This window comes from Podarcis bocagei, assembly GCF_964188305.1.
Source record: "Podarcis bocagei genome assembly, chromosome: 18".
Lineage (NCBI taxonomy): Eukaryota > Metazoa > Chordata > Lepidosauria > Squamata > Lacertidae > Podarcis > Podarcis bocagei.
In genome coordinates, this window is record NC_138144.1 from 10301970 (window position 1) to 10443983 (window position 142014).

Below are 142014 nucleotides of genomic sequence, written 5' to 3' on the forward strand. Positions count from 1 at the left end.
ATACATTTAAGAAAATAATAAGAATTTTAAAAAACAAACCAACCTGTAAATAAAGAGATAATTAGGTTGGGTCATAGCCAAGGGTAATTTTCCCCAGGTTAGACTGACAGAAATATGTTATTATTTTCATTTATGGAAGCAAACCAAGGACGGTTCTGTGCATATATGTCTATAAAAATCACACACACACACACTCCTTTGGTTCCATGCTGTACAAATATTTTTATATTAAATCTTTAAAGAAAGAGATAACTTGGTCAGGTTGTAGCCAAGTTTTGTCTTACATAGGGCAGACCAACTGAAAGGAACAGACACTGCAAATTTAGGTTAATTGCTCTCAAGGGAGTATAAATTTCTGCAGCATTTAGTGAATTCTGTTTTTAAGAATTCTCACGAGACTTCTTCACATTTTTTCTAGGCAGTTTTGACAAATGTACCCATTTTGTGCAAGTGATTTCCCCTAACACAATGCGTTCTTGTATGCTATTTTCACTAACAAGTTAATTTAAAAACACACTCCCCCTGCCTGAACATATGCATTTCTGGAAATGCAGATATGTGCAAATTTCAGATAAAATTCAGATTAGTGCAAATTTCAAAAGGCAGCCCACTTTTGGTTCTTGTATTGCTTCAGAAAGTACGAATTTGATAGTGTTCAGATGCAAACTGAATCCAATTTCTTTCCCCATAGAAATCAACAAGTTTCCTCTCAGGACAAGCTTAGTTCATGGGTAGGCAACCTAAGACCCGGGGGCCGGATCCAGCCCAATCGCCTTCTAAATCTGGCTCGTGGACGGTCCGGGAATCAGCATGTTTTTACATGAGTAGAATGTGTGCTTTTATTTAAAATGCATCTCAGGGTTATTTGTGGGGCATAGGAATTCGTTCATTATTTTTTACCAAAATATAGTCCGGCCCCCCACAAGGTCTGAGGGACAGTGGACCGGCCCCCTGCTGAAAAAGTTTGCTGACCCCTGACCTTAGCTGAATACAGTGGTACCTCGGGTTAAGAACTTAATTCGTTCCGGAGGTCCATTCTTAACCTGAAGCTGATCTTAACCTGAGGTACCACTTTAGCTAATGGGGCCTCCCGCTGCTGCCGTGCGATTTCTGTTCTCATCCTGAAGCAATGTTCTTAACCCGAGGTACTATTTCTGGGTTAGCGGAGTCTGTAACCTGAAGCGTGTGTAACCCGAGGTACCACTGTAATAGTTTTCTAACAAAGGGGCAGTCATTTAAAGCCAATGTAACTACATGAAGACTGCGCCGCCTCCCCCAGAAAAAAAGACTGGGTTTTAAGAGTGCGAGTTAATGTCACTCTAAGCATGCTTAGAGTAAGGTTACCAGATTTTTTTCAATGAATCCGGGGACACTTTTCAGCTTCAGTGGATTTTGTATGGGGGCTGATTTGTAAATCCAGGGACTGTCCCTGGGAAACAGGGACATCTGGTAACCTTAGGTTAGAGCAGTGGCGTAGCATGGGTTGTCAGCACCCGGGGCAAGGCAAGTAATTTGTGCCCCCTAACCCGTGGATTTGCGCCCCCTAACCCGAACCCCCAGATGTTGCACCCGGTGCGGCCGGCCCCCCCTGACACCCCACGCTACGCCACTGGCTTAGAGGCACCCTTATTTCAAATCTGATTTTTCAAAGGAATAGTGCAGCCTAAGGAGGTCGGCACATTAAACTGGGTTTGGTCAGAGACAAAAGGGCATCTCTGTGGCACCAGAATCAACAACCCAGGGCATTGTGGGAGCCAAAATATTGGATGCCCACCGAGGTGGGCGGAGCCTCTCACCCTGCTCCCTCTCGCGCAAGTGATGCCCGGTTGGGTCTCCGGGTGATTGGATAACAAGGAGCCGTGTGATTAGCCACAGCCAGAAAGAGGCAGGTGTGACGAAAAAGTTGGTTTGGCTGGACCGTTTGGAAGCAAAGTTCTTAACCCGAGGTACTATTTCTGGGTTAGCAGAGTCTGTAACCTGAAGCATCTGTAACCTGAGGTACCACTGTACAGCCCAGTCTAATTCATCTTAACAGTTCATTATCTCAGCAGTGAAAAGGTGTCCAAACTATTGCTAACAGAAGGGAATTGGATCTTTTCAAATTGTTCTGCATCATATAAATCCCTCTTTGTTTTTCATATAAATGCATATTTATTTATTGCATTTATAGCCTACCCTTCTCCTCAAGGAGCTCAAAGTGGGTCTCCCCTCCCCTCATTTAATCCCCACAACAACCCTGAGAGGCAGGTTAGGCTGAGAGGCCCCCCCTCTCCGCCAAGGTCCCCCAGGGAGTGTCAGAACTGAGTGGGGATTCGAACCCTGCCCTTCCAGGCGCCCTTCCTCTTGGGGTCCCCTGCTACTCTACAGTTCTACGATTCTATTACCTGCCTTTCACCCTAAGGTCCCGAGGCAGGAGAAAACACACAATGAATGTTCACACGCAATATCTGACCTTCCAGGTGCCCCTGTTTTCCAGGGACTTTCCCAGATTTACAGAAGCAGTCCCGGTTCCTGATTTTTTACCGTAATTAAAATTCCAGTTATGTCTTAAGGATGCCTCATATCTGTGATTAAAGGGGGGGAGGGAATGAAGGTTTTATGGTCTTTTTGTGTTTTTTTTAATAAATTTTTTATTGGTTTTTCTCATTTTTTATAAACACAAACAATACACAATACAAACAAACAAACACACGAACAAACATGTATAATTTCATATCCCTTTTTCTTAAACGTTACTTCACTGACTTCCCCATACCTCCCCTTTCTACATCCCAATTTCCAAAATTATTTCAGCAAATCCTAACACTTGGTTTTATCATTTTTCCCCTTATTCTTTTCTTTTACTTAATCTTTTACAGCTGTAGTCCCCTTTTTTTCCTGAAACCTCGACATTTTAGCACTCATTAATTTTACAATGTTTATCTTAACTTTGAATTTCTTCCAATCTTCTTCCGCCGTCTCTTTCCCCTGATCACGGATTCTGTCGGTCATTTCAGCCAGTCCCATATAGTCTATCACCTTCATCTGCCATTCTTCCAGAGTGGGTAGATCTTGAGTCTTCCAATGCTTTGCGATGAGTACTCTTGCTGCTGTGGTGGCGTACATAAAAAAAGTTCTATCTTTCTTTGACACCAATTGGCCGACAATGCCCAAGAGAAAGGCCTCTGGTTTCTTAGGGAAGGTACATTTAAGTACCTTTTTCATTTCATTATATATCATTTCCCAGAAAGCCTTAATCTTCGGGCACGTCCACCAAAGGTGATAAAGAGTACCTTCAGTTTCTTTACATTTCCAACACTTATTATCAGGCAAATGGTAGATTTTTGCTAGCTTGACTGGGGTCATGTACCACCTATAAATCATTATCATAATATTTTCCTTTAAGGCATTACATGCCGTAAATTTCAAACCGGTGGTCCACAACTGTTCCCAGTCAGCAAACATAATGTTATGACCAATATCTTGTGCCCACTTTATCATAGCTGATTTAACTGTTTCATCTTGTGTATTCCATTTCAGCAACAAGTTATACATTCTAGACAAATTCTTAGCATTGGGCTCTAACAATTCTGTTTCTAATTTTGATTTCTCCACCTGGAAGCCAATTTTCCTGTCTTGTTTATAAACCTCCATTATTTGATAATAATGGAGCCAATCTCGTACTTTGGTCTTCAATTTCTCATGACTCTGTAATTTCAATTTATCGCCCTCTTGTTCCAAAATTTCCCAATATTTTGGCCATTTAGCCTCCATATTGAGTTTTTCACAGCTTTAGCCTCCATTGGCGACAGCCATCTTGGAGTTTTATTTTCCAACAAATCTTTATATCTGGTCCAGACATTGTATGGTGCTTTCCTAACAATGTGATTTTTAAAAGCTTTGTGCGCTTTAACCTTATCATACCATAGATATGCATGCCATCCAAATACATTATTAAAACCTTCCAAGTCCAAGATATCTGTGTTCTCGAGGAGCATCCACTCTTTCATCCAGCAAAAAGCTGCTGATTCATAGTAAAGTTTTAAGTCCGGCAGGGCAAATCCCCCTCTTTCCTTTGCATCCGTTAAAATCTTAAATTTTATTCTGGGTTTTTTGCCCTGCCAGACAAATTTCGAAATGTCCTTTTGCCACCTCTTGAAACAGTCCATCTTGTCAAGGATTTGCAATGCTTGAAACAAAAATAACATTCTAGGCAATACATTCATCTTTATAACTGCAATTCGGCCTAACAAGGAAAGCTTCAAATTTGACCATATTTCTAGATCTTTTTTGAAGGTTTTATGGTCTTTTTGAGGGGTGTCATACTGATGTATATTTTGCTCTAGGACTTCGGTAGACAACCTAAGGCCCGGGGGCCGGATCAGGCCCAATCGCCTTCTCAATCCAGTCCACAAACAGTCCGAGAATCAGTGTGTTTTTGCATGAGTAGAATGTGTGCTTTTATTTAAAATGCATCTCTGGGTTATTTGTGGGGCCTAGGAATTCGTTCATCTCCCCAAAAATATAGTTCGGCCCCCTACAAGGTCTGAGGGACAGTGGACCGGCCCCCTGGCTGTGAAAAAGTTTGCTGAGCCCTGCTCTAGCAGGCTTAGTTTTGTCAGAATCGAGTCTACACTCGGAGTTAATGTTAAATACATTACTTTTGGTAAACGGGCCACCGTAGCTGGGAGAGGACCGCGAAAATTTGTGTCCTTGCTTTTTAAGACTTGTCTTCCCAGGCGCTATCTGAAACCAAAGTGGCGCATGGATTGCCAGATGTAGATGCCTTCTAGTTCTCTGATGTATGACGTTACCTTATTTTTTTCTGAATTAAAAATCCCCTTTTGTTTAGAGTTGTTGGGTGAGTTGTTGGGGGGAAGGGGAGAGATACAACTGAGATCTGTAAAATTATGCACGATAAGGAGACAGCCGACTCCTCCCCACTCCATCTCTCAGAATTTGAAAAGCTGAGGGTCAGAAAGGAAGCACAAAATTGGGAGATTTGGGACAAGTGAAAGAAAATAATTCTTCTTCCCTTTCTGAACTGTTTCCAGCTCTGCAAGATCATTTTTGTGACCAGAACAGTATTTTTTTCTTTTTTAAAAAATAATAATTGTTATTTGGTTTTACAAAATCAATCACACAATTAGCATTCTTGAAATGTTCGAATCTTAGGACTTTCCTCCTCCCCTCCATGGATTCTTAAAATACCTATATCAACTGCATATTATAATTCATCCAAATTTCAGTTCTCCGTTGTTTCCAAAGCCTTTGTAACATTGCAGGAGTTATTTAAAGGCTGCAAGGGAGTTCAAGTGTTCACAGTGTTCTTGCAAATACAATCTATATTTATCCCAATCTCTGCTGAAGTTTCGGTCCTCCAGATTTCTAAGTTTCCCGGTCAATCTTGCCATCTCTGCGTAATCTAGTAGTTTCATCTGCCAGTCTGCCTTCGTAGGCATCTTGTCATCTTTCCATCTCTGGGCAAACATCATACTTGCAGCCGTTTTGCACACAATATTTCAACTGTGGTCTCAGCCTAGGTTATTATGCCAGCAGTTTTATTTGCTAACGATCCCTAGTGTGCAATTTAGTGGGCAACAACCTAACTAATCTGGAGATATTTAACCCGCCATCGTGGGTTGCAAGTTAGCTGAATGTTTCGCTGCCATGCACTCTCTCTCTGTGTGTCCTTGTTCTTTGATAAAGTGGAATTTATCAACCTGTGGTGGAGAGATCTTCCAAGCACCAGCCTCATTTCATAACCCCCAACGATTTCCTCTTCTCCCACGCCAGTTACCGGAACCTAGGTATCAGTAAGAGATTGACAAAACAATCTGTGGTTTGCTCTGGCAATGGTGAGATTGACGTTTCCATGGAGAAAGGTCAACTAGTTCGTGGCGAAAAGGCATCTCTTCTAGGTAACTTCCATTCGCCTTTCGTTTTGCGAGGTGGGTTTTGTTCCAGGCACCGTTCCTTCCCAGCAGCTGACGTGTTTGGGGGAACAGGGCAAATCGGCCCCCAAGTCCCACCCAGATTTCTCCCCCAGGTGACCCCAAATGACGTACATAGAAAGAAGAGTTGGCGTGTTTATATTTTCATGCTGAGCTGAGCTGGGGTTCTGTAGTAAGAACATAAGACGAGGAGTCCTGCATTACCGGGTGTTGGACTGGTCTGGATCTTAGAATCAGGAACTGTAGAGTTGGAAGGGACTCCAAGGGTCATCTAGTCCAACCCCCAGCTCCTTCGACCGTTCCTCACAGGGCTTGGTTTCTAGACCCTTGGTCATGTTGGTTGTCCTCCTCTGCACATGTTCCAGCTTATCAACATCCTTCTTAAATTGTGATGCCTAGAACTGAACACAGTTAGGCTTGCTATATTTCAAAAAGCAACATTCCTGACACCCTCAAAGTTGTTGAGCTTAGCAGATGAGGCACGCTTAGCAGGGCTTTATCAATAACCACCACCCCCGGTGGAGGAGACCCACCGGCTTTCTTGCCACAGGACTGTGACACCGCAGGGTGATGGCCACCCTTCCAATTCTGACAGAAAGTGGTCTGAGCAAGGCAGAATAGAGTGGTACTATTACTTCCCTTATGAGGGATGCGGGTGGCGCTGTGGGTTAAACCACTGAGGCTTGGGCTTGCCGATCAGAAGGTTGGCGGTTCAAATCCCCGCGACGGGGTGAGCTCCCGTTGCTCGGTCCCTGCTCCTGCCAACCTAGCAGTTCGAAAGCACCTCAAAGTGCAAGTAGATAAATAGGTACCGCTCCGGCGGGAAGGTAAACGGCGTTTCTGTGTGCTGCTCTGGTTCGCCAGAAGCGGCTTAGTCATGCTGGCCACATGACCTGGAAGCTGTACGCCGGCTCCCTTGGCCAATAAAGCGAGATGAGCGCCGCAACCCCAGAGTCATCCGCGACTGGACCTAATGGTCAGGGGTCCCTTTACCTTTTTATTACTTCCCTTGATCAGGACAGTCAACTGCTATTGGTGCAGCCTAGAATAGTATTAGCCTTTTATGCTGCTGAATCACCCTGTGGACTCATGTTCAGTTTGTGGTCCACTAAGATCCCAAAACCCTTTTCACAGTTACTACTAGTAAGCCAGCTGTCCCCCATCCTATATCTGGGCACCTGGTTCTTCCTGCCTAAGTGCAGAACTTGACATCTCAGGGAAAGAGAAAGTGTGTGAAAGAAGGAATGAGCATATATTTTATTTCTCTCTCGATCTAGTGCACATTATCATCCAGATGTAGCACAAATGGCTTAAGTTTTCTGTTTTACATTGTCAGCCTTTCCACGTGACACATTTCATATCACAAGACTTTTGTGCTGCTGGATCCAAAGCATGTTCTCTCAAAAATGAGTCTGGGGGATGCTATAGCTGAAACGCCTGCATTGCAGGGGGCTGGACTGGATGACCCCTGGATGTCCCTTCCAACTCTACAATTCTTTGATTCTATTATTCTTTCTGTCCATGAACCGCCCAGCATTCAGCTTGGCTAGATGTTCGCAGGTTCTTGTGTTTCAGAAGTTGTGAATTTGACAGATTCAATAATATATATATATTTTAAAATAATGTTATTATTTGTACCCCACCCATCTGACCGGGTCGCCCCGGCCACCAAATTGGAGTCACGAAGCAGAGAGGGCAGTGTGAGGTTCTGGTTGTAAGGTGCAAAACAGTCTGGGTTGTGTGGCTGTCAAAACAAAGGACGTACCTGTTGCCAAGTCAGTCTGTTAATAATAGCTGAGGTTTGTGGCTTGCAGCCATGCGCTTGCTGCTTGCGCCAGAGGAACCCTTGTCATGGCACAGCAGTGGCAGCCGTCTTTCGGAGCCCACCGGAAACCAGAGGTGTTCCTCACACCATCCTCACTCCTGATCACAATGTGGTCGGGGCCAGAAACCCAGAGTTCTAGGCTTGGAGACGGAAACCTGGGATCCCAGGCCAAGACACACACTGTCCAGAACTGCAGGTCGAGAGCCTGAACTCACGAGGCCAGGAGAGTGTGGTGCAGTGGTTAGAGTGATGGAGTAGGAGGGGCAGACCCATTTGACTGTGAAGCTCAGTGGCAGACCCGATTTTCCAGGGACACTCCTGGATTTACAGAAGCCGTCCCAGTTCCTGATTTGATCGCGGAATGTCCAGTTTTTCCTTGTTGTTGTTGAGTCGTTTAGTTGTGTCCGACTCTTCATGACCCCCTGGACCAGAGCACGCCAGGCACTCCTGCCTTCCACTGCCTCCCGCAGTTTGGTCAAACTCATGCTGGTAGCTTGGAGAACACTGTCCCACCATCTCGTCCTCTGCTGTCCCCTTCTCCTTGTGCCCTCCATCTTTCCCAACATCAGGGTCTTTTCCAGGGAGTCTTCTCTTCTCATGAGGTGGCCAAAGTATTGGAGCCTCAGCTTCATGATCTGTCCTTCCAGTGAGCCCTCAGGGCTGATTTCCTTCAAAATGGAGAGGTTGGATCTTCTTGCAGTCCATGGGACTCTCAAGAGTCTCCTCCAGCACCAGAATTCAAAAGCATCAGTTCTTCGGCGATTAGCCATCCCTATTTTCACTGGAGAAATACTGGAGGGTGTGGAGTTATGCGATCCCCAAGCCAAGGAGATAAATCATGATACAACCTTTAGAAGACACCTAAAGGGGGGGATATGGGATGCAGGTGGCACTGTGGTCTAAACCACTGAGCCGAGGTCTTGCCGATCAAGAAGGTTGGCGGTTCGAATCCCCGCGACAGGGTGAGCTCCCGTTGCTCGGTCCCTGCTCCTGCCAACCTAGCAGTTCGAAAGCACATCAAAGTGCAAGTAGATAAAAGGTAAACGGCGTTTCCGTGTGCTGCTCTGGTTTGCCAGAAGCGGCTTAGTCCTGCTGGCCACATGACCCGGAAAAACTGTCTGCAGACAAACGTTGGCTCCCGCGGCCAGTAAAGTGAGATGAGCGCCACAACCCCAGAGTCATTTGCGACTGGACTTACCTGTCAGGGGTCATTTATCTTTACCTTTTTAAAGGGGGGAATGGGGACGTTCTGGGATCAAATAAGAAGCCGGGATGGCTTTTGTAATTCCCTGGAAAATAGGGCCACTTGGAGGCTATGATCCCTGCCTTAAGAACCTCCACATTTCATTGGATGACTCATTCCCCCCCAACCCACCCAAATGGCAGTTTTCCCCCCAGAGTTTATGATTTCACGCTTTCAGGTGGTGCCCAAGGAGCTGAAGAGGAAACCTCCTGGGGGCGAATGGGTGCAAGAGAAGCTGTTGGCAAAATGCTGATTTGTCCCTTGATGGAGGAGGGGCCACGCCCTGCGCCTCCGCTGAGTCCGCGCCCCCACCAGCGTCAGCGACACGACGAGGAAGCAGAGGAGCCTAGTAAGGAACGGCAGACCTGAAACGAGGGCAAGGGGACCGTGGCCCTGAAATATAACGCCTGGCAAGAGGCTGTGAGGCGGCAGCTGGCCATGATCCTCTCCCAATTATCATAGAATTGTAGAGTTGGAAGGGACCCCATGGGTCATCTAGTCCAACCCCCTGCAAGGCAGGAAGCTCAGCCAAAGCAACCAGGACAGATGGACTAAGGGGGCAGTGAACCAGGGACGGGGGGAACATGGCCCTCTAGATGTGATTTGGAATGGAGGGCTTGTTTGAACAAGGACAACTAAAACTGCCTTGCATCATCAAACCAGCGGTGCATCTAACTCAGTGTTGTTGACACTGAGTGGCAGCAGCTCTACAGGGTGTCAGGGCATCAACTGGAGCTGCCATCAGGGATGGAAGCGGGGGGCCATTTGCATGCTCCACCCCTGAGCTATTGCCCCTCCCATAAAGATAACGTAACACCCTAGTCCTCATGGTCCTGAATTTAAAAAGTCGATTTAAATGGGAACCTTTTACTCCCTGGGCCAGTATTGTCTACACTGACTGGCAGCAGCGCACCAAAGTTTCAGGCAAGGGGGATTTCCAGCTCTACTGGCAGAAACACAGACTCAAACCTGGGACTTTGTGCAGAGATTCTAGTCCTCATGAATCTTGGGGCAGGGGGGAGGGTGAAATTAAAAGGGAAGCTGCCTTATTCTAACTTAGTGTTGTTGACCCTGACTGGCAGCAGGTTTCCTGGGGTCTCAAACAGGGGTCTTCCTCAGATTTCCCAGCAGAGTTCTGCCCGACATTGTGGGTGTGATGTCACACGTGTGACACACCTGGGAGATGTCATACATGTCAGGAGGCTGTGAGGTGAAGCAAGGCCTGCCGCCACCGTGGGGAAAACCAGCAGGGCCTGGCCCCTCAGGATTGGGGGGGCTCAGTTTCATCCCCAAATCCTTGAGGGGCGGTGGCTGAGGTGTCCTCAGCCCCATAGAATTGGCACCTATACTAAGCAAAAAAACTCTCTTCTGCCTTTGCATGCATATTCAGCAAAGCTCCCCCTTTCATAGAGTCATAGGAATGTAGAGTTGGAAGGGACCCCATGTGTCATCTAGTCCAACCCCAGCGAGGCAGGAATCTCAGGCCAAGCATCCCTGATGGTTTTGACGCAGGGAGATTTCTCACCCCTATTGAACCCATTTTTCTTTCTTTTGTAGACGGCAGTGAGCAGACTGGGGAGGGTCTCCAGGGCCCCCGCAGGGTCTTCAGCCCCCTCGCCGGTCGCCCCACAACAGCCCCTCCCCCCAAGGGGGCTCTGCGGAGGAAGCGGGAGTTCACCCCCGACGACAAAAAGGACACCACCTACTGGGAGAAGAGGAAGAAGAACAACGAGGCAGCCAGGCGGTCCCGGGAAAGGAAGCGCTTCAACGATTTCGCCATCGAGAGCCAAGTGGCCACGCTCCAAGAAGAGAACCTGCGCCTCCGCTGGGAGGTTCTAGAGCTGAGGGCCCGGTTCAGCCTCGCCGACTTGGAGGCTCACTGTGCCCAGCAAACCCCAGACCCCCAAGTCTTCCCTCTCCTTCCCAGACAAGATGGGGGCTGCTTTAGGGCTCGCCATGACCCCCCTGCTGCTCAAGAACCAGTGGATTTTATCTACCTCTCCGGGAACCTCCCAGGTTCTCCGCCAGGCTTGGGTTCTCTGCCCAAAAGGGGTCACGAGGAACCCACTTTTTGCAGATCGGCCTTCTCCCCAAACTTCCTCGACTACCACCTCGTCCACAGTTACGGCCATGGTTTCCCGGGGTTTGGAGAACCCCCTTTCCCAACTGTGTCACTGACCGCTGGCGAAGGAGGGAGGCATGGCCGACCCCAAACCCCGCCAAGGCTTTTGGGTGGGACCAACGCGCCCCCTTGCAGGTTGCCGGATGCTTCTCAAACTCTGCAGGCAAACAAACGCCACTCTGTCTTGCCCCATAAACTTCGGATTAAGGCAAGTTTTTTGAACTCCTGGGGAAATGGGAGCATCCACGGACACTGTACGGAAAAGGCTGAGGCTCAGTCCTTGGAGAGGAAGGGTGATATGGGACTTATGGCATAGCAACCAACTTTCGGATGCAGATATTTGGATCAGGACGGTGGTTTGCAACCTTTCTGAGTCCACGGCAAAACAAGATTAAGATCAGAAGCAGGAATGTTGTGTTATTGTGGGGAAGGGAAGGACGAAACACGCAGCGCAGACGTGGTCCTTTCCCACAATATTCTCCCCGTTAAAGAGGAGGGGGGTTGCCTGGGGGGGGTGAGGGGTAGACAAGAAGAGGGGGAAGGAGGTTGGAGGTAGAATTAATTTTGTATACTTGCACTAGCTCAAACGTGGTGGCAGAACGTCAATGATGGGACTAAGAACTGGGGAGAGACGGGTTCAAATTGCCAGCAGCTGGGCAGCCCTGAAGCTCTCTGTGTGATCTTAGGCCAGACACAAACTCTCCGCCGAGCCTATGTTGCAGGGCTGTTGTGAGGATAAAATGGTGGGCAGCAGGAAGGACTATTGTATGCTGCCCTGAACCCCTTGGAAGAAAGGCTGAATAGGAATGAAAAATATAATAACAAGGAACTCAATGACCACCATAGGAACATACCCAGACCCCACAATCAACATCTGAGGCCTTTCTCCGTGTGCCTCTTCCACAAGAGGTCCGGAGGGAGGCCACACGAGAACGGGGCCTTTTCTGCAGTGGCTCCCTGTTTGTGGGGTGATCTCCCCAGGGAGGATTGCCTGGCGCCTTCATTATGTATCTTTAGGTGCCAGACAAAAAATGTTTCTCTAGAATCCTAGAATCCTAGAGTTGGAAGAGACCACAAGGGCCATCGAGTCCAACCCCCTGCCAAGCAGGAAACACCATCAGAGCACTCCTGACATATGGTTGTCAAGCCTCTGCTTAAAGACCTCCAAAGTAGGAGACTCCACCACACTCCTGGGCAGCAAATTCCACTGTCGAACAGCTCTTACTGTCAGGAAGTTCTTCCTAATCTTTAGGTGGAATCTTCTTTCTTGTAGTTTGGATCCATTGCTCCGTGTCCGCTTCTCTGGAGCAGCAGAAAACAACCTTTCTCCCTCCTCTATGGGACATCCTTTTATATATTTGAACATGGCTATCATATCACCCCTTAACCTCCTCTTCTCCAGGCTAAACATGCCCAGCTCCCTTAGCCGTTCCTCATAAGGCATCGTTTCCAGGCCTTGGACCATTTTGGTTGCCCTCCTCTGGACACGTTCCAGTTTGTCAGTGTCCTTCTTGAATTGTGGTGCCCAGAACTGGACACAGTACTCCAGGTGAGGTCTGACCAGAGCAGAATACAGTGGCACTATTACTTCCCTTGATCTAGATGCTATACTCCTATTGATGAGGCCCAGAATTGCATTGGCTTTTTCTAGAAACAGGCCTTTGGCTGATTAAACAACCCATGGCCTTTTAAATGTGGGGTGTGGTGTGTTTTTTTTTGGGGGGGGGGAGGGAAGTTATTGGTTTGTTTGGTTTTTTTGTTATCATAGAATAAATGTAGAATTGTAGAGTCGGGACCCCTGAGGGTCATCTAGTCCAACCCGCTGCAATGCAGGAATCTCAGCTCAAGCATCCAGGACAGATGGCCATCCAACCTCTACTTAAAAGCCTGCACAGAAGGAGAGTCCACAACAGGGAACTAAATTTGCTGCTCCCTTGAATCTTCCACCCTTAAGGGATGCATTAAAACCCACCTGCTGCCTCTCGTTAGAGAAGGCACTCTGCAAATGCTCAGAGGCACTATGAGCGACCTTTAAAATCCCATCCCACACAATCCTTCTCCCTTTACAGAAGGAAGGCTCTGTGCACTTGCATGCTTACAATGTGGGGGGAAAGGGAGAGGAATGTTCTACTTGGAGGAAGAAGTGAGGAAATCACTCTGCCCATGCTCAGGAGCACTTGGTACATATGAAACCAAAAACGGGCAAATCCTTGATTGTGTCTCTATCCACCTACTCAAAAAGTAATAAAAAATTATTTTTATTTAATGGCGACATTATGTTTCCTCTTTCCTGTTGCTGGGGGGTGGGGTGGGGGGAGGCAGGAGATGTATTGATAAAGGGAACCGACCACAAAGAGGCTTTGCAAAATGTTGCAAGCAGAATTGACCACAGGCCGTGGTGGTTACAACCGCAGCATGGAGCCTAGCACAAGCAATTTGGCTGCAAGTTAAGAGGCCAAAGACGTCTTGGCTTCGGTATCAGCCATACCAATAGATCTTAAATTAAGACTTATACAAAATAAAATATTATCTAGAATCTATTGGACTCCCTGGTGTTTGCATAAGAAAGGGCCATCTAATGTATCTCTCTGTTGGAGATGTAATATGGACAATGCTTCTTTGAAACATAGGCTTCTGCTATGTCGCACACTGACAAAGTTTTGGGAGAAAGGCCTGGACTATATAAACAATGCACTATGGAAAAACTTAAGATTTTCAGAGGTGAATATGCTCTTGAACTATGTACCCACTGTATGTAAATGGACAACAGGACAGTGAATTGAAAGAACAGAGATACAATTCCGCTTAATCAGTGGATTGACAGCATGACAACATTGGCAACTTATTTTCATCTTTTTCATACCCTCCATCAAAGATAGCGATGTCCTATTCTATTATTATTATTATTATTATTATTATTATTATTATTATTATTATTATTATTATTATTATTATTATTATTATACTACAGTATCTGACTGGGGCTATTCTATAGGGATGTCCTATTCTATTATTATTATTATTATTATTATTATTATTATTATTATTATTATTATTATACTACAGTATCTGACTGGGGCACAAACAGAAAAAAACAACATGAAACATTGAAAAACTTCCCTATTCAGGGCTGCCTTCAGATGGCTCGGGGCTTGGATAACTCCATCCCCTCCAACATTTCTCCAGTGAAAATATGGATATCCTAAGGAAAAGTGGGACATTTCGGGATCAAATAAGGAACTGGGAGACCTTCTGTAAATCTGGGGGTGTCCCTGGAAAACAGGGACATTTGGAGGGTCTGTGAACAGACAGCTTATAGACACATACTTTCTTTGGATAAATGCAATTATATTGGGAATGGGTTCACACAGAGTACCCTATTTTTTGCTCTATAAGACTCACTTTTTCCCTCCTAAAAAGTAAGGGGAAATGTGTGTGCGTCTTATGGAGCGAATGCAGGCTGCGCAGCTATCCCAGAAGCCATAACAGCAAGAGGGATTGCTGCTTTCACTGCGCAGCGATCCCGCTTGCTGTTCTGGCTTCTGAGATTCAGAATAGTTTTTTTCTTGTTTTCCTCCTCGAAAAACAAGGTGCTTCTTGTGGTCTGGTGCGTCTTATAGAGCGAAAAATACGGTATATTGGGAATAGGGTCACACAGAGTATATTAGATTATTGGCAATTATATGTATATTAGGATAATAAGAATATACACATCTGTATATTGATGGGTTAAACCACAGAGCCTAGGACTTGCCAATCAGAAGGTCGGCGGTTCGAATCCCCATGACGGGGTGAGCTCCCGTTGTTCAGTCCCTGCTCCTGCCAACCTAGCAGTTCGAAATCACATCAAAGTGCAAGTAGATAAATAGGTACCACTCCAGTGGGAAGGTAAACGGCATTTCCATGCGCTGCTCTGGTTTGCCAGAAGCGGCTTAGTCCTGCTGGCTACATGACCCAGAGGCTGTACGCCGGCTCCCTCAGCCAGTAAAGCGAGATGAGCGCCGCAACCCTAGAGCTGGTCACGACTGGACCTAATGGTGAGGGCTCCCTTTACCTATATTGATGCATGTTAATGTAGCAGCGTTTTGCTCCCCCCCCCCATTTCACTCACTTTTTCTTTTCTTTTTCTCACTCTATGAAATCCATCTATTAAAAAGAAGAGGAAAAGAGGTCTCTGCTGCTTTTCCTTGCCTGCAGCAAAGACGGTTATGGTTGTAACAGCCTCAAGGAGGCTTCGGGGCTTGCCGCCTCCTTCCCGGGGTCTCCAGCACAGCTGTGGGCAAAAGCCCCTTTGGAGATAAATTGTGCAGGGAGCCCATAAAGTTCATTCTTAACAGCTGCTTTCCTTGTTGTCTCCCTGACCCCAGCACTGCCTCCGACGCTGAGCTCATCCCCTCCAGCCAATAACTGCGAGCCTCATTGTCATTCCTATGCAAACTGATTTATTTTTGGTCCCCTGGCACCCCAGCCCCAAACTACCCCCGGCGGATTCTCGCCTGGCCCGTCTCAGTAGCACTTCCGGTGGACGATGTAGGGGCCGTGTTCGTGATATTGCTCCTTCCGGATCCAGCATGGCTGAAAGTTCTTCAGGGAAGCCAGGATGGACCCCCCAGTCCAAACAGAGTACTTCCTCAGAGGGATGGCCGTGACTTTCACTTTCGTGTTGGTGGGCACAGCCACCATGAGGTCGTGCAAGAACCTCTTCTCGAACCCCTCAAAGAGGGACGAGCCACCACAGAGCATGATGTTCTCGTACATTTCCTTCCGGGATTCTTCGGGGACCTTCCGGACGCTTCTCAGCGCCATACCATGAAGCCCCAAAAGGTTCAGTCCGGGCATCTGCGGAGGGTTGAACAACATCTCTGGACACTGGAATCTCTCTTTGCCCAGGCTGATGATCTGGCCATCGGGCAGTTGGTAGTCTGCCATGTACTCCCTCTTCGGGCGGTTCCACTCGGTCTCAAAATCAAAGGCCACATAGCAGCATTTTTGCTTCATGTCGTCAATGACATCCAACATCCTCTCGTCAAAGTAATGCCCCATGTTCCTCAGAAGGTCCATCAGGAAAGATGTCATGTTGGCGCCCGCGATGTCCATCCTCTCAGTGGCGTGCGGCAGATTGTACCCTTGGTGGACGGGGACCGTGTGGGATGTGGCATGTCCCGTGTCCACTACCAAACCGCTGATCTTGCCGTGGGCGTAGACCGACAACACCGACTGGTACGCCACGTACATCCCGGGGGAGTTGAGCGACTCAAAGACCACCTCCACCAACTTCTCCCTGTTGGTGGTGGGGCAGAGCGGAGGGTCGGACATCAAGAGGGCGTGGTCTTCCGGAGCAACTTTGAGGTCGTGGTAGAACAGATGCCTCCACAGAACTTCCGCCGCGTCCCAGTCGATGATGATGCCGTGCCGGACGGGCAAAATGATATCGACGTCCGGCTCTAACCGCGCCCGCTCCCCGACAAAGGTATCTGGCCTGTCTCTCCTGGTCCTCATGGACTTCTCGGTGGGGTGCCCAACCAATGTTCCGATGACTGCCTGAGGAGTCTGTTGACCTGCAAACCCCGCTTTACATGTCCCCGTACCTGTATCGATGATTACTGCTCCTGTCTTCACAACTGAGCGCCCTCTTTCCGGAGTCTTTGACCGAGGAGCTTCTTTCGAGGATGCCCGCGATCTGGACGAGCGGTCCAGTGTGTATCCCGGGGATGCGTTCCTTGTTCCAGCACGTCCTGGGCTGACCGGCCTCGACCCGGGGCTCTTTGATCGTGAGGATCCCGGGCTCCTTGTCCGTGAAGGGCCGGGGCTGGTTCTTCTGGTACTCCTGAATGACATCTTGAACGGGCCCTTGGGATACCCCCTTCTTCAAGGTCAGCCACTGAGCAACAACACAGAGTGCCCTGCAGAATTCTGCCTCACTCTGTCACAAAGGGAACTATGACACCACACCAGCTCCTTGGGTGACGTGGCTCGGGACAGGCCACTTGGTCTCGGCCGGCTGCGATTGCCTCCCTCCGACCATCGCTCAAAGCGCGAAACCTGGGCGTTCAGTCCATCCCACCGCTGGTCGTCAGGAGGCTCTGAATTGTTCCGCGAGAGACAATGGGTGGCAGGCCTGGAATCCTGGAATCTTCAGTACTAGATGACCTTTGGGTCCCTTGCACTCTATGATTCCATGAACACGGAACACCACAATTCAGCTGGGCATGTTCTCTCCTGAGCGAGTGGCATCTAAGGGGTCCACATTTTGTATCTGGAAACACAGATAAGTGATGGTTCCTCCATCCACAGCTGGGGACAGGAAACACCTCGGGAGTTGCAGCTGCTGGGAATCACAATGCTCTGTTGCACTCAGGTTCTGTGTGTGGGCTTCCTTTTGGGGTATTTGGTTCTAACCGGATCTCTCAGCGGCTGTCGACCGCAGTATCCTCCTGGACTGTCTAGGAGGGCTGGGAGCTGGGGGTCCTGTTCTGCAATGGTTTCGCTCCTTCCTCCTGGGCCGTGCCCAGAAAGTGGTGTTGGGTGATGAGTGTTCAGACCCCTGGGCTCTCACTTGTGGGGTGCCTCAGGGCTCTGCCCTCTCCCACATGCTTTTCAACATCTATATGAAACCATCGGGGGGTTGGGTTGGGTGTTCACCAGTATGCGGATGATGCCCAGCTCTACCTCTCTTTTAAATCAGAACCAGTGAAGGCAGAGAACATCCAGTGTAGGTGTCTGGAGGTGGTTGGGGTCTGGATGGTGATCAACGGATTGAATCCCTACAAGACAGAGTGCTCTTTCTAGAGGACAGGGGGCAGGCATGTGGGGGACTCCCTGGTCCTGAGTGGGGTCACCATGCCCCTGAAAGACCAGGTGCGCAGCCTGAGAGTCATTTTGGACTCACAGCTATATGGAGGCACAGGTCAATTCTGTTTCCAGGGTGGTTGTCTACCAGCTCCAGCTAGTATGGCGGCTGAGCCCCTCCCTGCCTGCTCCTTGTCTCGCCAGTGGTCTGTGCCTTGGTTATCTCCCGCTTGGACTACTGCAATGAGCTCTCCATGGGGCTGCCTTTGAAGGTGACTCAGAAACAACACCTAATCCAGAATGTGACTGCCAGACTGATGACTGGGAGCGGCCACCGGGACCATATAAATCGGAATCTCCACTTGGCCAAGCTGATGAATGAATAATTAACGACCTGTGCCTTTGAATAATTAACGACCTGTGCCTTTGATAAGGCTCCAGGCACATCGTCATTCAGCAGAGAATCCAAAACAGCATGCAGAAGTGATGAGATTTATGGCTACATCACTATGCTTTATTTTCTAAGCTACGCAGACAGAAAAGACATACATCCTCTCTCTATGAGAGCAGAGAGCAACTGAAACAAAGGAACAAAGGAAACAGGAAACCACTAACGTCACATCCCGTCTCCCATCTCCCGTGAGACTTCCAACAGTCTGGAAGGTCTCTGGAATGTAAACAGAGTCCTGTGACTCTAAGCAGCTGCTCAGTGGCAAACAGAAACTAACAATAACACTGGTCCTAAAGGATCTACACTGGCTCCCAGTACGTTTCTGAGCACCATTCAAAGTGTTGGTGCTGATTTTTAAAGCCTAAACAGCCTTGGCCCAGTACAGTGGTACCTCGGGTTAAGAACTTAATTCGTTCTGGAGGTCCGTTCTTAACCTGAAACCGTTCTTAATCTGAGGTATCACTTCAGCTAATGGGGCCTCCTGCTGCTGCCATGTGGCCGTGGCGCGATTTCTGTTCTCATCCTGAAGCAAAGTTCTTAACCCGAGGTACTATTTCTGGGTTAGCGGAGTCCGTAACCTGAAGCGTGTGTAACCCGAGGTACCACAGTATACCCAAAGGGGCATCTCCACCCCCATCACTCAGTCTGGACCCTGTGGTCCTCCTACGAGGGTCTTCTGGTGGTTCCCTCGCTGCGAGAAGGCAGAGGGTCTTCTCAGTGGTGGCACCCACCCTGTGGAACGTCCCCTCCCATCAGATGTCAAGGAAATAAACAACTATTTGACTTTTAGAAGGCATCTGAAGGTAGCCCTGTATTGGGAAGTTTTTAATGTTTGGTGTTTTATTGTGTTTTTATATGTGTTGGAAGTTGCCCAGAGAACAGGGTGCTGGTTTCAATGGGCCTTTGGCCTGATCCAAAAGATCATTCCTATGTTAACATTAGGGAGGCGGGTGGCGCTGTGGGTAAAACCTCAGCGCCTAGGACTTGCCGATCGCATGGTCAGCGGTTCGAATCCCTGCGACGGAGTGAGCTCCCGTTGCTTGGTCCCAGCGCTTGCCAACCTAGCAGTTCGAAAGCACCCCCGGGAGCAATTAGATAAATAGGGACCGCTTTATAGCGGGAAGGTAAACGGCGTTTCCGTGTGCTGCGCTGGTGCCGGCTCACCAGAGCAGCTTCGTCATGCTGGCCACGTGACCCGGAAGTGTCTGTGGACAGCGCTGGCCCCCGGCCTCTTAAGTGAGATGGGCGCACAACCCTAGAGTCGGACACGACTGGCCCGTACGGGCAGGGGTACCTTTACCTTTACCTATGTTAACATTCTTACATTCTCCTTCATGGATACAGAGTGAGTCAAAGACCCACAGGCCCATTTAGCAGGCATTATGTATGCTGACTAACAGCAGCACTTTAGGATTTTAGACAAGGGGACTCCTCTCTGGAGACCCCCAAGACCAAACCTGCGACTTTCTGCATGACCTAATGGGGGCCCCTTTGGCCCAATAAAACAAGGAACTGCTGATGTTCTTAGGAATGACTTTGGACAAATTCACAGAGGGCCAGCAATGGCTACTACCTGCAGTTTCAGAGGTGGTCTATCTCTGAGCACTAGCTGATAGGAATGCAACTGTGAAAAGTTACTTTTTTTTATTAATATCCAATGAAGGCAGATTTTGGAAAATTCGGGCCCAGTAAAGGAAAATGCTTCTTCAAAGTGCCTGCCACAAATCTGGATCTTGGCATCCAGGAATTTGACTTTTTTATACCCATTTTTTCATTGCCACAACAATCCATCTGCAGCTGGGTAAGGCTGGGAAACCTGAGAGACGCTGCCAGTCAGTGTAGACAATACTAAACTAGACAGACCATTAGCCTCAGAGGGTACAAGGCAGTTTACTATAGTCCTAACGCGTTGAACATAGTTAAGGCAACAATGTCTTAATTTTGCCAGCAGGTGGCAGGAGTGAATCAATTAATCACAATCCCACCAAAATGAAAAGCTGTTAATCTAGATCAGGGTTTCCCAAAATTGGGTATCCAGCTGCTTGGGGACTACAATTCCCATACGGGGATCGAACCTGCAACCTTGGCGTTATGAGCACCATGGTTCAACCAACCGAGCTATCCAGGACATGATATGGCTTAGATGCAATTATCATCTATAGTGTCAGAAAAATGGTGGTGGACTCCTTCACTGCAGGTTTTTAAACAGAGGTTGGGTGGCTGTTTGTCAGGGATGATTCAGCTATCAGTCCAGCATTGACGGGGGTTGGGCTAGATGACCTTTGGGTTCCCCTTCCGACTCCACAATTATGTGATTCAGTGATTGGTGAACGTCTGTATCCCCTATGTTCACTGGAGGAATGTTGGAGAGCATGCTGGGTATGTTTAGCCTGGAAAAGAGGAGACTGAGAGGAGATAGGAGAGCCATCTCCAAATATCTCAAGGGCTGTCCCATGGAAGAGGGAGCCAGCTTGTTTTCTCCTGCTCTGGAGGGCAGGACTCGAACCCATGGCTTCAAGTTACAAGAAAGGAGATTCCGACTAAACTTCAGGAAGAACACTCTGCCAGTAAAGCCGTTCAACAGTAGAACAGACTCCCAAGAGAGGTGATGGACCCTCCTTCCTTGAAGGTTTTTAAGCAGGGGTTGAGTTTCCTGCATTGCAAGGGGTTGGATTGGATGACCTTTAGGGGTCCCTTTCAATTCTGCAAGTCTGCGAGTCCACAATTCCTACAGCAGGGACAGGGAACATTGATGACCCTCCTGGTGTGGTTAGACTCCAACTCCCAGCAGCCCAGAGGGATGATGGGAGTTGGAGTCCGTCAGTATCACCTGGTATGCCCCGCGGAGGACCTCAAGGTCCACAAATGACAACACTCTGGAGGTCCCAAGTCACAAGGTGATTAGAGTGGTCTCAGCTAGGGCCAGGGCCTTTTCAGCACTGGCCCCGACTTGGTGGAATGCTCCGTCCCAAGAGACCAGGGCCCTGCGGGACTTGACATCTTTCCGCAGGGCCTGCAAGACAGAACTGTTCCGCCTGGCCTTTGGATTGGACTTGGTCTGACCCTTATGTTTCCCTCCCCATATGGTTTTGATCTATGGGCTACTTTTTAAATTAGGCTGTATTTTAAATTGCATTTTCACCTGTGCTTTAAATTGACACCCCCCATTATGTTTTTACTGTAATTTTACTGGTGTTAGCTGCCCTGAGCCCGGCTCTGGCCGGGGAGGGCGGAGTATAAATAACATTTATTTTTATTTATTATTATCTGGAGGGAAGCTGGTTGGGCAAGGCTGATCTATATATCATGTTGTCATAGTGATAGTAATTAAGATAGTAACAATAATAGTCAACTTACGGAGAACTTATGATCTGGAACGGATTCACCACTCCTGCGTGACACACCATTTTATTTTATTTTTGCTCATGCGTCTAATCCCTCCCAATTTGCCCAGGATCTCTTGCACGGCATCCCAGGGCATCCATTCACGAAAAATTCACTTTCGGTTGAGCCACGCTCCATTTACTCTGCTCCCTCTTTCGTAGAATACGTAAGGATCAAAAGCATAGAAAGACACCCTTTCTCAACATAGCCGCCCTCCCCGAGGGCAGGAGAGGTGACTGGGAGGGCAGAAGAATGAACGGTATTTGCATTCTGAGAGGCAGAAAGCGTAAGAACGGCTTTCCGGATCAGGACTGAGGCTCATCGAGTTCAGTATCCCTTTCTCTCGGCGGCCAACCCACAAGCAAGATTTGATCACAAGTCGCACTCCCCTCCTGCGGCTTGCAGCTGCTGGGATTCAAAAGCATAGAATGATAGAATTGTATAGTTGGAAGGGATCCTGAGGGTCATCTAGTCCAACCCCCTGAAATGCAGGAATCTCAGCTAAAGCATCCAGGACAGATGGCCACCCAACCTTTGCTTAAAAACCGCCAAGGAAGGAGAGTCCACAACCTTCCGAGGGAGACCATTCCACTGTATAACAGCTGTTCATGTCAGAAAGCACGGGTAGGCAAACCAAGGCCTGGGGGCTGGATCCAGCCCAATTGCCTTCTCAATCCGGCCCACGGACGGTCCAGGAATCAGTGTGTTTTTACATGAGTAGACTGTGTCCTTTTATTTAAAATACATCTCTGGGTTATTTGTGGGGCATAGGAATTCGTTCACCCCACCCCCCAAATATAGTCTGGCCTGAGGGGGGGGGACCGACCCCCTGCTGAGAAAGTTTGTTGACCCCTGCTCTACAGCATGGCCAGAAACCACCTTCTTGACCATTGGACCCCCTCTTGGTCACACCCACTCCATCCCTGGGGGCCTGTCTTTGCATGCAGGGGAAGCCCCTAACTCATTGTGGGTTTGAGACCCATCAGCTCCCCTCACCTGGCTTTGCCGGCCAGTTGAAACCGTTCCCAGGATTGTGGCCGCTGTCACCTGCTGGCAGCTTCTAGGAGCCGCAGGTGAGAGCAGAGTGCAGGTCGGCAAACAACCCCAGAAGGAGCCCAACATGACACCCACAAGAGGGGTTGTTTAGTCATTTAGTTGTGTCCAAGACTTCGTGACCCCCTGGACCAGAGCATGCCAGGCCCTCCTGTCTTCCACTGCCTCCCACAGTTTGGTCAGACTCATGCTGGTCACTTCGAGAACACTGTCCCACCATCTTGTCCTCCATCGTCCCCTTCTCCTTGTGCCCTCCATCTTTCCCAACATCAGGGTCTTTTCCAAGGAGTCTTCTCATGAGGTGGCCAAAGTATTGGAGCCTCAGCTCCAGGATCTGTCCTTCCAGTGAGCACTTAGGGCTGGGGCTACCCCTCCTCTAACACCCCCCCACACCCTGCTCTCAATTTAATAATCATAAAAAGAGAGGGTTTGCCCTCCTAAGACAGCAATCATATAAATTGAGGACTTTTGCCTCTTTTATATGGCAGTCCTTTGGGGATTTAAAGATCAAGGAGTCTTAACTCAGAAACTGTATCTTCTGCCATTCCAGTCCCCTTAAGGCAAATAAAAGTATGCTATTAGGACCCGACTCTCACGTCATCAGCTGCATTGGGGCATAATGGATGTATGATTACCGCTGGGTTTCACTTGCTAGTAGGTCAGCTTTAGATTCCAGATATGCTTATACACAAACACACCCCATCTCAAGTTCATTTTTCAGCTTGCTGTTTATTGATTGGCTTGTAAGAAATCGAGAACGTTTTTAAATATTGAGATATTTTAGAAAACAAAGAACAATCATCATATCAATCGCCGACATACAAATATATATTATTTTGGAATCTGGTTCTCTCCTAAACCACAGCCCCAGTTGTTGTTGTGGTTTTTTTTTGGGGGGGTGGAATTATCCTTCCAGTGTAGCAAACTTCATCACCTCTCCAAAAAGAGCATCCCTTCCTTAAATAGAAAAACCATATCTGCCAACAATCACTAAATATTGCTGTTTTGTTTTAGGTAAAACGGGGCAAGAGACTTCCGGCTCGTGTCCCCCCCACCCTTAGGACTCTTTCCGGGGCCGCAGCTCTCTTGTCAGGCCACATCCTCCACCAACCTTCCACCCCACCTTCCATAAGTGCTTTAGCCTGGCGGGAAATGTGTCTGTGATCATGCCTTCCACTGCCCTGGACGGAGGACGGAAAGAGGAGTGGCCGGACATAGAAAGTCAAATTTAAAACTGCTTAATTTATTTCATGGTGGCTACTGAGTCTTTTTTATGTTTTATGAGTTTAATATTACGAATGTTTTATGGATGGTTTGTAAAAAAACAATTCTACTGTCTAAGGTATGCCAATAAAGGCTGAAAAGCAAAATTCTAAGGGAATCTAAAGTGCAATGCAGTCTGAACTTCCTTCGACGCATCTCTGGACATTTCAGAGAACGTGGGGAGGGGGGAGAAAGACTTGACACTGATCTGCATCCCAGGCAGAATCCGTCTACAAATAGTTAAATAATCTGTGGCTACATATATATATATTAAAATTACATTCCAAAGTCCACCGTGCATTAATAAATAAATTGGAATGGAGCTTCCCCACTCAGTTCTGAATCCGGCAGTCTTCAGGGTCGCCGAGGTCAATGTCCAAAATATCTCATAGAGCATGCTCAATAGTCACAGAATCATAGGCTGGAAGGGACCACGAGGGTCATCTAGTCCAACCCCACGCAATGCAGGAACCATCTCTCTCTCTCTCTGGTCCAAGACAAGCTAGCGTTGATTGGTTGTGATTCACTTCTTAATCTAGACGTCTGTTCCAGCTGTGCCAAAACAGTTGTTTGCTGTGGACGGTGGGAGCAGTGTGCGAAAGGAGACCCCCCACTCCCACCTCGTGGGGCGCAGAGAGTCGAGGCCGCAAAAGGGTCTGCACATCATCGCGCTTTCCTCATATCCAAGTGCGGGAAGTAGAGACCCAGGATGTCCTGTTGCACCTGATACTTCCCGGCTTTCTTCCGCAGACAGAAAGCAACCTGGTTGGTGCAGAAAGAACAGAGGAGAGAGAGAAAAAGAACACTTGTCATACAAGTCTGTGTGCGGACAATGCTCCCCTTCCTGTCCTGCACCAGCAGATGGACAACAAGCTGAACATGAGCCAACCGTGTGATGCAGCAGCAAAAGAAGCAAATGCTATTCTAGGCTGAATACGGGACAGCCTCTCCTGGTCTGCCCCGCAGAGGACCTTAGGGTCCACAAATGACAACACTCTGGAGTTCCCAAGTCACAAGGTGGTTAGACTGGTCTCAACTAGGGCCAGGGCCTTTTCAGTACTGGCCCTGACTTGGTGGAACGCTCTTTCCCAGGAGACTAGGGCCCTGCGGGACTTGACATCTTTCTGCAGGGCCTGCAAGACAGAGCTGTTCCGCCTGGACTTTGGCTTGGACTGAACCTTATGTTTCCCTCCCCTTATGGTCTTGATCTATGGGCTACTTTTACTTCAGCCTCAGAGTCTGAACTGCTCCCTGTCGCAGCCTCTTCCCGCTCACTAAACCCTGTTGCTCCGTCAGCATCCGGCACAGCTTCCCAATCTTCTCCCTCTGACCTCTTCTCAGTGTCCCACCACCAACTCCCAGGCTCTGAGCCTTCCTCCTCTGGGGTTTCTCTTGGGGGTTTCCCAATTGGCACCTCCCACCCCTTCATCCAGCCAGTCCCTTACAGATGCTCGCTGTGGCTGCATAGCGGCAACTGTGCCCCTGAAGGACCAGGTGTGCAGCCTGGGAGTCATTTTGGACTCACAGCTGTCCATGGAGGCACAGGTCAATTCTGTTTCCAGGGCAGTTGTCTACCAGCTCCATCTGGTACGCAAGATGAGACCCTCTCTGCCCATGGACTGTCTTTCCAGAGTGCTGCATGATCTGGTTATCTCCCGCTTGGACTACTGCAATGCGCTCTACGTGGGGCTACCTTTGAAGGTGACTTGGGAAACTACAACTAATCCAGAATGCGACAGCCAGACTGGTGACTGGGAGCGGACACCGGGACCGTATAACACTGGTCCTAAAAGATCTACACTGGCTCCCAATACGTTTCCGAGCACCATTCAAACCATTCCACCTGGCTACGTCAGACAGTGAGGTGAGGCAGGAAGGCCCCCTCCATTGGTCCGGCTGGGAGAAACTGTTCCACCTAGCTGTGTCAGAGGGAAGTCCATCAGCCTGGCTTGCACGAGCCATTCAATATGGCTGCATCTGAGGGAAAGGCAAGATAGCGAGGCCCCCTCTGCCAGCCTGGCTGAAATTAAATGCCGTTTGGGTCCTCCTCTCCCAAAACTACCTCCATCAGCACACCAGGGCATTTCCCAGTGCTATATATATATACATATACTTGCGCAAGTCCCACAGCATTCTCCAGCCCCCTTCCATGTGAAATGGTTCTGGGGAAATGCGATTTCCCCCACATTGGGTGCAACTGGTGTCAGAAGTGGGAAACCTCAACCATGCCCCCACCCCCAAAATGCGTGAGCACTGTGTGCATTCTTAAAATAAGGTAAAGGGACCCCTGACCATTAGGTCCAGTCATGGCCGACTCTGGGGTTGCCACGCTCATCTCGCTTTACTGGCCGAGGGAGCCGGCGTACAGCTTCTGGGTCATGTGGCCAGCAGGACTAAGCCGCTTCTGGCGAACCAGAGCAGCGCACGGAAACGCCGTTTACCTTCCCGCTGGAGCGGTACTTATTTATCTACTTGCACTTTGATGTGCTTTCGAACTGCTAGGTTGGCAGGACATTCTTAAAATAAAGAATGATAAAAAAGAGGAAAGAACTTCCTTTCCACTCTGTCTTGAATAAAGAGGATGAACATACCAGGAAGCAGATGAGGAAGAGGAGGAGGAAGCCCAGGAGAGCAGACAGACATATCAGGATGATGGCCCAGAAAGGTAATCCTGAAAGATTAAAAAAAAGTATTAAATGTTGGCAGGCTTTGACCCATGGCATTGTGGAGAATTAAAATGGGCAGCTTCTGAGGCTGGGGCGTTTGAGTAAATCTGATGGACGGTGGAAGAATTGAAAGAGGAGACCCACCCACCAGAAACCGGGACCCCTCCAACCTCGAATCAACACTGAACCAATAAAGCATCACTAACCTCCTTGATGGTGCACTGGGGTCACTGTTGAAGGATAACCTGTAAATAGAGCATAAACATAACAGCGTGAAATGAACCCAAGAGCAGAATCAAGCCAAGAGGGCCCCATCTAATGTATTGTTTCTGGGGGACAGGGGGCAGGCAGGTGTGGGGGACTCCCTGGTCCTGAATGGTGCGCAGCCTGGGAGTCATTTTGGACTCTGGGTGTTGTGTCTGGAGGTCCTCAGCTGCCCAGAGGACAAGACTCCCCTCTCGGCCTCACTGATGGGGTCCAAAGAAGGCAGAGAGCAAGATGCTTGGCTGAAGGAGTTGCTGGAAGGAGGCTGACAAGGTGCCATCCAACCATCCTAGGGACTCTACTCCAGATTTGTGCAGACTTTCCTCCTTAGCCTTTTCTTCTCCCAAAGATGTCCCTCAAGGTATAGGACCAGAGTTTTCCTTCTCCCAGATAGGAGGTGAGTTCCATCTTCTCCTCACTTCCTTCTACAGCATGTGCAGAGACCACCTTCTTGACCACTGGACCCACGCTTGGTCTCGTCCACCCTGTCTGCTGGAGTCTGTTTCCGCATGCAAGGAAAGTCCCTAACTCCTTGAGGGATTGGGACCCATCAGCTCCCCTCTCCTGGTTTAGCCAGCCAGTTGAAGCCCTTCTTGGGTTGTGGCCGCTGTTGCCTGCTGACAGCTTCCAGGAGCCACAGGTGAGAGTTTGGGTGCAGGTAGGGGCCAAAGGTGGACCAACGACTGCAAAAGGAGCATGGTATGTCCCCCACCAGAGGTAACACACAAACACCAGTGCCTTTAGCACCCCATACACCCCAGCCTTGGAGGCAATTATGCTTCTGGCTTCCAGTCGCTGGAAGCCATGGCAGGGGGAGAGTGACTCTTGAGCCACAGTGAGACGAGGACGCTAGACTAGATGACCCATTGGCCTAATCCTGCAGACCCTTCTGACTTTCCCCTGGAAGCTTCTGCCATTGTCCAGGACCTCTGGCACCCACTGCACTCTTACCGCTGACCAGCAGACTTCTGTTGTCCAATGTGTACACCCCCAACGCTGTGGCATTGCCCGTCCAGTTCCTAAACGCATCGTACACCAGAGCTCGGTCAAACGTCCTTGTGGACGAATCCATCGCGAATGCGCAGGCGGCGTCGACCCCCGTCTCGGTCTGCTGGCCGGTCGGTCTATACAAAAATTAAATCATAGCCAAATGTTGGTCAACCGCCATGACTTAAGCAGGGATGTTGGAGACTCCCAATGGCAGCGGAGATTACTGGCCCTCACTTAGACTGCCTTCGAACCACACAAACACACACCTGAAGCTCTCGACAGAGCACTGCACAAACTCCCTCTGCAGGCTGCTGCGCTGGTATAACTGGTGGAGCTGTTTGGAGGAAGAAGGGGAGAACAGGATTGATATGATACAATATGATAATCTTTATTGTCATTGTCCTATACAGAACAATGAAATTGAAAAATCTACATTAGACATTCAAAAACCAACAAGCCTGCTATCCCAGCCTGGTTAGCCCCCTAAAAACTCTGATACCCCATAATTAAATACAATATACTCCCACAGAGACTACCTTACACTGGGTTTAAAATCAAAATCGCATTTGGGTAGAAACTGTTTCTCAGACAGCTAGTCCTAGTCTTTATAACCCTGGACCTTCTTCCAGAAGGCAGAAGCTGAAAGAGATCATTTCCGGGGTGCGCACTGTCCTGCACTATCTCTGCAGCTTTCTCTGGAAACTTAGGGTGAACGTTGCCAGAGAGAGGTGTAATTCAGGTCCCTCTTTGAGTCATATCACATTGGCGTGGCCGGTGCCATTGTTACACAGGTTTTAAGGTGCGCACACACACACATAGCAGGTGCCCCTTCACCCTTCAGCAATTAAATAGTTTCTGGAAATAATAGCCACTTTATTTGAATGTATTAAACTTAGTTCACTTAGCAAAACAAGAACATTTTTAGTCGGGTGGCATAATATGCATTGCCAATGACTGGGGCAAGGCAAGGATTGTGCCCCCAACCTCACTGTGGGCATTGTGAAGGAGGCAACGGGTAGACTTTGCTCGCTGTGCCCCTGTGGTAGCCGCTCCTCATGGAGGCTGGCTGCCCTCTCGGCTCGGGGGGAGACCAGGGTTTGAATCCCCGCTCGGCTGTGAAGCTCACTGAGTGACCTTTCAGGCCCACCACCCTCACATAAGCTACACTGAGCACCTCAGAGAAACAGGATAAACAAAATAAATACATGATTTGAGATGATTTAAAAAATTGTCCATGGACAAACTTAATGATATTTGGAATTTATTTTTATAAATACCATTTTTGATTAAGGTATAAGGTAAAGGTAAAGGGACCCCTGACCGTTAAGTCCAGTCGCGGGCGACTCTGAGGTTGCGGCGCTCATCTCGTTTTATTGGCCGAGGGAGCCGGCGTACATGTGTCATGCTTCCGGGTCATGTGGCCAGCAGGACTAAGCCGCTCCTGGCGAACCAGAGCAGCGCACGGAAACGCTGTTTACCTTCCTGCCGGAGCGGTACCTACTGATCTACTTGCACTTTGATGTGCTTTTGAACTGCTAGGTTGGCAGGAGCAGGGACCGAGCAACGGGAGCTCACCCTGTCGCGGGGATTCGAACCGCCGACCTTCTGATCGGCAAGTCCTAGGCTCTGTGTGTGGTTTAGACCACAGCGCCACCCGCATCCTGATTAAGGTATGGTTAACTGCAATAACAATTTCCTCTTTTTTGTAATATGCACAATATATTTTTTCTGTTTAATTTCCCACATAGGTGTTACTTCTTGTGTCTTATAATTACCCTGTGCAGTTTTAATTTTGTACTCTGCATTTTCCAATAAAGAGTATAAAACAAAACATGATTTGAGATGATTTTAATTCTAACTCTTTTAAAATATTTGGATCGGCTCTTAGAATGCTTTCGCTTTGTTTCTTAAACTTCGCACTTGGGAACTTTGGGGAGGAAAGGCAGGATATAGAAGTTTGAGAAATAACAGTTCATATACATATTTCCAGCCAGACCAAAACACTTGAGGAGGGAGAGAAAGACGGCTGGTCAGGGCCAAGCCTGAAGGGAGTCCCAGGGGCCTGGCAGAGTGCTCTGGAGGGCCGCAGCCAAAGTCAGGAGTGAGGTCTGGACTCTGCTTAGCGTCTCTCCCGAGCCATTTACCTCACTCTCAAGACTCATTTTGGTCTTCCAGTAGACATCCGAGTCGGGATCTGCCATTTCCCCTGCGTACGGCAAGTTGGTGATGGTGAAATTGACCGCAAAGTTCTTCATCTGGAGTTGGGGCGGCAGGGCGGCAGTGGCAGACTCAATGGCCGATTCGGGAGCTGGGGAGGAAGGAAGGATCCTAAAAATTCAAAAAAATACCCCTTCGGCCACCGTCCCCTTGGTTCCCAGTGCTCCCAGCTGATATTACTTAAAAGAGTGGTTTGCATGACCTAAAGGTAAAGGTAAATGAACCCCTGACCATTAGGTCCAGTCGTGACCGACTCTGGGGTTGTGGCCCTCATCTCGCTTTATTGGCCGAGGGAGCCGGTGTACAGCTTCCGGGTCATGTGGCCAGCAGGACTAAGCCGCTTCTGGCGAACCAGAGCAGCGCACGGAAACGCTGTTTACCTTCCCGCTGGAGCGGTACCTATTTATCTGCTTGCATTTTGACATGCCATTGCCCAGGAGGGGCGCAAGGTGTGCGGTTTCTTTGCCACTCAAGGTGCAAAGCCCTTCTTTTGCACCCTGTGGAACATAAATGCGCAGAATTTTTAAAAGACTGGGCAACGGCCAGCCGGCAGCGACTCCCGAGCCTCCCCCGATCAGTCAAAACAAAGGAGGAAGGGGGCAGGAGATCGGGGGAGGCTCGGGAGTCACAGGCGTGTGGCGCGCCGTTCCCCAGTTTTTTAAAAACTCTGCACATTTATGTTTCACAGGGTGCGAAGGAAGGGCTTTGCACCTTTATACAATATGGATGTGTGCGTGGGCCCAGGGTATTTTGCCTCACCATCCCCACTACTGGCTCCCTGTTGCTACTCAGCTTCAAAATAATAATAATTTAAAAAATGTCCCCGGATTCATTGAAAAAAAATCTGGCAACCATAGTTTAGGGTTAGTTCCTAAACTGGGAGATTTAGCAGATGCTAGCTCGAGGGCTCTGCGCATGCTCTAGAGCCTCATTAATATTAAAAAACACACCCCTTGTCCTTAAACTGCTAATTTACATGAACATGGGTTGTATGTAAAGGGAGGAGGCACATATCAGGAAGTAGATATGAAATGGGCGTTTAGGGAAGTCTGTTAGCTGCAAGTTTTCAACCAATAGGAATTGTAAGGAGGAAAGGAGGGGGAGAGCGGGGATGGAGAAGCTTTAAAACGTGGGTAGGCAAACTAAGGCCTGGGGGGCTGGATCCGGCCCAATCGCCTTCTAAATCCAGCCCATGGACAGTCCGGGGATCAGTGTATTTTTACATGAGTAGAATGTGTGCTTTTATTTAAAATGCATCTCTGGGTTATTTGTGGGGCATAGGAATTTATTCATTCCCCCCAAAAAATATAGTCCGGCCCCCCCACAAGGTCTGAGGGACAGTGGATTGGCCCCCTGCTGAAAATGTTTGCTGACCCCTGCTTTAAAGAGCAAGGGGAAAGTTTTTTCCCTTGCAGCAGTTTCTTTCTCTGTATTGAAAGTGTTGCCCTCTGTTTTACTCAGCTGATTAAAAAGAGTATTTTTCCTGGATCTCCTGAGTCTGTTGGCTTTCATTGATCAACTGAGCCAAAAGCTGCCCTGGTCCAAATCGTGGAGCCAACAGAACCACGCGTGTTTTACTTTTCACAGCCGGTGACCTTTCCTGATTTATGCTGAAGGGTGTTTATGTACCTCGCACCGTCACGCCCTTGAGCTGGAACTGCTTTCCCAGCCACAGAGACGTGGCGTTCCTCGTCTCCTGCTGAAAGGTCTCTCGGACGAGCTCGTGGCTGGTGTTCGTCGCCGGGTCAAAGTAGCACTTGCAGTCAACCACGATGGAGCCGTGCCTGAGAAGTGCAATGTGCAGAGGAAGAGTCAGGGGCAAGAGGACATCCCAGACAAAAACAAACCCAACCCCAAGACGCAGGCAATCCCTCTAAACAACATGGTTAATTCAAAAAACCAGCCTGATCCCACAAGGTTCTCTTGATGTTCTTATCTGTGACTCCCATCTCCCATTAGGCCAACATGCAAAGGATGATGGGGGCTGGAGCCCCTCAACAGGCAAGGGATGATGGGAGTTGGAGCCCCTCAGCATGCAAGGGATGATGGGAGTTGGAGCACCTCAACAGGCAAGGGATGATGGGAGTTGGAGCCCCTCAACATGCAAGGGATGATGGGGGTTGGAGTCCCTCAACATGCAAGGGATGATGGGGGTTGGAGTCCCTCAACATGCAAGGGATGATGGGGGCTGGAGCCCCTCAACAGGCAAGGGATGATGGGAGTTGGAGCCCCTCAACAGGCAAGGGATGATGGGAGTTGGAGCCCCTCAACATGCAAGGGATGATGGGAGTTGGAGTACCTCAACATGCAAGGGATGATGGGAGTTGGAGCCCCTCAACATGCAAGGGATGATGGGAGTTGGAGCCCCTCAACATGCAAGGGATGATGGGAGTTGGAGCCCCTCAACATGCAAGGGATGATGGGAGCTGGAGCACCTCAACAGGCAAGGTATGATGGGAGTTGGAGCCCCTCAACATAAAGAAGTCCAAAGATTCCTTATCTCTGATTCAGGTAGGTGTCCCAGGAGCCTGGACAACTGCTTACACTTTCCTTCCTATCAGTACTGACCTCAGTCCAGTTACTTTGCAAATGTTGAATCCGTTTCGGATGGCACTCCGGAGGAAGAGTTGATTTAACTGGAATGGGTGGAACAAACTAAAATTAGGAACTGCTGGGATTATTTTTATTATTATTGCATTTGCATCCTTCGAGGAGGTGGCTAATACAGTTTCCCTCCACCTCGCTTAACCCTCACACAGTGGCGTAGCGTGGGGGGTGCCAGGGGTGCCGGCCGCACCGGGCGCAACATTTGGGGGGGCACGTTTGGCCGGCCCTCCTCGAGGAAGCAGGAACCCCACTGTCCTCGGACCTCCTCCGAAGGCTGGCGGTGGGGCGGAGAGACCTCCTCCCGCTGCCAGCCTTCAGAAGGCTGCTCCGAAGCCTGGCGGTGGGGCGGAGAGACCTTCTCCCCGCGCCAGCCTTCGGATGGCTGTCCTGAAGACTTGTGGTGGGAGCAGTGGCGTAGCGTGGGGGGTGCAGGGGGGGCCTGCTGCACCTGGCACAACATCGGGGGGGGGCGCGGAAGAGACTCGAGTGCTAAAATCCACGGGTTAGGGGGCGCAAATTACTTGCCTTGCCCCGGGTGCTGAGAACCCACGCTACGCCACTACCCTCACAACAGCCCTACCAGGTAGGTTGGGCTGAGAGCGAGCGACTAGCCCACAAGGACACCCACTGAGCACCATGGATTGGTGTGAATTCGAACCCTGGGCCCTGAGGTCCTAACCCGACACTCTAACCACTGCACCACGCTGCCTCTGTGCATTGCAAAGCGTGAGAAAAACCACGCAGCCTCACTGTTTAACATAGAGGGTCTTTCCCAGCCCTACCTAGAGATGCTGTGGGGTGGAATCTGGGAAAGCAGAATTCATACAAAGCAGACGCCCTACAATTGAGCTATGGGCCTGCTCTACAAATAATGGAAGGCGCTTGTGCCATATTTCAAAAAGTGAAGATCCAGACACAAAAGTTGGTCTTTTTTTTGGCAAAGCTGTTGAGTTTGTTGTTGTTGTTATTGAGCTATTCTTAAGGAAATTTGACATGGGTTGCCATACGTATGTATGGTAAAATAAAAATAGGAATGGGAAGCGATCTCAGTGCTGCATTTTATCTGCACAGACTGCTGTGAGGGTTTCAGAATTTGGGTTTGATCCAGCTGCTGTTCTTAGGGACAGCTTTACAAAGGGATTAGACAAAACAGGCTTTGTCATTCTTCTTCCTTAAACTCCAGAACGGCAGAAGAAAGGTGCGAGGATGGTCAATTAAAAATTTAACACGGATAATAACACTATATCAATTTAGATTGCAATGAATGGGAGTCTATTACATTGCATTTTGTGTGTGTGTGTGTGTGTGTGTGTGTGTGTGTGTGTGTATATATATATATATATATTTGCTTTCGTAGATTTTCACGGGTACAGGAATGTAGGTTTTGGTGTCTTCGGGTGTCTTCCCGTGTAAGAGTTGGGGTGTCTAGGCGACGTTTCGACGAGGTCTCACTCGTCATCTTCAGGCTGGTGCTTTCGGCTTCTTGTTACTAGAACTGTTCTAGTAACAAGAAGCTCTGTTCTAGTAACAAGAAGCCGAAAGCACCAGCCTGAAGATGACGAGTGAGACCTCGTCGAAACGTCGCCTAGACACCCCAACTCTTACACGGGAAGACACCCGAAGACACCAAAACCTACATATATATATATATATATATATATATCACATCCTTGGTTCCCCCCCCCCCACTTCTCCTCTTTCCCCCCTTTCTATCACTTCATTTCTTTACTACTGAAATTATTTCAATATAAATATAACACATAGAAAATGAGGACACTGAAGGAAGTGCGTGAGACCCTTTCCTCAAGGCTCCTATGCCCTCTAGGGTCTGGTGAGTCCCAGCGCACAGATCCTGACCTCGTGGGCGATGGCAGACTTCACGCGCTGGTATTCTGGAGACGACGGGTCCGTGTGGGTCAAGTTCTGGTTGATGACCGTGAAGCCGAGCTCATAGCCAACTCCTTCCTCCCCTCCTCTGAGGACTGGCGGGTATCCTGCAAGGAATTGGAAGGAGCAGGTGGTGAACAAGTGTGTAGGCAATGGCAGGACCTCCAGGTGTCCTTATTTTACCACAACGGTCCTGGATTTACGGAAGCTGTCCTGATTTCCCTTAGGACCTCCCTTTAAAGGCATGGTGTGAATGTAGTCGCCCTCAAAGGAGGACTGAATTGGGCCCTCCCCAGTGGAAACGGTTTTTTGAATATTCAGAAATAAATTGTAAACAGATAAGAACATTGGCAGGATTATTGTATAAATAGTGCTGTATAATGAATAAATGGGTCAATTAAGTTAATTTGGAATATGCAAAAAATAGTATAAAAAAATTAAGGAGAAAGAGAGGGAAGGAAGTCGAGTTTTGAAATGTTAAAATGGTTGTAAAATTATTGAAATGTACAAAACTGAGAATCGGGTTTTTTAAAAAAAAGAATTAGGCCCTCCTTGTTCCACACCTTCCTTGGGTGTTTCAAACTCAGATCCGGCCTCTAGCTTGCCTGGAGAAGGCTAGAGAGGGCTGTGTGTGTGTGTGTGTGTGTGTGTGTGTGTGTGTGTGTGGAAACTAGCCTATTCTCTACAAAGCTTACATTTTATAGAATCGTAGTGTTGCAGGAATTTATGTATAGGTTGGGGGGGGGTTGCCCCTCCAGCAAATATCATGCACATGCAGCCCACTACCAAAACCAGCACAATCACTTTTGTGACTTTTGTGACTTGTCCCTACAAAACACTACATCACAGTTTCTTCCTATCTATTCAAAGGGCCTTTGCTGCGTGATACCAATTGTAAGAATTCACCGACAAATGTCTCTATGTACTGGCTCACTGGGAAAACTTCAGAAATTCATATAGACCTGTGAGCTCAGCTCCTCAGCAGCCCCTCTGCCTGAGGGATAATTCCTGGCATCCTGATACCTGAGAGCCAGACAGGTAGCCATTCCAGAAAGAACAAACCCAGATGAAGACCAAAGGGTGGGATTAACTTGGCTGGGAAACAGGGAAATGTAAATATCTTCTTTTGTTACCCTTGATGGATGTTTGGTGGAGGGCAAGGGGAACCATGGGGCAGGGTCCAGGATGTTCAGATTCCTGCCACCAGACCTCCCCTTTCATGATGTAAGCATGATGCATTAGTGATGTAGTTTGGGGGGTGTAACATGGGGATTAGCAGCTAATAAAAGTTAATAAAAGCTCTTTTGTTTGGGGCTTCCATCTTGTTCCACCTGGTGGCAGGTGGGAGTCCTGTCGCGACAGTCTTCAATCAAGACCAAGCCGACTGGCTGCTGTTTTGCTCTGGTATTCCTGGCTGGTGTCCTTGTTTTTTGCCCAAGGGAGCCCTCAGATTTCTCCATTAAGAGTAGAGTTGGAAGGGACCCCTGGGGGTCATCTAGTCCAACCTGCTGCAATGCAGGAATCACAACTAAAGGAATCTCCATTGCCCTGCCCACTTTTGCACCTGGTCCCGCCCACCCCTGGCATGTGGCCCTCGGAAGGTAACTCAGGCCCTCAGGATGGGAAAGGAGCAAACGCAGTGAGATGAATGGGCGCAATGATGAATGGCTTAAGCCTGTCGATTTCCATGGGTCTCGGGTTCTTCCCATCCAGTCTCTGGCCCCCAACTGGCTTACCATTCACAGAGAGGCTGTCCTTCTCCAGGCTGTAGTGGCCGAGCCTTGTGCCGTTCCTCGTCAGGTTGCTGATCTCCCGGTGAAGCCTCATTTGGTCAAAGGGGGCAGGGATAAGGTCTTCCCAGTAGCTGCAGACAGTGTCCACCGCCGCAGCATGCCTGGTTTGTGGAGCCCTAAGGAAAGGCAAATGCGCATTATAGAATCGTATAAATCAGAGGCGGTCCTTCAGGGGTCATCTAGCCCAACCCCCTGCAATGAAAGGGGGTCCTCTGCTCCAGAGCAGCAGAAAACAAGCTTGCTCCATTTTCTCTGCGACAGCCCTTCAGATATTTGAAGATGGCTGTCAGTTTCCCCTTTTCCAGGCTAAACATACCCAGCTCCTTCAACCATTCCTCATAAGGCTTGGTTTCCAGACCCTATCAATGGGAGGGTGTGTGTGCTGGGGCTCAAAATGGGTATATGGAACATCCACGCTCAACAGCAGTCTACCTCGGGAGGCCTGCCGGGGGAATTGGCTGGAATTGGAAGGCCCACCCTCTTAGCTGCCCACCCCAGCCTCTTACCGAAATCTCTCCACTTGGCAGTATGCAAACGCCGGGCCAAGGTGTGTCTTCTTCAAAAGAGGCTCCATCTGCAGGGGGGAAAGGAAAGGAAAATATTGGCAGAGGTCTGTCACCTGCAGATCAGTCGCTTTGAAAGCCTTGCCTGAAAGGCAGAATGATCTGCGGAGGGGGCACTGTTAATGGTGCCACCTAATGAGCGATCGCCAAAGAAGAAGAAGAAGATTCTGCATATGTAAGAAATTGATCTTTCAGCACATGGTGGAACCTAAACTTTGGAACTGCCTGCCTCTTGACATTGGGCAGGAACCTTCCCTGTACTCTTTGCTGCACTTGCTAAAGAACTTTTTTTTATTAGACTCAGAAATTTAGAATGCTGATGAGTTTTTAGGTTGCTGCTGGTTTTGTTTGTTGTTATTTTTCTGAATGTTTTACAGTGGTACCTCGGGTTACATACGCTCCAGGTTACAGACACTTCAGGTTACAGACTCCGCTAACCCAGAAATAGTACCTCGGGTTAAGAACTTTGCTTCAGGATGAGAACAGAAATTGCACGGCGGCAGTGTTTCAGGTTAAGAACAGTTTCAGGTTAAGAACAGACCTCCGGAACGAATTAAGTACTTAACCCGAGGTACCACTGTAATTGTTTTTACTATTACTCTTGTATTCTTTTTGTAAAGTGCTTTGAGGTTTCCTGTGATCAAGAGGTGTATAGATTTTTGCAAAATAAATAAATAAATGCACACAAGAGATAGGAAGAGGGATATTAAAGGTTTCTCAAGAGGGAAGAGGCATCAAGAGTTGGCCCAGGGAGGCATTTCCCAAGGACCCACAACTAACAGTGATGTCCAGTGGCAAGAGCCCCTTTTAGCAACCCAGGCCCATATGCCACTTATTTATTTTATAAAATAAAATGCTTGATTGCACAAAAGCAAAACAATGGCCTCAAAGCTGATTACAAAAAAAGGGTAAAGCAATAAAAATATACATAAGAAAAAGGAACAGCCATAATTTAAGACTTTCAAGAAATTAAAATGACAATAGGCTAAAAACAGATAACTCAGAATGAAATTCTGGAACCAAAGTTCTTTTTTGTGTGCAGCCTGAGCACAAAAAGTTTTAAAACTAGCTCAAGGTGAACTAGCCAGATGCTTAGCTGAGAATCAATCACAGTCAGTCCATCAATAATAATAATGATAATAATGATAATAATAATAATAATAATAATAATAATAATAATAATAATAATAATAATAATAAATTTTATTTATATCCCGCCCTCCCCAGCCAAAGCCGGGCTCAGGGCGGCTAACAACAGTCAAATAATCACACAATCTAAAAATATTTCATTATAAAAATTAATTAAATCAAATTGATGGCAACCAATTAAGCAAAGTTCTGTGCAGGTTGCCAGAGGAGGGAGTCAGGCTGCGCCCTGATCAAAGGCCTGGCGGAACAACTCTGTCTTGCAGGCCCTGCGGAAAGATGTCAAGTCCCGCAGGGCCCTAGTCTCTTGTGACAGAGCGTTCCACCAGTTTGGAGCCACAGCCGAGAAGGCCCTGGCTCTAGTTGAGGCCAGCCTAACCTCTCTGAGGCCTGGGACCCTGAGGATGTTATTATTTGCAGACCGTAGGTTTCTCTGTGGGGCATACCAGGAGAGGCGGTCCCGTAGGTACGAGGGTCCTAGGCCGTATAGGGCTTTAAAGGTTAAAACCAGCACCTTAAACCTGATCCTGTACTCCACCGGGAGCCAGTGCAGCTGGTATAGCACCGGGTGAATGTGATCTCGCAGCGAAGACCCCGTAAGGAGTCTCGCTGCATCATTCTGCACCCGCTGGAGTTTCTGGGTCAGTCTCAAGGGCAGCCCCACGTAGAGCGAGTTACAATAATCCAGTCTGGAGGTGACCGTCGCATGGATCACAGTGGCTAGGTCAGGGCGAGAGAGATAAGGGGCCAACTGCTTAGCTTGGCGGAGATGGAAAAATGCCGCCTTTGTTATAGCTGTAATCTGCGCCTCCATAGAGAGGGAGGTATCGAAGATTACACCCAAACTCTTAACGGACGGTGCTGGCACTAATTGCACCCCCGCAAGAGATGGGAGTTGCCCCCTCGATCCCATATCGTCCCGTCCCAGCCAGAGGACCTCTGTCTTCGAAGGATTTAACTTCAAAAGGCTCCCACGTAACCATCCAGCCACAGCTTCCAGACATCTGGTCAGTGTGTCTGGGGCCGAGTCAGGATGGCCATCCATCAACAGATAGAGTTGGGTGTCATCAGCATACTGATGGCAACCCAGCCCAAAACTCCGGACAAGCTGGGCGAGGGGGCGCATAAAGATGTTAAAAAGCATCGGGGAGAGAATCGCGCCCTGAGGCACTCCACACACCAAGGAGTGACGCGATGACAATTCCCCCCCAAGCGCCACCCTCTGTCCCCGATCAGAGAGAAACGAGCGCAGCCATTGAAGGACTGTGCCCTGGATCCCCACGCCGGCAAGGCGGTGGTCCAGGAGTTCATGATCGACCATGTCAAAGGCTGCTGACACATCTAGAAGAATCAGCAGCCCCGACCCGCCTCGATCCAGCTGCCTGCAGAGATCATCTGTTAGGGCGACCAGAGCCGTCTCGGTCCCATGACCAGCGTGGAAGCCGGACTGGAATGGATCCAAAGCAGATGTTTCATCCAGAAACCCACCAAGCTGTTCAGCAACCGCTCTCTCAATCACCTTACCCAAGAATGGAAGATTCGAGACCGGGCGGTAATTGGATAGATCTGAGGGATCTAATGATGTTTTCTTTAAGAGCGGACGCACCACCACCTCCTTCAGTTCCCCTGGGAATATCCCGGTGCCAAGGGACAAATTGATGATATCCCCCAGGGGGCCCCGCACCTCGTCTGGACACGCTCTAATCAGCCATGACGGGCACGGGTCAAGAGGACAGGTGGTGGGCTTTCCAGCTTGGAGGAATCTGTCCACATCGGCTGGAGATATCCGGTCAAAGTGGTCCAATACTGGACCCGAGGACAGTCGAGGGGCCTCCAGTTCCTTTATTGTATCCAAATTGGCAGGGAGGTCATGGCGGAGCAACAGGACCTTCTCCGCAAAAAAGCTCGCAAATGCCTCACAGCTGTGTGTCAGATTGTTATTTAAATTTGGCTGTCCTTCAAGGGACATTAAAGACCGATTGGACTTTAGAGCCAGTTGGCAAATAGACATTCCATTTTGGCAACTATAACCTTGGTTTAAGGAACCATTTGGCATCTAGCTTATATTATCGGAGTTTCTAGCACTGGAGGCAGTCTTCAAGGGCAAGCCCCACATCTAATGCAGGGCAGTAGTCTAACCAGGAAGTCTCCAGGACTGGGCTACTTGTGCTGCAGGTGGGGTATGAAACGTACGTAGAAGTTCAGGGCTTTCTCCGTGGCGTTGAACTTGCGAGAACCCGGGGTCCCCATGTCATGCACGTAGGGGAGGCTGGACAAGGTGTAGTTGACCGTGAAATTCCGCAAAGTTGGCATCTTGGCAGGGGTCGCGGCGGGGAGATCTGGAAGGAGGAGAAGCAATGTGAATTTCAAGGCAGGAGTCATTTCGATCGGAGAGTTTTCCATTTGCATGGTGGCACTTCGGAATACTTACACGGAATGCTACGCAGGTCGCTGTAACCTGGAAAGGAAAGACAGTAAAGAAACTAAGTTTTCTGCTCAAGAAACAAGAGCCCCCTGTGTTAAAAAATAAAAAATAAAGGCTTCCAAGCAGAGACTGCTTTGTCACTAACTGCAGATGAGCTCGTGCCTCCTTGTAGAATTGTGGTTTCCCCTGCAGAATTAATGCTTAATATTAATATCCTTTATATTTGGATGGTGCAGTAAGAGATCACCCTCTGTGTGTTCCAAAAAACCAGTTACAGGGGACATTGTTCACTGCATTACCCAGCCTCCTCTGTTCAAAGATCCTTGTGAAATATATCCATCAAGCCGCAAGGGAAAAAAATATGGCATCAAATGAGTCTGTATGGTTTCCTGCTGTCGGAAGAAGAAAATTATGGACTCCTGGGGGTTCATTTGCCTCAGCTGCCAAATGGGTGGCTCAGCTGGTATGGCCTTTTGTTATGCCTAGGGCTTATAGCTAAACAAACAAAATTGCTACTCCTGCCCTTCATGAGGACTAGCGGCCATGCTATCTAACCCCCCCCCTCAAAGATGTATTCAGGGTCCGTCTTGCAGCCTGCTGACTGGGGAAGTTTGTTGTGTGTGAAGCCAGGTGTTCTCTCTCTGCTGATCCAGAAGACTCTTCACCTGGAGTCACCTGCCTGGAGGTGGTTGGTAGCTAATGGACTGAGGCTGAATCCTGACAAGACAGAAGTACTGTTCGGGGGGGGGGGACAAGAGGTTGGGCAGGTGTGGGGGACTCCCTGGTCCTCTCTGGGGTGACTGTGACCCTAAAGGACCAGGTGTGCAGCCTGGGGGTCATTTGAGACTCACAGCTGTCCATGGAGGTGCAGGTCAATTCTGTGTCCAGGGCTCCATCTGAGACCCTCCTTGCCTGCGCCCTGTCTCACCAGAGTGGTGCATGCTCTAGTTATCTCCTGCTTAGACTACTGCAATGCGCTCTCCGTGGGGCTACCTTTGAAGGTGACCCGGAAACTACAACTAATCCAGAATGCGGCAGCTAGACTGGTGACTGGGGGTGGCCGCTGAGACCATAGAACACCGGTCCTGAAAGTCCTACTTTGGCTCCCAGTACGTTTCTGAGCACAATTCAAAGTGTTGGTGCTGACCTTTAAAGCCCTAAACGGCCTCAGCCCTGTATACCTGAAGGAGCGTCTCCACCCCCATCGTTCTGCCCGGACGCTGAGGTCCAGCGCCGAGGGCCTTCTGGCGGTTCCCTCATTGCGAGAAGTGAGGTTATGTGGAACCAGGCAGAGGGCCTTCTCGGTGGTGGCACCGGCCCTGTGGAACGCCCTCCCACCAGATGTCAAGGAAATAAAAAAACTATAGAACTTTTAGAAGACATCTGAAGTATTGTGGATGCTTCATTGTGTTTTTATTTCTGTTGAAAGCCTCCCAGAGTGGCGGGCTATAAATATTATTATTATTATTATTATTCAAAATGCACCATTGACGTAGAGGCTGTCCTTGTCTAGAGTATAGGGCCCCATCTTGGTGAAGCCATTGGTCATATTTATCAGCTCCTGGTACACCTTCACTCGGTCGAATTGTGGTGCCGTCGCATCTCGCTGGTAGCTGCAGACTGTGTCCACCGCAGTTGCTGTCCCACCATCCGAAGACCTGCAAGATCGAAGGCACAATGGTCAGTCCCTAAGCAGGCAGGGGTTGAGCGCTTTTCCGGCCCGGGGGCTGCACTGCAGGGGCCGCATGCCAGAGGCAGAAATGGGCAAGGCAATCGTACCGCTGGCCAGCCACTACCCACGGTCACAGAATCTTCTGCAGGCAAGTAAAGGGCAAGATCAGCAGTCCAGGGCATATCTCTAGCCTGGTGAAAATCAGTCAGCTGGGGAGTGAAGTGAGGGGTGTGGCCTAGGGAGAGGGGTGTGGCCTAGGGAGAGGGGGTGTGGCCTATGGAGAGTTGCCAAGGGCCAGATAGCAAAAGATCTGGAGGGCCAGGCCTGTGGTTCTCAAATCCTACCATTGATTGCTTTATATTCTTTTTCCTTTTCCTTTATTCCCTTTTCTTTTTTTAAAAGTGTTTTGGTGCACCACCCTTTAGTCTGACTGAACAGGAATTTCTTTTCCTGCATCACAGGGGGTTGGGCTAGATGACCCTTGGGGTCCCTTCCAACTCTACAATTATTATTTTCCCCCAGTATATCTTTAGTAATTTGTATTGCTGTTCAAAAAATTTAACAAATTAATCTGAATTAAATGTTTAAAAGTTGCTTTCCCACCCTTCCTTCATGTGTGCCTTGTTCTTCCTATCTTGCTGCATTATAAAACATATTTTAATCTACTTGTCACTTTATTATTTAAAACAATTTTTCATTTTAACATTATTATTTTTCATCTTCATCTCATCATGTTCCATTGTGTATATTTCAATCCCTGCCCTTCCTTTTATTAACATATATATGTGTGTGTGTTTTATTATCATCTCTATTGTCTTCCTCCTGTTTCCTTTCTTCCTTTGTCTTCCTCTCTTTTCTTTTGATGTTTCTCTCTCTTTCTCTCTTTTCTTTTGATGTTTCTCTCTTTTTTATGATGTTCTAGATGTAGTTTTACTGTATTGCAAAAACTTTAATAAACATTTCTGAAAACAACAACAACAACCCTATAACATATTTTCCAAAAAACAAACCAACCAGAATTACTCATTGCTTTGCTAAACCAAGTCAACAATTCTATGATTCTCGGCTAAAGGTTGCAGGACACTGGTGTTGAAATTCATTGGAATGAAAATACTGGCAACATTTGGGTTCAAATCAATTATAGCCACATGGAAGGTTCCGGAATATCGAGACGTCTTACCGTAGAGCCATAACGTTGCATCCAGAGTAGGCGTCTCCAACGCTGCTTTTCCTCAACATTTGGCCCAGCTAAAGGCAGAAAAGAATCTCATATTAGCCCGACTCTGGATAAGGAATTATTCAATTCTGACTCTGGGTTGTCTGGCATCTAGCCTGGCCCTTTGGCCCAGGTTTAGGAAAGACTGCATCACACGCTTATTGGGGAATAAGTCCCGTTGAACAGAGTAGAACCTACTTTTTACTCAGGGGGTGGTGGCCTCTCCTTCCTTGGAGGTTTTTAAGCAGAGGTTGGATGGCCGTCTGTCCTGGATGCTTGAGCTGAGATTCCTGCATTGCAGGGGGTTGGGCTGGATGACCCCTGGAGGTCCCTTCCAACTCTACCATTCTATGAATCTATGATTCTATGACTAAACCAACTGTACAGTGGTACCTCTGGTTGCGAACAGAATCCGTTCTGGAGGCCTGTTCACAACATGAAAAGAACGCAACCCGCAGCGGTGTGTTTGCGCACTCGCAGGTTGCAATTCGCCACTTCTGCGCATGCGCGTGATGTCACTTTGCACTTCTGCACATGTGCAAGCGGCGAAACCCAGAAGTAACCCTTTCCGGTACTTCCGGGTCGCCGCGGGACGTAACCTGAAAGAATGTAACCTGAAGCGGACGTAACATGAGGTATGACTGCACATTATGTTGGGCCGGTGACCTTGGGGCCTGGCCTACTTCACAACGTTGTTGTGAGAGGCGATTAGGGGGTGGTGACCCCGAGTTCACTGGAGGAACCATAGGTGGTTTTTTAAAAAAATGTTGCTATTATTGTTGTTGAGAGATAATAAATTAACAGTAACAATAATAGATGAATGATTATTATGAGTAGATTAATGGTAATAGTACAGTGGTACCTCGGGTTATGAACGCTTCAAGTTATGTTTTTTCGGGTTACAAATGATTTTAACCCGGAAGTGAGTTTTCCGAGCTTTCCTCGGTTTTCGGCCCAAGCTCATCTTTGTTTCTTAACAGCTTCACTGCTCTTTGTCTTCGCTACCTACCGGTAACTTTGGGGCTGGGATGCGACCTGCTGGGCATCCTGGGCTGAAAACCTTTTACCAACCCTTGCCCCACCCCCAGCTGTAGCAAGATGGGTGGCACCTGGCCAGGTAAGCCCACCTGCCCTGTGGGAGGGGGAAAGAGGAAAATTTTGAGATTCTGCAAGGGATTAATTTTTTTCATCTAAAATACTGTCTTATTTATTTTATAGTACAATACATTGATTATCAGGGATGCGGGAGGCGCTGTGGGTTAAACCACAGAGCCTAGGGCTTGCCGATCAGAAGGTTGGTGGTTCGAATCCCCGCGACGGGGTGAGCTCCCGTTGCTCGGTTCCTGCTCCTGCCAACCTAGCAGATCGAAAGCTCGTCAAAGTGCCGCAACCCCAGAGTCGGCCACGACTGGACCTAATGGTCAGGGGTCCCTGTACCTTTACTTACATTGATTAACGCCTTCATTTTATGGATCAATGGTCTCATTAAACAGTAAAATTCATGTTAAATTGGTGTTTTAGGGGGTGTTTTCCATAGTCTGGAATGGATCTATCCACTTTCCATTACTTTCAATGGGAAAGTCCGCTTCAGGTTAAGAACGGACTTCCGGAACCAATTAAGTACTTAACCTGAGGTACCACTGTACTAATACTGGAACAGGCAGCTTAAAATGATATTAAGAATGCTTAATAGTAATTATATATTCCATAATAATTAACAGATTATTGTACGATATTGGGCTGTACTCAATGTTGCCCCTATTCAAGGTAGCTCCACTGAAGCTAATATCTATTGACTAGCTTGGGCCTATTAATTTCAGTGAGTCTACTCTTAGGACTTAGATAGAGCCAACCCACTGTTAATTACCAATAATAATTATCACTCTTGTTGCTGGTAGGAATGTGAGGCATAATCTGTCAGCGCATACGTATTCTGTCTCATTTATGCACTAATTGATTCCCCTCCCCTGCAAAAAATAAAAATGCTCACATTGGAAAAAGCAGGTAGATTGTGACCAGCGCATGATAGCTCAGCTGGTTAGAGCATGATGTTGCATGTTCAGTCCCCATATGGGACACCTGCACATTAGTGCATTGCAGGGGGGGTGGACTAGATGACTCTAAGGGTCCCTTCCAGCTCTACAGTTTTATGATTCTATGACTATCTGCTCAGAAGTAAGTCCTGTTGAATTCAATGGGCCTTCTTCCCATGGAAGTGGCGAAAGAACAGAGGTCTTTGCTCCTCATTTGGAGAACATGCCAGACCATACAAGACTTTGCAAAGACCAAATTTCTCATCCAGACCTACTAATATCCTGCACCCATGAAGTACAGGGATACTGAGACTCACCAAAGTGGTCACAACTCTCTGCGTGGAAGTGAAAGATTTCGAACTTGGATCCCCCATCTCCGCTTTGTATCTGAGGTTGGTCAGAGTGAAGTTGGTCGTGAAGCGTTCACTGGCTGGAGGGTGGGGAGGAGTTGGGACAAGGTCTGCATAACGGAGAAGAATAAGCCATTATTGACGTACATGTCTGTCTCCTCAAGAATATTGTGCTCTCCAAGAGCTGAGCTGAAACAGTTTTTTCATGTTGCACCTGAAATGCCATAAGCTTGAGCCATGTGTCTGGAGGTCTCGCTGAGGGGGTCTAATATTATTATTATTATTATTATCATCATCATCATTATCATTAACAATAATAAAATTTTATTTATACCCTGCCCTTCCCAGTTCAAAAAACGGGCTCAGGGAGGCTAACAACAAATTTAAAACACTTAATTGATGCAACAAAAAACAGCATAAAATACAGTATAAAACGTGAATAACAATAAATTCAGAATTCAAAAATCAATTTAGGGGGGAAATCCATCCAATAAACATTAGATGATCGCCAGGGCTAGCTGGCTAAATTAGTCCTATTTGGGCCAGTGAGGAGACCAGGGGAGAATTAGCTGTGGGATCCCAGAGTGGGGAAGCTTCATAAAAAGGGGAGACGGAGGGAAGGAAGGGGAATAAAAGATCAGGCTAAGTTCAAACTGAAGGCCAGGCAGAATAGCTCTGTCTTACAGGCCCTGCGGAAGGAGGTTAAATCGTGCAGGGCCCTGGTCTGAAAAGGCCCTGGCCCTGGTGGAGGATAATCTGACTTCCTTAGGGCCCGGGACCTCTAAACTATGATTATTCATGGACCTTAAGGTCCTCTGTGGGGCAGACCAGGAGAGGTGGTCCTGTAAGAAGAAGAAGAAGAAGAGTTTGGATTTGATATCCCGCCTTTCACTCCCTTTAAGGAGTCTCAAAGCGGCTAACATTCTCCTTTCCCTTCCTCCCCCACAACAAACACTCTGTGAGGTGAGTGGGGCTGAGAGACTTCAAGGAAGTGTGACTGGCCCAAGGTCACCCAGCAGCTGCATGTGGAGGAGCGGAGACGCGAACCCGGTTCCCCAGATTAGGAGTCTACCGCTCTTAACCACTACACCACACTGGCTCTCCAAAGAAAGCAGAGCAAGACGTTTGGCACTCGCTTGACTGAAGGAGTTGCTGGAAGCAGGCTGACAAGGCACCATCCAACAGCCTTAGGGACTCCACTCTGGATTTGTGCAGGGCCTTCCAGTTGTCCCACAAGGCAGCAGGTAAGGTCACGAGCAGTGGCATGGTGTGAGGGAGGGTCACAGGGGTGGCTGTCCCGAGGCTGAGATACATGGCAAAGCAGAAGCTAAGATGTTATGCCAACAACTGACAGACCCTATGCAGTGGCGTAGCATGGGGGGCCCCCAGAGGTGGTTGCCCCGGGCGCAAAATTTCAATATCTGGTGCTGCCTCAACACAGCTGCACACTTCCGTCGCTGGGCTTCACTGAAAATGGCTTCTCCATGCAAATCAGGAAGTGACCTCTCCATACTTTTCTTACATCTGTGGCTGCAATCTCCTGGGTGATGCTTGAATGCCCTGGGCACTGGCAACCCACGCTACGCCACTGGCCACAAGGGCTGGGAATTTGCTTTAATTTAAAGGAAAGCATAGGGTTCAATCTCAAGCATCTCCAGGGCAGGTCTGGGAACGCTGGGAAGCTGCTGCTAGGGCATTTTTCTATGTTCGGCTGGGATGTGGTTGAGGTGTCGCAGTTCTGTGAATAGCACACTTACTGGGTTGACGAGATGGTTCATGATAACCTGTTGAAGGAGGGAAGACTTGTTAGAAGATAGCAGAGAGCACATTGTTGTGGGAATGTCCCACCCAGGCTAAAGAAATCAGGATGGAGAACAACGTTCTAACACATGTAACCATACACTGCCAGTAAATCACAGCAACACAAGCTGAATTTAAAGAGTAAGCAACTATTTTAGAACATGTTGAAATATTGCTTTGAATATTATGTAATATTGTATTTATATTTGAGGATGTAAGTCTCTGCGCTTATGGCCTATCAATCATTGCAGAAATATTCTGGCCTCTGTGTCATGTTTAGAGGACTCTCTGGCTCTCAGCAGAGCAGAGATCTCTGCCCCGGGCATTTGGAATAAAGAGAAGCTTCAGCTGAGAAACAAGAGTTGTCCTGTGGTTTGATTTCCACAAGAACACCTCCACATGCTTCAGCCATAACAGCAAGCTTCCTCTCCTCACCATTCACAAGGAGGCTGTCCCGGTCCAGGTCGTAGGGCCCCATCTTGGTGAAGTCCTTTGTCTTGTTGGCAATCTCCCGATACATCTGCACCTGGTCAAAAGGGGATGCCATCAAGTCTCTCTGGTAGCTGCAGACGCTGTCCACGCCAGTGCTCTTCCCGTCATCTATGGATCTGGAAATGGAAAGGTTAAAAACTTAAAAACTCTTCCTAAGTGGGATCTTTTCCTCCTCCTTCCAATTCAACACTTTTGGCCCTAAATTAGATGTCCCAGGAAAGGACCAGTGGTTCTGGCAAGGAGCAGGGACTTTGCTGGAGTTGACACCTCCAAGAGGACAAGACAGGTCAGACGTTTCAGTACCATGGAAAGCTCCATGTGAGCCGCTTGCCCTGCCAGAGATTAACATGTGTATTGAGGCCTTTAATACAAGGACTAAATTCACAATCAAGCTTCGTGATTTTGCATCTCTTACTTGCCTGATAAAATTTCAAAGACCACCTTTAAAATAATGATAAGAAAGCACCCATCTGCTTCCATACCTGAACTCCGAAACGTTGCATCCCATGAACGCAGGTCCAACGCTGCTTGTCCGCACTGCTCGACCCATCTAGGCAGAAAGGAAGGTGCTGTCATTTATTTATTCCTGCCCTTAAAAAGCAGAAGGTGTGCTCTTGGGTGGGGGGGGGGGCTTACCAGTGCTGACAGGGCCTTCTCCGTCGCGTTGAACACCTTCGACTGGGGAGTGCCCATCTCTGGCTTGTAGATGAGGTTCGTCACGGTGTAGTTCACCGTAAAGTGATTCACTGCCGTTGGAGGCCGAAGAGTGGTGGGCGAGGCAGCTGTAAGGAAGATAATCTGTGAGATCACAGCCTTGCCCCATGTATGCCCCCCCCCGACTTCACCAGTCTGCATTACCAGCACATAATACTCATTCTACACTTGGAAGAAATCCATTTCTGAGTGTAGCAGAAACTACCCTTTGGAACTCCCTGCCTCTTGACAACAGGCGGATGCCTTTCCTGTACTCTTTCTGACTCCAGCCAAAAACATTTTTTGTTTATGCAAGCCTATCCAGACTTGACCCTCCAGATGTTGTGGGACTACCACTCCCATCACCCCTGACCGTTGGCCATGCTGGCTGAAGATGATGAGATTTGGAGTTCAACAGGAGGTATTCACAGCCTCACTATCCTGTCCTACTGCCTCAGACATCTCCGAACAGTGTGCTGGGCTTCTCTTCTCCAGATCCTCCCACCAGAAGGGGGGTCATCCAAGGGGTCTGAGCCCTCTGGGTCTGGTTCATTGGGCCCTGGAACTGCTGCCCTCCCTTAAAAAAACTTAAGTCAGCGCCCCCTTTTGCTTATAGGTCTACAGGGCATAATGAGAAGTGCAGGGGTGGTGAGGGGTCCGCCCCGCATTGTGGGTGCCCGGCGCATGCGCATGACCTCACGAGCATCGCACACATGATGACTGGCCCTGCTGGGCCTTGGCGTGCTGTGTGTTGTCATGCACACACCGTGTTGGGCACCTGCAGTGATAGTTTTGTGGGTGCCCTGGCAGCCAGGCCCCCCCCCAGAAATGTCTCCTATGACCTGAGTCACTTGATTAGTCACACTGAGATGATGCGCACTCAATACACATGTGGCTTCAATTCCAGCCTTTGTTTCCTGCTCTTGCTCAGCTTTTAATTATTTCTGATCCGGCTCTCAGCGCTGCAATTGGCTATCCATCTAACTGATAGATCAGAAGTTGCCACTCTTTTTCAGGGCGGCCTCCTGTCGGTTCCAAAAACTCAAAACTCATCCCCAGTACCCCTACTCTGCTCTATATAATTTTTCTTTTTTTAAAAGCATTGTTCAACCCAAGATGAATTAATTAAGTCAAGAATGATGCAACGGGTTTGAATAAAAACACTGTGGGTGGGAAATCAATCCTTGATACAAAGCTGCTATGTAATTATCTAATCTGAAGATAATCTGAGAAATTTTGGAAACGTAGTAAAAAATAATATTTGCAAAAAAGGAAAAGCATTGTTCGAAAGAGCGGTTTTCTCATGAGGAAGATCATGACACAATAGAACAGTAACAACTGATTGCCCTTTCATTCAGAATTCAAATAAAACTACTCAGTTTCATTCAATGAACTTTACACTTCCTGCACCCCCATCCTTGCCTCTTAGCAACCCCCTAAGCAATCCCATTCTCCCCCCGGGACAGAACTCCCCACTTTGAGAATCACTGATGCACCACAATTTTGGATTAGCCTGCCCACAACAAATAAAAATTAAGCATTGCAATTATTATGCCCTTACTTGTAGGAAGCGATGCTTCATTGTAACCTGGAAAGAAAAGGAACACTTGTTTAAAGGCAGAATCGGGTTCAGTTGCTTCCACTTTCTAGCGTGGACGTTCGCCCACTTTTGTCCTAGGATAGGTTGGGTCTCTTTATACCAGGAACGGCTAATATTTTTGCATTTTTGGTCCACTTTCATCTAGATGTCTACCAACTCCATCTGGTGTGATGGTTGAGACAGTCTGCACACCATCTCACCAGAGTGGGACATGCTCTCGTTATCTCCCACTTGGGATACTGCAATGTGCTCTCCGTGGGGCTACCTCTGAAGGTGACTTGGAAACTACAATTAATCCAGGATGCAACTGCCAGACTAGTGATTGGGAGCAGCCGCCGTGACCATATAACACCGGCCCTGAAAGACCTACATTGACTCCCAGTACGTTTCCGGGGGACAATTCAAAGTGTTGGTGCTGACCTTTAAAGCCCTAAATGGCCTCAGACCAGTATACCTGAAGGAGAGTCTCCACCCCCATTGTCCAGCCTGGACACAGAAGTCCAGCTCTGAGGGTCTTCTGGCGGTTCCCTCACTGGGAGGTGTGAAGCTACAGAGAACCAGGCACAGGGCCTTCTTGGTGGTGGCACCCTCCCTGTGACATGCCCTCCCATCAGATATCAAGGACATAAGTAACTATACAACCTTTAGAAGACATCTGAAGGTAGCCCTGTATCAGGAAGTTTTTTATGTTTGATGTTTTATTATGTTCCTGTATATGCTGGAAGCCACCCAGAGTGGCTGGGTACAACTAATAAAATGAGGAGGAGATGGATGGATGGATGGATGGGGTGAAGTGGTCTTTCTTTACCTATTTTCTGAAGTTGTCAGACTTGGTGGGGCAGATCAGGCCCTAAAACTGGAGATTAGCAACCCTACTGGCTTATATCCTAAATGTTCTGAGACACAGACAGATAGAAAATATCGGACAAATCAAAAACCTGGTTACCGTTCACATAGAGGCTGTTTGGGCTCAGATTGTAGGGACCCATCTTGGTGAAGCCATTGGTCTTGTTCACAATTTCGTGGTACACCATTACTTGATCAAAGGGGGGGGAGGAGGGGGATGGTGCCCTGTACGCGCAGACGGCACCCATTGCCGTTTCGTCCCCATCTCTCAACGGCCTGGAAGGGAAGGAAGAATGCAAAGAGAAACACTCAGAGTGGACCAGAGGTGATGGAGAAGATGTGGTTCCTATTGTCTGGACAACATAAGCACATGTCAGGGACTGCCTGGACGATGAGGAGTGGTGGGAAGAGCCAGCCGGGGAACCCTCAACAGAACCTCCAGAGGAGGAAGGCTCAGATCTCACTGAGGAGAGGGAAGATTAGGAGGTGGTGTTGGATCCTGAAGGGGCAACAGGGTTTGGTGAGCAGGAAGAGTCTGTGACAGGGAGCAGTTCAGACTCCCGGCTGAAGCAGAGGAGGGGAGTCAAGAGACTGCAGAAGAACCAGGGAGTCTCTGGCTGCAACAAGCTCCCTCCAAGAACACGCAGAATAATGAGGAGGGCAGAACAGAAGCCAGAGGTACACAGACGCAGCTTGAGGAGCCTTGGAGAGTGGGAAGGCAAGGTTGTGTTGGAGAAGGCTGACCTCAGAGCTGTCACTTGGCATCCCTGATAGTTTGGGCCGACGCCGCTGCCACTGGAGATGACTCTGCCAAGCTGAAAGAGAAAAAATACCGTTGGTAAACTTTGTTTAAACTTGTTAATATCGCTGCTAGCAAAAATACCTTGTAGACAGGAGCAGCATTCCCCCCCCCCCAAAAAAAAAGGGAGGTGGGGAAGTGGCATTTATTTCTTTTTTTATTTTATTTTATTAACATATAAAACACATACATATACATTTACACAATACACATACACAACACACTACCAAATTTTCATAGCATAAAACATACTACATTACTCTATATAATACCTACCTATACCGTACATATCAACAAACCTACACACCTGCCCCACATGGACACCCACCAAGTGACTTGACTTCCAGCCATCCTTGTTACGCTACTTTATTTTTCCAACTAGCTTAAACGCATTTCATTATTTCTTTAATCTCTTCTTCTGTCTTAACTTTACTCTCCTTTCACTCTAATCATTTTCTGGATTCACTCAGTATCTGTCAGAAATTCTACTTTTTCCACATAAATTTTTATGTATTCCTTAATGATAGCCCACTCCTTATTCACTTTTTGTACCATATCTCATCTTATCCTCCCTGTTAGTTCGGCAGTATGGAAGTATTCCATCATTTTAGATAGCCAGTCTGTTTTGCTTGGGACGCTGCTGCTTTCCCAATTTTTGGCAATCAATAATCTTGCTGCTGTAGTTGCATAAATAAATATTGGTCTGACCATTCTTTTTATTTCCTCTGACATGATACCTAGGAGAAAGGATTCTGGGTTTTTTTCAAATGAAAATCTAAACATCTTTTTCAGTTTGTTATAGCTATTTTCCCAGAATCCCACTATCTCTTTGCACTCCCACCACATATGTAGAAGGTTTCCTGCCCCGTTGTTGCATCTCCAACAGACATCACTAAAGGGAGTGGCATTTATTTCTAATACAGTTTGTTTAGTCTACAAAAAAACCCTGCTACATGGGATTGTAGGTGGGGTACCCTCTGGAAAATAGGATGACTCACAGGCGTTGTGTGATGGGAAGAGCTCAGCTGGGACTTTGGGGAGACAATTTATAATGAGATGGGGGGGGGGTTTAAAAGTTTGTTCCCAAAAAGACCAGAGGCATTTCTCTTAGGAATAATTGAGTCAGATGTTTCTAAGAACTGCCAGAATTTATTTCTCTATGCAACAACTGCAGCTTGGATTTTATATGCTCAAAAGTAGAGGGAGGGGGCAGTCCCAGCGAGGGAGGAATGGCAAATATGATGGAACACACAGAGTTGGTGAATCTAACCAGCAGAATTGGAGAGCTATAGGAAAAAGCATTTAAAGAGGATTGGAAAATGTTTGTAGACTAAATGAAGAACTTCTGTAAATGGGTCAAAACGCTAGCAGGTTTAGAATAAATTCAACGGTACAAAATATGTGGAAATAAAATGTGAAAAGAGAAAAGACAGAGTGATTATAATATGCAGCGGTAAAAGATGTTATAAGGAAGGCATGGAAAGGCAGAAGGGAAGTCAATGTTCTAATTTTAAAATTTTTTGATTGTAATGTTGAATGAAAACTGTGATGATGAAACCATGTGAATAAAAGTTTAAAAGAGAGAGAGAAGAGCCCAGCTGGGCAGAGGTCCAGCACAAGGCTGGTCTCTGACACAAACAGAACCCAGAGCTCCTAGGGACCTTTGAGGAGCAACATTCCAGCAGATACACTGACTATGTCAACCCAAAAGGACCACAAACAATTATCAACAACTGGATCAGAACCGGACTCTTACCACCGTGGTGAGAGCTTTTTCCGTGGCATTGAAGACCTTCGAATGCGGAATTCCCATCTCCGACTTGTATTTGAGGTTGGTGACAGTGTAATTGACAGTGAAGTGCTCAATTGCCCGAGCTGGGGGGGTCTGAGTTGTTGCTGGAATAAAGTGGAGACGGAGGCAGTCTTAGGCAAGAGGGAGAAAATTCAGCTTGGCTCTCATTTCAATGCAGAACTAATAGGTTTACACTTCATTCCCATTAGAGCCATTATCAAGGCATCCTTATGCCTCTTGTAAGGATTCTACAGCCTTTCGTAGTTCTACTTACATGGTTCCAGAGGGACTTCATTATATCCTGGGGGGAAAGAGAAGAGGTGATAGTTTGTGGAGAGAAAAAGAAGACATTGCAGCATTTTTCTCTAAGGCAAAACCGGCAGGAAAATAGGCAAGATTCTCCCTCCCCTCTGCCCTGCAGCTCTCCATATTGGGATTGGTGCCTCCTTGTACTGTATTTTTTGCTCTATAGGACGCACTTTTTCCCCTCCAAAAATTAAGGGGAAATGTGTGTGCGTCCTATAGAGCGAATGCAGGCTGCGCAGCTAAGCCCAAAGCCAGAACAGTGAGACGGAGCGCTCCGTCTCGCTGTTCTAGCTTGGGGATGGCTGCGCAAAGGCTGCGCTCTGGGGGCTTCAGGCAGCTATCCGCAAGCCTTCGGAGTGCAGCAGGAAGGCTGCGCTTGGAAGGCTTGAGGATAGCCGCCTGAAGCCTGGAGAGCGAGAGGGGTCGGTGCACACCGATCCCTCTTGCTCTCCATGCTTCGCTTTGCTGGAGAGGCGCTGCACAGTTTTCCCTCTCTGCACAGCGCCCCTTCAGCGAAGCGGGAGGAGAAATGGAAGGGGCTCTGTTTCTCCTGCTGCTTCGCTGAAGGGGCGCTGAGCAGAGAGGGGAAGAATCCCGCCCCCCGTTCTCCCCCTCCTATGGTCCGGTGCGTCCTATAGAGTGAAAAATACAGTATTTTCTCTCTCCCTTAATAAAGACACTAAATGTGCGATAGACTCCTGTCTTCCTCTCTGACCTGTGAATGACCTGATTTTCCTGTTAGCCCCTTGACACCCCAATGGGAAGGCCATTCAAAAGCATGGCGCCTGAGGCAATCTATAGCACGATGAGCAAATGCCCAAAAACGCTACCGTTAATGTAGAGACTGTATCTTTCCAAGTCGTAGGGCCCCATCTTGGTGAAGCCACTTGTCCGGTTAACAATTTCATGATATACATTCACTCGGTCGAACGCCGGGGCAGCGGAGCTGTTCCGGTAAGAGCAGACGGCGTCCATCCCGGTTTCGTCCCCTTTTTGCACCGGTCTGGAAGGCAAGAGAAAGGATTTGAGCAGGAGCCTTTGGAACTGGCCCAAGGGGTGGGTCCGAGAGGAATGAAGCTGCTGCTGTCTGGGGAAGAGATGATCAAAACTGAAATGTCTACAAGTAAAAGGAAGGCTGACCTCAGAGTTGACACTCTGCATCCCATATACGTCGGGCCGATACTGCTACTGCGGAGGACTCTTCCAAACTGAAAAAGAAAGGATCCGTTGAGTATTGTTATTTTGAATCCAATATTCCGAGTGAGTAAATGTTATTTGTACCTTTTACGAGATTGTGTGATTGTTATTTTAAGGGGAAATACCAGGAGAATCCAGTCTGCCTTAAAGCATCCTGGATTAAGGCTAAAATTAGCTGGTCTAAGCTTCCCTTTCAAGCTGCTGAACTCACAAACATGAGGAAGGGAAGATAATATCTAATAAATTTAGCATCAAGTCACATCCCAACAGTTACAACCTACTTAATAGCCAGTTTATGGACCAAAACTTATGTCTAAAAGGTCCTAGCCTACTATTGGAGGTCAAACTACCAGGGAACACCACCAAAGCATCCCAAACAATCAACGCCAACTGGAACCAGTCTTACCAGAGTGGTGAGTGCTTTCTCTGTGGAGTTGAACGCCTTCGAATTGGGAGTTCCCATCTCTGGTTTGTATCTGAGGTTGGTTACAGTGCAGTTCATGGTGAAGTGTTCAACTGCCAGGGCTGGGGTCGGGGTTGGTGCTTTGGTCACCAAGGGTGAAACAGCTGGAAAGGAAAACAGCTATAAACCAATGCTCTTCCACTGAAGCTCTGCAAGAGACCCAACATCTTCTGGCTCCCCTTCCCCTCTCCCCACGTTCTGAACAGACTCAAAGTTAGGATTTGATTGTGGGACTTACTTGGTTTGAGAGGTTGCTCATTGTAGCCTAGGCAAAAAGGAAAGATAAGAGCAATTAGCATGAAAGCCAGCAGCATATCTCTTCTTTCTCGTATCCAAAAATGCAAGAAGGGCTTTTACACTCGCCAGAAGCTCAGCTCTGCCCTCGCTGGTCCTGGAAGGATCCTTTGAAAAAGTCCCATATGCTCAGAGACTTTGTGCCTGTTCATTGGGGGAGATAGGAAGCCCAGAGCACTTGTTCTTTAGATGTCCCTTTTATGAAGAGGCATGTAGTAAGACCACTGATCCCCTGCTGGTGAGGCTCACTGACCTCCCGGAAAAGCAAAAAATGACCTTTCCCTGTTAGGCAAAGATCATAAGACGACCCGGATGATCGCCAGATTCTGTGTACAGATCTGTAGGCGCAGACCATCCCCCAACCCAAATTAGTTCGTTAAGAAAATCCCCAAACTCGGTTACATGGGTGATTCTGGGTCATCTCTCTGTGGTAGCTTATCTTAAAGTTTTAAGTGTCTATACGCTTATTGCATTTATAAATTTTAAATTCATTGTTGTATGTTGTTTTAAATGTTTGCTTTCCTTCAGGGATTGTACCCCTAAGTGTGTTTTATAAGCTGGTCTCCGACCGTAATAAATTTATCTATCCATCTATCTAGCATGAAAGGCAAGGGGGAGAAAGAATTATTACGGGGATCCCTGATTGCAAAATGCAGGCACCTGTGAGAACACACACACACCAAACCCCCTCCATCTCTATAAGGAAAGAACAATAAATGTTGTGTGAAAAAGGATTCCCATCATGGCAGAGCACACTGCTCCCATACTGTGTCGGAATGAGCCTTTGGCAACACTGCAATACTGCAAACACGCCCACAGATATTCAACACACGTGAAATGCATAAAAACTATTTGGCCAATGTCGTTTCGTTTCATTTTTTTCATTTCACTTTAAATTTGGCTACCATTATTTTATTATTATCATTTACTGAATTTATATACCACGCCATAGCTGGAGGACTCAGGGTGCTTCACAGAACAAAATCAAAATAGAAAACCACAACATATATAATCAGTATCTACCGTTGACGTAGAGGCTGTATCTTTCCATGCTGTAGGGACCCATCTTGGTGAAACCACTGGTCCGGTTGACGATTTCACGGTACACCTTCACTCGGTCAAAGGCGGGCATGGTGGAGTCGTTGCGGTAAGTGCAGACGGCGTCCATTCCGGTTTCATCCCCGCCTCTCACCGGTCTGAGAGGAGAGGGAGAAGGAAAGAAAGGGTTTTAGCAGAGATATTGGGATGTGTGGGTCAAGAGAAAGGAGTATTGAATTGTTAGGAACAGAAGGGCAGAGGATGCCGCTGGTCCTCATGATTTTGAACAATGGCTGGTTTAACTAGGAACCCAGGGATCTGACTTATACCGACTGGTCCATCAAGCTCAATATTGTCCACACTGATTGGCAGCACCTCTCCAGCAGTCTTCCTTACTACCCTGCCCTACCCAGAGGTGCTGAGGACTGAGTCTGGGGCCTACTGCTTGCATAGCAGACACTCAGCAACCAAGTTATGGTCTTTCCCCTAAATGTAGTACAAGATTCTAGTCCTCTAGGTTAAACAGGAGATCGGGAAGCTGCCCCATACTCAGTCAGACCATCTAGTTTGGTATTCTCCACTCTCCAGGGCCAGATTCACTACCTTCCCTTCCCTTCCCCATTTCCTGCCCTTTGGTATTTGTACTGTATTTATTAGGAAATGTATTTTACAAAGAATAAGTTATCCTGGGGAAAAGAAAACCTATGTAATGTAATGTAATGCCTGTAAAATCTTGTAACTCCAATTAAGGGCACAGAAATGCTGGATCGTGGCCTTGTCAATGTGTTAACGCCCTTTAAAAGTGACCATGAGTATGTCTGAAGGAGGACAGACAATTGACCATGAGTATGTCTGGTGAGGACAGACAAGCTATAATATATGGGCCGCTTCAAAGGAATTTTGGAAGCTAGAAGATCCTCTCTTGGACTCAAGAGAGTGAGATGCGTTGCATTGGACTTAGCATATATGTATGATATTGCTTGTAATAGCTGCTATCCTGCAAGTAAAGAGTCATCTTCAAAGTCTCGTGTGTGGCTTCTACTTCATCACTAGGGCTTCGAGGGTGAAACGGCTGCATCACTCTGCGTGACTCAGGAAAAAAGCGAGGCTTACTTCAAAGCTGTGACTTTGCATCCCGAATACTCTGGGCCGATACTGCCTACGGAGAAGATTCTGCCAAGCTGGGAAAAAAGACAAGATACATTGAGTACGTTGAACCTAGACGCTCCTCACCTTACGAGAATCAATTTTGGCAAGTGGATCCTAACCCAACTCTTACCAAATGCCTGTCTAAATAAAGAAGAAAAAAAGTCCTAGCCTGCCAGTGGAGGTCAAACTACCAGGGAACACCACCACAGCATCCCAAACAATCGACGCCAACTGGAACCAGTCTTACCAGAGTGGTGAGTGCTTTCTCTGTGGAGTTGAACGCCTTCGAATTGGGAGTTCCCATCTCTGGCTTGTATCTGAGGTTGGTTACAGTGCAGTTCACGGTGAATCGTTCAACCACCAGGGGTGGGGTTGGGGTTGGTGCTTTGGTTGGCACTGGGGGCAAAACAGCTGGAAAGGAAAGCAACGATATCTTGACAGTCTTCCGTTGAAGCTCTATCACGAGACCGTCACCCCCGGTTCTCCTTCCCTGCCCTCCATGTTCTGAATGGACTCAAAATCAGGTTTCTAATACGGTACTTACTTGTTTCACGAGGCTGTTCGTTATAGCCTAGGCAAAAGGGAAGGAAGGAATGGTTTGTGTTAGAATCAATGTGATGAAAGAATTCTTGCTTTGATCCCTGGTCTACAATATACACTTGCCCGTGGACAGTTGGGGGGGGGGGAACCCCACCATATCCCAGGAAGCCATAACAAATACACAATCAAAGGCACAGAATCATAGAATTGTGGTGGTGGAAGGGACTCTGAGGGTTATCTAGTCCAAACCACTGCAATGCAGAAATCACACCGAAAGGATCCCTGATAGGCAAAAAACCTCCAATGAATGTTTTTTTTTATATATATAAAATTTTTATTGGGTTTTCCGCTTTTATATAGACAATACAAACACAACAATAACACAAGACACAAACATGTATAAATTCAGCAGATCCTCTTCTCATAACCTTGTTCCCTGACTTCCCCCCACCCCCCCTCGTGCATCCCAATTCCCAAGATTATATCAGCAAGTTGGTATTTCTCCTCTTAACCATCTTATTCATTTTGTTGCCTCTTTTCTAATAAAAAAAAATTTGATTTTCCTAAGTTGGGCTTAAGTTCTCTTCCATCGATTTTTCATTTTGTCTTGAATAAAAGTCATATTAACCAAACATGAAAGTCTTAAGAGTTTTTAAGAATCTCCTCTTCCCTCCCTCCCATCCCCGGTTTTTGTCCCTTCCCAATAAAAATCCAAAGCCAAGATTCTCAGCCTGGGTTCCTCACGTCCGAGGCTTTCAAGTCCCTTTCAGTCCCTCTCCGCCGGTCTCGTTGGTAGTCCTTTATGTCAATCGTCGAGTCTGGAAAAGGATCTTTCACCATCAAAACATATTCTCTTCCCACAAGGAGATTTGAAAGCAACTGCTGGAGTGTTTCCACAAAGCCTGTATCCTCAAAGTCAAAGTCCAAACGGAGGCCCCAATCATATTTCTTTATTTTAAGTTCCTGTACATATTGTCCCAGAACCTCCTCCTTCTTCTTCTGCATCTTTCGCAGACTTGTGGTAGATATGTTCCCAGAGTCTCCTTGCTTGTGTTCCACAGATGTCAGCTTTTGGTTGTTGCTTCCCAAGGTTACTTTCTCTTTTTCTTGTTTAGTCTCTTCCACCTCTGTAGACATTGTTTCCCATTCAGCTGTGGATTCTTTCTCATTCAGGTCCTCAATACAAACAGCAGAGTTGCCTGTTCCCAAGGTCATAATGTTAAGTTGTTTATTCATGGCTAAGCTCTGCTCTTGTAAGGTTCCCACCAATTGAAACATCCTTTCGATTTCCACTAGTAACTTTCCATCCACAGCCATTGTATCCATTGTAGTTTCACAGAATTCCCCCTAGAGGGAATCTGGTTACTTATTAGTCTTTTCTCCAACAGTCCTTTAGCTTGTTATTGTTACTTTGTTTCCAACAATTTTAACTCAATTATAACTCGTCTTATTCCAGAGGGATCTTAAATAGTGATTTTTCCGCTTTAAACTGCCCGTTTGACAGCTTTGACAGCTGTCAAACTCCGCAGCTCTTACCCAGGCACAAAGGCAGGACGTTCCCGAGCCCGGGAGGGGGGGTTGCTCAAAACATAAAGAGGGTCTCCAAAACTCCACTCTCCAGCACAAAATTTCCTTTAACTAAATCTTGAAAGTTAGTGTCCTTTTTAACTCACCCCACCAAGGGTAGGCTCTCCAGCTTAGCTCTTATGTCGTTGCTTAAATCGTCTGCAGGGGGGGTGGACTTCCTTTTAGCACACCCCCCCGGTCGTCTCCAATTCAAGGAAAAAATTTTTAAAGTCCCAATCCGTCTTACTCACGGGTAATTCTTTCAGTCCAAATTTTCAAGGAAGCAAGTCAGCGCTCTTCAGCCATGGCACACGGCTTCGCTCCGCTGGGGTAGTGATTTACTCTCAGCACCACGCCACTCTCCGTATCCTCTCCGTAGCCTTTATTTTTTTTTTTTTTTTTTTTTTTTTTTTGTATGAGAATCTTGCATTTATTATTTTTTTTTTTTAAAATAATTTTTTATTGCGTTTCTTTTCATAGGTTAACAAATTTGTTTACATGACAACATGCAAGAAACATTTTTTATATATATATATATGAAGAAAAATAAGAAAAAAAGAAATATTAAGCAACTTTCCTTAACGTCCTTCAACAATTCACTTTTGGACTTCCTCACATCCTCTCGGCATTGCATTCATTGTTCTAACCAGTTCAGCAATTTGTTATCTTGTTTCCCATCTTATTATACCTTTAAATATATTATGTTACCAATTTCAAAAAATTTGTATTTTAGTTTTAAGACTCTTAATAAACATAATATTTTGTTTCAAATATGTCTCGTTTTTTTCCGTCAATGCTTACTTTATCATTTGCTTAAAATAAATTGCAGAAGCATAACGTTTCTTAATCGTGCGCTATCTTAACATTCAAACAACTTATAATGTTTTTGCAAATAGTCCTTAAATTTTTTCCAGTCCTCCTCCATTGTTTCTTCGCTCAGATCTCGGATTCTGCCAGTCATTTCTGCCAACTCCATGTAGTCCATCAGCTGCGTCTGCCAGTCCTCCAGTGTGGGTAAATCTGGTGTCTTCCAGAGCTTTGCAATAAGGATCCTTGCTGCTGTAGTTGCATACATAAACAAAGTTCTATCCTTCTTTGGCACCTTCCGGTCCACCATGCCCAGAAGAAAGGCCTCTGGTTTCTTAGCAAAGGTATATCTGAATACCTTTTTCAGCTCATTATGTATCATTTCCCAAAAGGCCTTTACTTTCGGGCAGGTCCACCAGAGGTGAAAGAATGTCCCTTCTGCCTCCTTGCATTTCCAACATTTATTATCAGAAAGATGATATATTTTAGCCAACTTGACTGGGGTCATGTACCACCGGTATACCATTTTCATAATGTTCTCTTTCAAGGCACTACATGCCGTGAATTTCATACCGGTGTTCCATAACCTTTCCCAGTCCTCAGACATAATGTTGTGTCCTACATCCTGTGCCCATTTTATCATAGCAGATTTAACTGTCTCATCCTGTGTGTTCCATTTAAGCAGCAAGTCATACATCCTCGAAAATACCTTAATCTTTGGTTCTAACAGCTCCGTCTCCAGTTTCGATTTCTCCAGCTGGAAACCCACTTTTCTGTCCATTTTGAATACCTCTTGAATTTGAGCATAATGTAGCCAGTCTCGCACCTTACCTTTTAATTTATCCTGGCTTTGGAGCTTCCAGTTATCTCCAACTCTTTCAATCAGTTCCCAATACTTTGGCCAGTAGGCCTCCATATTGGGCTTTTTTTTAGAAATCTTGGCTTCCACAGGTGATAGCCACCTCGGGGTCTTGCTTTCTAATAAGTCCTTGTACTTCATCCAGACGGCATCCAGACGGCAAAAATTGATTTTCTGACAATATGGTTTTTGAACAATTTATGAACCTTCGCCTTGTCATACCACAAGTATGCATGCCAACCATACACATTATCAAACCCCTCCAGATCTAGGACATCGGTGTTTTCCAACAGGAACCAATCCTTCAACCAGCAGAAGGCTGCAGCTTCATAGTACAACCTTAAGTCCGGCAGGGCAAACCCCCCTCTCTCTTTTGAGTCGGTTAGTATTTTAAATTTTATTCGGGGCTTTTTGCCCTGCCAGACAAACTTAGAAATATCCTTCTGCCATTTTCCAAAACATTCCATTCTGTCCACGACCTGAAGGGTTTGAAATAAAAATAGCATTTTTGGCAAAACACACATCTTTATAGCTGCGATTCGGCCTGACAAGGTAAGTTTCAATCTTGACCAAATATCCAGATCTTTTTTAATTTCCAACCAACATTTTTCATAGTTATCTTTAAAAAGATTTAAATTTTTAGTGGACAAATATACCCCCAGGTATTTCACTTTTTTAACCACACTTAGCTCTGTCTCTTTCTGATACCCCTCTATCTCTGTAGGTGTCAAATTTTTGACCAAAACCTTAGTTTAAAAAGGCTCTTCGTGAATCGGGGAGGGCGCTTAAGGTGCCCACCAAGTCACCAGGTCCTCAGGCATCCGCGCCTGAGGTTTTTGAGGGTCCCCGCGTCGCCGTCGCGGCAGGACCCGTCCCCAGCGGAGCCGATTCCCTCCGGAGCTCGGAGGGAATCCGCCATTAGCTGTCCGCGCCAACCCGGAAGTCCAAAACCTCCAATGAATGTTCCACCACGTCCCACCATGTTCCAAGGCCCTCTCTTCCACTGTTGAACAGCTCTCACCATCAGAAAGTTATTCCTGATGTTTAGTCACAATCTCTTTTCTTGTCATTTGAATCTACTTGTTTGTGTCCTACCCTCTGGTGCAGCAGAAAACAAGCTTTCCCCATCTTCCATGTTCAGATATTTCCTCGCCCTTCTAATATTTGAAAATGGCTATCTTATCTCCTCTCAGTCTCCTCTTCTCCACACTAAACTTACCCAACTCTCTCAACTATTCTTCATAAGGTTTGGTCTCCAGGCCCTTATTGGTCACCCTCCTCTGCACATGCCAACATCCTTCTTAAATTGTAGTGCCCAGAATTGGACACCGTATTCCAGGTGTGGTCTGACCAAGGCAGAACAGAGTGGGACTATGACTTCCCTTGATATCGACACTAGACTTCTGTTGATGCTGCCTAGAAGAGCATTCAAATTTTGGCTGCGGTCTCACCCTGTTGATACATGTTAAGCTTGTTGTTTACTAAGACACCTAGACTTTTTTCACGTGCTGTCAAGCCAGGTGCCTCCCCAATTCTCTTTTCTGCACCTGGTTATTCCTCCCTGAATGTGAAGGAACAACCTGATGCACAAAGTTTCCCAAACTTCCTAACTTGCCACTCCTTACTCCAAAGTGTAGAGCCACCACAACCATTCAGAAGCATTAGAATAACGCAAACACACCCCCACGCCTTACTACTAAATCTTCTTTAAAAACCAACACTAGGCTACCGTTGACGTAGAGGCTGTATCTTTCCATGCTGTAGGGACCCATCTTGGTGAAACTGCTGGTCTGGTTGACGATCTCATGGTACAACTTCACTCGGTCAAAGGCGGGGCTGGTGGAGTCGTTGCGGTAAGTGCAGACGCCATCCATTCCAGTTTCATCCCCGTCTCTCACCGGTCTGGGGAAAGAGAGAGAGAATTTGGGATGCAGGACTGACCCCAAAGGTGGAAAACAGAGGAGGGAGAAAGTCCCTCTTGCCAGAGTGAGAAATGACCAAAGGATATATATTTCTGCATTTGAGGAAGGCTTACCTGAGCTGAGTCACTTCGCATCCCAGGTACGCTGGGCCAATGCTGCTGTTGCGGAGAATTCTTCCAAACTGAAGAAGGAAGGAAACATTGAATTGGTGAAATCATCAGGATCACCCACGACATGTCCCATGCCAGTCTCACAAGTAGATGGGGATCAGACTTACCAGCATGGTGAGTGCTTTCTCTGTAGCGTTGAAGGCCTTTGAGTTGGGAGTTCCCATTTCTGGCTTGTATCTGAGGTTGGTTACGGTACAGTTGAGGGTGAAGTGTTCAAGTTTTGGGATTGGGGTTGGCATTGGGGTTGGCGTTGGCAGAGTGGCTGCAAGTGGAAGAATAGGAGGTACATTGTGTGATGGGATTGTGACACACAGCAAAGCAATCAACAAAAGCATGTTAAAATTTATGCTCTTCCACTTTGGCACGGCCATTACTGACACCTTCATATAACTGCAACCCCTTGAGTTTGTCATGAGGAGCACAATTTAAGGATAACGATATGGTACTTACTTGATGCAACAGGAACTTCATTATAACCTAGGACAAAGAAAGACATTCTGGTTTATGAATGGACCAAGACAGTGGTGTTTCAGTTGTAGACACTTGAAAAGGTTCAATCCAGACTTCCACTGAGCGTAATCCTCCTCAGGGGGGGCTGCCCCCCTCTGCATGCCCCACTCCCAAAGTTCCTTCTGCCTATGAAACATGAATTCCCCATTAACAGAGCTCTCAGTTCTGGAGTGAGAGGCCTCATCTCTCAGGAAATCATGGACACAACAAGAAAACTGAGCTCAGAGGAAAGTCTATTTCTGTAGTATGACACAAACCCCACACAGAGATAAGGCGTGCACACGAGAAGATTAGGAAACAGCTGGTTACCATTGACGTAGAGGCTGTATCTTTCCATGCTGTAGGGACCCATCTTGGTGAAACCACTGGTCTGGTTGACAATTTCATGGTACACCCTCACCCGGTCAAAGGTGGCCGTGGTGGAGTCGTTGCGGTAAGTGCAGATGGCATCCATTCCGGTTTCATCCCCATCACTCACAGGTCTGGGAGGAGAGAGAGAGAGAGAGGTGTTGAACAGAATTATGAGCAGTTGGAACGGTTGGGTGAGAGGATCATTTGTGTCTGTTCAAGGGATGATCAGACCTAAAAGGTTCCCGTGTTTGAGGATGGCTGACCTGAGCTGAGTCACTTTGCATCCCACATACGCCGTGCCAATGCTGCTGTTGCGGAGAATTCTTCCCAGCTGAAAAATGAAGGAAGCATTGAGTTCATCAAACATATAGGATCATGGGAAGCTATTCTCACAAGTGGGCAGGAATTGGACTTACCAGCGTGGCAAGAGCTTTCTCTGTAGCGTTGAAGGCCTTTGAATTGGGCGTCCCCATTTCTGGGTTATACTTGAGGTTGGTTACGGTCCAGTTGACGGTGAAGGGTTCAACTGCCAGGGCTGGGGTTGGTGTCAGGGCTGGTGGAGGGGCTACCACAGGAAATGAAATAAATGGATCAGGCAGAGGTTAGCGCCTCATTGCATGGTGTGACTGATCGGAATAACAACCAATCAATTTATATGTGTTCACATGGATGTTCTTCAATTGACAAACGGCCAACACTATTGCCTTCCTATAACTCCTTCCCTTGAGTTTGGTGAAAGGGCCATGAAGGGCTTTAAGATGTAGGATTTTTAAAAGTAAACTTACTTGATTTAGCTGGGACCTCGTGATAACCTGGGAAAAAGAAGGTACACAGGTTTATTAATGAGGAAAGACAGTGGTGTTTCAGATGGAGATTCTGGCAAAGAATAGAACTGGTTGCATCCAGAATTCCCTTGCGTGGTGTGTTGCTTGGAAGGTGGGAGTCCTCCAATCTATCTCCCTCCCAACCAGCTCTGTGGGGATTAGGAAAGCTTCTTGAACATGGGCTACGTGGTGCAGTAATAGGGGCAGCAACAGGAAGAAGGCATCCTTCTCAGTGGTTGATGACCTCTTCCACAATCTATCTCTGCAGCCAATTCAGCTTCCTTCAGCCCATTTGAAAGCACGTCATTCTGGAGATGGAGCCCTCATCTCTCTGAAAACATTGAACCTGATGAGCAGACGGGACCCTCAGGACTACCTGCGCTGTAACTACGACACAAACCACACAGAGAGGTAATCTATGTACATGAAATCTTCAAGAAACACTAGGCTACCGTTGACGTAGAGGCTGTATCTTTCCATGCTGTAGGGACCCATCTTGGTGAAACTGCTGGTCTGGTTGACGATCTCATGGTACAACTTCACTCGGTCAAAGGCGGGCGTGGTGGAGTCGTTGCGGTAAGTGCAGACGGCGTCCATTCCGGTTTCATCCCCGTCTCTCACCGGTCTGGGGAAACAGAGAGAGAATTTGGAATGCAGGACTGACCCCAAAGGTGGAAAACAGAGGAGGGAGGAAGTCCCTCTTGCCAGAGTGAGAGAGGACCAGAGGATATGCATTTCCGCACTTGAGGAAGGCTTACCTGAGCTGAGTCACTTCGCATCCCAGGTACGCTGGGCCAATGCTGCTGTTGCGGAGAATTCTTCCAAACTGAAGAAGGAAGGAAACATTGAATTGGTGAAATCATCAGGATCACCCACGACATGTCCCATGCCAGTCTCACAAGTAGATGAGAATCAGACTTACCAGCATGGTGAGTGCTTTCTCCGTAGCGTTGAAGGCCTTTGAGTTGGGAGTTCCCATTTCTGGCTTGTATCTGAGGTTGGTCACGGTACAGTTGAGGGTGAAGTGTTCAAGTTTTGGGATTGGGGTTGGCATTGGGGTTGGCGTTGGCAGAGTGGCTGCAAGTGGAAGAATAGGAGGTACATTGTGTGATGGGATTGTGACACACAGCAAAGCAATCAACAAAAGCATGTTAAAATTTATGCTCTTCCACTGAGGCACGACCATTGCTGACACACTCATATAACTGCAACCCCTTGAGTTTGTCATGAGGAGCACAATTGTTTATATTTTTATTTTATTGGGTTTTATAAACAAGAATAATGTAATAATAATAATAATAATAATAATAATAATAATAATAATAATAATATAATTTTTATATATACCCCGCCCTCCCCAGCCAAGGCCGGGCTCAGAGCAGATTACAAGCAATAATAAAAACAAGTTGAGTGATTACAACTTAAAAACAAAATTAAAATACAGCATTAAAATATTGAAACATTAACATATTAAAATGTAGCCTCAACGCAGGAGAAGGAAAAGAAAAAAGAAAGAGAGGGAGGGAATCAAATTGGCTCCAAGCCAAAGACCAGGCGGAACACCTCTGTCTTACACGCCCTGCGGAAAGAAATCAGATCCTGCAAACAAGTATAGCAAGTATTCTCATGTCGTTTGTGTATCACAAAAATACCATAATAAATGGGGGGGGGGAATTCTACAACCTATGCACACAATTTAAGGATAACGATATGGTACTTACTTGATGCAACAGGAACTTCATTATAACCTAGAACAAAGGAAGACAGGCTTGTTTATGAATGGACCAAGACAGTGGTGTTTCAGTTGTAGACACTTGAAAAGGGTTCAATCCAGACTTCCTCTGAGTGTAATCCTCCTCAGGGGAGGCTCCCCCCTCTCCATTCCCCCCTCTTTCCACCTATGAAACATGAAATCCCCTCAGAAGGGAGCTGTACCTGAAGGAAGAACTGAGGGGAGAGACTCCATCAGGCCAGCCCTCCTTCCACCTGCCTTGCTCCACCCTCTAGTCTCTGCTTCCCAATGTGTATTGTATTGTTTTATGTACTGTGGCTTGCCATTGTTTTATTGATTATAGTTTAGATATCATTTATTGTAACTGTTGAGTGGATTTCTGTTTAACTTTTATATGTTGATTGATAGGGAACTGCCATCGGCTCAGAGGCGAGAAATAGAAGGGCAGTTTGGGTTACAGGGATCCTCCGCAAATCTTGCGAAGCAGCTCAGTTCCTCTTCCGGGGAGGAGAAAAGCCCCACCTCCAGTGGGGAAGAGGTACAAGGACCAGAGGACTTCTGGGCAAGCTGGTCTGGAGGGAAACACGCCCTTCCCATCGCCCATTCTGCACAGTAGTTTGGGGCGCAGAGAGGGGAGGAGACGGCTGGGGGGTAACGAAACTCTTATGTTGGGGGAGGTTAAAAAAAAAAAGACCACTCCCAGATTCTGCTAGCAACTGAGCCAGACATGAGCTTTGTAAATAGTTTGCACAAAAATAAAGCCTGTAAAACACAGGTCCTGTTACTCTCGAGCAACCGCTACAGCCACCTGACATTGATATTATCATTTTATACTATTCTAATGATTGTTGAATGTTACTTTTTTATGTAGGCTGCCTATTTTAAAGTTATTGTTATTATCACATTTTTGTATTGCATTAGATTGTTATAAGATGTACATTTTTTGTTTCTTCAGCTTGTAAACCGCCTTGAGTATTGTAAGATAGAAAGACGGTGTACAAATTAAAAATGATGATGATGATGGAGTGAGAGGCCTCATCTCTCAGGAAATCATGGACACAACAAGAAAACTGAGCTCAGTCTACTTCTGTAGTATGACACAAACCCCACACAGATATAAGGCGTGCACACGAGAAGATTAGGAAACAGCTGGTTACCATTGACATAGAGGCTGTATCTTTCCATGCTGTAGGGACCCATCTTGGTGAAACCGCTGGTCTGGTTGACAATTTCATGGTACACCCTCACCCGGTCAAAGGTGGGCGTGGTGGAGTCGTTGCGGTAAGTGCAGATGGCATCCATTCCGGTTTCATCCCCATCACTCACAGGTCTGGGAGGAGAGAGAGAGAGGTTGAGTAGAATTATGAGCAGTTGGAACGGTTGGGTGAAAGGATCATTTGTGTCTGTTCAAGGGATGATCAGAGCTAAAAGGTTCCCGTGTTTGAGGATGGCTGACCTGAGCTGAGTCACTTTGCAACCCACATATGCCGGGCCAATGCTGCTGTTGCGGAGAATTCTTCCCAGCTGAAAAATGAAGGAGGCATTGAGTACATCAAACCAATAGGATCATGGCAAGCTATTTTCACAATGGGCAGGAATTTGACTTACCAGCGTGGCGAGAGCTTTCTCTGTAGCGTTGAAGGCCTTTGAATTGGGCGTCCCCATTTCTGGGTTATACTTGAGGTTGGTTACGGTCCAGTTGACGGTGAAGGGTTCAACTGCCAGGGCTGGGGTTGGTGTCAGGGCTGGTGGAGGGGCTACCACAGGAAATGAAATAAATGGATCAGGCAGAGGCTAGCGCCTCATTGCATGGTGTGACTGATCAGAATAACAACCAATCAATTTATATGTGTTCACATAGATGCTCTTCAATTGACAAATGGCCAACACTATTGCCTTCCTATAACTTCCTTGGGTTTGGTGAAAGGGCCATGAAGGGCTTAAAGATGTAGGATTTTTAAAAGTAAACTTACTTGATTCAGCTGGGACCTCATGATAACCTAGGACAAAGGAAGACAGGCTGGTTATGATTGGACCAAAACAGTGGTGTTGCAGTTGTACACACTTGAAAAGGGTTCAATCCAGACTTCTTCTGAGCGTAATCCTCCTTAGGGGAGGCTCCCCCTTCTCTATGCTCCACTCCCAAATTTCCTTCTGCCTATGAAACATGACATCCTCAGTTCTGGAGTGAGAGGCCTCATCTCTCAGGAAATCATGGACACAACAAGAACACTGAGCTCAGAGGAGAGTTTATTTCTGTAGTATGACACAAACCACAGACAGTTAATCTATGCACATGAAGTGACTATGAATCTCTTGGCTACCGTTGACGTAGAGGCTGTATCTTTCCATGTTGTAGGGACCCATCTTGGTGAAGCCACTCGTCTGGTTGACAATCTCTTGGTACACCTTCATACGGTCAAAGGCTGGCGTGGTGGAGTCATTGCGGTAAGTGCAGACGGCGTCCATTCCAGTTTCCTCCCCATTTCTCACCGGTCTGGGAGGAGAGAGAAAGAATTTCAGGTTTAGGACAGACCATGAAGGTGGACAACAGAGGAGGGATGAAGTCACTGTTGCCAGAGTGAGAAAGGACCAGAGGATATATGTTTCCGCACTTGAGGAAGGCTTACCTGAGCTGAGTCACTTCGCATCCCAGGTACGCCAGGCCAATGCTGCTGTTGCGGAGAATTCTTCCAAACTGAAGAAGAAAAGAAACACTTAATTGGTGAAATCAACAGTCTCACTCACACCTCATTGCATGCCATTCTCACAAGTGGCCTAGAATCAGACTCACCAGCATGGTCAGCGCTTTCTCTGTAGCGTTGAAGGCCTTTGAGTTGGGAGTTCCCATTTCTGGTTTGTATCTGAGGTTGGTTATGGTACAGTTGAGGGTGAAGTGTTCAAGTGTTGGGATTGGGATTGGCGATTGTGTTGGTGCTGGCAAAGTGGCTGGAACAGGAGAGGAAAGATATGTACTAGGGTCAAGAGATTTGTAGCATTATACAATTTTTATATCCAATCCATTAAAGGGTGCTCGTATTGACACCCTGTTCAATGATATATTACCAAAAGGTCTCATCCCTGACTATGTTGTAAGAGACTCTACTTAAAAATACTTGGGTGGTACTTACTTGCTTCAAGAGGGGCTTCATTGTAACCTAGAAAAGGACAAGATACACTGGGAGTGTGTTGTGTTAAAATTTCAATGTGGTTCTACTTACTTGTTTCAGGAGGGTCTTCATGATAACCTACAGAAAAGTAAGAGATGGTCATTTGAGAAGCTCTCAATATATTGATGTTTAAAATAAGGAGGTTTCTTTTTCTGGGGCAGGAGAATTGTGTTCTCCTGTGCATCTCCTCCTGTGTTCGGAAGATGCACTTAGCAGAGTCAATGAGAAGCATCTCACACGCATTATGACACAATCATGTCCATCACATGACAATCCCCTCAATCAGCTTTGGACACGTTCATGACATGGGGAGGCCTCCTGGGCAGAGGACAAAAACCTCATAGCATCAACCCTGCACCCAGATTCGCACAGCAACTCAAGCAGGAACAAAATTACTTGAAAATACCCCAGCATTTAGTTTGCAAGAAAGGGTCTGAATATCTCTGCAAACATTGACTCAGATGAAGGCTGGGCTTGAGGGTACTGCACAAAACTCTCTCTCTCTCTCTCTCTCTCTCTCTCTCTCTCTCTCTCTCTCTCTCTCTCTCTCTCTCTTTTACCCACTCACCCACCCATCCACCCACCCACCCACACTGAATCTATGCAATTCAGGGGCTCCACAACTTGTTTACCATTGACGTAGAGGCTGTATCTTTCCACCTCATAGGGCCCCATCTTGCTGAGGTTGTCTGTCTGGTTGACGATCTCGTGGTACACCTTTATTCGGTCAAAGGCGGGGCTGGTGGAGTCATTGCGGTAAGTGCAGACGGCGTCCATTCCAGTTTCATCCCCGTTCTTCACTGGTCTGGGAGGACAAAGAGAGAGGGAGATCATTCAGGATGCAGAATGGTCCACAAGGGAAGAAAGGATGGAGTCCCACTTGCAAGGTGTGTTCCCATTGGAGGAAGACTTACCTGAGCTGAGTCACTCTGCACCCCAGATACGCAGGGCCAATGCAGCTGTTGCTGAGGAACCTGCCAAGCTGAGAGAGGAATGAGACACAACGTCAAAACAAGAGCCTGGTCTACCCCTCCTCACAAGCCGTTCTCACAAGCAGTCGCAATCAGACTTACCACTGCGACGAGTGCGCTTTCCGTTGTGTTGAACACTGTAGAATTGGGTTGTCCCATCTCTTCCCTGTACTTGAGGTTAGTGACGGTGAAATTGACGGTGAATTGTTCAACCGATGGAACTGAGGTTGTTGTTTGGGCAGGTGTGGGCAGAGTGGCTGGAAGAGACATAGGTATTTCATAAATTTCCATTCCACCCTTCCCAAGGGGAAGCAGAATAGTTAAAACAAGAGGAAATCAAATTCCCAGAATACAATAATTAAAATGCAAGACATCAAACTCACAGTTCTCACACAATATATGTTTCCTCCTTAAGAGAATGAAATACTTTTAATTTCAACAAAAGTCGATGGGATGGTGTAAATGTGAATTGAGAAAAGAAAACCAAATAAAGCAATATTCAGAATGCAAGAATTAAAACAAAGGCCATGAAACTTCATATTCTCAAACTATATATCCCCTTCTGAACAGATTGAAATATTTGCAATGTCAACTTGGTGTTGATCACATGGGGAGACTGATAAATCTAACAAATGAATCACTTGAATCAAAGAAGCTTCATTTTGGTACTCTTCCACTCATTAATTGTCAACATCTGCTCCTCTGATTGTCAGAGGCGGGTGTAGGGTTAGAATTTCAATGTGGTTCTACTTACTTGTTTCAGGAGGGTCTTCATGATAACCTACAGAAAAGTAAGAGATGGTCATTTGAGAAGCTCTCCATATATTGATGTTTAAAATATGGAGGGGTTTTTTTCTGGGGCAGGAGAATAGTTATGTCCTCCTGTATTCAGAAGATGCACTAAGCAGAGGCAGTGAGAAGCATCTCACACGCATTATGACACAATCATGTCCATCACATGACAATCCCCTCAATCAGCTTTGGACACTTTCATGACATGGGGAGGCCTCCTGGGCAGACGACAAAAACCTCCATAGCATCATCCCTGCACCCAGATTCGCACAGCAACTCAAGCAGGAACAAAATCACTGGAAAATACCCCAGCATTCAGTTCACAAGCAGCAATCCTAATATCTCTGTAATCATTGGCTCAGATGAAGGCTGGGCTTGGGGGTACTGCACAAATCTCTCTCTCTCTCTCTCTCTCTCTCTCTCTCTCTCTCTCTCTCACACACACACACACAGAGAGAGAGAGAGAGAGAGAGAGAGAGAGAGAGAGAATCTATGCACATCAAGGGCTCCACAACTTGTTTACCATTGACGTAGAGGCTGTATCTTTCCACCTCATAGGGCCCCATCATGCTGAAGTTGTCTGTCTGGTTGACGATCTCGTGGTACACCTTCATTCGGTCAAAGGCGGGGCTGGTGGAGTCATTGCGGTAAGTGCAGACGGCGTCCATTCCAGTTTCATCCCCGTTCTTCACTGGTCTGGGAGGACAAAGAGAGAGGGAGATCATTCAGGATGCAGAATGGTCCACAAGGGAAGAAAGGATGGAGTCCTACTTGCAAGGTGTGTTCCCATTGGAGGAAGACTTACCTGAGCTGAGTCACTCTGCACCCCAGATACGCAGGGCCAATGCTGCTGTTGCTGAGGAACCTGCCAAGCTGAGAGAGGAATGAGACACGACGTCAAAACAAGAGCCTGGTCTACCCCTCCTCACAAGCCGTTCTCACAAGCAGTCGCAATCAGACTTACCACTGCGACGAGTGCGCTTTCCGTTGTGTTGAACACTGTAGAATTGGGTTGTCCCATCTCTTCCCTGTACTTGAGGTTGGTGACGGTGAAATTGACGGTGAATTGTTCAACCCCTGGAATTGGGGTTGTTGTTTGGGCTGGCATTGGCAGAGTGGCTGGAATAGACATAGGTATTTCATAAATTTCCATTCCACCCTTCCCAAGGGGAAGCAGAATAGTTAAAACAAGAGGAAATCAAATGAAAGAACTCCCAGAATACAATTATTAAAATGCATGACATCAAACTCCCAGGTCTCACACAATATATGTTTCCTCCTTAAGAGAATGAAATACTTTTAATTTCAACAAAAGTCGATGGGATGGTGTAAATGTGAATTGAGAAAAGAAAACCAAATAAAGCAATATTCAGAATGCAAGAATTAAAACAAAGGCCATGAAACTTCATATTCTCAAACTATATATCCCCTTCTGAACAGATTGAAATATTTGCAATGTCAACTTGGTGTTGATCACATGGGGAGACTGATAAATCTAACAAATGAATCACTTGAATCAAAGAAGCTTCATTTTGGTACTCTTCCACTCATTAATTGTCAACATCTGCTCCTCTGATTGTCAGAGGCGGGTGTAGGGTTAGAATTTCAATGTGGTTCTACTTACTTGTTTCAGGAGGGTCTTCATGATAACCTACAGAAAAGTAAGAGATGGTCATTTGAGAAGCTCTCCATATATTGATGTTTAAAATATGGAGGGTTTTTTTTCTGGGGCAGGAGAATAGTTATGTCCTCCTGTATTCGGAAGATGCACTAAGCAGAGGCAGTGAGAAGCATCTCACACGCATTATGACACAATCATGTCCATCACATGACAATCCCCTCAATCAGCTTTGGACACTTTCATGACATGGGGAGGCCTCCTGGGCAGAGGACAAAAACCTCCATAGCATCATCCCTGCACCCAGATTCGCACAGCAACTCAAGCAGGAACAAAATCACTGGAAAATACCCCAGCATTCAGTTCACAAGCAGCAATCCTAATATCTCTGTAATCATTGGCTCAGATGAAGGCTGGGCTTGGGGGTACTGCACAAATCTCTCTCTCTCTCTCTCTCTCTCTCTCTCACACACACACACACAGAGAGAGAGAGAGAGAGAGAGAGAGAGAGAGAGAGAGAGAGAATGAATCTATGCACATCAAGGGCTCCACAACTTGTTTACCATTGACGTAGAGGCTGTATCTTTCCACTTCATAGGGCCCCATCTTGCTGAAGTTGTCTGTCTGGTTGACGATCTCGTGGTACACCTTCATTCGGTCAAAGGCGGGGCTGGTGGAGTCATTGCGGTAAGTGCAGACGGCGTCCATTCCAGTTTCATCCCCGTTCTTCACTGGTCTGGGAGGACAAAGAGAGAGGGAGATCATTCAGGATGCAGAATGGTCCACAAGGGAAGAAAGGATGGAGTCCTACTTGCAAGGTGTGTTCCCATTGGAGGAAGACTTACCTGAGCTGAGTCACTCTGCACCCCAGATACGCAGGGCCAATGCTGCTGTTGCTGAGGAATCTGCCAAGCTGAGAGAGGAATGAGACAAGACGTCAAAACAAGAGCCTGGTCTACCCCTCCTCACAAGCCGTTCTCACAAGCAGTCGCAATCAGACTTACCACTGCAATGAGTGCTCTTTCCGTTGTGTTGAACACTGTAGAATTGGGTTGTCCCATCTCTTCCCTGTACTTGAGGTTGGTAACGGTGAAATTGATGGTGAATTGTTCAACCCCTGGAATTGGGGTTGTTGTTTGGGCTGGCATTGGCAGAGTGGCTGGAAGAGACATAGGTATTTCATAAATTTCCATTCCACCCTTCCCAAGGGGAAGCAGAATAGTTAAAACAAGAGGAAATCAAATGAAAGAACTCCCAGAATACAATTATTAAAATGCATGACATCAAACTCCCAGGTCTCACACAATATATGTTTCCTCCTTAAGAGAATGAAATACTTTTAATTTCAACAAAAGTCGATGGGATGGTGTAAATGTGAATTGAGAAAAGAAAACCAAATAAAGCAATATTCAGAATGCAAGAATTAAAACAAAGGCCATGAAACTTCATATTCTCAAACTATATATCCCCTTCTGAACAGATTGAAATATTTGCAATGTCAACTTGGTGTTGATCACATGGGGAGACTGATAAATCTAACAAATGAATCACTTGAATCAAAGAAGCTTCATTTTGGTACTCTTCCACTCATTAATTGTCAACATCTGCTCCTCTGATTGTCAGAGGCGGGTGTAGGGTTAGAATTTCAATGTGGTTCTACTTACTTGTTTCAGGAGGGTCTTCATGATAACCTACAGAAAAGTAAGAGATGGCCATTTGAGAAGCTCTCCATATATTGATGTTTAAAATATGGAGGGTTTTTTTTTCTGGGGCAGGAGAATAGTTATGTCCTCCTGTATTCAGAAGATGCACTAAGCAGAGGCAGTGAGAAGCATCTCACACGCATTATGACACAATCATGTCCATCACATGACAATCCCCTCAATCAGCTTTGGACACTTTCATGACATGGGGAGGCCTCCTGGGCAGAGGACAAAAACCTCCATAGCATCATCCCTGCACCCAGATTCGCACAGCAACTCAAGCAGGAACAAAATCACTTGAAAATACCCCAGCATTCAGTTCACAAGCAGCAATCCTAATATCTCTGTAATCATTGGCTCAGATGAAGGCTGGGCTTGGGGGTACTGCACAAATCTCTCTCTCTCTCTCTCTCTCTCTCTCTCTCTCTCTCTCTCTCACACACACACACACACACACACACAGAGAGAGAGAGAGAGAGAGAGAGAGAGAGAGAATCTATGCACATCAAGGGCTCCACAACTTGTTTACCATTGACGTAGAGGCTGTATCTTTCCACTTCATAGGGCCCCATCTTGCTGAAGTTGTCTGTCTGGTTGACGATCTCATGGTACACCTTCATTCGGTCAAAGGCGGGGCTGGTGGAGTCATTGCGGTAAGTGCAGACGGCGTCCATTCCAGTTTCATCCCCGTTCTTCACTGGTCTGGGAGGACAAAGAGAGAGGGAGATCATTCAGGATGCAGAATGGTCCACAAGGGAAGAAAGAATGGAGTCCCACTTGCAAGGTGTGTTCCCATTGGAGGAAGACTTACCTGAGCTGAGTCACTCTGCACCCCAGATACGCAGGGCCAATGCTGCTGTTGCTGAGGAATCTGCCAAGCTGAGAGAGGAATGAGACATGACGTCAAAACAAGAGCCTGGTCTACCCCTCCTCACAAGCCGTTCTCACAAGCAGTCGCAATCAGACTTACCACTGCAATGAGTGCTCTTTCCGTTGTGTTGAACACTGTAGAATTGGGTTGTCCCATCTCTTCCCTGTACTTGAGGTTGGTAACGGTGAAATTGATGGTGAATTGTTCAACCCCTGGAATTGGGGTTGTTGTTTGGGCTGGCATTGGCAGAGTGGCTGGAATAGACATAGGTATTTCATAAATTTCAATTCCACCCTTCCCAAGGGGAAGCAGAATAGTTAAAACAAGAGGAAATCAAATGAAAGAACTCCCAGAATACAATTATTAAAATGCATGACATCAAACTCCCAGGTCTCACACAATATATGTTTCCTCCTTAAGAGAATGAAATACTTTTAATTTCAACAAAAGTCGATGGGATGGTGTAAATGTGAATTGAGAATAGAAAACCAAATAAAGCAATATTCAGAATGCAAGAATTAAAACAAAGGCCATGAAACTTCATATTCTCAAACTATATACCCCCTTCTGAACAGATTGAAATATTTGCAATGTCAACCAGAAGTCAATCATATGGTGAGATTTGGAAATCTAATCAAACAAACAAACAAACAAACAAACCAAAGAGTGCTCATGTTGCTAGACTTCCCCTGGTGCATTTTTCACATCACCCCCCCCCCAATCCCATCACTCTTTTCCCTGTTTTTGTCAGATTGGGGTGCTGTTTTCAGAATTTAAATTTGGTTCTACTTACTCGTTTCAGGAGGGGTTTCATGATAACCTATGGAAATGCAAGAGACGTTAATTCAGGAAATTGCATAATGTAATACCACAAACAGGCTTTTCAAAGATAATAGTAACTGGTTGGGATTTCTCACTATTTTGGACGGTGCACTGTCTGTACACAGGAATGAACATCCTTCACTTCTATGAGAAAATCATCTCACTGCCAAGAGAGCCTCAGACCCTCACACAACATCTGGTGAAAACCTCCATAGTCATATCTCTGCATCACGATTAGCCCCATTCTACCCAAACAACACACAGTATCATATTCATCCAAGTCCGCAGCATTCTGTCCTAGAAATTTGGCTTCTGGAGAAGGCTGAGCTGGAGAAACTGCTGTGTTCCTTCTAGTAACATTCATGGACACACACACACATCCACACATATCCAGGTAATTGATGCACATCCAAAGCTTAAAAACCACTCAGCTACCGTTGACGTAGAGGCTGTATCTTTCCAGATAGTATTGTCCCATCTCAGTGAAACCGCTGGTCTGGTTGACGATCTGGTGGTACACCTTCACTCGGTCAAAGGTGGGCATGGTGGAGTCGTTGCGGTAAGTGCAGACGGCGTCCATTCCGGTTTCATCCCCGCCTCTCACCGGTCTGGGAGGAGAGGGAAATCAGGATTCAGGATTGACCACAGATATGGACAAGGGAGGACAGAAGATGCCAACCTTGTTTGCCTGGGTTGCCAGCAGAGCAGATATGTTCCTACCTTTGAGGAAGGCTTACCTGAATTGAGTCACTTTGCACCTCAGATATGCCGGGCCAATGCTGCTGTTGAGGAGAATTCCATCAAGCTGAGGAAGGAAAGAGACATTGAGCTTATTCCACCCTACAGAAAGTGTACAAATTTATCTACACATCCCTTGCTAACTGCCATGGCGTCAGGCTTACCAGGCGGAGGAGATCACTCTCTGTTGCATTGAATATTTTGGAATTGTGAGTTCCCATCTCTTCCCTGTACTTGAGGTTGGTGATGGTGAAATTGACGGTGAATTTTTCAACCGCTGGAATTGGGGTTGTTGTTTGGGCTGGTGTTGGCAGAGTGGCTGGAAGAGACGTAGGTATTTTATGAATTTCCATTCCACCCTTCCCAAAGGGGAAGCAGAATAGTAAAAAGAAGAGGAAATCAAATGAAGGAATTGCCAGAATACAATAATTAAAATGCAAGACATCAAACTCCCAGGTCTCATGATATATGTTTCCTCCTTAAGAGATTGAAATGATTTTAATTTCAACAAAAGTCGATGGAATGGTGTGATTGAGAAAAGAAAAGCAAATATAGAAATATTCAGAATGCAAGAATTAAAACAAAGGACATGAAACTCCATATTCTCAAATTATATATCCCCTTCTTAACAGATTGAAATATTTTGTATGTCAACTAAGTGTTGATCACATGGTGAGACTGATAAATCTAACAAATGAATCACTTGAATCAAAGAAGCTTCATTTTGGTACTCTTCCACTCATGCACTGTCGACATCAGCTCCCCTGAATGTCGGGGGGGGGGCTTGCTGTGTTAGAATTTAAATTTGGTTCTACTTACTCGTTTCAGGAGGGGTTTCATGATAACCTATGGAAATGCAAGAGACGTTAATTCAGGAAATTGCATAATGTAATACCACAAACAGGCTTTTCAAAGATAATAGTAACTGGTTGGGATTTCTCACTATTTTGGACGGTGCACTGTCTGTACACAGGAATGAACATCCTTCACTTCTATGAGAAAATCATCTCACTGCCAAGAGCCTTAGACCCTCACACAACATCTGGTGAAAACCTCCATAGTCATATCTCTGCATCACGATTAGCCCCATTCTACCCAAACAACACACAGTATCATATTCATCCAAGTCCGCAGCATTCGGTCCTAGAAATTTGGCTTCTGGAGAGCGCTGGGCTGGGGATACTGCTGTGTTGCTTTTATTAACATTCATGGATACACACACACATCCACACATATCCAGGTAATTGATGCACATCCAAAGCTTAAAAACCACTCAGCTACCGTTGACGTAGAGGCTGTATCTTTCCAGATAGTATTGTCCCATCTCAGTGAAACCGCTGGTCTGGTTGACGATCTGGTGGTACACCTTCACTCGGTCAAAGGTGGGCATGGTGGAGTCGTTGCGGTAAGTGCAGACGGCGTCCATTCCGGTTTCATCCCCGCCTCTCACCGGTCTGGGAGGAGAGGGAAATCAGGATTCAGGATTGACCACAGATATGGACAAGGGAGGACAGAAGATGCCAAGCTTGTTTGCCTGGGTTGCCAGCAGAGCAGATATGTTCCTACCTTTGAGGAAGGCTTACCTGAGTTGAGTCACTCTGCACCTCAGATATGCTGGGCCAATGCTGCTGTTGAGGAGAATTCCATCAAGCTGAGGAAGGAAAGAGACATTGAGCTTATTCCACCCTACAGAAAGTGTACAAATTTATCTACACATCCCTTGCTAACTGCCATGGAGTCAGGCTTACCAGGCGGAGGAGATCACTCTCTGTTGCATTGAATATTTTGGAACTGTGAATTCCCATCTCTTCCCTGTACTTGAGGTTGGTGACGGTGAAATTGACGGTGAATTGTTCAACCGCTGGAATTGGGGTTGTTGTTTGGGCTGACGTCGGCAGAGTGGCTGGAACAGAGGGAGGAATAAATGAACGTGTGTATTCGGTAAATTTCTACCCCATTCTTCCTTACCAAAGGGCACCCAGGATGGTTAATGTTATGTACTGAGTGGAATAGGATCCAAACTGCAGCAGTCTGATTGGTCCTAGAACAATAGGATTCAGAATGCAGCAGTCTGATTGGTCCTAGAACAATGCAGCAGTATGATTGGTTGGCAGGAACCACCCAATCCTGCTCCAGATTGAAGTGAATCCACAACCTGATTGGCTTACAGTAGAATTCCGGAATTAGCCAATCATGTGCAGCCCATTGTGTAAATAATGTACATAAAGCAGATACTGTGAGGGGACTTTCATTCATTCCTCCTCACCACTATGAGCTGAATAAAGAGCATGAAATCACTTTGCGACTCTGAGTATATTTCAGTTAAAAATGGGAAATCAAATAAAGCAATACCCAGAATACAATATTTGAAATGAATGTCATAAGTTTGCCTGCCTTCAAAGGTGGCGTGGCCAGGGGGCTCCAATTATCTGTTGGCTGGCTGGGGAAGGATCTCCCAACTGCCAGCCAATTGGCCAATGCCGGCAGGTTTCAGGTGGGAGTTCCCCAGAGGTGGGCCCTGGGGAACCCCTTCCCATCAAATGCCAAGGAGATAAGTAACTATACAATATCCGCCCTCCCTTTCCCACAGGTGGGCGGGATTTGCGGCACCGAATGAGGCTCACCTGGGCGAGTGCCACCCACCTGCTTGAGCTGGCCTTTGACCCGCCCTCAGCCATGGAGGACGGCCAGCCGGAGGTGGGCCTAAGGCCAAAAGAAAAGAGGCTGACCCCTGGGCTCATGCCTCTTTTGCCGTTCTCCCTTCCAGGATCAGGATCAAGATCAGGAGCGTGTCCAGGCGGCCGGACTGAGGTAAGTAACCGGCCTTCTTTACTTTTTTTGAGCTTTTCCCTGGCAACAGTGTGTGTGGGGGGGAGCTGGCTCCTCCACTGGCAGATGATTGCCCAGGGCGCTGCCAGCCTGAGTGGGCAGCACGGCCCCCTGAGTAGGCCGCTAGGTTGGCCTACTAGCCTACCTAGCTTGCATTTGCGGCGGGGGGGGGGGGCACCGGGAGGGTGGCGCGGGCCCAACTAGGCCGCAGAACGCCAGTGTGGTGTAGTGGTTAAGAGCGGTAGTCTTGTAATCTGGGGAACCGGGTTCGCGTCTCCGCTCCTCCACATGCAGCTGCTGGGTGACCTTGGGCCAGTCACACTTCTCTGAAGTCTCTCAGCCCCACTCACCTCACAGAGGGTTTGTTGTGGGGGAGGAAGGAAAATGAGATTGTTAGCCACTTGGAGACCCCTTTCGGGTTGTGATAAGCAGGATATCAAATCCAAACTCTTCTCTTCTTTTCAGTGGTGGGGAGGCGGCATCGCTCCCTGCCAACGCCTGACTCCTGACTCGGCCGCAAAAGCGGTCAATCTTTACAATCTTTAGAAGACAACTAAAGGCAGCCTGGTATTGGGAAGTTTTTAAAATGTTTTTTTATGCTTAATGTTTTTGTATCTGCTGGAAGCTGCCCAGAGTGGCTGGGGAAAGCCAGTCAGATGTGTGGGGTCTAAATAATAAAATCATTATTAACATGCTTCCAGCTCCCCCTCCTTTTAAAAATCATTTTTAAATAATTAAAAACAAAACCATCACTGTGAAATTTTCTTACTTGTCAACTGGGATGCCGTGGAGGAAATTACTGGCGGCTGTCTGGGGGTTGTCGCTACCGGGGTGATTTTGATGGTTGTGCGGGCTGTTGCGGGTATAAGTGGAGGCAGCTGAGGCTTTGTGGAAGAGCCTATGGAGGAAATAGAGAGCCGGGGGGTTACCATGAGAAGATGTGATGGGGAGATGAGATAACCTTCTCCCTTTGCCTGCCCTTTAAGTCTCCAGAAAGGGTTCATATCAATGAAATCGAAAAAGAGCTTATGTAATACATGCTTAGAGCACTGGTTCTCAAAGGATCATCGCTTCGTCATGATGAGTGGGCTTGCATGTTCCTATGACCCTTGTGAGCGAAGCTGTCGGGAATCTCATACTCCCAGCAGGGTCACCCAAGGCGGTAAGGTCAAAGGGAAGGAGCTAGACAAAGCAGGATCCCAGAAGTCCTCAAGGGCAGAACAGGCGGAAGATAACAAGGGGCTTGTGACAACGGTTGTGAAGGCGGACGAAGAATCTACCGGTTGCCGTGATACTCATGCCATCGGAATAGAGCCTTACTGATCTCCACACATAAAACAAGTTCACATGCAGGCTTCTTCAAAAAAGCCACCCCACCCCTCAAAAAAAGTCCCGTGGGGATTGGCAAATGGTTACAGGAGCAGGACCGTGAAATCTGGACGCCCTAGTCATGAAGCGGCACATGGGGGGCGGATACAGATTCAGTCATTCTAACTAAAGGAATGAGGCAGCTGAGCAGCTCGGCAGCTGTATCCATGACTGCGCAGCCATACTTAGGATCCACTCTGCTCACCCTGAAAAGGGGGAGGGACTAGAAAAGTATGTGCGGATCCAGAATTGAAAGGAGAGGATGGCAAGTGTGGCAGGAAGATTCAAGGACAATCCAAGAAACATTTCAGTGTAGTAGAGTATCTATCTATCTATCTATCTATCTATCTATCTATCTATCTATCTATCTATCATCTATCTATCTATCTATCTATCTATCTATCTATCTATCTATCTATCTATCTCTATCATCTATCTATCTATCTATCTATCTATCTATCTATCTATCTATCTATCTATCTATCTATCTATCTATCTATCTATCATCTCTCTCTCTCTATCTATCTATCTATCTATCTATCTATCTATCTATCTATCTATCTGCAGAATATGGATAGACATCTTTTCAAAATGAGAGCAAGACCGGCTAGGGACATTGTAGTGAAGGGTGGGTCAGAAAGTGAATTATCCCTAACAGTATCAGCAATAGTTAATACTTACTTGTTGTTCTGACACGGGGCGTAGTTGCTTGTGGCGTTGTGGCATTCTTAACACCTCCCGGTTGCAGGATTGGCTTCTCAGTAACAGGCTGGATCACAGATTCGTTGCGTTTGGTGGCTGGAAGGGGACAGATTTCCATTACTGCCGGCCAGAGATCTTTGCTGACGCTCCCACTTTCAGACACAGACTCTCAGCTCGGTTTCCATCAGCCAGTGCATCGGTTGCTATGATGCATACGGCATGTGGGTCAAGAAATGCAACCGAGGCCGAGATATGTGGCAAAAGAGAAGCTAAGATGTTGTGCCAACAACTGACAGTCCCAGTGCTGTGGCGTGGCATGGGGGGGCCCTATAGGCAATTGCCCTGGGCACAAAATTGTAAGGGGCACAAAATTTCAACACCCGGTGCTGCCTCAATACAGCTACATGCTTCCGTCACTGGGCTTCTCCATGGGAACCCGGAAGTGACCTCTCCAGACCATGGAACGGCTCCTATTTTCTTATCTCTGCAGCTGCGATCTCCTGGGTGACACTGTTATGCAATTGAATGTGCATGTGTACTCCAACTGTTTGTTTGCCACCCTGCTCCACGCGGCCCTGGGCAACCCACGCTACGCTACTGGCCCCGTGGGGCCTCCCATTCAACAAGCGGAGAAGTCAGACACTTGCATGGTTGGTGTCCTGATCCTCAGGCAGGACCACTGAGAGGAGGTCTGGGGGGAACCCCCAACAACAGTGGGCTGCCGAAAAGTCTTTACATGGGATAGAAAATACCATATTTTTTACTCTATAGGAATCACTTTTTCCCTCCTAAAAAGTAAGGAGAAATGTGTGTGCGTCTTATGGAGCGAATGCAGGCTGCGCAGCTATCCCAGAAACCAGAACAGCAAGAGGGATTGCTGCTTTCGCTGCACACCGATCCTTTTTGTTGTTCTGGCTTCTGAGATTCAGAATATTTTTTTTCTTCTTTTTCTCCTCCAAAAACTAGGTGCGTCTTGTGGTCTGGTGCGTCTTATGGAGCGAAAAATACAGTAAATGTGTCACCTCCTTCTTATGTTAATAACAAGCATTATAATATTTGTACCTGTTGAGAATATTCAAATGCAAATGACTCTTTTCTGACAGTGCTGGGGTCACATCAGACTGCTGCGATGCAACACTTGGGGTCTCAGGATCCACTGGGGTTGGCTTCTCTCGGGCCGTCCCCAAGGCCAAGGCCGCCTAATCTTCCTAAACCTCCTTGGGATCCAGTTCTGAGAGCTCTACATCCTCATCCCATTCCTCCACCTGCTCTGACCAAACCTTCCAAGATCTCTCCACAGGTCTCAGTACACCAACCCATCCTCCACTGCTTCCTGTTTGTGTCAGACAGGGAGTGCCTGGGCCAGGTGACCCCATACCTGTTCCTTGCAAAGCACCCTGTATATAAAGGAAGGGATCATCCAGGTTTCCTTTTGTGCCGTGTTCCTACGCTGAGGTTCGCCCTTTGCATGAGAGGGTTAAGACCATAGAGTAAACTGTCCTGACAGGCTTAAAGGTAAAGGTAAAGGGACCCCAGACAGTTAAGTCCAGTGGCGAATGACTCTGGGGTTGCAGCGCTCATCTCGCTTTACTGGCTGAGGGAGCCGGCATTTGTCCACAGTTTTTCCGGGTCATGTGGCCAGCATGACTAAGTCGCTTCTGGCAAAACCAGAGCAGCACACGGAAATGCCGTTTACCTTGCCGCCAGAGCGGTACCTATTTATATACTTGCACTGTGTGCTTTCGAACTGCTAGGTGGGCAGGAGCAGAGACTGAGCAATGGGAGCTCACCCCGTTGCGGGGATTCGAACCGCCAACCTTCTGATTGGCAAGTCCAAGCGGCACAGTGGTTTAAACCACAGCACCTGAGAAGCTCAACATGTGAGGAGGTCTGAGCTACTTGCTGCAGCTCAGACCACATTGTTCTTATAAGCCTCTCTTGAGTTACTAAACCAATAATATAGGAAAAATTTACCACTGTAACTAAACTAAGTTTTACTGCCTGTGCAACTTTTTCTGAATTCTGTATGGAAAATGTCATGAATCTGACCTTAGGAGAGTTTGTAAGTAAAGGACTCTTAACTTTTTAAAAAGTGGAAAGGCTGAGTCCTTTTTTCCTGCCCCAGCAGCTTCCTTGGCAGAAGCCTGCACTTTATCACTAAATTGGCAGAAAACCTGAAATGCCATTTGTTCCAATTCAGCATTAAAGAGCAAGTTTTTGTCCTGAAAGAGTCAGGGTTGTTGGGTTTTTTTTAACATTCAGATACAGCGTTATAAAACACAGACCAGCACCTAGAAAATTTGGGGAAAGATAATAGTGGATGAGCCCTTAGGAAATAAAGGAACATACCTCTCTCTGTCTCTAAAGTGGTGGCTGTCTCTGATGTGAATCCAGCAGAAACTCCATGGGAAGTAGAAAGAGCTATGGACCACGATGCTAACTCAGTAGTACTCGTTGCAGAAGTGGAGGGATGTTCTCCACTAGACGTGACCTCCACAGGCACTATGGGAATAGTGGAGGCAACATGTACAGTTGATGTAACCTCTGTAGTTTCTACTGGAGAAGTGGATAAAGATTTTGCACTCGATGGGAGCTCTGTGGTCTGCGGTGGAGAAGTGGTGGTTTCTGGTACAGTTGATGTCAGCACTGTAGTCTCCATTGGTGAAGTGGATAGAGCCTCAGTACTGGATGGGAGCTCTGTGGTCTGCAGCGGAGAAGTGGTGGCTTCTGGTACAGTTGATGTCAGCACTGTAGTCTCCAATGGTGAAGTGGATAGAACCTCGGTACTTGATGGGAGCTCTGTGGTCTGCAGTGGAGAAGTGGTGGCTTCTGGTACAGTTGATGTCAGCACTGTAGTCTCCAATGGTGAAGTGGATAGAACCTCGGTACTTGATGGGAGCTCTGTGGTCTGCAGTGGAGAAGTGGTGGTTTCTGGTACAGTTGATGTCAGCACTGTAGTCTCCATTGGTGAAGTGGCTAGAACCTCGGTACTGGATGAGAGCTCTGTGGTCTGCAGTGGAGAAGTGGTGGCTTCTGGCACTGTAGTCTCCATTGGTGAAGTGGCTAGAGCCTCAGTACTGGATGGGAGCTCTGTGGTCTGCAGTGGAGAAGTGGTGGCTTCTGCTGCAGTTGATGCCAGCACTGTAGTCTCCATTGGTGAAGTGGATAGAGCCTCAGTACTGGATGGGAGCTCTGTGGTCTGCAGTGGAGAAGTGGTGGCTTCTGGTACAGTTGATGTCAGCACTGTAGTCTCCATTGGTGAAGTGGCTAGAGCCTCAGTACGGGATGGGAGCACTGTGGTCTGCAGTGGAGAAGTGGATAGAGCCTCGGTACTGGGTGGGAGCTCTGTGGTCTGCAGTGGAGAAGTGGTGGCTTCTGGTACAGTTGATGTCAGCAGTGAAGTCTCCATTGGTGAAGTGGATAGGGCCTCGGTACTGGATGGGAGCTCTGTGGTCTGCAGTGGAGAAGTGGTGGCTTCTGGTACAGTTGATGTCAGCACTGTGGTCTCCATTGGTGAAGTGGATAGAGCCTCGGTACTGGGTGGGAGCTCTGTGGTCTGCAGTGGAGAAGTGGTGGCTTCTGGTACAGTTGATGTCAGCAGTGAAGTCTCCATTGGTGAAGTGGATAGGGCCTCGGTACTGGATGGGAGCTCTGTGGTCTGCAGTGGAGAAGTGGTGGCTTCTGGTACAGTTGATGTCAGCACTGTGGTCTCCATTGGTGAAGTGGATAGAGCCTCAGTACTGGATGGGAGCTCTGTGGTCTGCAGTGGAGAAGTGGTGGCTTCTGGTACAGTTGATGTCAGCAGTGAAGTCTCCATTGGTGAAGTGGATAGGGCCTCGGTACTGGATGGGAGCTCTGTGGTCTGCAGTGGAGAAGTGGTGGCTTCTGCTACAGTTGATGTCAGCACTGTAGTCTCCATTAGTGAAGTGGATAGAGCCTCAGTACTGGATGGGAGCTCTGTGGTCTGCCGTGGAGAAGTGGTGGCTTCTGGTACAGTTGATGTCAGCACTGTAGTCTCCATTGGTGAAGTGGATAGAGCCTCAGTGCTGGATGGGAGCTCTGTCGTCTGCAGTGGAGAAGTGGTGGCTTCTGGTACAGTTGATGTCAGCACTGTAGTCTCCAATGGTGAAGTGGATAGAACCTCGGTACTTGATGGGAGCTCTGTGGTCTGCAGTGGAGAAGTGGTGGTTTCTGGTACAGTTGATGTCAGCACTGTAGTCTCCATTGGTGAAGTGGATAGAACCTCGGTACTGGATGAGAGCTCTGTGGTCTGCAGTGGAGAAGTGGTGGCTTCTGGCACTGTAGTCTCCATTGGTGAAGTGGCTAGAGCCTCAGTACTGGATGGGAGCTCTGTGGTCTGCAGTGGAGAAGTGGTGGCTTCTGGTACAGTTGATGTCAGCACTGTGGTCTCCATTGGTGAAGTGGATAGAGCCTCAGTACTGGATGGGAGCTCTGTGGTCTGCAGTGGAGAAGTGGTGGCTTCTGCTGCAGTTGATGCCAGCACTGTAGTCTCCATTGGTGAAGTGGATAGAGCCTCAGTACTGGATGGGAGCTCTGTGGTCTGCAGTGGAGAAGTGGTGGCTTCTGGTACAGTTGATGTCAGCACTGTAGTCTCCATTGGTGAAGTGGCTAGAGCCTCAGTACGGGATGGGAGCACTGTGGTCTGCAGTGGAGAAGTGGATAGAGCCTCGGTACTGGGTGGGAGCTCTGTGGTCTGCAGTGGAGAAGTGGTGGCTTCTGGTACAGTTGATGTCAGCAGTGAAGTCTCCATTGGTGAAGTGGATAGGGCCTCGGTACTGGATGGGAGCTCTGTGGTCTGCAGTGGAGAAGTGGTGGCTTCTGGTACAGTTGATGTCAGCACTGTGGTCTCCATTGGTGAAGTGGATAGAGCCTCGGTACTGGGTGGGAGCTCTGTGGTCTGCAGTGGAGAAGTGGTGGCTTCTGGTACAGTTGATGTCAGCAGTGAAGTCTCCATTGGTGAAGTGGATAGGGCCTCGGTACTGGATGGGAGCTCTGTGGTCTGCAGTGGAGAAGTGGTGGCTTCTGGTACAGTTGATGTCAGCACTGTGGTCTCCATTGGTGAAGTGGATAGAGCCTCAGTACTGGATGGGAGCTCTGTGGTCTGCAGTGGAGAAGTGGTGGCTTCTGGTACAGTTGATGTCAGCAGTGAAGTCTCCATTGGTGAAGTGGATAGGGCCTCGGTACTGGATGGGAGCTCTGTGGTCTGCAGTGGAGAAGTGGTGGCTTCTGCTACAGTTGATGTCAGCACTGTAGTCTCCATTAGTGAAGTGGATAGAGCCTCAGTACTGGATGGGAGCTCTGTGGTCTGCCGTGGAGAAGTGGTGGCTTCTGGTACAGTTGATGTCAGCACTGTAGTCTCCATTGGTGAAGTGGATAGAGCCTCAGTGCTGGATGGGAGCTCTGTCGTCTGCAGTGGAGAAGTGGTGGCTTCTGGTACAGTTGATGTCAGCACTGTAGTCTCCATTGGTGAAGTGGATAGAGCCTCAGTACTGGATGGGAGCTCTGTGGTCTGCAGTGGAGAAGTGGTGGCTTCTGGTACAGTTGATGTCAGCACTGTGGTCTTCATTGGTGAAGTGGATAGAGCCTCAGTACTGGATGGGAGCTCTGTGGTCTGCAGTGGAGAAGTGGTGTCTTCTGGTACAGTTGATGTCAGAACTGTAGTCTCCATTGGTGAAGTGGATAGAGCCTCAGTACTGGATGGGAGCACTGTGGTCTGCAGTGGAGAAGTGGTGGCTTCTGGTACAGTTGATGTCAGCACTGTAGTCTCCATTGGTGAAGTGGATAGAGCCTCAGTACTGGATGGGAGCTCTGTGGTCTGTAGTGGAGAAGTGGTGGCTTCTGGTACAGTTGATGTCAGCACTGTAGTCTCCTTTGGTGAAGTGGATAGAGCCTCAGTACTGGATGGGAGCTCTGTGGTCTGCAGTGGAGAAGTGGTGGCTTCTGGTACAGTTGATGTCAGCACTGTAGTCTCCATTGGTGAAGTGGCTAGAGCCTCAGTACTCGATGGGAGCTCTATGGTCTGTAGTGGAGAAGTGGTGGCTTCTGGTACAGTTGATGTCAGCACTGTAATCTCCATTGGTGAAGAGGATAGAGCCTCAGTACTGGATGGGAGCTCTGTGGTCTGCAGTGGAGAAGTGGTGGCTTCTGGTACAGTTGATGTCAGCACTGTAGTCTCCTTTGGTAAAGTGGATAGAGCCTCAGTACTGGATGGGAGCTCTGTGGTCTGCGGTGGAGAAGTGGTGGCTTCTGGTACAGTTGATGTCAGCCCAGTAGTATCCATTGGTGAAGTGGAAAGAGCCTCAGTACTGGATGGGAGCTCTGTGGTCTGCAGTGGAGAAGTGGTGGCTTCTGGTACAGTTGATGTCAGCACTGTAGTCTCCTTTGGTAAAGTGGATAGAGCCTCAGTACTGGATGGGAGCTCTGTGGTCTGCGGTGGAGAAGTGGTGGCTTCTGGTACAGTTGATGTCAGCCCAGTAGTATCCATTGGTGAAGTGGATAGAACCTCAGTACTGGATGGGAGCTCTGTGGTCTGCAGTTGAGAAGTGGTGGCTTCTGGTACAGTTGATGTCAGCCCGGTAGTATCCATTGGTGAAGTGGATAGAGCCTCAGTACTGGATGGGAGCTCTGTGGTCTGCAGTGGAGAAGTGGTGGCTTCTGGTACAGTTGATGTCAGCACTGTAGTCTCCATTGGTGAAGTGGATAGAGCCTCAGTACTGGATGGGAGCTCTGTGGTCTGCAGTGGAGAAGTGGTGGCTTCTGCTGCAGTTGATGCCAGCACTGTAGTCTCCATTGGTGAAGTGGATAGAGCCTCAGTACTGGATGGGAGCTCTGTGGTCTGCAGTGGAGAAGTGGTGGCTTCTGGTACAGTTGATGTCAGCACTGTAGTCTCCATTGGTGAAGTGGCTAGAGCCTCAGTACTGGATGGGAGCTCTGTGGTCTGCAGTGGAGAAGTGGTGGCTTCTGGTACAGTTGATGTCAGCACTGTAGTCTCCATTGGTGAAGTGGCTAGAGCCTCAGTACTCGATGGGAGCTCTGTGGTCTGTAGTGGAGAAGTGGTGGCTTCTGGTACAGTTGATGTCAGCACTGTAATCTCCATTGGTGAAGTGGATAGAGCCTCAGTACTGGATGGGAGCTCTGTGGTCTGCAGTGGAGAAGTGGTGGCTTCTGGTACAGTTGATGTCAGCACTGTAGTCTCCTTTGGTAAAGTGGATAGAGCCTCAGTACTGGATGGGAGCTCTGTGGTCTGCGGTGGAGAAGTGGTGGCTTCTGGTACAGTTGATGTCAGCCCAGTAGTATCCATTGGTGAAGTGGATAGAACCTCAGTACTGGATGGGAGCTCTGTGGTCTGCAGTTGAGAAGTGGTGGCTTCTGGTACAGTTGATGTCAGCCCGGTAGTATCCATTGGTGAAGTGGATAGAGCCTCAGTACTGGATGGGAGCTCTGTGGTCTGCAGTGGAGAAGTGGTGGCTTCTGCTGCAGTTGATGCCAGCACTGTAGTCTCCATTGGTGAAGTGGATAGAGCCTCAGTACTGGATGGGAGCTCTGTGGTCTGCAGTGGAGAAGTGGTGGCTTCTGGTACAGTTGATGTCAGCACTGTAGTCTCCATTGGTGAAGTGGCTAGAGCCTCAGTACTGGATGGGAGCACTGTGGTCTGCAGTGGAGAAGTGGTGGCTTCTGGTACAGTTGATGTCAGCACTGTAGTCTCCATTGGTGAAGTGGCTAGAGCCTCAGTACTCGATGGGAGCTCTGTGGTCTGCAGTGGAGAAGTGGTGGCTTCTGGTACAGCTGATGTCAGCACTGTAGTCTCCATTGGTGAAGTGGATAGAGCCTCAGTACTGGATGGGAGCTCTGTGGTCTGCAGTGGAGAAGTGGTGGCTTCTGGTACAGGTGATGTCAGCCCGGTAGTCTCCATTGGTGAAGTGGATAGAGCCTCAGTACTTGATGGGAGCTCTGTGGTCTGCAGTGGAGAAGTGGTGGCTTCTGGTACAGTTGATGTCAGCACTGTAGTCTCCATTGGTGAAGTGGATAGAGCCTCGGTACTGGATGGGAGCTCTGTGGTCTGCAGTGGAGAAGTGGTGGCTTCTGGTACAGTTGATGTCAGCACTGTAGTCTCCATTGGTGAAGTGGATAGAGCCTCAGTACTGGATGGGAGCTCTGTGGTCTGCAGTGGAGAAGTGGTGGCTTCTGGTACAGTTGATGTCAGCACTGTAGTCTCCATTGGTGAAGTGGATAGAGCCTCAGTACTTGATGGGAGCTCTGTGGTCTGCAGTGGAGAAGTGGTGGCTTCTGGTACAGTTGATGTCAGCACTGTAGTCTCCATTGGTGAAGTGGATAGAGCCTCGGTACTGGGTGGGAGCTCTGTGGTCTGCAGTGGAGAAGTGGTGGCTTCTGGTACAGTTGATGCCAGCACTGCTTTCTCTTTTGGAGAAATTGATAGAGCCTCAGTACTGGATGGGAGCTCTGTGGTTTGCAGTGGAGAAGTGGTGGCTTCTGGTACTGTTGATGTCAGCACTGTAGTCTCCATTGGTGAAGTGGATAGAGCCTCGGTACTGGATGGGAGCTCTGTGGTCTGCAGTGGAGAAGTGGTGGCTTCTGGTACAGTTGATGTCAGCACTGTAGTCTCCATTGGTGAAGTGGATAGAGCCTCGGTACTGGATGGGAGCTCTGTGGTCTGCAGTGGAGAAGTGGTGGCTTCTGGTACAGTTGATGTCAGCACTGTAGTCTCCATTGGTGAAGTGGATAGAGCCTCAGTACTGGATGGGAGCTCTGTGGTCTGCAGTGGAGAAGTGGTGGCTTCTGGTACAGTTGATGTCAGCACTGTAGTATCCATTGGTGAAGTGGATAGAACCTCGGTACTTGATGGGAGCTCTGTGGTCTGCAGTGGAGAAGTGGTGGCTTCTGGTACAGTTGATGTCAGCCCGGTAGTCTCCATTGGTGAAGTGGATAGAGCCTCAGTACTGGATGGGAGCTCTGTGGTCTGCAGTGGAGAAGTGGTGGCTTCTGGTACAGTTGATGTCAGCACTGTAGTCTCCATGGGTGAAGTGGATAGAGCCTCGGTACTGGATGGGAGCTCTGTGGTCTGCAGTGGAGAAGTGGTGGCTTCTGGTACAGTTGATGTCAGCACTGTAGTCTCCATTGGTGAAGTGGATAGAACCTCAGTGCTGGATGGGAGCTCTGTGGTCTGCAGTGGAGAAGTGGTAGCTTCTGGTACAGTTGATGTCAGCACTGTAGTCTCCATTGGTGAAGTGGATAGAACCTCAGTACTTGATGGGAGCTCTGTGGTCTGCAGTGGAGAAGTGGTGGCTTCTGGTACAGTTGATGTCAGCACTGTAGTCTCCATTGGTGAAGTGGCTAGAGCCTCAGTACTCGATGGGAGCTCTGTGGTCTGCAGTGGAGAAGTGGTAGCTTCTGGTACAGTTGATGTCAGCACTGTAGTCTCCATTGGTGAAGTGGATAGAACCTCAGTACTTGATGGGAGCTCTGTGGTCTGCAGTGGAGAAGTGGTGGCTTCTGGTACAGTTGATGTCAGCACTGTAGTCTCCATTGGTGAAGTGGATAGAGCCTCGGTACTGGGTGGGAGCTCTGTGGTCTGCAGTGGAGAAGTGGTGGCTTCTGGTACAGGTGATGCCAGCACTGCTTTCTCTTTTGGAGAAATTGATAGAGCCTCAGTACTGGATGGGAGCTCTGTGGTTTGCAGTGGAGAAGTGGTGGCTTCTGGTACTGTTGATGTCAGCACTGTAGTCTCCATTGGTGAAGTGGATAGAGCCTCGGTACTGGATGGGAGCTCTGTGGTCTGCAGTGGAGAAGTGGTGGCTTCTGGTACAGTTGATGTCAGCCCGGTAGTATCCATTGGTGAAGTGGATAGAACCTCAGTGCTGGATGGGAGCTCTGTGGTCTGCAGTGGAGAAGTGGTGGCTTCTGGTACAGTTGATGTCAGCACTGTAGTCTCCATTGGTGAAGTGGCTAGAGCCTCAGTACTGGATGGGAGCTCTGTGGTCTGCGGTGGAGAAGTAGTGGCTTCTGGTACAGTTGATGTCAGCCCAGTAGTATCCATTGTTGAAGTGGATAGAACCTCAGTACTGGATGGGAGCTCTGTGGTCTGCAGTGGAGAAGTGGTGGCTTCTGGTACAGTTGATGTCAGCCCGGTAGTATCCATTGGTGAAGTGGATAGAGCCTCAGTACTGGATGGGAGCTCTGTGGTCTGCAGTGGAGAAGTGGTGGCTTCTGGTACAGTTGATGTCAGCACTGTAGTCTCCATTGGTGAAGTGGATAGAGCCTCAGTACTGGATGGGAGCTCTGTGGTCTGCAGCGGAGAAGTGGTGGCTTCTGGTACAGTTGATGTCAGCACTGTAGTCTCCATGGGTGAAGTGGATAGAGCCTCAGTACTGGATGGGAGCTCTGTGGTCTGCAGTGGAGAAGTGGTGGCTTCTGGTACAGTTGATGTCAGCACTGTAGTCTCCAATGGTGAAGTGGATAGAACCTCGGTACTTGATGGGAGCTCTGTGGTCTGCAGTGGAGAAGTGGTGGCTTCTGGTACAGTTGATGTCAGCACTGTAGTCTCCATTGGTGAAGTGGATAGAGCCTCAGTACTGGATGGGAGCTCTGTGGTCTGCAGTGGAGAAGTGGTGGCTTCTGGTACAGTTGATGTCAGCACTGTAGTCTCCATTGGTGAAGTGGATAGAGCCTCAGTACTGGATGGGAGCTCTGTGGTCTGCAGTGGAGAAGTGGTGGCTTCTGGTACAGTTGATGTCAGCACTGTAGTCTCCAATGGTGAAGTGGATAGAACCTCGGTACTTGATGGGAGCTCTGTGGTCTGCAGTGGAGAAGTGGTGGCTTCTGGTACAGTTGATGTCAGCACTGTAGTCTCCTTTGGTGAAGTGGATAGAGCCTCAGTACTGGATGGGAGCTCTGTGGTCTGCAGTGGAGAAGTGGTGGCTTCTGGTACAGTTGATGTCAGCACTGTAGTCTCCATTGGTGAAGTGGATAGAGCCTCAGTACTGGATGGGAGCTCTGTGGTCTGCAGTGGAGAAGTGGTGGCTTCTGGTACAGTTGATGTCAGCACTGTAATCTCCATTGGTGAAGTGGATAGAGCCTCAGCATTTGATGTGGGCACTGTAGTCGAGATCACAGACTCTGTGGCTTCTGCAGATGTCACTATTGGCCCTGTTGTCTTTGTGGTGGTACTGGATTCAGTTTCGGTACTTGATGGGGGAACCATAGTGGAGATCACAAAAGTAGTGGTTTCTGCAGATGTCACTGTTGGCCCTGTTGTCTTTGTGGTGGTACTGGATTCAGTTTCGGTACTTGATGGGGGCACCGCAGTGGAGATCACAGAAGTTGTGGCTTCTGCAAATGTCACTGTTGGCCCTGTTGTCTTTGTGGTGGTACTGGATTCAGTTTCGGTACTTGATGGGGGAACCATAGTGGAGATCACAGAAGTTGTGGCTTCTGCAGATGTCATTGTTGGCCCTGTTGTCTTTGTGGTGGTACTGGATTCAGTTTCGGTACTTGATGGGGGCACCGACTTGGTGATTAGAGTTCCTGTGGCTTCTGCAGATGTCACTGTTGGCCCTGTTGTCTTTGTGGTGGTACTGGATTCAGTTTCGGTACTTGATGGGGGCACCGACTTTGTGATTGGAGACCCTGTGGCTTCTGCAGATGTCACTGTTGGCCCTGTTGTCTTTGTGGTGGTACTGGATTCAGTTTCGGTACTTGATGTGGGAACTACAGTGGAGATCACAGAAGTTGTGGCTTCTGCAGATGTCACTATTGGCCCTGTTGTCTTTGTCGTGGTACTGGATTCAGTTTCGGTACTTGATGGGGGAACCATAGTGGAGATCATAGATGTTGTGGCTTCTGCAGATGTCATTGTTGGCCCTGTTGTCTTTGTGGTGGTACTGGATTCAGTTTCGGTACTTGATGGGGGAACCATAGTGGAGATCACAGAAGTTGTGGCTTCTTTAGATGTAACTGTTGGCCCTGTTGTCTTTGTGGTGGTACTGGATTCAGTTTCGGTACTTGATGGTGGAACCATAGTGGAGATCACAGAATTTGTGGTTTCTGCAGATGTCACTGTTGGCCCTGTTGTCTTTGTGGTGGTACTGGATTCAGTTTCGGTACTTGATGGGGGCACCACAGTGTAGATCACAGAAGCTATGGCTTCTGCAGATGTCATTGTTGGCCCTGTTGTCTTTGTGGTGGTACTCGATTCAGTTTCGGTACTTGATGGGGGAACCATAGTGGAGATCACAGAAGTTGTGGCTTCTGCAGATGTCATTGTTGGCCCTGTTGTCTTTGTGGTGGTACTGGATTCAGTTTCGGTACTTGATGGGGGCACCGCAGTGGAGATCACAGAAGTTGTGGCTTCTGCAGATGTCACTGTTGGCCCTGTTGTCTTTGTGATGGTACTGGATTCAGTTTCGGTACTTGATGGGAGCACCGACTTTGTGACTGGAGACCCTGTGGCTTCTGCAGATGTCACTGTTGGCCCTGTTGTCTTTGTGGTGGTACTGGATTCAGTTTCGGTACTTGATGGGGGAACCATAGTGGAGATCACAGAAGTTGTGCCTTCTGCAAATGTCATTGTTGGCCCTGTTGTCTTTGTGGTGGTACTGAATTCAGTTTCGGTACTTGATGGGCGAACCATAGTGGAGATCACAGAAGTTGTGGCTTCTGCAGATGTCACTGTTGGCCCTGTTGTCTTTGTGGTGGTACTGGATTCAGTTTCGGTACTTGATGGGGGAACCATAGTGGAGATCATAGAAGTTTTGGCTTCTGCAGTTGTCACTATTGGCCCTGTTGTCTTTGTGGTGGTACTGGATTCAGTTTCGGTACTTGATGGGGGAACCATAGTGGAGATCACAGAAGTTGTGGCTTCTTTAGATGTAACTGTTGGCCCTGTTGTCTTTGTGGTGGTACTGGATTCAGTTTCGGTACTTGATGGTGGAACCATAGTGGAGATCACAGAATTTGTGGTTTCTGCAGATGTCACTGTTGGCCCTGTTGTCTTTGTGGTGGTACTGGATTCAGTTTCGGTACTTGATGGGGGCACCACAGTGGAGATCACAGAAGCTATGGCTTCTGCAGATGTCATTGTTGGCCCTGTTGTCTTTGTGGTGGTACTCGATTCAGTTTCGGTACTTGATGGGGGAACCATAGTGGAGATCACAGAAGTTGTGGCTTCTGCAGATGTCATTGTTGGCCCTGTTGTCTTTGTGGTGGTACTGGATTCAGTTTCGGTACTTGATGGGGGCACCGCAGTGGAGATCACAGAAGTTGTGGCTTCTGCAGATGTCACTGTTGGCCCTGTTGTCTTTGTGATGGTACTGGATTCAGTTTCGGTACTTGATGGGAGCACCGACTTTGTGACTGGAGACCCTGTGGCTTCTGCAGATGTCACTGTTGGCCCTGTTGTCTTTGTGGTGGTACTGGATTCAGTTTCGGTACTTGATGGGGGAACCATAGTGGAGATCACAGAAGTTGTGCCTTCTGCAAATGTCATTGTTGGCCCTGTTGTCTTTGTGGTGGTACTGAATTCAGTTTCGGTACTTGATGGGCGAACCATAGTGGAGATCACAGAAGTTGTGGCTTCTGCAGATGTCACTGTTGGCCCTGTTGTCTTTGTGGTGGTACTGGATTCAGTTTCGGTACTTGATGGGGGAACCATAGTGGAGATCACAGAATTTGTGGCTTCTGCAGATGTCACTGTTGGCCCTGTTGTCTTCGTGGTGGTACTGGATTCAGTTTCGGTACTTGATGGGGGCACCGACTTTGTGATAAGAGACCCTGTGGCTTCTGCAGATGTCACTGTTGGCCCTGTAGTCTTTGTGGTGGTACTGGATTCAGTTTCGGTACTTGATGGGGGAACTACAGTGGAGATCATAGAAGTTGTGGCTTCTGCAGATGTCATTGTTGGCCCTGTTGTCTTTGTGGTGGTACTGGATTCAGTTTTGGTACTTGATGAGGGAACCATAGTGGAGATCACAGAAGTTGTGGCTTCTGCAGATGTCACTGTTGGGCCTGTTGTCTTTGTGGTGGTACTGGATTCAGTTTCGGTACTTGATGGAGGAACCATAGTGGAGATCACAGAAGTTGTGGCTTCTGCAGATGTCACTGTTGGCCCTGTTGTCTTTGTGGTGGTACTGGATTCAGTTTCGGTACTTGATGGGGGAACCACAGTGGAGATCGCAGAAGCTGTGGCTTCTGCAGATGTCACTGTTGGGCCTGTTGTCTTTGTGGTGGTACTGGATTCAGTTTCGGTACTTGATGGGCGAACCACAGTGGAGATCACAGAAGTTGTGGCTTCTGCAGATGTCACTGTTGGCCCTGTTGTCTTTGTGGTGGTACTGGATTCAGTTTTGGTACTTGATGGGGGCACCGCAGTGGAGATCACAGAAGTTGTGGCCTCTGTATATGTCACTCTTGGCACTGTTGTCTTTGTGGTGGTACTGGATTCAGTTTCGGTACTTGATGGGGGAACCATAGTGGAGATCACAGAAGTTGTGGCTTCTGCAGATGTCACCGTTGGCCCTGTTGTCTTTGTGGTGGTACTGGATTCAGTTTCGGTACTTGATGGGGGAACAACAGTGGAGATTACAGAAGTTGTGGCTTTTGCAAATGTCATTGTTGGCCCTGTTGTCTTTGTAGTGGTATTGGATTCAGTTTTGGTACTTGATGGGGGCACCGCAATGGAGATTGGAGAAGATGTGGCTTCTGCAGATGCCGTTGTTGCTTCTGTTGTAGACAAAGGCAGCAGGCTTCCTGCTACTTTAAAGTGAAATACATTGTTACTTTCATGCTTTGGACAGAATTTTATTAGATTCTGTTAACTGCAATTTGTTAAAGCAACACGGAAGGTATTATGAATAGCACATTCATGTTTGTTTGAAGATTTCCCTTGGCGTGTGTTTCTTGACTTTGTGCCTTTGTAATCCCATGGATTACATTTTCCTTTTTCCTTTTTCCATTTGCATTACCCAATTTTACAACGGACCATTGTTTACCGAGCAAGTTCTCTTGCTAAAACATACGACACCACATTATACAGACAGGGGCCTTTGCTGTTTTCTCTAGCTGCAGCCTCTGGCCCACTGTCAAGGACATCCCCACATGGAATGCTTTGCAGTAGTCATCCAGGAGGTCTCTGGAGAATGGAGTCCAGGCTATCCTGGTTCAAAAGCAGTTTAAGGTGGGCCTTGACGCTCCTAGTCTCAGCACTCGGCCACTTTGGACTCTATTGAGATGCTGAATCTAGGAATACTTCTAGACCACTGCTTCCAAAACGTGGGTCACCAGCTGTTTTGGACTGCAGTTCCCATCATCTCTGTGATGGCCTGGGACTCGGGGTCGAACTTGGAGCCAGAGGAGTCTCAGTCCACACTGGATCCTTGGCCTCAGGTGGCAGCTGAACCTAGTCTGAGGCCTGATTCTGAAGAGTCCCAGTCTGCACATGTTCCCCTGCAGGTGCCTGAGCCTGCCCTAGCTCCAGATGTGGGGATTACCTCTTTGCCTTCAGCTGGGCCATCACTTACAGCTGCTCCACTACCAGTTGGGTCAGGAGAGGCTGAGGCAGCCTCTGGGTCTAGTAACTCACCAACGCCTCCCGAGCTGCAGAGACGGAGGTCTGAGAGAAGGAGAGACCTGAGTACTTGCAGGAGGAGTGCTTGCCTTCGGGCAAGACAGGGAGGTGAGTCACCGGGGGGATCAGGACCGGCCATTACCCGACAGAGATAAAAGGCTGCTGGACCCCGCCCCAGGTTGCGGGAGCAACGTTGCTGTTTGCCAGAACCTGCCTGTGATCCTGTGCCTGACCTTGCCTGGTTTCCTGCCTTGGCCCTCACGGAACCCTTGGATTCAGGATCGGACCTGGACCACGTTACTTGGGTTACCAGCACAATCTCTGGCACACACTGTCTGAGACTATGAATCTGTTCTTTCAGGGGTAGTTCATCCTTTCCTGACATAATTCATTCCACCAAATTTTGGTGGAAACGGACCCCCCACCCCACTTCTAATTTATCAGGATTCAGCTTAAGTTCAGTGGGCCTCAATCCAGTCAATCTCTGGACTAGGCTGTCGGTCGTGATCCATCTGGCTGCTCTTATGGTCTTATGCTTCCAATAACATACACCTGCACAGCCTCTTTTGATTCAGATGCAATGGCGAGTAGGGGCTGTTCACATTTAAAGGAAAACTAATTTCCAATTTTAGTACCGAAACGCAGCCATCTGTACTTATCCAAAATTTGCAATCCAGTTCTCCAACACTAACAAAAAGGCATATATTGAGGGAAAGTGTATGAACAGATTAGTAAAAGTAACATTGTAAAGTTGGAATGCATTAAGGAAAATTGCTGGCAGAAATATGGGCATTCGTCAAAACTGCAAGGTAAAAAATATGTTCAATGGGAGAAAGCTACACTGAAAGGCTGGTAGATTCTGACGAGGAATAGAAAAGAATCGCAAACTTCTGCAAAAAGTGGGGAACAGAATTTCAGACTGAAAAAATGAGAAACCTTGAGAATCAAAATGGACAGGTCCTCCTATCACTCTCTGAGCACATCAGACACAACTAAGACTTCACATCCTCCTATATAAATAGGAATATAAGGCTGTTGTCATGCAGAAGTTTGTATGGTCACAGCCAAGATCACAGAAGCCTTCTCCAGCTTGCAAGTGAATTAACCTGCTGAGAAATCCTCTGGTGTGTTTTCCTAGCGTCAAATGGCAACAACCCGCTCCTTGGCATTTAGCAGGCAAAGGCCAAGCCCTCAACCTTCTGCCATCCAAACTAATCCCATAATGGACAGGGAGAGGAGCCAAGGAGAAATAATCCCTCCCCTCTCTTTCCATTGCATCGTGGCAACGGAAAAGGAAGGAGGAGTGGTGGAGCAAATCCTTCTTTGTTTCAACCCCTGGCAACAGGATAACAGCCTCCACCACATCACTGCATCTGAGGGCAGTGGGCCTGGGGAGCCCAGGGCAGGCACACAAAGGCTATCGATGGCTACTAGCCATGTTGGCTATTACTGGAGCCAGTAATATTTCTGAATACCAGCTGCTGGGAGCCAAAGGAGAGGAGAGTTGCTGCTGCGCTCAGGTCCTCCTTGGAGGTTTCTGTTTGGGACATCTAGTTGGCCACTGTGAGAAGAGGATGCTGGGCGAGGTGGGCCATTGGCCTGATCCTGAAGGGCTCTGCTTATGTTCTTACAACAGCTCTGTGCTCTCAACACTTGGCCACTGCCTGCCCCCTGCCACCTGAGTCTGCTGTTACACAGGTCTAACGGTACGGCTGGACCTCTTAGAGATCCAGTAAACTTGGGGGGGGGGGAAGGTTAATCATAGAATCATAGAATGATAGAGTTGGAAGGGACCCCATGGGTCCTAGTCTAGACCAACCCCCTACAATTCAAGAATCTCAGCTAAAGTATCCATGACAGATGGCCATCCAACCTCTGTGTAAAAACCTCCAAGGAAAGAGAGTCCGCAATCTCCCTAGGGAGACGGTTCCACTGCCAAGCAGCTCTTACTTGTCAGAAAGTTCTTCCTGACGTCAGGATCTCCATTCGTGTAACTTGAAGCCACTGGTTCAAGTCCTACCATTTAAAGCTGGAGAAAATGAGCTTGTTCCCTCTTCCTTGTCACAGCCCTTGAGATATTTGAAAATGGCTCTCATATCTCCTCTCAGTCTCCTCTTCTCCAAGCTAAAAGTAAAGGTAGACCCCTGATCATTAGGTCCAGTGGCGGACGACTCTGGGGTTGCGGTGCTCATCTTGTTTTATTGGCCGAGGGAGCCGGCGTACAGCTTCCGGGTCATGTGACCAGCAGGACTAAGCCACTTCTGGCGAACCAGAGCAGCGCACAGAAACACCGTTTACCTTCCCGCCAGAGCGGTAACTATTTATCTACTTGCACTGTGTGCTTTCGAACTGCTAGGTGGGCAGGAGCAGGGACTGAGCAACGGGAGCTCACCCTGTTGCGGGGATTCGAACCGCTGACCTTCTGATCGGCAAGCCCTAGGCTCTGTGGTTTAGACCACAGTGCCACCCGCGTCCCTCTTCTCCAGGCTAAACATCCCCAATTCCCTCATAAGGCTTAGTTTCCAGACCTTTAATCATCTTGGTTGCCCTCTTCTGCACACCTTCCAGCTTGTCAACGGGAAGGTGCCCAGCATTGGACACGGTGTTCCAGGTGTGGTCTGACTAAGGCAGAACAGAGTAGGACCATTGCTTCCCTTGATCTGGACACTAGACTTCTGTGGATGCAGCCTAGAGTAGCATTAGCCTTTTTTGCTGCTGCATCACACTGTGGACTCATGTTCAGCTTGTGATCTTGCAAGATCTCGAGATCTTTTTCACATGTGCTGCTAGTTCTACCGGACACTGAGGTCCAGCGCCAAGGGCCTTCTGGCGGTTCCCTTCCTGCGAGAAGCGAGGTTACAGGGAACCAGGCAGAGGGCTTCTCGGTAGTGGCGCCTGCCCTGTGGAACCCCCTCCCACCAGATGTCAAAGAAGACATCTGAAGGCAGCCCTGTTTAGGGAAGCTTTTAATGTTTGATGTATCACAGTATTTTAATATTCTTTTGGAAGCCGCCCAGAGTGGCTGGGGAAGCCCAGCCAGATGGGCGGGGTATAAATAATAAATTATTATTATTATTATTATTATTATTATTATTATTATTATTATTAGCCAGGAGCTAACATATGAGGTTCCTGCTGCCAGCTGCCCATCTAATGCAGCAATCTGTTCTCACAGTGGCCGCTCAGATGGCTGTAGGGAAACCTGAATGCTGGAGTCCATCACATGAGCAACTATCCCCTCCGGAAATTTGCAGCAACTGGGATTTCAGCTACAGTGGCAGAGCATTGACACTGTTGATAGATTCACCCAAAGTTTAACCTGAAAGAGGCAACCATGACATGTACGGCTCTTGTTGTGACATTGAATTAACCCTAAGACAACAAAAACATGCCATTTCCTGGTGCCCTTTCCGTTCCCAAACAAATAGCAGAAGGACGCCAGTGAAAACAACCTCGGGAAGGAACGTCCGTCTCAACCCAACACCTCTTCCTCCTTTTTTTATGTGCTCTCAAAGTTCATCATCCCAAACACCTTCCCTTCCAAAAGACAAACCATTGTTTTCTAGACACGGGTGACTGCTCACCTGTCAATAATGGAATGAAAACTCCAAGCTAGGAATTTTCCGTACATTTGGGCCACACTCTAACTCTCCCTCCCCCTCTCTAAAAAAAGAGAAAAGAACTTGTGGAAAGAAAGAATGCAATTTACAGCCTGTAATGCCTTGAAAGAGAATATGATGAGAATGATGTAAAGATGGTATATTACACCTGTGAAATTAGCTAGAATGTATAAGACAAATAATAAATGTTGGAAATGTAAAGAAAAAGAAGGAACATTTTACCATATGTGGTGGGAATGTAAGAAAGTAAAAAACTTATGGGAAATGATATATAATGAGATGAAAAAGATGTTGAAATATACATTTAAAAAAACAAACACAGAAGCATTTCTACTTGGTATTACAGGTGAGGATATTAATAGGCAAGATGTTAAATTGTTTTTATATGCAACAACAGCGGCAAAAGTATTGATAGCCCAGAAATGGAAGCAAGAAGAGATTCTGACAAAAGAAGAATGGCAGACAAAATTAATGGACTATGCAGAATTAGATAAAATGACAGGAAGGATTCGAAACCTGTGGGACCAGAGATTTACAGAAGATTGGAAGAAATATACAAACTATTTGAAGAGCAACGTAATCAAGAAATTGCATTAGTAGGACTACAAGAAGTTTTGTAAGGAGATATGTATGAAGCATTGCAAATTAGAGAAAGAATAGTGATATTAGTTATGAGTTAAATGTAATTGTGGAAGTGAGAAATGTATATTTAGTGATTAGATTGGAAAATTTTCAGACGAGATTGGTGGAAGGCAAAAAACTGTATAAGATGTTAAAATACGTTTAATTATTGTTGAAAATAATATGTTGAAAATTAATAAAAAAATTTATATAAAAAAGAGAAAAGAACAGAACCCTGACACACCCCAGCAAAGATGGCAAAAGATAGATTTTGGTGAATATTTGCAAACTATTCAGCACAGAGGGAGGAAGAGGAGCACTCAGAGCAGGACCTCAGTGCTGGAAGGTTCAGCAAAGATCAAAGGAAGTACTCCTTCATGCATAGCTAAACTACGGAACTCACTGCCACAAGAGGCAGTGATGGCTAGCAATTAGTATGGCTTTCAAAGAGGATTGGGAACACTCACAGAGGAGAAGAAGACTATTGATGACTAATAATAATAATATGATGGTTACATATTACTTGCAGTACCAGAGATCATCTAACCCTGAATACCTTAAATGGCTCAGGACCACAATCCCTCAAGGACCACCTCTTTCCATATGAACCTACGCAGACCCTCCTTCGTGTGCCTCCTCCACGAGAGGTCAGCAACATGAGAACAGGGCCTTTTCTGCAGTGGCTCCCCATTTGTGGAATGCTCTCCCCAGGGAGGTTCAGCCGGTGCCTTCATTATGCACCTTTAGCTGCCAAAAATGTCCCTCTTCAACCAGGCCTTGGGCTGATTGTTTTGGTTTTGATTATGTATTTTGTGTTTCTATATTGTGATTTCATGTTGTAACCGCCCTGAGACCTGCAGGTGCAGGGGCAGTATTCAAAATTAATAATTAGTAAATTAATTAAAAACTGCAAGTGGGGAGAGTTGCTGTTGCACTCAGGTGCTTGCTTCCCATCAGGGCATTTTGTTGGCCACTGCGAGGACAGGAGGAGGGTTTTAGACGGCCTGATCCTGTTCCCATTCTCTTCCGATGTTCTCTGGCACCTTTACGCGGAAGGGGAGGAGGAGCTGTTAAGCAAAGCAAACACCTTGAGAGAGCAACAGGCAGGTTGCTTAATTGGTTGGCTTAATTTCGCCTCCAAGGTCAACACCTTGTGGCTCACCAGAATATGACAGGTGGTGTCACAGAAGATTAGATCTGCCAGGGGGAGGAATCCTCCCTTTCAGTGCCTGATCTCAAACACTTTTGACATTGACTCTGACTAAGACGCAATGGAGAAGAAAATATGTGAAAGAATGCGTTTAGCATGCTCCTCCCCAGAGCCAGCTCTGGCCCTTAATGTTCAGTGACCTTTTCCAGACCAAGCAAGTTTGGTCCGTTATCACTAAAAATAGAAAGGACATCCCCGCCGAGGATTAGTTTCTCCTGAGCAATTAAGCATGAGCGCTCAATGGAGCCTCCCCAGTCAAGGCAGTCTACCTCAGAGTCACCCAAAACTGGGGATCAAGCATCAAACCACCCTTGGGATATAATCAATGGGCAGTGTCAAAAAATATAGACAATTTATTACGTCACTTCCTACTCTGGGACCCTCAAGATTCTGTGCTCTGGTAGAAATGGAAAGAAGAAGAAGTTGAGTCGGTACAGCATGAGACTCTTGATCTCAAGGTTGTGGGTTCGAGCCCACAAAGATTCTTGCATGACCCTTGTGGTCCCTTCCAACTCTACGGTTCTATGATTCTGTGATTCTATTATTTCAACAAAAGAGGAGTGGACTTCTAAAACTACTGGACGATATGTAGATGGCGAAATTGACAGCAAAAGTAAGAGACCCCCAAAAGACGAAATATTTGTGGGAGAGTGGAGACCCTTTTTGGAATACCTGAGAAAATGTTATAGTAAATCAAAATCGAGGGCAGGACTAGAAATTTAAGCGAAGGAATGAGAATGAGAAAGGAATATAATGTATGATATGTATTATAGAAACAAGTATTGCATTTAAGGCAGCAGAGAAAAGGATCTGAGCAGAAACATCACGGAAGTACAGATGGGAAGTCAAAAGGCTAAGGGAAACTGATCTGAATTTGTTAAACTCTGCGGAAAGCAATTAAAAAATTATGATTAACAAAAGGGATTCTGTGCTCTGGCCTTCAAGCCATGGCTTAACCAGAGGCATCAAATGAGCCACAGAGGTAAGGAGCATGATGGACAAGTTTTCCTTCTCCACTGCGTCCAAATGGGCTTGTCATTGAATCATAGAACTACAGAGCTGGAAGGGACCCTAAGAGTCCTTGAGTCTAACCTGCTGCAATGCAGCCCTCTTAGCTTATTAATTATGGCTCTGTTCAGAGGCAGGTAAGCATCACACTCCCTCCCTAAGCCAGGCAGAAGCTTCCCGAGCTTTGGGAAGGAGCTGGCAGGGGAAGATTTCGGTCTAGCCTAGTGGTCCCCCTAGTCCACTGACCACAGGCCATAGGAGGACATGGTTTACAGAGTAGCGCCGTAGGTGTTTGTCCACAAGAAGGTGAGGACTTTCTTGGTAAAAGCTGGGAACCTATTTCTAAAAAATGTCCTCAGGGCTCTGCCAGCTTTGCCCTGTGCCATCCTCAGCAGGCAACCTTGCCCCATCTATTGCCATCTGAAACGAGGCAGAGCAGTTATGCTCCGTTGCCCATGAGAGGGTGTGGAAGAGAACCGGAGGAACAGGGAGACTCTCTCAGACCATGCAAAGTTTCAATCACCAGCCAACAAGGGAAACAAAAAATAAATTCCAACCTTAAAAGCACTTGCTGAAATCCGAAACCCATGAATATGCAGTATGTTAATTAACGAATTACCAGTCATTTCACCACGTGCATTTGCAATCATGTAATTGGTGTTCTGATTCAGACCCTCCAAGTGTCCCTATTTTCCAGGGACAGTCCAGGATTTACAGAAGCCATTCTGGTTTCTGATTTCATCCTGCAATGTCCTGCTTTTTCTTAGGACGTCCCTATTTTCATCAGAGAAATGTTGGAGGGGTATAGAGTTATGCAACCCCCGAGCCAAGGAGATAAGTCACTAGACAACCTTTAGAAAACACCTGTAGGCAGCCCTGTATAGGGAAGTTCTTAAATCTTTAATGTTTTATTATGTTTTTATATATGTTGGAAGCCACCTAGCGTGGCTGGGGCAACCCAGTCAGATGGCCTGGGTACAAATAAGATTAGTAGTAGTATGGAATACTGTGCAAAAGCCTTTGACTGTGTCGACCACAGCAAACTATGGCAAGTTCTTAAAAAAATGGGAGTGCCTGGTCACCTCATCTGTCTCCTGAGAAATCTCTATGTGGGACAAGAAGCTACAGTTAGAACTGGATATGGAACAACTGATTGGTTTAAAATTGGGAAAGGAGTACGACAAGGCTGTATATTGTCTCCCTGCTTATTTAACTTATATGCAGAATTCATCATGCGAAAGGCTGGGCTGGAGGAATCCCAAACTGGAATTAAGATTGCCGGAAGAAATATCAACAACCTCAGATATGCAGATGACACAACCTTGATGGCAGAAAGTGAGAAGGAATTAAAGAACCTTTTAATGAGGGTGAAAGAGGAGATCGCAAAATATGGTCTGAAGCTCAACATAAAAAAACGAAGATCCTGGCCACTGGCCCCATCACCTCCTGGCAAATAGAAGGGGAAGAAATGGAGGCAGTGAGAGATTTTACTTTCTTGGGCTCCATGATCACTGCAGATAGCGACAGCAGTCACGAAATTAAAAGACGCCTGCTTCTTGGGAGAAAAGCAATGACAAACCTAGGCAGCATCTTAAAAAGCAGAGACATCACCTTGCCGACAAAGGTCCGTATAGTTAAAGCTATGGTTTTTCCAGTAATATGTATGAAAGTGAGAGCTAGACCATAAAGCTTGTTAAAGCTATAGTTTTCCCAGTAGTGATGTATGGAAGTGAGAGCTGGACCATAAAGAAGGCTGATCGCCGAAGAATGGATGCTTTTGAATTATGGTGCTGGAGGAGACTCTTGAGAGTCCCATGGACTGCAAGAAGATCAGACCTCTCCATTCTGAAGGAAATCAGCCCTGAGTGCTCACTGGAAGGACAGATCCTGAAGCTGAGGCTCCAAGACTTTGGCCACCTCATGAGAAGAGAAGACTTCCTGGAAAAGACCCTGATGTTGGGAAGGATGGAGGGCACAAGGAGATGGGGACGACAGAGGACGGGATGGTTGGATGGTGTTCTCAAAGCTACCAACTTGAGTTTGACCAAACTGTGGGAGGCAGTAGAAGACAGAAGTGCCTGGCGTGCTCTGGTCCAGAGTCAGACACGACTAAATGACTAAACAACAACATGGAATAGAATGTCCCTATTTTCATCAGAGAAATGTTGGAGGATATGAAAAAGTCCTTCGTGCAGCACAGAGTTAAACTATGGAACTCACTCCCACAAGAGCCAGGAGTGGCCATCAACTTGAATGGCTTTAAAAGATAAATGGACAAATTTGTGGAGCAGAGAACCATTGATGGTTTATTAGCCATGATAACGATGTTCTGCCTCCATATTTAGATGCAGTAAGTGCTTCTGAATTCCAGCTGCTGGAAGCCCCAGGAGGGGAGAGGGCTCTTGCACTCAGATCCGGTTTCCCATGGAGGCAACTGGTTGGCCACTGTGAGAACAGGATGCTGGGCTAGAAAGGCCATGGGCCTGATCCAGTAGGCTTCACTTACGTTCTTATTCAACTCGCTTTTTGCGTTAGCACAAAGGTTAGTGCTAACACAAAAAGGATATTTCCTCTTCCACTCCCACCCTCCAGCCCAAAATCTGCTCTGGAGGGTTGGGAAAACTCCCTGAACAAATTTAAGAGGGACACAGTGGATTCACCTGGGAATCATGCAAGGAAAAAGCTTCACAGTGACAGCACCTTAGCCACCGTCAAATATCTCAAGCGCTGTTGGAGCAAGCTTGCCTTTTCCACTCCGGAGAGGGGATCCTGAACTGACGGATCCAAGTTGCAAGAAAGGCAAAATATGTTTATTCGTGCCACAGTGGCTGCAAGGATACTCCTGGCTCAGAAACAGAAACAGAAGGAACTCCCAACACTGGAAGATTGGCAGGTCAAGATGGTGGAGTATGTAGAGATGGCCAAGCTGACGGGGAAGATAGCGAATCAGCGTGACAAACTGTTTCAAAAGGACTGGAACAAATCTATACTTTATATGAAAGAAAATTGTAAACATCTGAAAACGTTTGTAGGCTTGAATTGAAATGTTTTGTAAGGTAAATATAAGGAACTGATTTACCAATAGCAAGGTAAAATATTATAATAAGACAGAAGGTAAACAAGTGATTCTAGAAATGCGAAGAATATAGAAAGGTGTGTGGAAGTCAGAAAGAGGGAGGGAAGGAGGTTGATGCTCTTATAATGTATTAAGTTATAGAATTATGTAACAAAATGTGAATATGATAAAAGTGGAAAATCTAATAAAAATCATTTAAAGAAAAGAAAAGAAAGGCAATTCCAATTTAACATCAGGAAGAACTTTCTGGCAGAGAAATCCATTAGGTAGTGGAGGTTGCAACCAAGGAGGTTTTGAAACCGAGGTTGCATGGCCACCTGTCAGAGATTCTGTAGCAATGCAGGGGGTTGGATTTGTTGACCCCTGGAGGTCCCTTCCTACTCCACAATTCTACAATCCTCAGTGCTACCCTGAATGCAACCCATACCTCTAAAAAGACCCCCAAAAAGCGACTCACCCAGAAGGTAACACGCAACCGTGTACGCTCCCATCTCACGGAAACTTCGCGAAATTGCACCCCTCTGTCATGAAAGTTGTTTTTCTCCAGCGTGCAGGTGCTGCGAGAATGCCATGCACTGCTTGTGGTTTCTTTCCGGCTAGGAGCCCGATGCGTCTGGCTTGGATCAGGTCCTGTCCCCAAGTGCCATCTCCTGCTCACTTGACCAAACCCTTTGTTTGAGGAGCAGGTGTCAGAAGACACACCCACCGCTGCCTCTTAGAGCTCTGCCTTCCCCGCCCTTGATAAGAGGCGTCAAGAGAAACTTTCTGTGTTTTGAAGAAAGGTCATCATTTCCTGGAACATCGATCTGGGACAGTGCAGCATGTGACTCATCGCAAGGGACACTAATCGCCCCAAATATTTGAGCTCCGGAGGGGACGTACTTTGAATGGCGTCTTATTTATTTATTCTACTTTTCCTCCCAGGAGCTCAGGGTTCTCCATCTCATCAAATCCCAACAACAACCTTGCAAGGGAGGTTAGGCTTGAGAGGCAAGAGTTGCTGGCTCCTAAAGCCACGCTTTCCCGCCCTGACCTGGCCACAGTGATCCATGCGACAGTCACCTTCAGGCTTGACTGCTGTAATTTGCTCTACACGGGGCTCCTCTTGAAACTGTCCTGGAAACTCCAGCGGGTGCAGAATGCTGCAGCGAGGCTCCTTACGGGGTCTCTGCCATGGGAGTGTATTCACCCAGTGCTTTACCAGTTGCACTGGCTCCCGGTGGAGTACAGGGTCAGGTTTAAGGTGCTGGTTTTGACCTTTAAAGACCTTTGTGGCTTAGGGCCCCGTATTTATGGGACCGCCTCTCCTGCCCTGCCCTGCAGAGGACCTTAAAGTCCATGAATAACCATAGTTTAGAGGTCCCAAGCCCTAAGGAAGTCAGACTATCCTCCACCAGAGCCAGGGCCTTTTCAGTGATGGCTCCGACCTGGTGGAATGCTCTGTCCCAGGAGACTAGGGCCCTGCAGGATTTAACCTCCTTCCGCAGGGCCTGTAAGACAGAGCTATTCCGCCTGGCCTTCAATTTGAATTCAGCCTGATCTTTTATTCTTCTTTCTTCCCTTTTTATGAAGATTCCCCGCTCTGATTCTCCCCTGGTCTCCTCGCTGGCCCAAATAGGACTAATTTAGCCAGCTAGCCCTGGTGATCATCTAATGTTTATTGGATGGATTTCCCCCCCAAATTGATTTTTGAATTCTGAATTTATTGTTATTCACGTTTTATACTGTATTTTATGCTGTTTTTGTTGTTGCATCAATTAAGTGTTTTAAATTTGTTGTTAGCCGCCTTGAGCCTGGTTTTCTGAACTGGGAAGGGCGGGGTATAAATAAAAAAATATTTATTTATTTATTATTTCTGGCCAAGTGGGGATTTGAACCCAGGTCCTAGTCCAACACTTGAGAGATAGTAAAGAGGAGGAAACAGGCAGGTGTCCCAACACAGGGCAGAGGCAGGAATCAGACCTGGCAGTTCTCCTGCAGAGCCACCCCAACAGCTTCTCTGCTGACAGCCTGCAAGCTCCCCAGAACAAGGTTGTCTATTGCATGTCACAGAACAGAGAGCCAGGCAGAAATGGAAACAGTCCCTTTGGGCTCACCATAGACAGAGGAAAGGGTCTGGCACGGATTAATAATAATAATAATAATAATAATAATAATAATAATAATAATAATAATATTAAATTTTACTTATACCCTGCCCTCTCCAGCCAGAGAGCTAACACCTGTAAAATTACAGTAAAAACATAATAGGAAGGGGGGGCCAATTTAAAATACAGGTTAAAACGCAATTTAAAATGCAGCCTCATTTTAAAAGTAGCTAATAAATCAAGACCGTAAGGGGAGGGAAACATAAGGGTCAGACTGAGTCCAAACCAAAGGCCAGGCGGAACAGCTCTGTCTTGCAGGTCCTGTGGAAAGATGTCAAGTCCTGCAGGGCCCTGGTCTCTTGGGACAGAGCGTTCCACCAAGCCGGGACCAGTACTGAAAAGGCCCTGGCCCTAGCTGAGACCAGTCTATGCGATGATTAAATGGGCACAAGATGTTGGACATAACATAATGATGGCTGACTGGGAACAGTTATGGACCACAGGTATGAAGTTTACGGCATGTAATGCCTTAAGAGAGAATATTATGAAAATGATATACAGGTGGTACATAACCCCAGTCAAGCTTGCAAAAATCTACCACTTGCCCGATAACAAATGTTGGAAATGTAAAGAAACTGAAGGTACATTCTTTTGAGGCATCTGAATATAGACTGCATTTTTAATCAAGGCTTATATTGGCTTATATCTTGATCAGGTTCCTAAATTAAATGGGCTTAGATTTTCAAAAGTTTCATGCCAGGCAGAAGACCAACTGCCTAAGTACTTTGGCAAGATGTTTATCCTCCTGGACAAGGGGGCCCCCTTGATTTATAGCAGAAAACAATTCTCAAAGTCGTAAAAGCTGGAATTACAGGCTGAAGACCAAGGTTACACAGACCCTACATAATTAGGAATGGGTAAATAGTAAAATAAAACCGTTAAACTTGAGCCACAGGACAAAAGGCCAAGAGCACATGGAAAACAAAGCAACTGGCTGGAGAAGGGGGGAAGTGTAAACAGGGGAAGAGGCTTTTTTTCCTATTTTATTTTGAGGCTGTAAACTGTTCCTTCCTTTTTACTTTGAGGAAGTTTATCCTTCTAAAAAGCTATCTATGATAATGTATGAAATATACTAGCTTAAATATAATTATGCAAAGGATCTAGAAAGAAAGAAATGTTAAATTCTTATTTCATAGAGTCATATTGCTGTAGGAGACCAGGGGGGCAGATGAGCCTAGCCCCCTGCCAGACAAGGAGACGCCATCCAAGCAGTCTTGATATATAGCTGTCAGGCCTTTGTTTAAAGACCTCCAAAAGGAGATATTTCATTGATGATGCATGAGAATATGAACCCAAGGTCTCTGACATCTGTTCAAGATAAAATTTTAAAATTATTAACCATCTGTTTTGGAGGGCAAGGAAGGCAAGAGGTGAGCTGGTAATTAAGATTCCTTGTTGAGACACATGTAAGATATATTACTACTTATTTGTCATTTATAGATGTAACAATATATAGCTCTTTGTGTTCCATATAAGGATAGGAGGATATGGGTGTATCTTTTAAGATTGGTTATAGCAAACAACCAATAGAAATTTCAACCAGGCTGATTGAACAGAGGCAGCCACAGGAGGAGCAAAGGGGGCTGGATTAAGGGAATATAAGTGCTGGCCATAATGGCAGGAGGCCAGGCCAGAGCTTGGTAACCATATACCACTGTGCCTCTCATTTATTTGTCTGACAAATAAATTATTATTTTAATTTCTCTGTTGCTGCGTTGAATATTTCATTCCAGCTAAGCGTTAACCACAAGCAGGGTGCTACACTTTCACCTTTGGTGGACATGCCCAAGGATTAAGGCTTTCTGGGAGATGATATATAATGAATTGAAAAAGGTATTTAAATATACCTTCTTGAAGAAACCAGAGGCCTTTCTCCTGGGCATAGTCGGCCAATCGGTGTTAAAGAGGGACAGAACTTTCTTTATGTATGCAACAACAGCAGCAAGAATACTTATTGCAAAGTATTGGAAGACACAAGACTTACCCACTCTGGAAGAATGGCAGATGAAAGTGATGGACTACATGGAATTGGCAGAAATGACTGGCAGAATCCGAGACCAGGGAGAAGAGTCGGTGGAAGAAGATTGGAGGAAATTTAAAGACTATTTACAGAAATATTGCAAAATTAAGGAATGTTAGAATGATGTTGGATTGAAGTTAAGTGGTTTCTAGCTGTAATGGTTTAAAAGAATATGGAAAAATTGGATTTTTAATAGGTAAAAATTTAATGTTATAATATATTAAGATTAAAGATCAGGATAATAAGGAGGGAAAGGAATTGCTGAACTAATAAATTGAACTGGAATACAAAAAAGGGAGGTATGAGGAGGTCCGGGAAACAAGTAAATGAAAGATAAGTGATGTAAAGATGGAATTATTTTTAACTGTTTTTTATTTCCTATTTTTTCTTTTTCATTATGTAATACTGTGGAAACTTTAATAAATATTTATTTTAAAAAAAGAGTTGAGACCAGTCTAACCACCTTGCGACCTGGAGGTGGAGGGGGAGCTACAAGCCAGTCTGTGCAAATGCTTCATCTAAACAGGACTCTCCATGTGTTCTCCATTCTGCTTCCATAATAAAGAAACTACCGTATTTTTCGCTCTATAACACGCACCAGACCATAACACGCACGTAGTTTTTAGAGGAGGAAAACAAGAAAAAAAATATTCTAAACGAAATAGTGGGTATATGATTTTTGTGGTTCATGCTGTGGCCACAGACATGTGATCTGACAGTGAGTTTGGAGTAGCCCAATGCAAAAATCCTGAGGATCCATGTGGATCCATGCTTTGTAACTACGGAGGAGGGAAGGAAGGGGAACCATGGATCCTCTGCTCACGACTGCAGCAGATCCCCCCTGCCACCCGCAGGCATTCACTCCATAACACGCAGAGATATTTCCCCTTACTTTCTAGGAGGAAAAAAGTGAGTGTTATGGTGCAAAAAATACGGTAACTGTAAGTTAGCCGTGTTTCCCTGTCTTTCTCTGATCTGCGAACGACCTGATCTCCTTGCTGGCTCCCTGACGTTTGCAGACGGCAGCAACGAGTCTGGAGGCAGTCTCTCCTTTTTCGAAATTGCTGCTGGGTTTTCTAGTTGGAGGGCTCTCAAAGCTCGACTCTCCCACCCAGCACATCCCGACGGAGAGGTCTATTCACGTGCTACAGAGCGTCCCACGCTGGGAAAACTCAGTTTGATCCCATTGCTAATACTGCAAGCTTATTACATTTTGGTGGCTGCAACTCAGCAGTAGAGCAGCTGTTTTGCATGCAGAAGGTGCCAGGTTCGATCCCCAATGGCATCTCCAGGTAGGGTTGAGATAGAACCCTGCCTCAGTTCCTGGAGAGCTGCTGCCAGTCAGTGTAGACAATAGTAATCTAGATGGACCTAATGGCTCTGGCTCAATATTCATGACAGAGAAGATCAGAACAGGAGAATAGCCTGCTGGACCAGGACAAAAGGGAAGCCCACCTCACAGGGGGAAACCAGGTGGTCCAATCAAAAGCCCACAAGCAGGTCCTGAGTGCAACAGCAGACATGCGGCCTAGGACCCTCATACCTACGGGACCGCCTCTCCTGGTCTGCCCCGCGGAGGACCTTAAGGTCCACAAATAACAACACTCTGGAGGTCCCAAGTCGCAAGGTTGGTCTCATCTAGGGCCAGGGCCTTTTCAGTACTGGCCCTGACTTGGTGGAACGCTCTGTCCCAAGAGACTAGGGCCCTGCGGGACTTGACATCTTTCCGCAGGGCCTGCAAGACAGAGCTGTTCCACCAGGACTTTGGTTTGGACTCAGTCTGACCCTTATGTTTCCCTCCCCTTATGGTCTTGATTTATCGGCTACTTTTAAAACGAGGCTGCATTTTAACCTGTATTTTAAATTGGTCCCCCCCTTTCCCCCCTATTTTGTTTTTACTGTGATTTTATTGGTGTTGGCCGCCCTGAGCCCGGCTCTGGCCGGGGAGGGCGGGGTATAAATTATTATTATTATTATTGTTGTTGTTGTTGCTGCTGCTGCTGTTGTTGTTGTTGTTATACAAGAAAGGACTTATTTCTGCAGTGCACAGTTAGACGGTGGAACTCACTCCCACAGGAGGCAGTGCTGGCCTCCAACTTGGTTGGCTTTAAAAGAGGATTTGATGAATTAATGGTGTAGGAGAAGCCTATTGAAGACAACTAGGCAGCATGGCTATGCCGTGTCTCCATGGTCGGAGGAAAGAAGGCTTCTGAAAAGCACTGGCTGGAAACTGCAGGAGGGGAGAGTTGCTGCTTCTGTTTCCCACAGCCATCTGGTTGGCTTCTGTGTGAACAGGATCCTGGACTACATGGGCCACTGGCCTGATCCTGCAGCAGGCTCCTCTTACGTTCTTAGATAATGCACTGTGGGGAGAAAGTGCTGTTTCACAACACTTAGAGCTCAAGGAAATTGCTCCTTGGGTGACCGCAGACTGGCAGAAGGAAGTATCTCTGCATACATTGAATTATTTCCTTATGAAACACACGGCAGAGCAGGTGTGGCAATGGCCGCGGGGGATTAAGGTGGCTTTGGGGAGGATTGAGGAAATTGCTATTAACTACGGCAGCTAAATGGGACTTGCGTCTGCAAAGGGAGCAAACCCTCCGAGGGGTCTTATTTTCCAAGGACAGTCCCAGATTTTTCAGAAGCTGTCCTGGTTCCTGGTTTGATCCAGGAATGTCCTGCTTTTCCTTAGGACATCCCTGTTTTCATTGGAGAAATGTTGGAGAGTCTGTAGGACGTCCCTGTTCTCATCAGAGTGTCTGATGTGAATGTGGTGCCACTGAAATGAACGGACCAAAATTAGCCGTGCCGATTCACTTCAATAGGTCTACTCTGAGAATAACGTTGCTGGAGATAACTCTGGCATACCCTCCAACATTTCTCTGGTGAAAATAGGGACATCCTATTTCATAACCTTCAACATTTCTCCCACGAAAATAGGGACATCCTAAGGAAAAGTAGGACATTCCGAGTTGGAAGAGACCCTAAGGGTCATCTAATCCAACCCACTTTCATTGCAGGAATTAGAGTTGTTCGAAAAGTGATTAATAAATAAATGATAATGTCTCTCTCTCTCCCCCCCCCCCCATGCTCAAGAGCATCATTTTTGTTTAACATCTAGCTTACGGAAGTGCTTCCCCCCATCCCTATTACAGTAAAATATTGCTGTTGCCTGATCTTTTATTCCCCTTCCTTCCCTCCCCACCCCCTTTTTATGAAGATTCCCTGCTCTGGGATCCCACAGCTAATTCTCCCCTGGTCTCCTCGCTGGCCCAAACAGGACTAATTTAGCCAGCTAGCCCTGGGGATCACCTAATGTTTATTGGATGGATTTCCCCCCTAAATTGATTTTTGAATTCTGAATTTATTGTTATTCACGTTTTATACTGTATTTTATGCTGTTTTTTGTTGCATCAATTAAGTGCTTTAAATTTGTTGTTAGCCGTCCTGAGCCCGGTTTTCTGAACCGGGAAGGGCGGGGTATAAATAAAAAATTATTATTATTATTATTATTATTCTGAGAAGATGCCACCTTGCCCAGGTCTACCTCAACTCCCATGATTAGATTCCGTCTCCTGCTGGACCCATCAGGTAACTGCAGCCTGCTGAGAACAGGTGTAGCGCAACAGTCGCTTGGAATCTTAACTCTTCCACTTCGCAGCAACTGAGGAATCCCCAAATACTTCATGCTCTCGTCACTGCTGTACGCCCTCTAAATACCAAACTTGGGTGTTCCCGTGACAATCATTCTGGCAGCGAATTGGGGCCAACTACAGGCAAAGTCAGTTTTTTTGCATCGTCACCGTTACCCTCCTAATGCCCAGGGTGGGTGTTTCCACAACAAACATTTTAGCAGCAAAGCAACAGAACTGGTTATTTGGGCATCGCCTACGGGCTTCTCAGCCACACAAAATTATTTTAGTTTTTAAAAAATAAATTCAGTGAAACAGAGAATACAGCACAAAGCAATACATAGCGTAACAACGGCAGTTCCAAAGCAGGTCAGAAAACCGGCCACAATGTGTGGATTAAAAGAAAATAAATGACGGTCTGGATGTGCTCAGCATTCCGTGGGAAAGTTTAGGATTAGGACTGGGGGGAGCATGCCATGGAATTTTAAAACTACCCCCCCCCTCCTGCATTATAAAAAGTTGGAGAGGGTGCAGAAAAATAGAATCACCCTTCTCTCTCTCCCAAACAAACCACATCCACACAACCTTTCCATACAAACAAAGCACTCAGGTTTGCAAGTGATTGATCACCTTTACACCTGACCACTTTTAGCACGATGTAATACATCAAAGGAAGTTTTCTAGGGGGAGATGGGGGGGCTGCCTTTCTCCTTACCCTCTTCCTGAAACCTCTCCCAGCTCTGTGATTCCCCTAAAATGCTCCTGTTTCAAGCTTGCTTGAGCTGTTAAATCAAAGAATCATAGAACTGCAGAAGGGGGGTATAGGGGAATTTCTAATAATATAATATTTCTAATTGTGTTGCATTTATTTATAGCTAAGGGAAGTCTGTAGCAATTAGGCATATTTTAATCTAGTCAGTTATGTAATAGGCTTATGTTACAAAACGAATATGGATTTTGAATTTGATGTTTGTAATTCTTTTTTCGGTTTTGGAATAAAGTTTTAAAAAAGAAAAAAGAAGAAGTGCAGAGTTGCAAGGGGCACCGAGGGTCATCTAGTCCAACCCTCTGCAGTGCAGGAATCTCAGCTAAAGGATCCGTGACAGACAATGCCATCCAGTGGTGCAACTCAGCACCATTCTTGAGAGTCCAGGCTTCCCAGCGCCACCCTCGGCATTTTTCTCTCTGGTCCTTAATCGCTGTGGGATGTAAAACTGCAGTCAAGTACAACATGCCTACAGTAGACCTGTGACTTGAAGTTGTGACTTGAAGTTGTGTTGTACTAGCATGGAGGAGCCCACGGCCTCCATGTTCTGATCCGTGTGTCTTCTCCATTGTGCATGTTGCTGTGTGTTTGGAGAAGTGACTGCTTAGTCACAGTCACTTAACTTCTTTATGGAATAGTTCTAGTTGTTATGTAACCTAAGCCTGCCTTCAGGGACATGTCTGTGAAACTGAATGAATCTGTGAGTAAACTACTTTTATATTAAGTTTAATCAGATTCTTGTGTTTATTCTTTTTAAGAGGAAAAGGCAAGGGATTTTACCAGGAAGGAATCTTTAATAGTAAGACTCAGACGAGTCAGCAACAAGCTGATTGCTGCGTAATCTAAAAAGGGGGATGCTAGAATATGGAACTTGCTAGCGCATGTTCGGAAGGATAGCATTAAATAATATATCCTCTCCTGCCTCCCTAATCATCCTCACAATTGCCAGGCTAGTAACACTTGTAAACTTGCTGGGATAAGCAAGGAACGAGCTGATTTAAACTGATTTAAATCTGGATTTTTCCCCTGCCCAAGAAGCTCTGGCATGGCTGGCTCTTCGCGGTAGCAGTCTGGGCTCCTGGGAGAGCCTTAATTTAATTAACAAGTTTCTTCCTCGCTACCCTTTGCCTCGTTACAGTTTTAAAAGAAGCGTGCAAGGCTTAAACGAACCCTTCAGGGACTCGGAACAGGACAAAGAACCCGAATTTAATTTCGATACAAATCGGCTTCCTGCTCGCCAGATGCTGGAGCGCTGGAGCAATCTGAGATTCACAGTAGGGATTTAATTTCTTTCCCTACTGAAAGAAGGGAATGTTTCTTCTTAAGATCAGGGGCGGAGAATCTGTGACTCTCTAGATGTTGCTGGACTCTGACTCCCAGCAGCCTCAGCTAGCATGGCCATTGTTCGGGGAGTTGGGGTCCAGTCTTTAAGTATTGCTATAGATTGGGGGGATCCCCCATAACCCTAGAAATTAATGAATTCCAGGATTATGAATAATAATAATAATAATAATAATAATAATAATAATAATAATAATAATAATAATATGTAATAATAATTTATACCCCACCCATCCGGCTGGGTTTCCCCACCCACTCTGGGCAGCTCCCAACAGAATTAAAGGCACAATAAAACATCAAAAATTAAAAACCTCCTTAAACAGGGCTGCCTCCAGATGTCTTCTGAAAGTCAGAAAGTTTTTTATTTCCTTGACATCTGGTGGGAGGGCGTTCCACAGGGCGGGCGCCACCACCGAGAAGGCCCTTTGCTTGGTTCCCTGTAACTTGGCTTCTCGCAGTGAGGGAACCACCAGAAGGCCCTCTGTGCTGGACCTCAGCGTCTGGGCAGAACGATGGGGGTGGAGATGCTCCTTCAGGTATACAGGATTGAGGCCGTTTAAGGCTTTAAAGGTCAGCACCAACACTTTGAATTGTGCTCGGAAACGTACTGGGAGCCAATGTAGGTCTTTCAAGACCAGTGTTATGCGGTCCCAGTCCCCAGTCTGGCTGCCGCATTCTGGATTAATTGTAGTTTCCAGGTCACCTTCAAAGGTAGCCCCACGTAGAGCGCATTGCAGTAGTCCAAGCGGGAGATAACCAGAGCATGGACCACTCTGGCCAGACAGTCTGCAGACAGATAGGGTCTCATCCTGCGTACCAGGTGGAGCTGGGAGACAGCCGCCCTGGACACAGAATGGACCTGCGCCTCCGTGGACAGCGGTGAGGGCACAGTTTCCCCATTCAGGACCAGGGAGTCCTCACACCTGCCCACCTCCTGTCTGTCATGTGACAAAGACACCTGAGAGCCGAAGCAGCAAAGCAGGCTGGGAAGTGCTGGGCCTGCCCAGCCATTTGGGCCTCCTAAAGTTATTCAGGCCTAATTGCTAATTGTTGAGTCATTCTGAGTCATGTGACTTAGCAGCCAATTTCACTCTCTGTAAATCGGTAGAGCATGAGACTCTTAATCTCAGGGCTGTGGGTTCGAGCCCCACATTGGGTAAAAGATTCCTGCACTGCAGGGAGTCGGACTAGATGACTCTTGTGGTCCCTTCCAGCTCTACAATTCTATAAAGATGTCACTGAGAATCTGTTTTCAGTTGTAAGCAGAGTCAGTATGTAATCTCAGTCAGACTATTTGGAACCATGTTGTTTAGGAAGAAGTTCATTTTAACTCAGTAAAGCTCTTATTCTTTAAAACTCTGGGCAGCAAGAATACTTATCGCAAAGTATTGGAAGACACAAGATCTACCCACCTTGGAAGAATGGCAGATGAAGGTGATAGACCATATGGGATTGGCAGAAATGACTGGCAGAATCCGAGACCAGGGAAAAGAGACGGCGGAAGAAGATTGGAAGAAATTCAAGGACTATCTTGGGAAATATTATAAAATTAGTGAATGTTAGATTGATGTTGGACTGAATAAGGGGTTATCAGCTGTAATGATTAAGATAATTGGGGAAAAAAGAAGAAAGAAAGGTGTAAAGTTAAGTGAAAATTAAGGGTGAGGATTTGCTGAATGAATAATTTGAATTGGAATACAAAAAGGGGAGGTATGAGGAGGTCCAAGAAATAAGTTAAAAGAAAACAAGTGAATGAAATTATATGTGTTTTTAATTTTTGTATTTTTGTTTTTTGTCTTTTTTGTATAAACTTTGAAAAGTTAATAAATATATATATATATTTTAAAAATTGTTTAAAACTCTGCATTATTAATTTACGCTGCGTGTCACTGTCCCCCCAAAACAGTACAGTGGTACCTCAGGTTACAGACGCTTCAGGTTACAGACTCCACTAACCCAGAAATAGTGCTTCAGGTTAAGAACTTTGCTTCAGGATGAGAACAGAAATTGTGCTCCAGTGACACGAGGCCCCATTAGCTAAAGTGGTGCTTCAGGTTAAGAACAGTTTCAGGTTAAGAACGGACTTCCAGAACGAATTAAGTACTTAACCCAAGGTACCACTGTACTTCTGTCTTGTCAGGATTCAACCTCAATCTGTTAGCCGCCATATCTGGGGTGGGAAGGGAGAAATATAAGCTGCAGAGAGATTCCTGGGTAGCCGGGCCAAGCGAGGGCCATTAAGGGAACAATAGAGGGCCACTGAGGGTTGTTGCCAATGCAAGAAAACTCCCCCCATCTGCCCTGAGGTGTGAAGAGACAGAGGGGTTTGAAGGGTGATGGGGGGTGTTTTAGAGCAAGGGTTCTGGGAAGAAGGAGGAGGAGGAGAAAATGAGAGCCATCCATCTTTTGGGGGAGGCAGACTGAAGTTGCCTGTGCTGCCGCCTCTGGAAATGACTATGCCGCAAGATCGAGACTCCCTCCATGCAGGCTGAAGGTGTAAATAGGTGAGTAAACCTATTCTAAAAGACACAGACCCTGTGCGGATGCCTGGGACCCCAGGGGCTCTTGCCGCTGCTCGGCAGAGAGGGGTGCAGACACCCAAGTTTTGTAAAAGTATCGATTTAATTTAATTAATGGAATTTAATTAATTCCAATTTAATTAATGGAATATGCAGAACTTGATAAACTAACAGGAAGGAACCGGAACCGACGAGACCAGAAATTCACGGAAGACTGGAATAAATTTACAGATTATATGAAAAGTATATGTGATGATCAAATGACGTTTGTAAGCTTTCAGGAAGTTCTGTGAAAATGTACAGTAGAAATATTGTTTAAAAAATAAGATAAAATAAGATATTAATGTAGTGCAATATTAAATTAAGAAATGTGGAAGAAGTGAGTAAAACGGAGAATTATCAGACATGCTGATGGAAGTCCAAAAAGAGGATGTTGGTGATAAATTGGATGTTTTGTTTTGTACAATTTTATATTGGAAAATTAATTAAAAAATTAAATTAAAAAAAAAGTTTTGTAAAAGTATCAGACAGGTACTTCCTATCAAGGACAGTGAACCTGTGAAATTTCTCGACCTCTGTGAAATTCCAAGCAAATGTAAAACCAGTTGTGGACATAGTGTATCTTGATTTTAGTAAGGCTTTTCAGAAAGTCCCCCATGATATTCTCACGAGGAAATGAGATGAAAAAGATGTTGAAATACACATTTATTAAGAAACCAGAAGCATTTTTACTCGGCATTGTAAGAGATGATATCAATAGACAGGATTGTAAGTTGTTTTTACATGCAATGACAGCAGCAAGAATATTATTGGCACAAAAATGGAAGGAAAAAGAATTACCGACGAAAGAAGAATGGCGGATGAAATTGATGGGCTATGCAGAATTGGATAAATTAACAGGAAGGATTCGAAACCTGCGGGACCAGAGATTCATAGAAGACTGGGGTAAATATACGAACTATTTGAAAAGTAATAGTAATGAACAGATTACATTAGTAGGATTGCAAGAAGTTTTGTAAGGATGATTATTTGAAATATTGCAAAAAAGACTATGAGGAAAACTATTAGTTAATGATAATGAAGAGTAATAGAAAAATAAAGAAATGCAGAATAAGTGATAAAGAATGAAAAATCATCCGGGGCGTTGACCGAAGTCTAAAATATTGTATAAGATAAGAAGTTAGGTTATATGATTGTGGGAATTGATATGTTAAAAAAACCAATAAAAATGTATATATATAAAAAGATATTCTCACGAGGAAGTTGGTAAAATGTGGGTTTAATGAGGTAACTGTTAGATGGATTTGTAGCTGGTTGAGTAACTGAACCCAGAGAGTACTCATTAATTGTTCCTCGTCATCCTGGGGAAAAGTGACAAGTGGGGTGCCACAGGGTTCTGTCCTGGGCCTGTTGTTGTTCAACATCTTTATAAATGACTTGGACGAAGGAATTGAGGAGATGCTCATCAAAACTGCAGATGACACCAAACTGGGAGGGGTAGCTAATGTCACAGAAGACAGAATCAGGATTCAAGATGACCTCAACAGATTGGAGAACTGGGCTCAAGCTAACAAAATGAATAGGGACAAATGTACGGTTCTGCACTTAGTCAGGAAGAACCAGATGCACAAATACAGGATGGGGGACACCTGGCTCACTCGTAGTACATGTGAAAAAGATCTAGGGGCCTTGGTGGACCACAAGCTGAACATGAGGCAACAGGGTGATGCAGCAGTAAAAAAATCTATTGCTATTCTAGAATGCGTCATAGCGTCATTGAATAATAGAACTGTGGAGCTGGAAGGGACCCTTAGGGTCATCTAGTACAACACCTGGCAATGCAGGAATATACAGTTGTCCCATATGGGGCTCAGACCTGCAACCTTGACATTGTCAGCACCATGCTCTAGGCAGTAATAATCCCACTCTATTCTGCCTTGGTCAGACCACACCTGGAATTCTGTGTCCAATTCTGGGCACCACAATTTAAGAAGGATGTTGACATGCTGGAATGTGTGCACTAGAGGGAAACCAAGATGACGAAGGGTCTGGAAACCAAGCCTGATGAGGAACGGTTGAAGGAGCTGGGGATGCTTAGCCTGGGAAAGAGGAGACTGAGAGAAGGTATGATAGCCATCTTCAAATATCTCAAGGGCTGCCACATGGAAGAGGGAGATGCTTGTTTTCTCCTGCTCCAGAGGGTAGGACTCGAACCCATGGCTTCAAGTTACAAGAAAGGAGATTCCAACTAAACATTCGGAAAAACTTTCTGACAGTGAGAGCTGTTTGACAGTGGAACAGACGCCCACAGGAGGTGGTGGACTCTCCTTCCTTTGTGGTTTTGAAACAGAGGTTGAAATGGAAAGCATCTGTCGGGGGTGCTTTACCCTTGAGGTCCCTTTCAACTCTAGGATTCTATTAAAGCAAACACATCACTGTGGAGCCAAATTCCCACATATGAACATTTTGGGGTGCTAAAAAATCTGTGGATCTCGCAATGTTTCCCAAGAAACACCCTCAACCGGGTTGCCTTTCACACATTTCCTTTCCTTGCCCTACCCCTGGTTACATGACCCAGCCAATAAGGCAGGGGTCGGCAAACTTTTTCAGCAGGGGGCCGGTCCACTGTCCCTCAAACCTTGTGGGGGGCTGGACTATATTTTTTTGGGGGGAAATGAACGAATTCCTACGCCCCACAAATAACCCAGAGATACATTTTAAATAAAAGGACACATTCTACTCATGTAAAAACACGCTGATTCCCAGATCATCCGTGGGCGGGATTTAGAAGGCGATTGGGCCGGATCCGGCCCCCGGGCCTTAGTTTGCCTACCCATGCAAACTTGTCAGATGTGTGGCTTGTCAGATTAGGCTTTGTGGTGATCCTGCGTCCCCCTGGTGCTCCTTCAAGAAGACTTCAGGTTTAGCCTGACCATGCCTTCCTCATTCCACCCCTTTCTCATTTTCAGAATTCCACCATGCAATTCCTGCAAATCCCAGCGGGAACTAAATATGTGGGCCACAATATGTTGTAATTATCCTTTATCTCCAAACTATAATCCTCAGTACTGTACATATATATATATATATATAAAGAAAATCCAAACCTACTCGGAATCTCTACTGTAGCTGATGAAACTGTTGTCCTCGCAGAGGGAGATGTCGCAGTCAGGAGGGAGATGGTTGTCTCTTCAAATGAGATTCCCTTCGTTCTCTCTGGGACAGAGCTTGGGACATTTTTGGCTGAGGTGACCTCTGTGGCTAATGGTATAGTAGAGAGCAAAGAGGTCGTCTTTGCAGAGACCATTGCTGTAGTTGTGGGAGATGTGGGTGTCTTGGTGGTAGTCCTCACAGCCTGGATAATTGGAGATGCCTCCAGCTCAGTGGATTTTGAACCTGGAGTAGAGTGAGAAATTGTTGTTTCAGCTGCCATCTTTCCCGTTTCAATAACTGATGTTGTTGAATGTGGGCTTGAGGTCTCCTTTCTGCTGTCTGTAGGGATTCCGCTACTTGTTGGTGATGCGGCACTTTCTTCAGCTGAGGGCCCCGCTCCGCTCTTGGTGGATGTACCTGGAGTAGAGTGAGAAATCGTTGTTTCAGCTGCCGTCTTTCCCGTTTCAATAACTGAAGTTTTTGGAGGTGAGCTTGAGGTATCCTCTCTGCTCTGTGTAGGTGTTCCGCTACTTGTTGGTGATGGGGCACTTTCTTCAGGTGAGGTCCCCTCTCCGCTCTTGGTGGATGTACCTGGAGTAGAGTGAGAAATCATTGTTTCAGCTGCCGTCTTTCCCGTTTCAATAACTGATGTTGTTGAAGGTGGGCTTGAGGTCTCCTCTCTGCTCTCTGTAGGGGTTCCGCTACTTGTTGACGATGGGGCACTTTCTTCAGCTGAGGTCCCCTCTCCGCTCTTGGGGGATATACCTGGAGTAGAGTGAGAAATCGTTGTTTCAGCTGCCGTCTTTCCCGTTTCAATAACTGAAGTTGTTGCAGGTGGTCTTGAGGTCTCCTCTCTAGTCTCTGTAGGGGTTCCGCTACTTGTTGGTGATGGGGCACTTTCTTCAGCTGAAGTCCCCTCTCCGCTCTTGGTGGATGTACTTGGAGTAGAGTGAGAAATCGTTGTTTCAGTTGCCGTCTTTCCCGTTTCAATAACTGAAGTTGTTGGAGGTGGGCTTGAAGTCTCCTCTCTGCTCTCTGTAGGCGTTCCGCTACTTGTTGACGATGGCGAACTTTCTTCACCTGAGGTCCCCTTTCCGCTCTTGGTGGATGTACCTGGAGTAGAGTGAGAAAATGTTTCAGATGCCGTCTTTCCCGTTTCAATAACTGAAGTTGTTGGAGGTGGGCTTGAGGTCTCCTCTCTTCTCTCTGTAGGCGTTCCGCTACTTGTTGGTGATGGCACACTTTCTTCAGCTGAGGTCCACTCTCCGCTCTTGGTGGATGTACCTGGAGTAGAGTGAGAAATTGTTGTTTCAGCTGCCGTCTTTCCCGTTTCAATAACTGAAGTTGTTGGAGGTGGGCTTGAGGTCTCCTCTCTGCTCTCTGTAGGGGTTCCGCTACTTGTTGGTGATGGGGCACTTTCTTCAGCTGAGGTCCCCTCTCCTCTCTTGGTGGATGTACGTGGAGTAGAGTGAGAAACTGTTCTTTCAGCTCCCGTCTTTCCCGTTTCAATAACTGAAGTTGTTGGAGGTGGGCTTGAGGTCTCCTCTCTGCTCTCTGTAGGGGTTCCGCTACTTGTTGGTGATGGCGCACTTTCTTCAGCTGAGGTCCCCTCTAAGCTCTTGGTGGATGTAACTGGAGTAGAGTGAGAAATTGTTTCAGCTGCAGTCTTTCCCGTTTCAATAACTGAAGTTGTTGGAGGTGGGCTTGAGGTCTCCTCTCTGCTCTCTGTAGGGGTTCCGCTACTTTTTGACGATGGGGCACTTTCTTCAGGTGAGGTCCCCTCTCCGCTCTTGGTGGATGTACCTGGAATAGAGTGAGAAATCGTTGTTTCAGCTGCCGTCTTTCCCGTTTCAATAACTGATGTTGTTGAAGGTGGGCTTGAGGTCTCCTCTCTGCTCTCTGTAGGCGTTCCGCTACTTGTTGACGATGGCGCACTTTCTTCAGGTGAGGTCCCCTCTCCGCTCTTGGTGGATGTACCTGGAGTAGAGTGAGAAACTGTTGTTTCAGCTGCCGTCTTTCCCGTTTCAATAACTGAACTTTTTGGAGGTGGGCTTGAGGTCTCCTCTCTGCTCTCTGTAGGGGTTCCGCTACTTGTTGGTGATGGGGCACTTTCTTCAGCTGAGGTCCCCTCTCCGCTCTTGGTGGATGTACCTGGAATAGAGTGAGAAACTGTTGTTTCAGCTGCCGTCTTTCCCGTTTCAATAACTGAAGTTTTTGGAGGTGGGCTTGAGGTCTCCTCTCTGCTCTCTGTAGGGGTTCCGCTACTTGTTGGTGATGGGGCACTTTCTTCAGCTGAGGTCCCCTCCCCGCTCTTGGTGGATGTACCTGGAGTAGAGTGAAAAACTGTTGTTTCAGCTGCCGTCTTTCCCGTTTCAATAACTGAACTTTTTGGAGGTGGGCTTGAGGTCTCCTCTCTGCTCTCTGTAGGGGTTCCGCTACTTGTTGGTGATGGGGCACTTTCTTCAGCTGAGGTCCCCTCCCCGCTCTTGGTGGATGTACCTGGAGTAGAGTGAAAAACTGTTGTTTCAGCTGCCGTCTTTCCCGTTTCAATAACTGAACTTTTTGGAGGTGGGCTTGAGGTCTCCTCTCTGCTCTCTGTAGGGGTTCCGCTACTTGTTGGTGATGGGGCACTTTCTTCAGCTGAGGTCCCCTCTCCGCTCTTGGTGGGTGTACCTGGAATAGAGTGAGAAACTGTTGTTTCAGCTGCCGTCTTTCCCGTTTCAATAACTGAAGTTTTTGGAGGTGGGCTTGAGGTCTCCTCTCTGCTCTCTGTAGGGGTTCCGCTACTTGTTGGTGATGGGGCACTTTCTTCAGCTGAGGTCCCCTCCCCGCTCTTGGTGGATGTACCTGGAGTAGAGTGAAAAACTGTTGTTTCAGCTGCCGTCTTTCCCGTTTCAATAACTGAACTTTTTGGAGGTGGGCTTGAGGTCTCCTCTCTGCTCTCTGTAGGGGTTCCGCTACTTGTTGGTGATGGGGCACTTTCTTCAGCTGAGGTCCCCTCTCCGCTCTTGGTGGATGTACCTGGAATAGAGTGAGAAACTGTTGTTTCAGCTGCCGTCTTTCCCGTTTCAATAACTGAAGTTTTTGGAGGTGGGCTGGAGGTCTCCTCTCTGCTCTCTGTAGGGGTTCCGCTACTTGTTGGTGATGGGGCACTTTCTTCAGCTGAGGTCCCCTCTCCGCTCTTGGTGGATGTACCTGGAGTAGAGTGAGAAACTGTTGTTTCAGCTGCCGTCTTTCCCGTTTCAATAACTGAAGTTTTTGGAGGTGGGCTTGAGGTCTCCTCTCTGCTCTCTGTAGGGGTTCCGCTACTTGTTGGTGATGGGGCACTTTCTTCAGCTGAGGTCCCCTCTCCTCTCTTGGTGGATGTACCTGGAGTAGAGTGAGAAATCATTGTTTCAGCTGCCGTCTTTCCCGTTTCAATAACTGAAGTTTTTGGAGGTGGGCTTGAGGTCTCCTCTCTGCTCTCTGTAGGCGTTCCGCTACTTGTTGACCATGGCGCACTTTCTTCAGCTGAGGTCCCCTCTCCGCTCTTGGTGGATGTACCTGGAGTAGAGTGATAAACTGTTGTTTCAGCTGCCGTCTTTCCCGTTTCAATAACTGAAGTTGTTGGAGGTGGGCTTGAGGTCTCCTCTCTGCTCTCTGTAGGCGTTCCGCTACTTGTTGACGATGGCGCACTTTCTTCAGGTGAGGTCCCCTCTCCGCTCTTGGTGGATGTACCTGGAGTAGAGTGAGAAATTGTTTCAGCTGCTGTCTTTCCCGTTTCAACAACTGATGTTGTTGAAGGTGGGCTTGAGGTCTCCTCTCTGCTCTCTGTAGGGATTCCACTACTTGTTGGTGATGGGGCACTTTCTTCAGCTGAGGTCCCCTCTCCGCTCTTGCTTGATGTAACTGGAGTAGAGTGAGAAATTGTTTCAGCTGCCGTCTTTCCCGTTTCAATAACTGAAGTTGTTGGAGGTGGGCTTGAGGTCTCCTCTCTGCTCTCTGTAGGGATTCCACTACTTGTTGGTGATGGGGCACTTTCTTCAGCTGAGGTCCCCTCTCCGCTCTTGCTTGATGTAACTGGAGTAGAGTGAGAAATTGTTTCAGCTGCCGTCTTTCCCGTTTCAATAACAGTAGTTGTTGGAGGTGGGCTTGAGATCTCCTCTCTGCTCTCTGTAGGGGTTCCGCTACTTGTTGGTGATGGGGCACTTTCTTCAGGTGAGGTCCCCTCTCCGCTCTTGGTGGATGTACCTGGAGTAGAGTGAGAAATTGTTTCACCTGCCGTCTTTCCCGTTTCAATAATTGATGTTGTTGAAGGTGGGCTTGAGGTCTCCTCTCTGCTCTCTGTAGGGATTCCGCTACTTGTTGGCGATGGGGCACTTTCTTCAGCTGAGGTCCCCTCTCCGCTCTTGGTGGATGTACCTGGAGTAGAGTGAGAAACTGGTGTTTCAGCTGCCGTCTTTCCCGTTTCAATAACTGAAGTTTTTGGAGGTGGGCTTGAGATCTCCTCTCTGCTCTCTGTAGGCGTTCCGCTACTTGTTGGTGATGGGGCACTTTCTTCAGGTGAGGTCCCCTCTCCGCTCTTGGTGGATGTACCTGGAGTAGAGTGAGAAATTGTTTCAGCTGCCGTCTTTCCCGTTTCAATAACTGAAGTTGTTGGAGGTGGGCTTGAGGTCTCCTCTCTTCTCTCTGTAGGCGTTCCGCTACTTGTTGGTGATGGCGCACTTTCTTCAGCTGAGGTCCCCTCTCCGCTCTTGGTGGATGTACCTGGAGTAGAGTGAGAAATTGTTGTTTCAGCTGCCGTCTTTCCCGTTTCAATAACTGATGTTGTTGAAGGTGGGCTTGAGGTCTCGTCTCTGCTCTCTGTAGGGGTTCCGCTACTTGTTGGTGATGGGGCACTTTCTTCAGCTGAGGTCCCCTCTCCGCTCTTGGTGGATGTACCCGGAGTAGAGTGAGAAATCGTTGTTTCAGCTGCCGTCTTTCCTGTTTCAATAACTGAAGTTGTTGGAGGTGGGCTTGAGGTCTCCTCTCTGCTGTCTTTAGTGGTTCCGCTACTTGTTGACGATGGCACACTTTCTTCAGCTGAGGTCCACTCTCCGCTCTTGGTGGATGTACCTGGAGTAGAGTGAGAAATTGTTGTTTCAGCTGCCGTCTTTCCCGTTTCAATAACTGAAGTTTTTGGAGGTGGGCTGGAGGTCTCCTCTCTGCTCTCTGTAGGGGTTCCGCTACTTGTTGGTGATGGGGCACTTTCTTCAGCTGAGGTCCCCTCTCCGCTCTTGGTGGATGTACCTGGAGTAGAGTGAGAAACTGTTGTTTCAGCTGCCGTCTTTCCCGTTTCAATAACTGAAGTTTTTGGAGGTGGGCTTGAGGTCTCCTCTCTGCTCTCTGTAGGGGTTCCGCTACTTGTTGGTGATGGGGCACTTTCTTCAGCTGAGGTCCCCTCTCCTCTCTTGGTGGATGTACCTGGAGTAGAGTGAGAAATCATTGTTTCAGCTGCCGTCTTTCCCGTTTCAATAACTGAAGTTTTTGGAGGTGGGCTTGAGGTCTCCTCTCTGCTCTCTGTAGGCGTTCCGCTACTTGTTGACCATGGCGCACTTTCTTCAGCTGAGGTCCCCTCTCCGCTCTTGGTGGATGTACCTGGAGTAGAGTGATAAACTGTTGTTTCAGCTGCCGTCTTTCCCGTTTCAATAACTGAAGTTGTTGGAGGTGGGCTTGAGGTCTCCTCTCTGCTCTCTGTAGGCGTTCCGCTACTTGTTGACGATGGCGCACTTTCTTCAGGTGAGGTCCCCTCTCCGCTCTTGGTGGATGTACCTGGAGTAGAGTGAGAAATTGTTTCAGCTGCTGTCTTTCCCGTTTCAACAACTGATGTTGTTGAAGGTGGGCTTGAGGTCTCCTCTCTGCTCTCTGTAGGGATTCCACTACTTGTTGGTGATGGGGCACTTTCTTCAGCTGAGGTCCCCTCTCCGCTCTTGCTTGATGTAACTGGAGTAGAGTGAGAAATTGTTTCAGCTGCCGTCTTTCCCGTTTCAATAACTGAAGTTGTTGGAGGTGGGCTTGAGGTCTCCTCTCTGCTCTCTGTAGGGATTCCACTACTTGTTGGTGATGGGGCACTTTCTTCAGCTGAGGTCCCCTCTCCGCTCTTGCTTGATGTAACTGGAGTAGAGTGAGAAATTGTTTCAGCTGCCGTCTTTCCCGTTTCAATAACAGAAGTTGTTGGAGGTGGGCTTGAGATCTCCTCTCTGCTCTCTGTAGGGGTTCCGCTACTTGTTGGTGATGGGGCACTTTCTTCAGGTGAGGTCCCCTCTCCGCTCTTGGTGGATGTACCTGGAGTAGAGTGAGAAATTGTTTCACCTGCCGTCTTTCCCGTTTCAATAATTGATGTTGTTGAAGGTGGGCTTGAGGTCTCCTCTCTGCTCTCTGTAGGGATTCCGCTACTTGTTGGCGATGGGGCACTTTCTTCAGCTGAGGTCCCCTCTCCGCTCTTGGTGGATGTACCTGGAGTAGAGTGAGAAACTGGTGTTTCAGCTGCCGTCTTTCCCGTTTCAATAACTGAAGTTTTTGGAGGTGGGCTTGAGATCTCCTCTCTGCTCTCTGTAGGCGTTCCGCTACTTGTTGGTGATGGGGCACTTTCTTCAGGTGAGGTCCCCTCTCCGCTCTTGGTGGATGTACCTGGAGTAGAGTGAGAAATCGTTGTTTCAGCTGCCGTCTTTCCCGTTTCAATAACTGAAGTTGTTGGAGGTGGGCTTGAGGTCTCCTCTCTTCTCTCTGTAGGCGTTCCGCTACTTGTTGGTGATGGCGCACTTTCTTCAGCTGAGGTCCCCTCTCCGCTCTTGGTGGATGTACCTGGAGTAGAGTGAGAAATTGTTGTTTCAGCTGCCGTCTTTCCCGTTTCAATAACTGATGTTGTTGAAGGTGGGCTTGAGGTCTCGTCTCTGCTCTCTGTAGGGGTTCCGCTACTTGTTGGTGATGGGGCACTTTCTTCAGCTGAGGTCCCCTCTCCGCTCTTGGTGGATGTACCCGGAGTAGAGTGAGAAATCGTTGTTTCAGCTGCCGTCTTTCCTGTTTCAATAACTGAAGTTGTTGGAGGTGGGCTTGAGGTCTCCTCTCTGCTGTCTTTAGTGGTTCCGCTACTTGTTGACGATGGCACACTTTCTTCAGCTGAGGTCCACTCTCCGCTCTTGGTGGATGTACCTGGAGTAGAGTGAGAAATTGTTGTTTCAGCTGCCGTCTTTCCCGTTTCAATAACTGAAGTTGTTGGAGGTGGGCTTGAGGTCTCCTCTCTGCTCTCTGTAGGGGTTCCACTACTTGTTGGTGATGGGGCACTTTCTTCAGCTGAGGTCCCCTCTCCTCTCTTGGTGGATGTACGTGGAGTAGAGTGAGAAACTGTTCTTTCAGCTGCCGTCTTTCCCGTTTCAATAACTGAAGTTGTTGGAGGTGAGCTTGAGGTCTCCTCTCTGCTCTCTGTAGGGGTTCCGCTACTTGTTGGTGATGGCGCACTTTCTTCAGCTGAGGTCCCCTCTAAGCTCTTGGTGGATGTAACTGGAGTAGAGTGAGAAATTGTTTCAGCTGCCGTCTTTCCCGTTTCAATAACTGAAGTTGTTGGAGGTGGGCTTGAGGTCTCCTCTCTGCTCTCTGTAGGGGTTCCGCTACTTTTTGACGATGGGGCACTTTCTTCAGGTGAGGTCCCCTCTCCGCTCTTGGTGGATGTACCTGGAGTAGAGTGAGAAATCGTTGTTTCAGCTGCCGTCTTTCCCGTTTCAATAACTGAAGTTGTTGGAGGTGGGCTTGAGGTCTCCTCTCTGCTCTCTGTAGGGGTTCCGCTACTTGTTGGTGATGGGGCACTTTCTTCAGCTGAGGTCCCCTCTCCGCTCTTGGTGGATGTACCTGGAGTAGAGTGAGAAACTGTTGTTTCAGCTGCCGTCTTTCCCGTTTCAATAACTGAAGTTTTTGGAGGTGGGCTTGAGGTCTCCTCTCTGCTCTCTGTAGGGGTTCCGCTACTTGCTGGTGATGGGGCACTTTCTTCAGCTGAGGTCCCCTCCCCGCTCTTGGTGGATGTACCTGGAGTAGAGTGAAAAACTGTTGTTTCAGCTGCCGTCTTTCCCGTTTCAATAACTGAACTTTTTGGAGGTGGGCTTGAGGTCTCCTCTCTGCTCTCTGTAGGGGTTCCGCTACTTGTTGGTGATGGGGCACTTTCTTCAGCTGAGGTCCCCTCTCCGCTCTTGGTGGATGTACCTGGAGTAGAGTGAGAAACTGTTGTTTCAGCTGCCGTCTTTCCCGTTTCAATAACTGAAGTTTTTGGAGGTGGGCTTGAGGTCTCCTCTCTGCTCTCTGTAGGGGTTCCGCTACTTGTTGGTGATGGGGCACTTTCTTCAGCTGAGGTCCCCTCTCCGCTCTTGGTGGATGTACCTGGAGTAGAGTGAGAAACTGTTGTTTCAGCTGCCGTCTTTCCCGTTTCAATAACTGAAGTTTTTGGAGGTGGGCTTGAGGTCTCCTCTCTGCTCTCTGTAGGGGTTCCGCTACTTGTTGGTGATGGCGCATTTTCTTCAGCTGAGGTCCCCTCTCCTCTCTTGGTGGATGTACCTGGAGTAGAGTGAGAAATCATTGTTTCAGCTGCCGTCTTTCCCGTTTCAATAACTGAAGTTTTTGGAGGTGGGCTTGAGGTCTCCTCTCTGCTCTCTGTAGGCGTTCCGCTACTTGTTGACGATGGCGCACTTTCTTCAGCTGAGGTCCCCTCTCCGCTCTTGGTGGATGTACCTGGAGTAGAGTGATAAACTGTTGTTTCAGCTGCCGTCTTTCCCGTTTCAATAACTGAAGTTGTTGGAGGTGGGCTTGAGGTCTCCTCTCTGCTCTCTGTAGGGATTCCCCTACTTGTTGGTGATGGGGCACTTTCTTCAGCGGAGGTCCCCTCTCCGCTCTTGGTGGATGTACCTGGAGTAGAGTGAGAAATTGTTTCAGCTGCCGTCTTTCCCGTTTCAATAACTGATATTGTTGAAGGTGGGCTTAAGGTCTCCTCTCTGCTCTCTGTAGGGGTTCCGCTACTTGTTGGTGATGGGGCACTTTCTTCAGCTGAGGTCCCCTCTCCGCTCTTGGTGGATGTACCTGGAGTAGAGTGAGAAACTGGTGTTTCAGCTGCCGTCTTTCCCGTTTCAATAACTGAAGTTTTTGGAGGTGGGCTTGAGATCTCCTCTCTGCTCTCTGTAGGCGTTCCGCTACTTGTTGGTGATGGGGCACTTTCTTCAGGTGAGGTCCCCTCTCCGCTCTTGGTGGATGTACCTGGAGTAGAGTGAGAAATTGTTTCACCTGCCGTCTTTCCCGTTTCAATAACTGATGTTGTTGAAGGTGGGCTTGAGGTCTCCTCTCTGCTCTCTGTAGGGATTCCGCTACTTGTTGGTGATGGGGCACTTTCTTCAGCTGAGGTCCCCTCTCTGCTCTTGGTGGATGTACCTGGAGTAGAGTGAGAAATCGTTGTTTCAGCTGCCGTCTTTCCCGTTTCAATAACTGATGTTGTTGAAGGTGGGCTTGAGGTCTCCTCTCTGCTCTCTGTAGGGATTCCGCTACTTGTTGGTGATGGGGCACTTTCTTCAGCGGAGGTCCCCTCTCCGCTCTTGGTGGATGTACCTGGAGTAGAGTGAGAAATTGTTTCAGCTGCCGTCTTTCCCGTTTCAATAACTGATATTGTTGAAGGTGGGCTTGAGGTCTCCTCTCTGCTCTCTGTAGGCGTTCCGCTACTTGTTGGTGATGGGGCACTTTCTTCAGGTGAGGTCCCCTCTCCGCTCTTGGTGGATGTACCTGGAGTAGAGTGAGAAACTGTTGTTTCAGCTGCCGTCTTTCCCGTTTCAATAACTGAAGTTTTTGGAGGTGGGCTTGAGGTCTCCTCTCTGCTCTCTGTAGGGGTTCCGCTACTTGTTGGTGATGGGGCACTTTCTTCAGCTGAGGTCCCCTCCCCGCTCTTGGTGGATGTACCTGGAGTAGAGTGAGAAACTGTTGTTTCAGCTGCCGTCTTTCCCGTTTCAATAACTGAAGTTGTTGGAGGTGGGCTTGAGGTCTCCTCTCTGCTCTCTGTAGGGGTTCCGCTACTTGTTGGTGATGGGGCACTTTCTTCAGCTGAGGTCCCCTCTCCGCTCTTGGTGGATGTACCTGGAGTAGAGTGAAAAACTGGTGTTTCAGCTGCCGTCTTTCCCGTTTCAATAACTGAAGTTTTTGGAGGTGGGCTTGAGATCTCCTCTCTGCTCTCTGTAGGCGTTCCGCTACTTGTTGGTGATGGGGCACTTTCTTCAGGTGAGGTCCCCTCTCCGCTCTTGGTGGATGTACCTGGAGTAGAGTGAGAAATTGTTTCAGCTGCCGTCTTTCCCGTTTCAATAACTGATGTTGTTGAAGGTGGGCTTGAGGTCTCCTCTCTGCTCTCTGTAGGGATTCCGCTACTTGTTGGTGATGGCGCACTTTCTTCAGCTGAGGTCCCCTCTCCGCTCTTGGTGGATGTACCTGGAGTAGAGTGAGAAATCATTGTTTCAGCTGCCGTCTTTCCCGTTTCAATAACTGATGTTGTTGAAGGTGGGCTTGAGGTCTCCTCTCTGCTCTCTGTAGGGATTCCGCTACTTGTTGGTGATGGCGCACTTTCTTCAGCTGAGGTCCCCTCTCCGCTCTTGGTGGATGTACCTGGAGTAGAGTGAGAAATTGTTTCAGCTGCCGTCTTTCCCGTTTCAATAACTGATATTGTTGAAGGTGGGCTTGAGGTCTCCTCTCTGCTCTCTGTAGGGGTTCCGCTACTTGTTGGTGATGGGGCACTTTCTTCAGCTGAGGTCCCCTCTCCGCTCTTGGTGGATGTACCTGGAGTAGAGTGAGAAACTGTTGTTTCAGCTGCCGTCTTTCCCGTTTCAATAACTGAAGTTTTTGGAGGTGGGCTTGAGATCTCCTCTCTGCTCTCTGTAGGCGTTCCGCTACTTGTTGGTGATGGCGCACTTTCTTCAGCTGAGGTCCCCTCTCCGCTCTTGGTGGATGTACCTGGAGTAGAGTGAGAAACTGGTGTTTCAGCTGCCGTCTTTCCCGTTTCAAAAACTGAAGTTTTTGGAGGTGGGCTTGAGATCTCCTCTCTGCTCTCTGTAGGGGTTCCGCTACTTGTTGGTGATGGGGCACTTTCTTCAGCTGAGGTCCCCTCCCCGCTCTTGGTGGATGTACCTGGAGTAGAGTGAGAAACTGTTGTTTCAGCTGCCGTCTTTCCCGTTTCAATAACTGAACTTTTTGGAGGTGGGCTTGAGGTCTCCTCTCTGCTCTCTGTAGGGGTTCCGCTACTTGTTGGTGATGGGGCACTTTCTTCAGCTGAGGTCCCCTCTCCGCTCTTGGTGGATGTACCTGGAGTAGAGTGAGAAACTGTTGTTTCAGCTGCCGTCTTTCCCGTTTCAATAACTGAAGTTTTTGGAGGTGGGCTTGAGGTCTCCTCTCTGCTCTCTGTAGGGGTTCCGCTACTTGTTGGTGATGGGGCACTTTCTTCAGCTGAGGTCCCCTCTCCGCTCTTGGTGGATGTACCTGGAGTAGAGTGAGAAACTGTTGTTTCAGCTGCCGTCTTTCCCGTTTCAATAACTGAAGTTTTTGGAGGTGGGCTTGAGGTCTCCTCTCTGCTCTCTGTAGGGGTTCCGCTACTTGTTGGTGATGGGGCACTTTCTTCAGCTGAGGTCCCCTCTCCGCTCTTGGTGGATGTACCTGGAGTAGAGTGAGAAACTGTTGTTTCAGCTGCCGTCTTTCCCGTTTCAATAACTGAAGTTTTTGGAGGTGGGCTTGAGGTCTCCTCTCTGCTCTCTGTAGGCGTTCCGCTACTTGTTGACGATGGCGCACTATCTTCAGCTGAGGTCCCCTCTCCGCTCTTGGTGGATATACCTGGAGTAGAGTGAGAAACTGTTGTTTCAGCTGTCGTCTTTCCCGTTTCAATAACTGAAGTTGTTGGAGGTGGGCTTGAGGTCTCCTCTCTGCTCTCTGTAGGCGTTCCGCTACTTGTTGACGATGGCGCACTTTCTTCAGGTGAGGTCCCCTCTCCGCTCTTGGTGGATGTACCTGGAGTAGAGTGAGAAATTGTTTCAGCTGCCGTCTTTCCCGTTTCAACAACTGATGTTGTTGAAGGTGGGCTTGAGGTCTCCTCTCTGCTCTCTGTAGGGATTCCACTACTTGTTGGTGATGGGGCACTTTCTTCAGCTGAGGTCCCCTCTCCGCTCTTGCTTGATGTAACTGGAGTAGAGTGAGAAATTGTTTCAGCTGCCGTCTTTCCCGTTTCAATAACTGAAGTTGTTGGAGGTGGGCTTGAGGTCTCCTCTCTGCTCTCTGTAGGCGTTCCGCTACTTGTTGGTGATGGGGCACTTTCTTCAGCTGAGGTCCCCTCTCCGCTCTTGGTGGATGTACCTGGAGTAGAGTGAGAAACTGGTGTTTCAGCTGCCGTCTTTCCCGTTTCAATAACTGATGTTGTTGAAGGTGGGCTTGAGGTCTCCTCTCTGCTCTCTGTAGGGATTCCGTTACTTGTTGGTGATGGCGCACTTTCTTCAGCTGAGGTCCCCTCTCCGCTCTTGGTGGATGTACCTGGAGTAGAGTGAGAAATTGTTTCAGCTGCCGTCTTTCCCGTTTCAATAACTGATATTGTTGAAGGTGGGCTTGAGGTCTCCTCTCTGCTCTCTGTAGGCGTTCCGCTACTTGTTGGTGATGGGGCACTTTCTTCAGGTGAGGTCCCCTCTCCGCTCTTGGTGGATGTACCTGGAGTAGAGTGAAAAACTGTTGTTTCAGCTGCCGTCTTTCCCGTTTCAATAACTGAAGTTTTTGGAGGTGGGCTTGAGGTCTCCTCTCTGCTCTCTGTAGGGGTTCCGCTACTTGTTGGTGATGGGGCACTTTCTTCAGCTGAGGTCCCCTCTCCGCTCTTGGTGGATGTACCTGGAGTAGAGTGAGAAACTGTTGTTTCAGCTGCCGTCTTTCCCGTTTCAATAACTGAAGTTTTTGGAGGTGGGCTTGAGGTCTCCTCTCTGCTCTCTGTAGGGATTCCACTACTTGTTGGTGATGGGGCACTTTCTTCAGCTGAGGTCCCCTCTCCGCTCTTGGTGGATGTACCTGGAGTAGAGTGAGAAACTGTTGTTTCAGCTGCCGTCTTTTCCGTTTCAATAACTGATGTTGTTGAAGGTGGGCTTGAGGTCTCCTCTCTGCTCTCTGTAGGCGTTCCGCTACTTGTTGGTGATGGCGCACTTTCTTCAGCTGAGGTCCCCTCTCCGCTCTTGGTGGATGTACCTGGAGTAGAGTGAGAAATCATTGTTTCAGCTGCCGTCTTTCCCGTTTCAATAACTGATGTTGTTGAAGGTGGGCTTGAGGTCTCCTCTCTGCTCTCTGTAGGGATTCCGCTACTTGTTGGTGATGGGGCACTTTCTTCAGCGGAGGTCCCCTCTCCGCTCTTGGTGGATGTACCTGGAGTAGAGTGAGAAATTGTTTCAGCTGCCGTCTTTCCCGTTTCAATAACTGTTATTGTTGAAGGTGGGCTTGAGGTCTCCTCTCTGCTCTCTGTAGGGGTTCCGCTACTTGTTGGTGATGGGGCACTTTCTTCAGCTGAGGTCCCCTCTCCGCTCTTGGTGGATGTACCTGGAGTAGAGTGAGAAACTGTTGTTTCAGCTGCCGTCTTTCCCGTTTCAATAACTGAAGTTTTTGGAGGTGGGCTTGAGATCTCCTCTCTGCTCTCTGTAGGCGTTCCGCTACTTGTTGGTGATGGCGCACTTTCTTCAGCTGAGGTCCCCTCTCCGCTCTTGGTGGATGTAACTGGAGTAGGGTGAGAAATTGTTTCAGCTGCCGTCTTTCCCGTTTCAATAACTGAAGTTTTTGGAGGTGGGCTTGAGGTCTCCTCTCTGCTCTCTGTAGGGGTTCCGCTACTTGTTGGTGATGGGGCACTTTCTTCAGCTGAGGTCCCCTCTCCGCTCTTGGTGGATGTACCTGGAGTAGAGTGAGAAATCGTTGTTTCAGCTGCCGTCTTTCCTGTTTCAATAACTGAAGTTGTTGGAGGTGGGCTTGAGGTCTCCTCTCTGCTGTCTTTAGTGGTTCCACTACTTGTTGACGATGGCACACTTTCTTCAGCTGAGGTCCACTCTCCGCTCTTGGTGGATGTACCTGGAGTAGAGTGAGAAATTGTTGTTTCAGCTGCCGTCTTTCCCGTTTCAATAACTGAAGTTGTTGGAGGTGGGCTTGAGGTCTCCTCTCTGCTCTCTGTAGGGGTTCCGCTACTTGTTGGTGATGGGGCACTTTCTTCAGCTGAGGTCCCCTCTCCTCTCTTGGTGGATGTACGTGGAGTAGAGTGAGAAACTGTTCTTTCAGCTGCCGTCTTTCCCGTTTCAATAACTGAAGTTGTTGGAGGTGAGCTTGAGGTCTCCTCTCTGCTCTCTGTAGGGGTTCCGCTACTTGTTGGTGATGGGGCACTTTCTTCAGCTGAGGTCCCCTCTCCGCTCTTGGTGGATGTAACTGGAGTAGAGTGAGAAACTGTTGTTTCAGCTGCCGTCTTTCCCGTTTCAATAACTGAAGTTTTTGGAGGTGGGCTTGAGGTCTCCTCTCTGCTCTCTGTAGGGGTTCCACTACTTGTTGGTGATGGGGCACTTTCTTCAGCTGAGGTCCCCTCTCCGCTCTTGGTGGATGTACCTGGAGTAGAGTGAGAAAGTGTTGTTTCAGCTGTCGTCTTTCCCGTTTCAATAACTGAAGTTTTTGGAGGTGGGATTGAGGTCTCCTCTCTGCTCTCTGTAGGGGTTCCGCTACTTGTTGGTGATGGGGCACTTTCTTCAGCTGAGGTCCCCTCTCCGTTCTTGGTGGATGTACCTGGAGTAGAGTGAGAAACTGTTGTTTCAGCTGCCGTCTTTCCCGTTTCAATAACTGAAGTTGTTGGAGGTGGGCTTGAGGTCTCCTCTCTGCTCTCTGTAGGCGTTCCGCTACTTGTTGACGATGGCGCACTTTCTTCAGGTAAGGTCCCCTCTCCGCTCTTGGTGGATGTACCTGGAGTAGAGTGAGAAATTGTTTCAGCTGCCGTCTTTCCCGTTTCAATAACTGAAGTTGTTGGAGGTGGGCTTGAGGTCTCCTCTCTGCTCTCTGTAGGAGTTCCGCTACTTGTTGGTGATGGGGCACTTTCTTCAGGTGAGGTCCCCTCTCCGCTCTTGGTGGATGTACCTGGAGTAGAGTGAGAAACTGGTGTTTCAGCTGCCGTCTTTCCCGTTTCAATAACTGAAGTTTTTGGAGGTGGGCTTGAAATCTCCTCTTTGCTCTCTGTAGGGGTTCCGCTACTTGTTGGTGATGGCGCACTTTCTTCAGGTGAGGTCCCCTCTCCGCTCTTGGTGGATGTACCTGGAGTAGAGTGAGAAATCGTTGTTTCAGCTGCCGTCTTTCCCGTTTCAATAACTGATGTTGTTGAAGGTGGGCTTGAGGTCTCCTCTCTGCTCTCTGTAGGGATTCCGCTACTTGTTGGTGATGGGGCACTTTCTTCAGCGGAGGTCCCCTCTCCGCTCTTGGTGGATGTACCTGGAGTAGGGTGAGAAATTGTTTCAGCTGCCGTCTTTCCCGTTTCAATAACTGAAGTTTTTGGAGGTGGGCTTGAGGTCTCCTCTCTGCTGTCTTTAGTGGTTCCGCTACTTGTTGACGATGGCACACTTTCTTCAGCTGAGGTCCACTCTCCGCTCTTGGTGGATGTACCTGGAGTAGAGTGAGAAATTGTTGTTTCAGCTGCCGTCTTTCCCGTTTCAATAACTGAAGTTGTTGGAGGTGGGCTTGAGGTCTTCTCTCTGCTCTCTGTAGGGGTTCCGCTACTTGTTGGTGATGGGGCACTTTCTTCAGCTGAGGTCCCCTCTCCTCTCTTGGTGGATGTACGTGGAGTAGAGTCAGAAACTGTTCTTTCAGCTGCCGTCTTTCCCGTTTCAATAACTGAAGTTGTTGGAGGTAAGCTTGAGGTCTCCTCTCTGCTCTCTGTAGGGGTTCCGCTACTTGTTGGTGATGGGGCACTTTCTTCAGCTGAGGTCCCCTCCCCGCTCTTGGTGGATGTAACTGGAGTAGAGTGAAAAGCTGTTGTTTCTGCTGCCGTCTTTCCCGTTTCAATAACTGAAGTTTTTGGAGGTGGGTTTGAGGTCTCCTCTCTGCGCTCTGTAGGGATTCCGCTACTTGTTGACGATGGCGCACTTTCTTCAGCTGAGGTCCCCTCTCCTCTCTTGGTGGATGTACCTGGAGTAGAGTGAGAAATCGTTGTTTCAGCTGCCGTCTTTCCCGTTTCAATAACTGATGTTGTTGAAGGTGGGCTTGAGGTCTCCTCTCTGCTCTCTGTAGGGATTCCGCTACTTGTTGGTGATGGGGCACTTTCTTCAGCGGAGGTCCCCTCTCCGCTCTTGGTGGATGTACCTGGAGTATAGTGAGAAATTGTTTCAGCTGCCGTCTTTCCCCTTTCAATAACTGATATTGTTGAAGGTGGGCTTGAGGTCTCCTCTCTGCTCTCTGTAGGCGTTCCGCTACTTGTTGGTGATGGGGCACTTTCTTCAGGTGAGGTCCCCTCTCCGCTCTTGGTGGATGTACCTGGAGTAGAGTGAGAAACTGTTGTTTCAGCTGCCGTCTTTCCCGTTTCAATAACTGAAGTTTTTGGAGGTGGGCTTGAGGTCTCCTCTCTGCTCTCTGTAGGGGTTCCGCTACTTGTTGGTGATGGGGCACTTTCCTCAGCTGAGGTCCCCTCCCCGCTCTTGGTGGATGTACCTGGAGTAGAGTGAGAAACTGTTGTTTCAGCTGCCGTCTTTCCTGTTTCAATAACTGAAGTTTTTGGAGGTGGGCTTGAGGTCTCCTCTCTGCTCTCTGTAGGGGTTCCGCTACTTGTTGGTGATGGGGCACTTTCTTCAGCTGAGGTCCCCTCTCCGCTCTTGGTGGATGTACCTGGAGTAGAGTGAGAAACTGTTGTTTCAGCTGCCGTCTTTCCCGTTTCAATAACTGAAGTTTTTGGAGGTGGGCTTGAGGTCTCCTCTCTGCTCTCTGTAGGCGTTCCGCTACTTGTTGACGATGGCGCACTTTCTTCAGCTGAGGTCCCCTCTCCGCTCTTGGTGGATGTACCTGGAGTAGAGTGAGAAACTGTTGTTTCAGCTGCCGTCTTTCCCGTTTCAATAACTGAAGTTGTTGGAGGTGGGCTTGAGGTCTCCTCTCTGCTCTCTGTAGGCGTTCCGCTACTTGTTGACGATGGCGCACTTTCTTCAGGTGAGGTCCCCTCTCCGCTCTTGGTGGATGTACCTGGAGTAGAGTGAGAAATTGTTTCAGCTGCCGTCTTTCCCGTTTCAACAACTGATGTTGTTGAAGGTGGGCTTGAGGTCTCCTCTCTGCTCTCTGTAGGGATTCCACTAATTGTTGGTGATGGGGCACTTTCTTCAGCTGAGGTCCCCTCTCCGCTCTTGCTTGATGTAACTGGAGTAGAGTGAGAAATTGTTTCAGCTGCCGTCTTTCCCGTTTCAATAACTGAAGTTGTTGGAGGTGGGCTTGAGGTCTCCTCTCTGCTCTCTGTAGGCGTTCCGCTACTTGTTGGTGATGGGGCACTTTCTTCAGGTGAGGTCCCCTCTCCGCTCTTGGTGGCTGTACCTGGAGTAGAGTGAGAAACTGGTGTTTCAGCTGCCGTCTTTCCCGTTTCAATAACTGAAGTTTTTGGAGGTGGGCTTGAGATCTCCTCTCTGCTCTCTGTAGGCGTTCCGCTACTTGTTGGTGATGGGGCACTTTCTTCAGGTGAGGTCCCCTCTCCGCTCTTGGTGGATGTACCTGGAGTAGAGTGAGAAATCATTGTTTCAGCTGCCGTCTTTCCCGTTTCAATAACTGATGTTGTTGAAGGTGGGCTTGAGGTCTCCTCTCTGCTCTCTGTAGGGATTCCGCTACTTGTTGGTGATGGGGCACTTTCTTCAGCTGAGGTCCCCTCTCCGCTCTTGGTGGATGTACCTGGAGTAGAGTGAGAAATCGTTTCAGCTGCCGTCTTTCCCGTTTCAATAACTGATATTGTTGAAGGTGGGCTTGAGGTCTCCTCTCTGCTCTCTGTAGGGGTTCCGCTACTTGTTGGTGATGGGGCACTTTCTTCAGCTGAGGTCCCCTCTCCGCTCTTGGTG

At 47.5% G+C, this 142014-nt stretch overlaps 2 protein-coding genes across 2 annotated transcripts; both read right to left on the reverse strand.

Annotated features, from left to right (window-relative positions):
• Positions 1-15542: 15542 nt before the first annotated feature.
• LOC308577390 (actin-like protein 9) lies at positions 15543-17235 on the reverse strand. The gene has a single exon (XM_081177503.1). The coding sequence runs from the start codon at positions 16959-16961 to the stop codon at positions 15630-15632; it is 1332 nt and encodes a 443-aa protein (XP_081033629.1). The 5' UTR covers positions 16962-17235; the 3' UTR covers positions 15543-15629.
• A 6789-nt stretch (positions 17236-24024) lies between these two features.
• Positions 24025-85857, reverse strand: LOC308577424 (mucin-16-like). Its single transcript, XM_081177551.1, has 79 exons — positions 85576-85857; positions 83206-83322; positions 81926-82054; positions 80076-80230; positions 79911-79978; positions 79609-79781; positions 79147-79173; positions 78492-78646; positions 78327-78394; positions 78025-78197; positions 77561-77587; positions 76867-77021; positions 76708-76775; positions 76426-76598; positions 75858-75884; positions 75198-75352; positions 75039-75106; positions 74757-74929; positions 74200-74226; positions 73540-73694; positions 73381-73448; positions 73099-73271; positions 72538-72564; positions 71886-72040; positions 71727-71794; positions 71445-71617; positions 70864-70890; positions 70437-70591; positions 70273-70340; positions 69967-70139; positions 69616-69642; positions 69251-69399; positions 69099-69166; positions 68800-68972; positions 67632-67658; positions 66833-66987; positions 66669-66736; positions 66363-66535; positions 65872-65898; positions 65503-65651; positions 65350-65417; positions 65045-65217; positions 64676-64702; positions 64333-64487; positions 64169-64236; positions 63863-64035; positions 58906-58932; positions 58609-58772; positions 58326-58393; positions 57198-57370; positions 56119-56145; positions 55824-55984; positions 55361-55428; positions 55051-55223; positions 54189-54215; positions 53879-54018; positions 52068-52138; positions 51424-51599; positions 50439-50465; positions 48821-48966; positions 48667-48734; positions 48128-48300; positions 47650-47676; positions 45860-46002; positions 43474-43541; positions 42107-42279; positions 40628-40654; positions 40390-40535; positions 36994-37061; positions 36431-36603; positions 34665-34801; positions 32769-32836; positions 31830-31984; positions 30128-30291; positions 28250-28317; positions 27945-28117; positions 26936-26974; positions 26655-26734; positions 24025-24825 (listed from the first exon to the last, which is right to left on the reverse strand). The coding sequence occupies exons 4-79, from the start codon at positions 80130-80132 to the stop codon at positions 24727-24729; spliced, it is 8013 nt and encodes a 2670-aa protein (XP_081033677.1). The 5' UTR covers positions 80133-80230; positions 81926-82054; positions 83206-83322; positions 85576-85857; the 3' UTR covers positions 24025-24726.
• Between the last annotated feature and the right edge of the window lie 56157 nt (positions 85858-142014).

What these genes read in the sequence shown, in the direction of transcription:
- LOC308577424 (XM_081177551.1), bottom strand. Translation starts at nt 80,132, where the DNA reads ATGGGAATTCACAGTTCCAAAATATTCAATGCAACAGAGAGTGATCTC. An exon ending in TGCAAAGTGACTCAATTCAG is followed by an intron (nt 78,198 to 78,326) that starts GTAAGCCTTCCT and finishes CTCTCCTCCCAG; the next exon opens with ACCGGTGAGAGGCGGGGATG. An exon ending in AGAAAGCTCTTGCCACGCTG is followed by an intron (nt 65,418 to 65,502) that starts GTAAGTCCAATT and finishes TTCATTTTTCAG; the next exon opens with CTGGGAAGAATTCTCCGCAA.
- LOC308577390 (XM_081177503.1), bottom strand. Translation starts at nt 16,961, where the DNA reads ATGTCATTCAGGAGTACCAGAAGAACCAGCCCCGGCCCTTCACGGACA.